This window comes from Eumetopias jubatus, unplaced genomic scaffold (genome assembly GCF_037043125.1).
Source record: "Eumetopias jubatus isolate StellerSeaLion01/CBP00866 unplaced genomic scaffold, mEumJub1_p1.0 scaffold_10, whole genome shotgun sequence".
NCBI classification, from domain to species: Eukaryota; Metazoa; Chordata; class Mammalia; order Carnivora; family Otariidae; genus Eumetopias; species Eumetopias jubatus.
In genome coordinates, this window is record NW_028274816.1 from 57,090,851 (window position 1) to 57,211,284 (window position 120,434).

General features: G+C 55.6%; 5 protein-coding genes across 5 annotated transcripts; 4 read left to right on the forward strand and 1 right to left on the reverse strand.

Moving 5' to 3' along the window:
- The first annotated feature begins 3,984 nt into the window (after positions 1-3,984).
- GRIN2D (glutamate ionotropic receptor NMDA type subunit 2D) lies at positions 3,985-36,398 on the forward strand. The gene is made up of 12 exons (XM_088027707.1): positions 3,985-4,545; positions 8,145-8,764; positions 12,710-12,824; positions 13,156-13,367; positions 13,646-13,814; positions 14,292-14,445; positions 16,573-16,698; positions 16,874-17,103; positions 19,227-19,387; positions 33,266-33,453; positions 33,643-33,875; positions 34,080-36,398. The coding sequence occupies exons 1-12, from the start codon at positions 4,081-4,083 to the stop codon at positions 35,412-35,414; spliced, it is 4,008 nt and encodes a 1,335-aa protein (XP_087883833.1). The 5' UTR covers positions 3,985-4,080; the 3' UTR covers positions 35,415-36,398.
- Positions 36,399-37,513: 1,115 nt separating this feature from the next.
- On the forward strand, positions 37,514-43,961 carry GRWD1 (glutamate rich WD repeat containing 1). The gene is made up of 7 exons (XM_028096763.2): positions 37,514-37,710; positions 37,912-38,029; positions 38,185-38,344; positions 40,704-40,917; positions 41,057-41,199; positions 41,367-41,564; positions 42,940-43,961. Exons 1-7 carry the CDS (start codon positions 37,524-37,526, stop codon positions 43,258-43,260), a joined length of 1,341 nt encoding a protein of 446 aa, XP_027952564.1. The 5' UTR covers positions 37,514-37,523; the 3' UTR covers positions 43,261-43,961.
- Positions 43,962-50,157: 6,196 nt separating this feature from the next.
- Positions 50,158-54,469, forward strand: KCNJ14 (potassium inwardly rectifying channel subfamily J member 14). The gene is made up of 2 exons (XM_028096761.2): positions 50,158-50,859; positions 52,603-54,469. The coding sequence occupies exons 1-2, from the start codon at positions 50,158-50,160 to the stop codon at positions 53,197-53,199; spliced, it is 1,299 nt and encodes a 432-aa protein (XP_027952562.1). The 3' UTR covers positions 53,200-54,469.
- A 2,269-nt stretch (positions 54,470-56,738) lies between these two features.
- CYTH2 (cytohesin 2) lies at positions 56,739-65,190 on the forward strand. The gene is made up of 12 exons (XM_088027708.1): positions 56,739-56,939; positions 57,777-57,924; positions 58,014-58,080; positions 59,126-59,244; positions 60,288-60,368; positions 60,867-60,979; positions 61,065-61,213; positions 61,680-61,791; positions 63,710-63,786; positions 64,490-64,561; positions 64,661-64,815; positions 64,915-65,190. The coding sequence occupies exons 1-12, from the start codon at positions 56,921-56,923 to the stop codon at positions 65,000-65,002; spliced, it is 1,200 nt and encodes a 399-aa protein (XP_087883834.1). The 5' UTR covers positions 56,739-56,920; the 3' UTR covers positions 65,003-65,190.
- A 4,230-nt stretch (positions 65,191-69,420) lies between these two features.
- On the reverse strand, positions 69,421-88,298 carry LMTK3 (lemur tail kinase 3). The gene is made up of 15 exons (XM_028096658.2): positions 88,223-88,298; positions 87,195-87,328; positions 86,790-86,940; positions 86,200-86,276; positions 85,609-85,727; positions 81,933-82,020; positions 81,444-81,592; positions 80,868-80,952; positions 80,669-80,790; positions 80,345-80,494; positions 77,372-79,911; positions 74,348-74,766; positions 72,979-73,114; positions 72,462-72,599; positions 69,421-69,614 (listed from the first exon to the last, which is right to left on the reverse strand). The coding sequence occupies exons 1-15, from the start codon at positions 88,296-88,298 to the stop codon at positions 69,421-69,423; spliced, it is 4,578 nt and encodes a 1,525-aa protein (XP_027952459.2).
- Between the last annotated feature and the right edge of the window lie 32,136 nt (positions 88,299-120,434).

The window sequence follows — 120,434 nt, forward strand, 5'->3', positions numbered from 1 at the left end:
CTGCCTGTGTCCTCCTGTCTGTCCGAACAGCCGCGGACGGCAGTGGCAGCCCGGCCCCCATTGGACCCCCCTGTGTGTGTGTGTGTGGCTCCCTCCTCAAGCTCCGGGGGTGTTGAGGGGGAATCCCAGGGAAGTGAGGTCGTGCATGTGTGCGTGTGTGTATGTGTGTGTTTCTGCCTGGGTTTGAGTGTGGGGGTGCTGGGGGGGGTTCTGGAGGTGGCCAAGCGAGGAAGGGGCAAGCAGTTCCCCAGACAGGCAGCCTCCCGCCCCTCTCTCTCTCTCACACACACACACACACACACACACACACACACACACCAGCCACCAGCTTCAGAGGTGACCCAGACAGACAGACAGACACAGACGCTGGAGGGGGGGGCCGCTGAGGGCACAAAGGGTGGGGGTGCGAATGAGCCAGGGAGAGGCGGGACCGGACACATGGACTGGGGGGAGGAGCCGGGGCTGAAGCGGCAGAGGGGGGCACCCCAGGTGGGCGGAGGGGGGATCCCCACGGGGTCGGGGCGGCGAGAGGACACCCCGACAGCCTCCGCAATGTCCGGGGCCCAACTTCCAGCGCAACATGTGTAGCAGCGCCCTCGCCTAGTTGGGGTGGCCGCAACCTTGGGGGACAGACAGGGCAGGCAGGACGGACCGAAGACGAGGAGGGAGAGCCGGAGCCGGGGACTGGCAGGAGGCCCCCCCCGCCGCCGCCCCGGGGCTTGGCCCCCCCAGCGGTTCCCTGAGCCCTCCGCCGAATCTTCGGGTCTCTGGACTCTGGGTTCCGGTCCTGCCCCCCCGCAGTACCCCCCACAGAACAGGGTCATGAAAAGGTAAGGCCGGGGTAGGGGATGCGGGGGTGGGGGTGGGAATGTGGACCCCCAGATCTAGGACAGGGAAAGTTGGCCAGGGGCCCCAGGGAAGGAGGGGGATTGCATGGTGAGCGGGGGTCTTTGCCCCTCGCCAGCTCCCTTGTCTCCTGGAGACTCTCCTCCACCCCCTCTCTTTCTCCCTCTCTGAGCCCCTTTTTCCTGGGTCTCTACTCCTCAGACCTCCTAACCCCCATTTCTCTGACACTCTGCACCCTCTCCCCAGCCCCGCATACCTGACACCCCATCTCTCTCTCTATCCCCCATCTCTCCATCCCATCTTCCCTCTGCGTCCCCCTGCCCGCATTGGTCTCCCCCCTCGCTGGCCGTTCCTCTCCCTCTCTCCTCTCACTCTCCCCTCCCTTCTCAGAGCTATGAGTCTGCTATTAATACCCCCGCCAAGGACCTTGAGGGCATCCAGGCCCCAAGCACCCCTCGCTACCACCCCTTCCTCAAGGTTCTGGAATACCCTTCCAGCCTGTTCTGAGCACCAGGATTAGGGTGGGGAGAGAACGGTGTTGGGGGGTGGGTAGAACGGGATGCCGTCTGCAGCACGATGCGAGGGGGGGGCGGACTGTTGATCAGAGTGGCCTCTCCTCTCTTCTGTGATGGATTGGGGGGGAGTGATGGAGACAGGGACACCCCAGGAATCTCTGGCATCCTCCTCCTTCTTAGCTGGGGGACAGCCTGTGCTGTATAAAGGACCTGAGTGGGGTGAACAGGAGGCTGAAGCTGGCGGGGAATGGGGGGGCTCCCAGGATGTTGGGACTGATGGGGTTTGAGGTGAAAAGGGGGTTCTTAAGGGAAGAAATGGCTATGGGCCTGGATTCCTGGTTTCTGGGCATAGAGGAGGCTGGGCACCCAGTTTAGGGGGCCGGAGGGGGCCAAGACCCCTGGGTCCTGGGAAAAGACAGAACAGAACTGAGCATCTGGACTCCTGGGTCCTGGGGGGAGAAGGGTGCTGAGAGCCAAGATTCTTGAGTCTTCATGGGAGAAGTTAGAGCTTCTGTGTCTGAGGGAAGAAGGGGCTGGGGGCCCAGTCTCCTGAGTCTCTGACAGGGCAGGGGACGAGGGGGGTCCAGCTCTTGGGCCCCATGGGAATGGATCTGGGGACTGAGACTTATGAGGTGGAGATTGGGGGCCTGGGCAATGTAATCCCTGAGGGCATAGGTTCTGGGAATTGGGCCTCCAGAATCTCCCGGCGGCTGGGGATGCCACTACTCAGACCCTGGAGGGGTGGGAGACCGCCCTTCCCACGAGAGGGCTGGGCATCCAGCTTCCTAAGAAGGGTGGGGCTGGAGTTGCCCTCCTGGGCCTCAGCAGGGAGTAGGACCCTGGGGTCCCCAAGGACGGAGGCCAAGCAGGGGTGGGTCTGAGAGAGGCAGAGGAGGGTCTGAGGGATGCGAAGCCACCGGGAAGGGAGGAGTGAGTGAGTGTTAACCCCGCAGGGGCCAGGCCACAGCTGTGGGTTATTTTGGGGTGGGGGGGGCTATTCTGAGCGCTGATTGAGCCAGCTGCTTGGGGAAGGGCAGAGGAGAGGAGGGGCCAGGGGAGCCAAGATTTGGGAGGGACAGGCACACTAGGAGTCCCCACCCCCATCCCTGGGGAGACAGTGGCCCAGGATCCCTGGGAAGGCAGGTGTTGTGTTGCAGGGAGGGGAGCGAGGCCTCTAGGCAGGGGAAGGGGTGTGGGCCTTTCCCCCACCCTGGCTATTTGTGGGGTAGAGGAGGCCTGCGCTACCATGGCAACCGGACAGAAGCCTGATTGACAGCCAAGAGAGAAGTCTTCCCCATCTGGACCTTCACCCCTTTAGGAAGCCCCTAGTGCAGGCTCTAATCTCTCTCTGGGAACCAGGAGTCCAGGCCCCCAGTGCCCTCCTCCTTCAGACCCGGGAGCCAGGAGTCTGGGCTCCCAGCCCGACCACCCCAGGCAGCTAGTATTCAACAGGGGGCACAGGAAGAGATGCTGTATTTCCTCTAATTTACTAAATTGCTCTGGGCTGAGAGCCAGGGACCCCCGCCCCCCAGCTCTCCACAGCTGTGCCCCCCAACCCTGCAACCCAGCCTGGGCCATGACTCTCTTTCTAGCTCTCATTGAGAAGGGGGGGGGCAGGGGTAGGGACAGAGTAAGGGGACAAAAACAGGTTGGGGGTTGTGGTCAGGTGGGAGGTAAGGTCCTGGGGGTGTTTTCTCTCCTTGGGATGCCCCGCTCATTTCTTTTTCTCTCTTCTTTCTCTCCCCCCCACACACCTGACCCCTTTTCCCTTTCTCATTTTTTTCCCTCACTTTTTCTTCCTTTTATTTTTGATCCCTCCTGCCACCCGCCTCCCTTTCATGTCTGTGCCGGGCACCTCCCTGGTGGGGGTCTTGATCTTTGCCTTGGTTCGCTATTTCTGTCTTCCTATGTTTTCTGTCTGCTCTGCCTGCCTCCTCCCTCAATCTGTTCTGCCTGTTTCTCCGTCTCTTGTGTGTCCATGTCTCTTGGTGGCCGTGGGGTCCGTCTCCATCTTTCTGGCTTCTTTCCGTCTTCCTATCTCTGTCCAACTTTCTCGTCTCTCTTATCTCTCCCGCCTTCCTTGTCTTTCTCTGTCTCTTCATCTCTCCCTGCCTCCCTATCATTCCCTCCCTATTTCTGTCACTCGGTCTTCTCTCTCTCTGCCTCCTTCCTCTCCCTGTCTCTGTCACTCTGAGCCTCTCCATCCTCGCCTCTGTTTCTCCTTCCATCTCTCTCCTTATTCCTGTCCCTGTCTCTCTCTGACCATCTCTCTGTGGCTGTGTTCATCTCTCTTGCCATCTCCCCCTTTCTCTCTGGGCTCCTGTTCTGATCTCATCTCTGCGGGTCTGTTACCCATTCCTGCCTTGTCTATCTCTTTTCCCGATCTCTGCATCTTCTCTGTCCCCATTACCCACCTCCACTTTCCCTGTCTCTGTGTCTCTCCCTTTGCCTCGCTCTGTCTCTGTCTCTCCCTTTGCCTGTGTGTCTCTCTCTGTGGCTCCCCGTCTCTATATCGCAACCTTTCCCTCTCCTCCCTACCCCTGCCTCTCTCCCTCCCTGTATCTCCTCCTGTCCGTGTCTCTCTATATCTTGTCCCCTGTCTCTGTCTCCCCATCTCTGTGTCTTCCTCTCATTCGTGTCCCTCTCCGCTCCCGGGTCTCCCCGGCTCTGTGCGCCCGCTCTCCCGTTGTCAGAGGCCGCCCGGAGGGGCCCGCAGGCGATGCGCGGTGCCGGTGGCCCCCGCGGCCCTCGGGGCCCCGCTAAGATGCTGCTGCTGCTGGCGCTGGCGTGCGCCAGCCCGTTCCCGGAGGAGGCGCCGGGACCGGGCGGGGCCGCCGGGCCCGGCGGGGGCCCCGGCGGGGCGCGGCCGCTCAACGTGGCGCTCGTGTTCTCGGGGCCCGCGTACGCGACCGAGGCGGCGCGCCTGGGCCCGGCCGTGGCGGCGGCCGTGCGCAGCCCGGGCCTGGACGTGCGACCGGTGGCGCTGGTGCTCAACGGCTCGGACCCGCGCAGCCTCGTGCTGCAGCTCTGCGACCTGCTGTCGGGGCTGCGCGTGCACGGCGTCGTGTTCGAGGACGACTCGCGCGCGCCCGCCGTCGCGCCCATCCTCGACTTCCTGTCGGCGCAGACCTCGCTGCCCATCGTGGCCGTGCACGGCGGCGCCGCGCTCGTGCTCACGCCCAAGGTGCGCGCGACCTGCGGGGGGCGGGGCCGGCCGCGGGGGGGGGCGGGGCCAAGCCTGAGGGTCCGCATCTGGGACGGAGTGGGGCCGGAAGGTAGGCTAGGGGCTAGGTGAGGGGCGGGGCTGACTTGGGGGCGTGGCCTACAGGCTGAGCGGAGCCTGGGCGCCTGCCTGGGGACTGACCTAGGAGCAGGGTGAGAGAGAGGCCAGTCATGGTCAGAGTATGCGGAGGGTTGAGGGTCTGCGGCAGGAGGGAGTCAGGGGAGGGAATGGAATCGGGAAGAGGCGGGGAAGGGCAGCGAGGGGCGGGGACTGGGAACAAAAAGGGACCCGCCAGAGGTGGCCTGCTCTGAGGGTGGAGTGGGATCTGGGGATCAGCAAGGGAGGAGTCAGTTGGAAAGGAATGGGGTTCAGGAAGGGGTGAGGTCTGGTCAGGAGCTAGGAAGGCAGGGAGAGGGCCATGAAAGAGGGTACGCGGAGGTCAGGGTACTGAGGGACGGGGAGGGTTTCGGCCAGCTGAGCAAGGGCTCTAGAAGTCCAGGTAGGAGGACGGAGCCTTCCGGTGAAAGGAGGAGTGGGAGAAGGGGAGGAGTCGTAGATGGGCTGGGGAAGGGCAGGACCAGGCGGCCAGGAAGTGGGGCGAGGGCAGTCAGGGAAGGGGAGAGCTAGCTGGTGAGGTGGTGCAGAGGGAGGTCAGGAAGATGGCAGGGCCTACGCTCTGGACCGAAGGGGCGGGGTCTAAAGTGGGAAGCAGCCCCGGCAGTGGGGTTTGGGCAGAGGCATGCCCCAGTTGTAAGGCGTGGAAAGCGAGAACCTGGAGGGTGGGCCCGGGAGGATGAAGACCCACCAGAAAGGCAGGCCCAGCGAATGAGAAGTCAAACCCAGGAGCCTGCGGGAGAGAGGGGGCAAGAGGCTGGAGCCGGCTGTGGCCTGGAAAGAGGCCGGCCGCCCGAGGGCACCAGCTGGAGTGGACTTCTGGTAGAAAAGGAAAGAACTGGACCAAGCCTGGTGTATGCGCTGAGAAGGAGAAGGGATAGGTTAGGAGGAGGTGCCTGGGAAGGGGCATGGCCTGTTTAGGGGTGGAGCCTGTGTAACCGAGGTGGTACTAGGGCGAATGGGGCCATCTGAGTGGGTGGAGCCTAAGTCCCCACCTGTTCCCCGCTGTGAGGGCCGGTGGCTTCGGGTGTTTCGTGACTAGGTCACAGTTACATCCTGGGACTCGTAGTTCTCTCCTGTCCAGAGCATTCTGGGAAGGGCCTCTGGCCAACTTTCTTCTTTTAGACAGGAGTTGTCCAGAGATATGCAAGCATATCACCTTCGGGGTGGACTTACTACTCCGTGGCTGCCGCCTTTATGGCCTACCGAGGGATGTGGTTCCTCTTGCCTCCACTGCTGCTGAGAAGTGTGGGCCGCTGTTTATTGTCACCTGGGAACTGTGGCCCGCTCAGTGTACACTCGTTGCCTTTTGGGAAATGTAGTCCCTCTAGTATCTCTGGATGGAAGAAAGAGGGGTCCTCACAGGGCCATCGTGCCTCCATGGAATGCTGGGAACGTGGTCCCCTCAGCATATCTCCACTTGCCAAGGATGAGTTCCTCTCGGGATTCTCATTGCATGCTGGGAGACCTCATCCACTCAGGACAACTGCCCTATCTCCTACACACATAACCATAGGCACACACCTAGGAAGAAAGTCCATTTCCTCTTCTCATTGAGGGCTGACTCCGTGCCGGGGCTGTTTTAGGTTCCGGGGAATACAGTTGTGATGAGGAAAAAAAAAAAAAAAAAAAAAGACAGGATCCCTGCTCTTAATGGAGCCTGCATTCTAATGGGGAGACAGAAGGCAAATAACAGATCGTGAAATCTGTCCTGGAGGAAGGGTAGGATGGCAGTCAGGAGAGGCCTCCCTGAGGAGGTGGCAACTGAGCTGGACCTGAGGAATGAGGAGGGGTAGGTCCAGCATGGAGGAGCTGGGGGAGAGTGTCCCCACGAAGGGCAACAGCGAAGGGCCAAGCCCTTGAAGCTGGAAGGAACTTGATGTGTTTGAGGAAGAACAGAGAGGTGGGGGTGGTGGGAGATGAGGTCAGAGAGGCAACGAGGGCCAGTTCATCCAGGGCCTGTGGGCCAAAGTGAGGACTTTGGCTTTGACTCTCAGGTAGAAGTATTGGAAGGTTTTCAACCAAGAAGGGATGTGATCCAATTAATATTTTGAAAAGATGACTTTGGCTGCTGATGGAGAATGGACTGGAAGATGCAAAAACGTTAGCAGAGAGGGGTCAGGAAGCTGTTACACTTGTCTAAGCAAGACAGTGGTCAATGAGGGTTGTGATGGGGCAGTAGTGAGGAATGGGGTTATGTTTTGAACAGAGAGCCGGGAAGACTAGAAGATGGCCTGGATTGGGCATGAGGGAAAGAGAGGGAAAGGATGATTTAGCCTTGGGAGCCGAGCAGCTGGGTGAATAAGGAAAGGAAGATGGGAAAGAGGTTTGAGGCTGGGGCGGGGGGTTGGGGTGAGGGAGAGATGGAGAATTCTGGTTTTGACATGCTAATTTTGAGATGCCTCTTGGAAATCCAAGAGGAGATGTTGAGTAGAAAGGGGGGTAGGTCTGTCCGGAGTTCACAAGAGAGGTACAGTGACTGGAGAGGAGCCATTAACATATTCAGTGCGGGGCAATAGAACTTTCTGCAATGGGGAAGATGGTCTATATCTGCTCTGTCCAGTATGATGGCCACTAGCCACGTGTGGCTCTTGAGCACTTGACATGTGGTGGCTACTGGCTACCATATTGGATAGCACAGAAGACAGTATTTAAACACATGGGTCTAGATGAGATCACCAAGGAGGGAGGACAGAGAAGGAAAGAGAACACTAGAGCACTTCTGTGTTTAAAATTCTGACCGAAGGAGAAGTCAGGGAGGCAGGAGGAAGACCAGAGAAGGGCAAATCCACTCAGCAAAGCTGCTTCCTGCTGGGAGAGACGGCATCTTCGGCACCCTTGTTGCATGCTGGGAAATGTAGTCCCTCCCAGTGGATGCTGGGGACTGTAGTTTCCTCCCTGGATGCTGTGTGTGTTCTAGGGTAATGTTAGCTGCTATAACAGATAAACCCCCACATCTCAGTGGCTCAACCCAATAGAAGGTTGTTTCTCACTCATATAAAATCCAAACAGGTGTTCCTGACAAGAGGTGGTTCTCCTCCAAGTGATGACTCAGGGACTCAGTCTCCTCCCTCTTATGGCTCTGTTACCCCCTAGGACTTCGGAGTTCTCTTCTGGGGCCTCTGCATCTGTTCTCAGACAGGGAAGAGAGTAAGGTGCATGGGGGAGAGCTTTTCCGGATGAGTCTAGAACTCAGCCATATGGCAAAACCTAACCCAGGCCTAGCTCTGTGCACCAGCAGGGAAAGGAGACCGGTTTGGTGAACAGCTAGTCGGTTGCCATATTGAGAGCCGTGACATACTGGTGGCCACTGGGAGCTGGGATGCCCTCATCAGTTGCTGGGAGATGAGATCTGTCTTGACCACTGGGAACTGAAGACCCCTACTGGTTGCTGGGAGCTGTGGTCTCCACATCCGGAGGCTTGACATCCTCCTCCTCCCCCACAGGAGAAGGGCTCCACCTTCCTGCAGCTGGGCTCCTCCACAGAGCAGCAGCTCCAGGTCATCTTTGAGGTGCTGGAGGAGTACGACTGGACATCCTTTGTAGCGGTGACCACGCGTGCCCCCGGCCACCGGGCCTTCCTGTCCTACATCGAGGTGCTGACTGATGGCAGCATGGTGGGCTGGGAGCACCGCGGGGCACTGACTCTGGACCCTGGAGCAGGCGAGGCCGTGCTGGGTGCCCAGCTCCGCAGCGTCAGCGCGCAGATCCGCCTGCTCTTCTGTGCCCGGGAAGAAGCCGAGCCCGTGTTCCGGGCAGCTGAGGAGGCTGGCCTCACGGGGCCTGGCTACGTCTGGTTCATGGTGGGGCCCCAGCTGGCTGGAGGCGGAGGCTCAGGCGCCCCTGGAGAGCCCCCTCTTCTGCCAGGAGGCGCCCCACTGCCTGCCGGGCTGTTTGCAGTGCGCTCGGCTGGCTGGCGGGATGACCTGGCCCGGCGTGTGGCCGCTGGTGTGGCCGTCGTGGCCAGAGGTGCCCAGGCTCTGCTGCGTGACTATGGCTTCCTGCCCGAGCTCGGCCATGACTGCCGTGCCCAGAACCGCACCCACAGAGGGGAGAGTCTGCATAGGTGAGTGGGGTTGGTGTAGGAGGGCTGTGGGAAGGCTCCAGAGCCTGACTGCCTGGGGTACTCACTGACTGAGCCGCCTCAAATGGGTCACGTCCCCTCTCAGAGCCTCAGTGTACTTTTCTGTAAAATGGATATACTTGGGTCTCCTGCCCGGGGTTAAGTCAGGTAATTGGGAAAAAGCACCCAAGACACGGTGAGTGTGTTACAATATTTCCTGATTTTTAAGATGAATTTTTTCCCACAGTTTAATGTCTTTGAAATCAAGATATACCGTACGATTAATGGCTTATCATGGCTTAATTGGCAGCACTTTTTTCTTTCTTTGTGGTACATAAAACTAGAGATACACCCTGTACTTGATGGCACCTCAGGTATGATGAAATTCCCTAGAGTATAAGCTGAATTTCAGTAACAAAATGCCCCAGTAATTCAGTGGCCAGAACGAGATAGAAGTTGTTCTTTCTCACTTAACAATCTGGAAATGGGGCCCCTGGTTGGCTCAGTCGGTGGACCGTGCGACTCTCCAACTCGGGGTTGTGAGTTCGTGTCCCACGTGGGGGTGTAGAGATCACTTAAAAAAAAAAAAGATTTTAGGGCGCCTGAGTGGCTCAGTTGGTTAAGCGACTGCCTTCGGCTCAGGTCGTGATCCTGGAGTCCTGGGATCGAGTCCCGCTTCGGACTCCCTGCTCAGCAGAGAGTCTGCTTCTCCCTCGGACCCGCCCCCCTCTCATGCTCTCTCTCTATCTCATTCTCTCTCTCAAATAAATAAATAAAATCTTAAAAAAATTTAAAAAAAGATTTTATTTATGTATTAGAGGGAGAGAGAGCACAAGCGGGGGGCGGGGGGGGGGGCGGCAGGCAGAGGGAGAAGCAGGCTCCCCGCCAAGCAAGGAGCCTGATGCGGAGCTCGATCCCAGGACCCTGGGATCATGACCTGAGCCGAAAGCAGACGCTTAACCGACTGAGCCACCGAGGGCGCCCCTAGATCACTTAAAAACAAAATCTTCAACAAAAAAAAAAATCCAGAAATGAGTCTTCAGGAGGCTCTGTTGCTCCACGTGGTCAGTCGGGGACCCAGGACCCTCCCACCTCGTTGCTCCGCCACCTTTGCGCTGTCGAAGCGGGGTCGGCCGCACGTCTGAGAAAGCGGGAGAGAGAGAAAGTGGGGAGCAAGCAATTTCCTTCCGGGCAGGTGAGACAAGGGGGATGGCGTGGGGCGGCCAAGGCTGCCTTATTGGTTGTTTACAGGCGCGTCGCGTGCAAATTGGTTAGACGTCGATTCTGATTGGCTAGCGCTTGCGCTGTACCGATTGTTAAAGAGTCTGAAGGTCTCACCTGCATGGGGCCTGGGCTAGCGGCACCGAGGACTGGGGAAGTGCGGATTCCAGGTGTGTGCCCGGCGTACGCTCTGTTGTTTTAGAAGAGAACAGGTTTTGGTGGGAAACAGCATCGCCACCGTAGGAAGCGTTGGCAGTAAGAAATTGATGAGTTTGGGGCCGGAACCGTGGAGGGAGAGGCCTTTAAGCCCGAAATGAGGACGAGCTGAGCTTAAAGAGGTGACCGGTGGAGAAGAAAAGCGAGGGGAGAATTGAGAATCGGTGACTTGGGGGACAGGATCCGGGGACAAGAGGGTGAGAAAAAGCATCCCTCGTTCATAAATACTGAGCGCCCGCTAGGAACTAGGGCTCGTGCTGGGCGCTGGGAACACGGAGATGAATAAGACCGTGGACTTCTCTGAAAAGAACACAGGGTCCTGTAGGGGTGGCAGACAGGGACGGGATAATGACAACACAGTGTGATGCTCGCAATCATGGAGGCGGCCCCGGGCATGGTGGGAGCATCAGCAGGCGTACTGTCTGCTCCAGGATGTTTCTGGTTGCCCGAAGCAGAGTCTCATTCAAGTTTCCTAAGGGAAAAGGGGGTTTATTGGGAAGATAAACACGCACAGAAACCCAGACGCCAGGAATTGAGGGCAAGCCTGGGGACCAGCTACTCTTTCATCTCTTTTTGATTGTCTCCCTCTTACTCTCCCCACCCCTGTCTCTGTCTGACGTGCCATGCCCAGAGTCTGTCCAATTCTTCTCTTAGCACTCACTCTATACCCAGAATTTCTGCTCTCTGCTGATACTCATAATTTCATCCCATCCTGTCTTCCACCCCTTCCCCACCCCACCCCCAAATCTCACAGCCAACGTCTTCCCAAAAGACGAATTTCACTGGCTCCAATCAGCCTTCCAAACTAGGCTACTCAGTCACGGGTCAGCCTACGGGGTCAGGGAGGTCTCCAAGAGGAGGAGACATCGAAGCTGAGACCTGACGGATGAATGGCCCATTCATTCGTTTATTGAATGAGTCTTTTTGAGAGTCTGCTACGTGCCAAGCACTGCTTTGGGCACAAGGGTACATGGTGTTGAGCAAGGTCCCTGCTCTCATAGAGCCGACAGTCTCATAGGGGAGACAAACAGTGAACAAACAAGATAAAGAAGAAGAAATACCAGCAGGTGATAAAAGAGGTAGAATGTGATAAGAAATACCCAGGGTGTTAGGTTAGGTGAGGTCATCCGGAAAGGTCTTTCTGAGTAGGTGAAATTTGGAGGTAAGAAAAAAAAAATGGGCAAAGAAAAAGAGCCAACTTTTGGAAGATCTGAATGAAGAGAAGGGAGGGGGACAGCAGGTGCAGAGTCGCTCACTCGGGCTGGAATTGCCTATTCGGGAGCCTGAAACAAGCCCATTGTGACTGGAGCTTAGTGAGCAAGGCAGGGGGACAGGGTATTATGGAGAAGCAAGCGAGGCCCGTGTAGGCCCAAGCTCATGTAGGGCATTTTGGCCAGTCTAAGGTGTTTGGATTTGATTCTAAGAGTGGTTAGGAGTTCTCCAAAAATAGTGAGTATTCCAGGCAGGGGGGGAGCAGCATCCTGCAAAGGCCCAGAGGGGAGAGAAACTCAGGCAGGTTGGGACCACAACAGCTCAGAGGGGATGAAGGTAGGAGAATTGGGATTGGGGGTGATGAGGCTGGGGGTGGGGGTAGACGGGGCCAGGCCACAAGGGCCTCAAATACCAGGTTGAGAGGCCGGACTTTGTTCTGGAGCACTGGGGAGCCATGGGTGGGTTGTGAGCAGGCAAGGAATGGTGTCAGTTTTGCATGCAGAACGATGCCTCTGGGGTGGAGTGTGGCGCAGACTGGAGGAGAGAAGATGGAGGTTGGGGGCCAGGCAGGAGCCTTGGGCTGGGGTCCAGGGGGTCTGTGGCGATGGAGAGGAGGGATGACGTGGAGAGATCCTGGGGGCAGGAAGGTGGCACTTGCGGATGGTGGCCGGCAGGGGGAGGAGTGAGGAGGTGAGGATCGCAGTTGAGTGTCCAGTGCAGTGACCAGGGCCCGGGGACAGGCATTCATGGTACAGGTACCATTGCACCGTGAAGATTATCTGGGAGTCCAGAGACCTTCTGGGGCTTCTCCCAGAGGAAGGGACACTTGAGCTGAATCTTGAAGACAAAAGAATCAATCAGGGTGAGAAGGGACAGAAAAGCATTTTTTAGGCAGAAAGCACAGCACCTACAATGGTCAAGAAACAGGAAGCCGTGTGATACGTTTCGGGGACACTTTGCATTCAGTGTTGGTGGGGTACAGAAAGGGCTTGGGGTGGAAGGAGTTTGAGGGGAGGGAGAGATCAGAGATGGGGCTGCGCAGGCAGATGGGGCCAGAACGCACAGGGTCTCTAAGAGGACCTCAAACTCAAGCTGAGGGTCTATGACCCAGTCCAGGAGGTGCTGGGTATCGAGCAGAGACGGCTGAACAAAGAAGGGGAATATTGGGGTGTTCGGGATCTTGGGGGAGAGATTCCCGCTAGGGGCCGGGGCTGGTCAGTAGGAAGGGGATTATCTCTGCCTTCAGCCACTTAGGTCCAGTCCAGCTACCCACATGTCCCCTCCCTTCCTCCTGGGCAGGTACTTCATGAATATTACCTGGGACAACCGGGATTATTCCTTCAATGAGGACGGCTTCTTGGTGAACCCCTCTCTGGTGGTCATCTCCCTCACCAGAGACAGGACTTGGGAGGTGGTGAGTCCCAGCCCCAGCCTCAGGCACAGGAGAGGGCCTGGAGTCCCAGGTCCTGAGGGAGAGGGTGTGGGGACCCAGACACCTCGGTCCTGACAGAGATGAGGACTCTGGCCTCTGAGGGAGGAAGGAGCCCGGACTTCTAGGTCCTGGGGGAAATAAGTGGGAGCCCAGACCCGTGGGTTCTAAGGTGAGGGGGAAAATGGGGCCTAGACTCCCGGATCTAAGGGAGAAGGAGCTGGGAGCCCCGGGTTCTGAGGAAGGAGGGCCACAATGGCCAGGACATCCTGCAAAGTCCCCGCCCCGGAGCCTGAGTGCCCTTCTCTTGGCCAAGGTGGGCAGCTGGGAGCAGCAGACTCTCCGCCTAAAGTACCCGCTGTGGTCCCGCTACGGCCGCTTCCTGCAGCCCGTGGATGACACGCAGCACCTCACCGTGGCCACACTGGAGGAGAGGCCCTTTGTCATTGTGGAGCCCGCTGACCCCATCAGCGGCACTTGCATCCGAGACTCCGTGCCTTGCCGGAGCCAGCTCAACCGCACCCACAGGTGACAGCCCCGGCTCCAGGAGTTCCGGCTTCCAAATCCCCTGAAGCCTAGCAGCCCTGGCCCCCGGCCCCTCCTCCCTTGGAACTCAGAACCCACAGAGCCCTCCAGCTTAGTCACCTTAGACAAGTCACGGAACTCCTTTGAGCCTCAGTTTCCCCAGAAAGCGCTAATCATAGTTTTAGCTGCTTCTTGTCTCTCCCTCCATACCCTCATCTCATGGGAGAGTCTGAAGTGGAGGGGGGGTCCCCAGCATCCCCAAGCCTGCTCGCTCCCCGCAGCCCTCCTCCGGACGCCCCCCGCCCGGAAAAGCGGTGCTGCAAGGGCTTCTGCATCGACATTCTGAAGCGGCTGGCGCAGACCATCGGCTTCAGCTACGACCTCTACCTGGTCACCAACGGCAAGCACGGAAAGAAGATCGACGGGGTCTGGAACGGCATGATCGGCGAGGTGGGGCGCGACCGGACGGGAGGGGGCGGGCTGGGGCGGGGCCACGGCGCCGGAGCTCTCGGGCTGGAGGGGCGTGGCCAAAAGGAGAGGAACCCCGGGCTTTGAGGGGGCGGGGCCACCCCAGACAGGCCTTGGCTGGGGGGCGGGGCCACAAGGAGGGACCTGTGGCGTGGAGGGGGCGGGGCCAGGAGGGTGTCCCTCCTAAACGAAGGGGGCGGGGCCGAGAGGATGGAGCCCAAATCCAGAGAGCTTGTTCTGGGAGCATGACCGGGCCTGGGGCGACCTCTTCCAACCCCTGCTCCCCGACTCTCACCTCCTCCTTTCCTGCCCCACTCTGCGTCCCCCTCCGCCACCCCGCCACCCTCCTAGCCTCTCTCTCACCTTGTCACTGGTCTCCTGGGGCAGGTCTTGCCCACCATCCTCCTCTGTGCGCTTGAGCCAACCAGTTCCTTCCCCCCCCCCCCGCCCTCACCCCAGGTGTTCTACCAGCGCGCAGACATGGCCATCGGCTCCCTCACCATCAACGAGGAGCGGTCCGAGATCGTGGACTTTTCCGTGCCCTTCGTGGAGACGGGCATCAGCGTCATGGTGGCGCGCAGCAACGGCACCGTGTCCCCCTCGGCCTTCCTCGGTGAGCCCGGGCCCCCGGGACGGCAACACTAGGGCAGCTGTGTGCCCAGTTCCCATCCTGGTATTGCCTGTCCCCGCGGTGTGACTGGTGAGGTGGCATCACTTCTGACCTTAGGTTTCCCAATCTGTAAAATGGGAGAAGCCATTTTACCATGAGGCCAAGGAAGCTGAGCTTCAGGAACCTTCTCTCGCACATGCTCTTCAAGGAACCTTCTCTCACACATTCTCTTGTATTCTTGTACTTATAATTTTGTGTTCTTTTTTTTCTTAAAGACAACCCTCCACATTGTATAAGCCTCAGGCCCTACAAACCCCAAGTCTTCCCCTGTATATGAGATGAGGAAAAGAGATTAGCATGATAGTGGCACATGGTAAGTGCTCCACTCACTTCTCAGTGTTTACTGAGCACCTATCATATGCCAGGCTCTGGGCCCCGCACACAAGCCCCTGTCCTCTAAGAGCTCTTGGCCTCGTGGGGAAGACAGAAAATAATCTCTTAAGACGATACATGGACAACATCATTTCAGGTGGTGATGAATAGTATGAGAAATTAAGCCAGGGTGGGAGGTGGAGAGGAATGAGATTGGTGCTGCCAGGAGAAAGCAGGAAGGCCCCTCTGGAGATCCGGCCGGAGAACCATTCCAGGCAGAGGGAACAGCAAGGAGAAAGATCCCAAGGCAGGAATGTGTGTGGAATATTTGGGAAATGGCCAGAAGTCTGTGTGGCTGGAGAGGGCAGTGAGTGATCATGAGGGTGTGAGAAACAAGGGCTGAGAGAGAATTGGGGGTGGGCATGGGGGAGGAAGGTGCAGGGTCTTGGTGGCTCTGGTAGGAGAGTTGGGTTTTACTCTTAGGGCAGTGGCCAAGGTTTTAGCTGTAGGTGGTGGGGGAGGGGATATATGATCAGATCTGGGCTTTTAAAATATCCCACTGGAGACAGTGGGGGCAGGAGGCCCACGAGAAGGCAGAGGTCCATGCAGAGAGGAGATGGGTGTGGGATAGGAAGATGACACTGAGGGTGAGGCGAGTAACCAGCATTGCAGTGTGGTCAGGAAGCTGGACCCCATTGGGTTGGTGGCCGTGAGGTGGATCAGGTAGGGATCTCGCTGAACTTGGTGACAAGAGAAGGAAAAGTGCACATCAGGCCAAGGGCAGCCGTTCACCTCAGTTCCCTCTTGCTCTCTGAAATCTGGGCAAAGCTCCTGGGAGTGGGAGGCTGGGAGGAGGGACATCTCTTCCTTTGCGTTTGGTTTCTGTGTATTTCGCCTAGAGCATCTCTGTGGCACCAAGGTCTCTTGCAGGGCACCCTGAGATGCACCACATGGGGCCCCTGCCTTCAGCAGGGAAGTGACAAGGTCCTATTTATGCCCCACCACGTTGCCCAGCAGAGGCAACAGGAGTGTCCCCAGATGCCGCAGTGACAGTCTGGGGCGGTGACCCTGCTGTGACCACCTGGGCTTGGCCTAGGGAGGGCAGATCACCTGGTAGGAATCTCAAGGAAGTGGTGATTTGGGTTTATTGTCAGTGAACTCCCAGCGGCAGTGTGAGGAGAGGACACATGGATGCGAGTGTGTCTGGTCGATGGGTCAGGGTGGTGCCCCTGGCAGGGGAGCGGCGGAGACAAGGCAGAGAGGGTGAGGCTCACTCTGAAACTGTCAGCTCTGGCCTGTTAAAGCAGTGGGTTCTTGAGAGAGTGATCAGGCCAGGGAGGGGGGGAACAGACTGTGGCTGGTGAGGGTGAGGGCAGGAAGGAGGGGTGAGGCTGCAAATGGGGGGGGGCTGTGACTGGATGGAAGGTGGGGCTCCCAGGATGGGGAGCCTGGGTGTCAGTCCTGGCCTCAGTGTGGAACGTGGTGAGCTGCCAGGGGGAGACTCGGGTCTGGGGCTCAGGAAACATTTAGGGTATATCTGGTGACTGAAACCACAGAAATGGTTGAGTTGGCTCTCTTTGAGAGAGACTGTCTCCCAGGGGTCTGGGTGGGCAATGAGGGCTGTCCCCGCGATGGGGAGCCTGGGAAGGGGACAGAGTGGGACAAGGTCCAGGCTGTGATTGCACCTTGGTCACGTGTCTGTGGTCCCCCCAGTCCTTTGCTTGGCCGAGCCCTGACCCCCTCCCCCCTTGCCCCCAGAGCCCTACAGCCCTGCCGTGTGGGTGATGATGTTCGTCATGTGCCTCACTGTGGTCGCCGTCACCGTTTTCATCTTCGAGTACCTCAGTCCCGTCGGCTACAACCGCAGCTTGGCCACGGGCAAGCGTGAGTCCCCTTCCTCCATCACCTCAGAGCACCCGGACCACAGATAAAACTACATTTCCCAACAGCCCCTGGTGTAGAGGCGTTGAGGGGGGGCTGCTGGGAATCGTAGTTCTTTCTGCTCCCTCATGGAGTAGAAGGGATTTGGGGTCCATGTCCCCCTCCTGGCCCCCTGCAGGGCCTGGCGGCTCAACCTTCACCATTGGGAAATCCATCTGGCTGCTCTGGGCCCTGGTGTTCAATAACTCGGTGCCCGTGGAGAACCCCCGAGGGACCACCAGCAAAATCATGGTGCTGGTATGGGCCTTCTTCGCCGTCATCTTCCTCGCCAGCTACACAGCCAACCTGGCCGCCTTCATGATCCAGGAGGAGTACGTGGACACCGTGTCTGGGCTCAGCGATCGAAAGGTGTGTGTGTTTGGGGAGACAGGGAGCTGGCTGGAGCTGGAGGTCAGGCCAGAATTTGGCCCATGGGAGGTCAGAAGAGAATTCCAAAATGGTAGAATAGAATGTTCTGGAAGAGAAAGGTTATGTTTCACAATGAACTGTTTAAATATTCCCAGGAGAAGAGAGTGACCCCAAATGTCCTGGGGGGGGCAGTAGTGCCAAATGGGGTATCCCATTTGGGATAGTGCTTCTCTCAAAGTGTGATGAAGGGCTAATCTCTGAACTTCCTCCAATGGAGATCAAGGCTTTTGTAAAATACGATAGAAATGAATTACAAGAAGAGAACATAAAACTGAAAACCAAGACATGCGTAATTCAAACCCAAATTTTTATGTGGTTTCAACAGACATAAAAATTATTCTGTCAGATTGCTCTAAGTGCGCAGCGCCTGGGGCACCTGGGTGGCTCAGTCAGTTAAGCGGCTGCCTTCGGCTCAGGTCATGATCCCAGGTTCCTGGGATCGAGCCCCACGTCAGGCTCCCTGCTCGGTGGAGAGTCTGCTTCTCCCTCTCCTTCTGCCTGCCTCTCTGCCTACTCGTGCTCTCTATCTCTCTGTCAAATAAATAAATAAAATCTTTAAATAAATAAATAAATGTACAGCGCCTGACTGGCTCAGTCGGTAGAACATGTGACTCTTGATCTCGGGGTCGTAAGTTCGAGTCCCACATTGGGTGTACAGTTTACTTTAAAAATAAACAAATTTTAAAAAATCTTTTTAAAAAATTGCTCTAAGTGCTCATTCTCTCGATCTCTATACTTACCTCATCCAGACCACAGTTTGTTCGGGGACTGGTGGTTTGCAGAGCACTCTTTGAGACCAAAGTGGTTAACTGGTTGGTTGACAAATCAGGGGCGCCTGGGTGGCTCAGTCATTAAGTGTCTGCGTTCTGCTCAGGTCATGATCCCAGGATCCTGGGATCAAGCCCCACATCAGGCCTCCTGCTCCGTGGGAAGTCGGCTTCTCCCTCTCCCACTCCCCCTGATGATGTTCCGCTCTGTCTCTCTGTCAAAAAAAAAAAAAAAGAAATCTTAAAAAAAAGAAAGAAGGTTGAGAAGTCAGTTCAGTGGATTGCAACAAGCATTTTTTTTTAAAGATTTTATTTATTTATTTATTTGTCAGAGAGAGAGTACACACAAGCAGGGGGAGCGGTGGACAGAGGGAGAAGCAGGCTCCCCTCTGAGCAAGGAGCCCAATTCGGGACTCGATCCCAGGACCCTGGGATCATGACCTGAGCCAAAGGCTGATGTTTAACCGACTGAGCCACTCAGGCAACCCAACAAGCATTTTTTTTTTAATGGAGTAGAATAGAAAATATGTCTGCATCTTTGTTTTAGTCATATACACACTTGACATTGAGCCAGCCCACACCGGTATGGCTATGTCTGCTGTTAAAAGAGTAAACTTTTGGGGCGCCTGGGTAGCTCAGTTGGCTAGGCATCTGACTCTTGATTTCAGCTCAGGTCATGATCTCAGAGTTGTGAGATCAAGTCCCGCGTTGGGCTTATGCTGAGCATGGAGTCTGTTTAGGACTTTCTCTTTCCCTCTGCCCCTATCCCCCCTTCCCCCCCCCCCGCCCGGGTTTGCACGTGCACGAGTTCTCTCTCTGTCTCTCTTAAAAAAAAAAGAGTGAACTATTTCTGAATGGATTGGTAATTAGCAATTGCCTCCAGCCCCCGTCGTGCCAACCCCTGCCCCTGGGACCTCCTGTGATCCGGCAAGTTAAGGGTTAATGCCTGGCACATCAGAGGCGTCTGCGACCCTTCTCCAGTGAACTCTGTAGCCAGTGTCTTTTCAGATTGGACCATGATCAGGCCATGCCAGGTGTTAAATATTTCAATATTACTCCCGACTGTGTATAATACATATGTGTGTACATGTCTGCATGCATACGTGTGGCTGTCTGCAGACAGATCTGCTGGGTGGGAGTAGAAAAGGGTCACGGTGAGCACGTTGGAGAAACACTTCTGGGCTGGGGTGCCTGCCAGTTGGCAGGTGTCCCCCAGAACAGAGCATCTGGGTCAAGGCTATTCTTGACCCAGATGGCCCCAGGGGGGCGCCCTAATAGCTTCCCATTCTGCCCCAGTTCCAGCGGCCCCAGGAGCAGTACCCGCCCCTGAAGTTTGGGACGGTGCCCAACGGGTCCACGGAGAAGAACATCCGCAGCAACTACCCCGACATGCACAGTTATATGGTGCGCTACAACCAGCCCCGCGTAGAGGAAGCGCTCACTCAGCTCAAGGCAGGGTCAGCGCAGACTCGGGCTGGGGGGTGGGGGGTGGGGCCGCCGGGGGCCCTGAGGATGCTGGGAGAGAGTGAGGGGCCAGGGACCACTCATCAGCTCAGAGGTCAGCTAGGGGTGGGTCGGCTTGGAGGGCGTGCATAGATCATTGAGGCTGGGAGTGAACTCCCCCTTCCAGAACCAGGGTCCTTGTGATGTGTCTTCAGAGATCTGGGAGGTATAGATTCCAGAGCCAGACTGCCAGGGTTCAAATCCTGGCTCTGTCTCTCCGTGGCTTGGTGACCTTGGGCACGTTGCTTAACCACTCTGAGCCTTCGTTTCCTCCTCTGTAAAATGGGGATAACAAAAGGACCCTCCTCAGAAGGTTGTTATAAGGATTATTATAGCTATTATTATTGGTTCGTTTATTATTTGGTAGTAGTACTGCTGGCTCGCTGTGGGTGTTTGCTGCTATGTTATTTTCATTATGATCATTAGATCTGAACTCACTGGAATGGATGCTTGGATTAGGTTGTTTTGCTTTTTAACTTCAGCTTCCCAAATCCTGGGGGTAAAGTTAAGTTCAGGCTCCAAAGTACAGACCAAGGTTACAACAAAACTGAGCACAGTAACTTTCTCCCTGTCCCTTCTTGATTTCTTCATTCAACACACTTTTATCTTCTTGGCACCTAGTCTACGCCAGGCAGTGAACAAACGGACCAGAGTCCCTGCTTTCAAGGGAGCTTAGGGTCCGGAGGTGGGACATGAATAAGAAACAGGCAACCGGAAGAATCAGCATGATCCAGAAAGTGGTGGCGAGCTAGGGCATGACTGAACTGGGATATATTCACCAAGGTGTTCAGGGCGGGCCTCTTGGAGGAGGTGAGTGGAGCAGAGCCCTGAGGGAGGTGAGGGCTAGCCAGGTGGACTTGTGGAGGTAGAGCCTTGCAGGCAGATGAAATAGGGTGTGCAAATGGCCTGGGGTGGGAGTGGTCTTGGATTATTGGAGGATCAGCAAGAAGGCCAATGTGGCTGGATGGCAGAGAGCTGACGTTAGAGGGGAGATGAGAGTAGGGCATGGGTGTGAACCCCGAGGCTGAGTTCAGGGTTGGGTTTTTTTTCCGAAGGGCAGCAAGAAGCCAGGAGGAGGGGAGATTTTAAATAGGGGAGGGGTGTGATCTGATTTCTGTTTGTAAACGCCCCCTCTGGCTGGCAAGTGGAGAATAGATGGACAGGCATTACTGTGGAGGCTATCACGTCCTCTGGATCACCTTCCCCAAGCAGCTCACCCCTCAAGTAGCCACTCCTTTTTACCCTTCTGTCTTGATTGGAATTGTTGAGCTGCAAGAAAAGAAGCCCAGTCGACCAGCTGTAAGGAAGATGGTTGGGTAAGCATTGCGATGCAGGGGAGGCTCTCAGAACCAGTAGCAGAAAAGAAAGCTAGGCTTTGTGGGAACATGAATGTCATTCATTCATTTTTAAGTGTTTTAAAGAGCATCAACTCTGTGCCAGGCCCAGTTCCTGCACTGGATACCAATAGTCAATAAAAGAGGTAAGTCGCCTGGATCCTTAGGAGTACTTGAACAGACAGAGATTTCGTTTTCTCTCTCAGTAAGAAGTCCAAGGCTGGCACGATAGCTCACAGATACCATCAACGATTCAAACTTTTTCCATGTATTTGTTCTGTTGACCTTGGTGCCTAGACCTTCTTGCTTACTGTGACTGCCTCGTGGTCACAAGATAGCTGCTTCCCCGCCGTGCTGCATATCTTGATTCCAGGCAAGAAGGAGGAGGAAGAGTGAAAGGTGGAGGATTTCCTCCTGGCAAGGCCTTGCCTTTTTATTGGGGAAAATATGCCTTTCTGAGGAACTTCTGGCTATTTCACAGTGTGTGTTGGATGGTCACTCCCAGTTGCAAAGGAAGCTGGGAAACTGAGTGTGTTAGCCTTCCAGGCTCTGTTGTAGACAGTGGCAGAGGGGGAGGTTGCAAATGGAGATTGTGCCAGCCAAGCCATCCGTCAGAGTCCTGCCCTTGTGGAGTTTGTAAGTGTGCCACCAGGCAGCCTCTCTCTTGCCTCTTTTCTTTCTCTGGGGCTCTACTTCCTCTCTCTCGAGTCCTGGGGCTTACACGGTCTCTCATCTCTGTCTCTCCCTGTGTCCTCCCTGTGCCTTCTTTCCCTGAAAGCTTCTCATTTCGGACACTGAGGACTGAAGCCCCTTCTCGTTAGTCACCTCTTCTTTCTCTCCGCCCCACTTCACCCCCTGCAGAGAACTGCCCCCTTCTCCTCTACCCTCCCCACTGAAGCACCATGAACTGGAGGCATTTGGGGTAACAGGCCTTTTCAGCTGAGACCTGGGGCAGCCCGATTGCTAACGTTTGCAGAAGAGTGCACACGGAGGCTCGCATACCTTATGTCGAGCTACTGAAACTTTACCGATCATGCAAGCCAGCCATTCATTATGTTGGGTCCTCCTGCCTTGACAAATAGACCTTAACAAACAGAAAGGCTAAACAAGTTCAAGTTCAGAATTCTGCCTTCCAGGAGAACAGCTGACTCCTTGTCCTCCCATCTGAATCTGTTTCCTTGCCTCTCGCAGCTTCTCAAGGTTGCCCGCATTCCTTGGCTCGTGGCCCTGGATCCTTCAAACTCTGCTAGCATTGCCATAGCTTCTTCTCTGACTGACCCCACCCCCTTCCTCTTGAAAGGACCTTATGATGACATTGGGTCCACCCGTATAATCCAGGCTAATCCCCCCCTTCCAAGATCCTTCCTTTATTCACAACTGCAAAGTCTCTTTTCCAGTGTAAGATAACATATTCGCAAGTTCCAGGTATTAGGGTGTGGGTATCTTTTTAAAAAATACATATTTTTAAATTTATTTATCTGAGAGAGAGAGAGAGAGAGAGAGAGCACAAGCATGAATGGAGGGAGGAGCAGAGGGAGAGGGAGAAGCAGACTCTCCACTGAGCAGGGAGCCTAACATGGGGCTCAATCCCAGGACCCCGGGGATCATGACCTGAGCCGAAGGCAGATGCCCAACCCACTGAGCCACCCAACCACCCCGGGGTGTGGATATCTTTGGGGGACCATTATTCTACCCACCCCAGGTTCCCAGAGCATAATGTCCAGTGGAGGTGTGGATTCTGGGTGGGCACAACTCCTTGGCCCCAGGGATTCCCCTGGGAATGGGGGGTGGAGTGGGGAGAGTCCTCAAGAGCATGGGGTCCAGAGTAGCACTCCCTTACCAGAGGTCTAAGATGGGTACTGAGTTTGGAGAATCCCGGGCAGAGGTGCTAGGATACAGCACAGAATAGGAAACACTGGTTTTTAAGTTGTCCATCCATCCATCCATCCATCCATCCATCCATCCATCCATCCATTCTTTTCTCTAGAGACCGTTTGTCCAGATCTTCCCATATAATGAAGGGTGCTGGTGTCCCCCGTGTGTTGAGAGTTCCCAGCAGTATTCTGGGGGTGTTTAACAGCACTGATTTTAAAGCCAGATTGGAATGGGAGCTACCCCTTACTTGCTGTGAGCCCTGGGCCAGTGAATTGAGCTTCTGAACCTTAATTTTTGCCTTCATAATACGGCGTCCACAATCCCACCAGGTTACAAAGCGGCTCTGGGAAATGAAACATCAGGAGCCAAGGTTCCTCCCTTGCTTCTCTATCTCTTCCTCTCAGGGGCCACTGGCTCTCTGCACATTATCTTGGCTTCAGCTGCAGCCACGGTTGCTGTATGGCCCCCGGCTTCCGCGCCGCCTTTCACCTCCAGGGTCCAGGGTGAGCACCTGCATGCTTCGGTTCAATTTCACATCCCCGCTAGTGAGAATCCAGTTGGTCCAGCGCGGAGTCAGGTGTTCATGCTCGGGCCAATCAGCGGTGGTCAGGGCGGGGCCTGGTCATGTGGTTTCTGGGTTGCCACGCCCCTGCTCCGCGGGCGGGGGTGTTCTCAAAGATGAACCTGTGGGGGACAGGTGGGCAAACAAAGTCTTGCGCTCCTTTGCAGAGCACCCTTCCTCCACTGGCCTCCTTCAGCTGCGAAGCCTGGTGGACCCCTTCGCCCCCTCCCCTGGGCTACCCCATTTGGAGGACACCCCTTTTCTTTGTGCCCGGCACCCTTCGCCTTCACATTCCCAAGCCCCTTGAACAGTTTCCCTTCCCCCTAATGTCTTTTAACCTCTCTATAGTGGTTTTACTTGCATAACACTTCCTTGGTGTTACAAATAATCAAGTAAAGGGGCACCTGGGTGGCTCGGTCAGTTAAGCCTTGGGCTCAGGGTCCTGAGATTGAGTCCCGCCTGGGGCTCTCCGCTCAGCGGGGAGTCTGCTTCTGCCTCTCATTCTCCCTCTGTGCTATCCCTCTCTCTCTCAAATAAATAAGTAAAATCTTCAAAAAAATAATAAGGTAAAAAGAAGATTCTCCCCTTCCCCTCCTTATCCACTGTTCATGATTCCGGGAGTTTCCTCCAGCCTTTTTTTTTTTTTTTTTTTTCTAGAGCAGAGCTGGGGAGCCATATATGTAATTTAAAATTTTCTATTGGCCACACTCAAAGAAACAGGTGATATTAATTTTAGTGAAATACTGTGTTTACCCCAATATCTCCAATATTTGACTTCAATGTGTAATATGAAAATTAATTTTTTTTTTTTTGTACTTTGAAGTATGTTATACTCACAGCACATCTCAGTTTGGACTTGCCTCATTCCAAGGGCTCAAGAGCCCACCTGACTAGTGGCTGCCATTGTGGACAGTGTCAATGCAGAACTCTGTCTTTTTACCTCTTTTTTTTAAAAAGTGTGTTTGTTTGTTTATAATCTTTCCATCCAACGTGGGGCTTGAACTCACAACCCCTAGATCAAGAGTCATGGGCTCCTCCGACTGAGCCAGCTAGAGCCTCTTTTTAGCTCTTTTGTTTTTCCTTTTTCTTCCCTTCCTTCTTTTGCCTTCTTCAGTTCCGCCTTCCTGCCCTCTTCCTCCTCCTCGTCTTCCACCTCCTGGTCTCTTGGACTTCTTCCCCTTCCTGATCTTCTTCTTTGCCTGCCCCACCCCCAGATGTCATACAGGGTCTCCCTGCCCCTGAGGATGGCTGTAACATTGGCTCCAAACTCCCCTCCAAAGAAGTCTGCAAATTCCTGTGCTTCTCAGGCTCACTCTGGCTTCAAGCTCCTCTTTGCTAGATCTAATTCGCTTTCTGGAGCATGTCACTGGCGCCGACTGTGTCTTCCCAGCCCCACAGCTATTAACCAAAATGGAAGCCCACCCCTCCCTTAATCCCCATAAAAGCCTCCGCTGGCCTCAGACCTGAGTGTCCAGTGCTGGGATTGGGAGTGAGCCTGGGAAGCCGCTGTCCTCCGGGATGCAGCGTGATTCTAAAAGTTTTTTAGTGGCTACATTAAAAGATGTAAAAAGAAATGGGTGAAATTAATTTTAACAATGCATTTTACTTAACCCAATGTATCCAAAATATGATTACAACATGTAATCAGTATAAAAATGGTTGAGCTCTTTTACATAATCTCCCCCCCCCCACACACACACACTCTCCCCGCAAGAAATCGGCGTGCATTTTACACTCAGCACGTCTCAGTTCAGACTCGCCGCATTCAAGTTCTCGGAATAGCCACATGGCGTGTAGCTACCCTATTGGGCAGCCCGGTCTACATTATGTAAATGCAAATTTTCCTAATGAACATTAGGAACAGCCCTCGCCCCCACCCCCAGCCCCTTGGGACTTTTTCACTTTCTTGCTCACCCCCAGAGTACCCTCCCCATCCAGCCGGCTGACTCATCTCTCCCCTTTCCCTCTTCTTCCGGTTCGTCCTCAGCCCCTCCCTCCAGGAAGGCCCCTGGGAATTCCAGATCCTCTCGCTCTGTTCTGCAAAGCAGGGCAGCTTCCCCAGGCTCTGCCCACCCACCCCTACTACACGAGCAGGACGCGCTCTTCCTTGGGAGGTGGGGGATTGTCTTCCTCTTGTACTTCTGGAGGTATGCGTCACTTTCTTGGTCTATTTTCTCACCTTGAGAGAGCAAAAATTCAGACACTCAGGGGAGCCCCATGTCGCAAATCCACTTAGTTCCTGAGTTTTGGAGAGCAGCCCCATCTCAAAAAATGAATCCAAATCCCTCCCACCCCTGACTTCAGAGAAGGATGGATACCTGTGTTTTTTTTCATCCAAAGGTCAGCCACAACCCCCTCCCCTGATATGTAAAAATTGCTTGAGGCTTCATCTGTGTCTTTTTTGTTGTTGAGACAGAACATGCAAATCTTAAGTGTGAAGCTCCTTGATTGTCTATATAACATGTGGCTATGTTGGTTCGACCAGATTAGGGTATGGCCAATTTCCAGGTCCCCTCTGTCCCACCGGTCACTGCAGATGATCACCGTGAATCAGTGTTGCCTGGTTTTGAATATCACATGGACAGAATCAAACAGTGTACTGGTAGCTTTTGTGTGTGGCTTGTTTTGCCCCCATGCTCTACCAGGTTCATCCATTGCTGTATCCCACTGAGTATACCACTCTATGAATATACCAGAAATCATCCATTCTACTGCTGGTGAACGTTTGGATTGTTTCCAGTGTTTGGCCATTATGAATGCTCTACGGTGAACATTCTTGTACAAGTCTTTGGGGGATGTACGTATTCATTTTTCGTGGGTAAATCCCCATGGGCAGAACGGCAGGATCATAAGGAGATGGAGGCTTGGCTTCAAAAGATACTGCCAAACATCTTCCAAAGTGGTCGTGCCAACTTACACGCCAGCAGTGCAAAGTTCCACTTGTCCCATATCCTTGCCAAGGCTTGGATCATTCCCATATCTTTTTAATTTACTATAGTGTTTATTATATATCAAGTTCTGCTCTAACTCATTTAATTAGTTCATTATTAGTTTTCTGGGGCTACTGTAAATTTGTTGCCTTATAATTCTGGAGGCTAGAAGTCCTCCGGGTTCCTTCTCAGGGCAAGGGAAGGAGCTCTCCTTGGCTTGTGGATGGGCATCTTCCCCAGTGTCTTCCATTCCCCTTTTTTGTAAGGACACCTGTCTTATTGCATGAGGGCCCACCCTAGTTACCTTATTTTGACTTGATTACCTCTGTAAAGACCCTATCTTCAACGAAGGTGGGACCTCAATATACAATTGTTGGGAGAGGCGATTCAACCCATAATATTTTTTTAAAGATTTTATTTATTTATTTGATAGAGAGAGAAAGTGAGAGACAGCACGAGAGGGGAGAGGGTCAGAGGGAGAAGCAGGCTCCCCGCGGAGCTGGGAGCCCGATGTGGGACCCGATCCTGGGACTCTGGGATCATGACCTGAGCCGAAGGCGGTCGCTTAACCAACTGAGGCACCCAGGCGCCCCTCAAACCATAATACTTTAGAGGTGAATATTATCATTCCCATTTTATAGACGAGGAAATTGAGGTACAGCCAGAGATCTGTGGTGGTAGAGCTGGGATTTGAACCCTGGCCATCAGATTCTGAGCCCAGCCCCTCAACCACTACACTCTGTTGCCTCAGGTGGGCCGTGAAAATTCCAGAATTATCCTCTTTGTGCCCTTCCCCAGCAACCTCTTGGATTTACAAAGGACACCTTGTGTTTCTGTCACCTCTTGCTCTGATTTTCTGCTTCTGCTGAATTCTTTTTCTCCCCAGTATTCCTTTTTACATTTTTTCCCCAACTTCTAGTTCTATTTTTATCAGAGTTATACATCTACATAGTTTGGAAAGTCAAATACAAGATTTTTTTTTTTTTTTAATGAAAACCAACAGTCCTCCATCCGCCTACCCCTCCGTTTCTCCCACCCCAGAGGGATCTGCTTTTACCTTATTTATTGTATCGTTTTGCTATTTGTGTCCCTGTCTCTAAATACCATTGTTTGTGTGGCTACCTCTTGATTTTTCAATTTTAGGTATTTTCCATTCACTGCTTACTAGGGAAGACACATACTCATACTCTTATTTAAATTACTCCAGCCTCCCACACTGTGCTTCTGGCTAGATGAATATGCAGTGTTTACATGTTATGACTGTGTAAATGCTCCCACAGCTGCCACAAGTAGTAAACCGTGATTACTTTCCTCTCCCACACAATTCTTTGTTTTTCCTGGAGTTAATAATTGTCTTTTTTTTTTTCAGTTGCTTAAGTGTCTGAGTTTTCTTTGTTAATTCAAAATTCTCTGTTAACTATATGAATCTCTTCTTCACATATTCATTCGCATCAGGTACTCCATTAATTTCATCATATTAAAGAAGTTTCTCTCATGGCCTAAGTCTGCCGCATAGCTACCATCTGGATCCCTTCACCTGCCCCCTGGTTTGGTTCCTGTCATATTCTAATTCTCACTCTTCCTGGGTTCTTCTCTCTTGTTCTTCTGAGCCTCCTGACAAAAAGCACATGGTGGGGGGGGGCGGTAAAATTTTGGAGACACTGCATATCTGATAACATCTTTAGTCTTGATAGGCCCTCTGGATGGGTATGAAGTTCTGGGCTGGAGATCATTTTCTTGAGAATTTTGAAGGCATCATTCCATTGTCTTCTAATTTCCAGTATTACTGTTAAAATTCCAAAATCATTCTGATCATAAGCCTGTGTGTCAACCGTTTTTCTTTTCCCTGTCCTCAGTGTGCTGACATTTCTTGGCAACATCTTCATTTATTTTCATTACTGGATCTTTCAGTTGTATCCTCATGGCATTCATTCTGGGAAGCCTCCTTGATTTCTTTCAATTATGATCTCCCCCTTCCCTCCATTTCTCTCTGGAACTCTTATTAATTTCATATTGGGCTTCCTGAACTCTTTTATCCTCTCTTATTTTTCTATCTCTTTATCTTTCTGTCCTACTTCCTGAGAGTTTTTCTTAACCTTATCTTCCACTCTTTTATTAAGCTTTTCATTCTTGCTAGTATATTTTCAATTTCTAAGAACTCTTTTTTAAAGTTTATTTATTTATTTTTTTAGTAATCTTTACCCAACATGGGACTCAAACTCACAACCCCAAGATCAAGAGTCGCATGTTCTTCCAACTGAGCCAGCCAGGCGCCCTGCTAAGAACTCTTTCTGATCTTCTAATTTTTATAGTATTTTGTAAATTTTATAGTATTATTTGATGGTATCCTATGTTTTATGATATGCTATTCAAAGTTGAATATCTTGTCTTGTTTCTCTGGTGATATTGGTAGTTGTTGGGTTTTTTGCATTTTTTCCTCTCTGCATAATCTGTTTCCTCCAAGTCCCCCCCACCCCATTTGTTGCTTTTGTTTCTATCCTTCTTATTGAGACTTTACTGATGTTTAGTAATCCTCAGTGGTCTCTACATATTTGGGAGTGGAAGCCCAAAACTCTAGAAGTGGTGGGCCTGTGATTACATGAGCAGGGTTGTTGAATGAACTTCACAGTAGATGATCTGTCTGGACCATTTTTGAAGATCTTATTTATTTGACAGAGAGAGACACAGCGAGAGAGGGAACACAAGCAGGGGGAGCGGGAGAGAGAGAAGCAGGCTTCCCGCGGAGCAGGGAGCCCGATGCGGGGCTCGATCCCAGGACCCCGGGATCATGACCTGAGCCGAAGGCAGACGCTTAATGACTGAGCCACCCAGGCGCCCCTGGACCATTTTTGTTGTGGAATGCCCAATGTCAGTATTTTTCTGTCTTTTATCTTAGTCGTACACATGTATATGTAATACATATGTATGCTTGTGTATATGTCATATGCATATTATATATGTAATGTTTTTAATATAGTGAGGAACAAGGAAAACAAACACTGAATCATGATCTCCCTGACACAATAACCCTTAATGATGTGAAATTAAAAGACATTCATTCAGGGGCACCTGGCTGGCTCAGTGGGGAGAGCATGTGACTCTTGATCTCGGGGTCGTGAGTTCAAGTCCCACGTTAGGTGTAGATTACTTAAATAAATAAAATAAACTTAAAAAAAAAGAACTCATTCATTCATCCATCCATCCAATAAGTATTTATTAAGATTTCCTTGCACCAGGCACTGGGCTAGGCACGGAGGGTATGGCAGTGAACAAATCGAAGTCCTTGCTCTCTTGGACCTTCCATTCCAGTCTGGGAGACGGACACATGTGTGTTCCTAGAGCATCAGTCTCCAATAGCCCTCTCTGCAATGAGAGAAATGTTCTAGATCTGTGCAGTCCCATGTGGTAGCCAAGCAGTTCCTGGTCATTTGACATGTGGTTGGTGTGACTAAGGAACTGAATTTTTAAATTTTTTTGAATTTTTAAATTTTAATTAAAAATTCAAATTCAAATAGCTCTATGTGGCTAGTGGTTACCACCATGGACAGCACCAGAAAATTCCATCCTTAACAGAGAGGGGTGGGAGGGAATTGGCAACCTCACATGGTGTTGTCTGGCTCACACACCAAATGTGGTCTCATCCTACCACAGAGGGCAAACAAGCTCACAGGAAGAGAAAGGAAATATATCTCTTAAAAAGAAATACAGAAACACGGCTTCTCCTCCCAGCCAGTTCTGGAAGCCCATTTGGTGAGGGATGTTCAATTTCTCACTCACACAGAAAGGGCAAAAAAGGAAACCTCAAGTCGCCTTTCCATAAAGTAAGCATTATTTTTTTTTTAAATTTCTCTCTGATCACCTAAACTATGTGTGCATACACACCTCTTTATGCATTCCTTACTGAAAGCACACACTGTTCTCATCTTGCTTTTTCCATGGAGAAAAACCTCTTGGCATCTCTTCCATATTAATGAAGTCTTGCCTCCCAGCTCCATGCCTGGCCCAGAGAATGCCCATCTTGAAGCAGCCTGAATTCATTCATTGAGCTATACTTTATGAAACACCTGTCATATGTCAGGTGCTATTCTAGACCCCGTGGATACAGCAGTGAACCAGACAGACAAGACCTGTTCCCTCATGGAATTTAAATTCCAGTGGGAGGAGATGGACCATAAACTTAATAACCAAGAACACATTATAGTTACAAGGGGATACGTGCTGTGGACAAAAATACAGCCGGGTGAGTGAGTTTGGGAGGCCTGGGGGAAAGGCCATGGGTTGCAGTATTAACTAAGTTGCTCAGGAAGGTGTCTTTTAAGCAGACACTTGAAGGAAGTGAGGGACAGAGCCAGGCAGCTATCTGGAGGAATGTTCCAGCAGAGGGAACAGCCAGTGCAAAGGCCCTGAGGCAGGAGGGTGCTGGAGCCATCCAGGAACTGCGCATGAAGGCCAAGGTGGCTGGAGCAGGGTGAGCAAGGAAGTCATGGGTGGGAGATGCGGGCAGGGGGGTAGGAGGGATCCAGGGCTGTTCGGTGCTGTAGGGCCTTGTAATGCGAAGTAACTCCAGTTACTGAGTGAAGTGGGGAGCGGGGGGGGGGGGGGGGGGGGAGTAGTGAGCTGAGGAGGAACCGGAAGCTGACTACACGTTAAGATCCCTGTGGCAACAGGGCAGGAATAAACAGGAAAGCAAAGACAGATGCAAGGACTTTTAATTTTTCCCAAACCTAAGCCTAAACAAAGGCTGTGGAATGTGGCTGAGTCTCGGTAGAGGTTTAGTGACAATGGCAGGGGATAGGGAGTAGGGGGTAGGGGAAGGGAGGTAGGCATTATATTGCATAAGGACTGAGCAAAGGATTAAAAAGTGAAGGCTCTTTAGATCCCCTCTTCCTGAAAGCCCCTCAAACCTCCCCGCCACTGGAAGCCTTCATTTTTGGCCCTCTCTGCAATGCCCCCTGGTCTCTCCCCCCCATCCCACATACCTCTCCCTTGTGCCCCTCGAGGACCTCTGGATACCCTCCTTCCGTTTTTTTTTTTTTTTTTAAGATTTTTATTTATTTATTTGAGGGAGAGAGAATGAGAGATAGAGAGCACGAGAGGGAAGAGGGTCAGAGGGAGAAGCAGACTCCCCGCCGAGCGGGGAGCCCGATGCGGGAGTCGATCCCGGGACTCCAGGATCATGACCTGAGCCGAAGGCAGTCGCTTAAACCACTGAGCCACCCAGGCGCCCACCCTCCTTCCGTTTTATCCTAGCTCTCAGCCCCTCCCATCCCTCCTCTTCAGCCTGACTCTGGAAACCCCTAGCTCTTTCCACTTAAACCAGGGAAGCAATTCACCTTTTGCTCCCAAGGGCATTTTCCTAAACAAAGAGAAACCTAGAGAGAAATTATAGTTTGCCGACAAGGCAGCGGTGCCCGCAGCTGGCTGTGATATTTTTCTTGCCTCTCTCTCTCTCTCTCTCTCTCTCTCTCTCTATATATATGTTTCCAGATGTCAGCTGGGATCTCCCTGCCTGTTAGGAGCCATATAAAATTAATTCAAACCCCATTCTCCAACCATGGGATGGTGACTGGTCTCCCAGTTTCTGGAGGAGTTTCTGCTCCTTCTCCAGAGCCTCAAATTCTTTGCCCCACCCCCAAGTTTTTGCTTCGGCTGGAGTCCATTCAGTGTGGGGAATCTGCTGACTGTCTCCCCGTTTGGGGTCCGTGGACTAATTCTGTCCTTTTCCCACATTTCTCTGCAGCCAGTCATGTTGCAGAAATGCAACAAGGCATTTGTGTGCTCCGGTGTGAGAGTGTGGACAGGGCTTGACTGAAGATTTGGGGTCCCGGAGGCATTTATACCCACAGATAGGCAAACAGCTCCAAAACTCCTTTGCCTTCTGCACGACCCAGCTTCCAGCCACAGGCTTTGATCTCTCTCGTTTTCCTCAGACCTTCGCTGTCCAAGACTATTTAAATTTAAATTAATTAAAATTTAAAGTTCTGCCCTTGGGCTTACTGGTCACGTTTTGGTGTGGCTGGCGGCCGCCATGTTGGGCAGCGCAGAAGGGCCATGCCCATCATTGCGGAGTGTTCTTTCGGACAATGCTGGGCAAGACAGAGACCTCCCTCTAAGAACTGGCCTGGTGTCTGCAGTCGAGATGACCAAAATTGCACCCCACAAAATGCACCACTTAAAAAAAAATTAATGTGGAGTTATGCTCTTTATGGGATTCCCAGACTCTTTTTTTTTTTTTTCCCCTCATGGATATACCCTGGACATCTTCATGTCAGATCATAGGCATGTATCTTGTCTCATAGAATAGTTACCCAGTGTTCCCTGCCATGGATTTATTTATTCACTCATTCACTTATTCCACAAATATTTACAACCACCTTGTATGTGCCAGGAGTTGTGCTGGGTCACGGCCTGGAGTGGATCCCAGCTGGATCCTGCTTGAGTGGAGCTCACAGTCTAATCGAGAGGCTGAGATTAATCAAATAATCACAACTATGTGTGAAGGAAGTGACAGGCGGCATGTGCCACGATGTATCCATCTGTGAGCACTCGTTCCATCTCCCTGCTTGTCTTCCCATCAAGGTTTAGAAATTAGGGCCTAGTGGGAGAACCCAAGCCGAGTAAGATGCGTGTCTGGGCCTGCATTTCCCGTCTGAATGCTGGAGATAACTGTTTCTACCTCACAGGAACGTTGAGAGGATTGAATGAGTTATGCCGGTGGCCGGAACAGTGCCTAGTACGATATAAGTGATCGTCAGCATTATTACTCTGTCTGTGAGTCCCCTTTCTGAGCCTCAGTCTTCCCCTCTAAAATGGAGGGGAGTATGCAGAACCTTCTGGGGAGGGCTTCTGTGGAGGCTGAACGTCATCAGTCACAGCTAACAGGTCTCCAGCACTTTCCTGGCACCAAGCACCATCTTCCCTTTGGAATGACCAGGAAGGGAGGTACTGTTGTTATCCCCACTTTACAAATCGAAACCGAGGCGCCAAGAAGAAGTACAGTGACTTGCTCAAGAGTTTACCACTGGTCAGGATTTGGAGCAGTTGGAGGTCAGGGGTGAGGAGGGTTCTGGGCTGGGCCATGAGGGCATCTGGGTGGGACTGACCCTGCCTTTCATGCCCCCTGGCCCCCAGGAAGCTGGACGCCTTCATCTATGATGCGGCTGTGCTCAACTACATGGCCCGCAAGGATGAGGGCTGCAAGCTCGTCACCATCGGCTCGGGCAAGGTCTTTGCCACAACGGGCTATGGCATCGCCCTGCACAAGGGCTCCCGGTGGAAGCGGCCCATCGACCTGGCGCTGCTGCAGTTCCTGGGGGATGGTGCGCTGCACACAGGGATGCCTCCGGGGTGGGGCGTGAGGGACTAGAGCCCTGGGTCCTGGGCAAAGGAAGGGATGAGGATCAGGACACCAGGGTCTGAGGGAAGAGGGGTCTGCGCGCCTAGACTCCTATGAGACGGTACCCATGGAAGGTGACCTATGACAGCCCCTCCCGCCCCCCTTTCTCCAGATGAGATCGAGATGCTGGAGCGGCTGTGGCTCTCCGGGATCTGCCACAATGACAAAATCGAGGTGATGAGCAGTAAGCTGGACATCGACAACATGGCAGGTGTCTTCTACATGCTCCTGGTGGCCATGGGCCTCTCCCTGCTGGTCTTCGCCTGGGAGCACCTGGTGTACTGGCGCCTGCGTCATTGCCTGGGGCCCACCCACCGCATGGACTTCCTGCTGGCTTTCTCCAGGGTAGGGGGGAGAGAGGGAGGCAGGAGGGGAGAGAGGGAGGCAGGAGGGCAGAGCGGGGCGGGGGGGGGGGCGGGGAGCCAGGCGGGGATGCCTACAAGTGGAAGAGACCTGGGTCGGGGTGCGGAAGAGGTGGGAGGGACGGAGGGAAGGCAGGCGGTCTGCGGCATCCCGTGCTGACCCTGCTCCTCTCGCGGCCCCCCGCAGGGCATGTACAGCTGCTGCAGCGCCGAGGCCGCTCCGCCGCCGCCGGCCAAGCCCCCGCCGCCGCCGCAGCCGCTGCCCAGTCCCGCGTACCCGGCGGCGCGGCCCGCGCCCGGCCCCGCGCCTTTCGTGCCCCGCGAGCGCGGAGCGGTGGACCGCTGGCGTCGCACCAAAGGTGCAGGGCCCCCGGCGGGCGCGGGCCTGGCCGACGGCTTCCACCGCTACTACGGCCCCATCGAGCCGCAGGGCCTGGGAGTGGGCGAGGCGCGCGCGGCGCCCCGGGGCGCGGCCGGGCGCCCGCTGTCCCCGCCGGCCGCGCAGCCCCCGCAGAAGCCGCCGCCCTCCTACTTCGCCATCGTGCGCGACAAGGAGCCGGCCGAGCCCCCCTCCGGCGCCTTCCCCGGCTTCCCGTCGCCGCCCGCGCCCCCCGCCGCCGCTGCCACCGCCGTCGGGCCGCCGCTCTGCCGCCTGGCCTTCGAGGACGAGAGCCCGCCGGCGCCCGCGCGCTGGCCGCGCTCCGACCCCGAGAGCCAGCCCCTGCTGGGGCCCGGCGCGGGCGGCGCGGGGGGCGCGGGGGGCGCGGCCGGCGGGGCCCAGGCCGCGCCTCCCCCGTGTCGCGCCGCGCCGCCCCCGTGCCCCTACCTGGACCTCGAGCCGTCGCCGTCGGACTCGGAGGACTCGGAGAGCCTGGGCGGCGCGTCGCTGGGCGGCCTGGAGCCCTGGTGGTTCGCCGACTTCCCCTATCCGTACGCTGAGCGCCTCGGGCCGCCGCCCGGCCGCTACTGGTCGGTCGACAAGCTCGGGGGCTGGCGCGCCGGCAGCTGGGACTACCTGCCCCCGCGTAGCGGTCCCGCCGCCTGGCATTGTCGCCACTGCGCCAGCCTGGAGCTGCTGCCGCCGCCGCGCCATCTCAGCTGCTCGCACGACGGCCTGGACGGTGGCTGGTGGGCGCCGCCGCCCCCGCCCTGGGCCGCCGGACCCCCGCCCCGGCGCCGAGCCCGCTGCGGGTGTCCGCGGCCGCACCCTCACCGCCCACGGGCCTCGCACCGCGCGCCCGCCGCCGCCGCCCCGCACCACCACCGGCACCGGCGCGCCGCGGGGGGCTGGGACCTCCCGCCGCCAGCGCCCACCTCGCGCTCGCTCGAGGACCTCAGCTCGTGCCCCCGCGCCGCCCCCGCGCGCAGGCTCACCGGGCCCTCCCGCCACGCGCGCCGGTGCCCGCACGCCGCGCACTGGGGGCCGCCGCTGCCCGCCGCGCCCCACCGGAGACACCGGGGCGGGGACCTGGGCACCCGCAGGGGCTCGGCGCACTTCTCCAGCCTCGAGTCCGAGGTATGACGCGGCCCCGGGGGCCCCAGCGCCCCCTCGGTCAGCGCAGGCCACGGCCCGAGGGGGGCACGCGCAATGAACAGGACCCGCGTGGGTTGGGAAGGAGAAAATGGACCTGGCCGGACCCCGCCTGGAGCAGCGTCCTGCGCCCCCTCGCTGTGGGGGCACTACGAGCCGCCCCAGATCTCACCCAGCCTGAAAGGTGGGGGTCTCGGAGCCCACTGGAGTTTTTGGTTTTTTTTTTTAAACCCGACAAGGGCTTTTTAACGTCACCAGATGGGGCGGGAGGTGGGGGGTCACGCCACGCCCGCGTTCCACCCCCACGCCCGGGGCCGTGGCCCCCTCATCACTGTGCAGCTCCCCGGCCCCAGCCACGCCTCCGGGGAAGCCCGTTTTTAACCTTTCATCCATCGGGACTCAAAACTGTGAGACGCGTTCGCCAAACTGTGACTCCAGACCTTGGCCCCGCCACACAGAAACCCCTGACCCCAGACTGTGACTTCCGACCCCTAAAAATGGTCATCCGACCCCAGACTGTGACCCCCGACCCCAAACTGTGACCCGCATCCCAGACTGCACCCCGACCAGACTGTGACCCTTCACGTCAAACCTTGACACACCCTCCTCCTTTTCCATCCTCGGTCGCTTTTCCTTATTTTGACCTAGGACACTCCCAACGGAAGCCCCGCCTCCCCCTGCCCTAGCGTGGATCCCAACCAACATCGGGCCAAAACTTCCCACCCTGTCGCACCTCACTACCTGCCCCACGTGCCACCAACCACAGTCTCACCAAATCCAGCCCTTATTTGTGACCCTCCCATGATGGCCCTGCAGACCCCCCCAAAAGCCTCCTCTTCCTAGATCTCCAGCCGGGTCTGGAGCTGGGGTGTGGAGGGGACGGTCTGGGAATCCACACCCACCACCAACCTCCCCTCCCACTCTCCTGTTACACATTGCAGTGTTTGGAATAAACCATGTTTTTATGCCTCCTCAGTCCAAGTGTGAGCTCCATGTTTCTCTCAGCCGCCCTCAAACTTCTCTGGAGGAAACAGAAACTGAGAAAAGTCCCACAGAGGAAGAGAGGGCAGAAAGAAAATTATATTGAGAACACTGACCCTGGAGGGAGGTGGGGAGACAAAGACCCAGAAGGAAGCTGTGAGAAAAGATCCTGAAAAGGAATGAGAAGGGATGAGGGCGGACAGAGACCTAGAGAGAAGGAGGAACAGCGAACTCAACAAAGATCCAGGATCAAAACATTTCAGGATTAAGTCTAGGGTCCCATTCCTATGGCTGCAAGCTACGCAGCTTGCTAGATTCTTCATATCCTGTTCATGCAAGCGAGGGGAGAGTCTAGTATATCCTAGCCAATCCACCTACCTTGAATGCCGTTTATCTCACCAATGAGAATCTATCTCTAGCATTTCATTATGGCAATTAGCCAAACCTCTGGTGCTGATGAGCGATAAAGAGAGCCGAAGCACTTCTAATAGTGGTCTCCAGAGGGCTGACTTTCCGATTAAGTGCTCGCTGACCACAGCTGCAATGTGAACGCCTGGTTAGGCAGCTGACTGCCCCAAGAGGGTAGATTCAACCGACTAACTTACATATATCATCCTGTCTACACTAAAGCATTTTGAAGTGAATTAAAGCCATCATAACAAGGAGGGGAAAGGAAACGGGCTTTATGGGTCCTCGGGGAGCAAAAACCCAGTCTACTTGCCAGTAAGAACTCTTATTTGCATAAATGAATAATGTAGCGGAAAGGAAGCAATGAGAGTCAAAAGTGGAAGATGGAGTCGGAGCTCGGAACTCCTCCAGTAGAAGGAGAAAACTGGCCTGGTACAGAACTACAACTCCCAGGAGGCCTTTGCCGCTGCTCTGCAGAAAAGCGCCGCAAAGTCACGCGAAGGGTGTAGAGTCTCCGAATCCGCAGGCCTCGGTCGCTAGGCTGGGACGCCGTTACCTTAGCTCTCCTTCACCCTCTCGCCACCGCCCTCTCAAATTGGTGAGCTGGGGAGGTTTCCAAGGCAACCGTGCTGTCGGGCGGATCTCCGAAGGAGGAAAACGCAACCCGGAAGTGACGTCCTTACCTCGCGCCCGCGGTGAGAGGGTTCGAAGATGGCGGCGCGCAAGGGTAGGCGGCGCACGTGTGAAACCGGGGAACCCAGGGAGGCCGAGTCCAGCGACGCAGGGACCGAAGGCCCGGCCCAGGTCTACCTGCCCGGCCGCGGACCGCCGCTGCGCGAAGGAGAGGAAATGGTCATGGACGAGGAGGCCTACGTGCTGTACCACCGAGCGCAGACTGGTATGGCTGAGCACCGGGCTCCTGGGTCCTGAGTTAGGAGGGGACCGGAATCCTGAGTCCTGAGCGAGGCTGGTCCTGAGTCTTTAACTTACGAGGCACTCAGAGAGAAGGCTGTGTTGTAAGACGGGTGAAAACGTCACGCGCGAGGCGGCTGAGATCTCTGTCCCATCCTAATTTCCCAACCCCTTCTTCTCTCCCCAGGAGCCCCCTGTCTTAGCTTCGACATAGTCCGGGATCACCTGGGAGACAGCCGGACAGAGCTTCCTCTTACACTTTACCTGTGTGCTGGGACCCAGGCGGAGAGCGCCCAGAGCAACAGGTGAGTGAGACCTGAGGTTTCATCCAGGACCAGGAGCCTGAGCCCCCAGCTCCCCCTCCCCCAGGACCTAGAAGTCGGGGTTTCCAGCTTCTCCCCTCCCTCCCTCTTAAGGATCCTGGCATCCAGTGCCTCACTCACCCCACACTTTCCCCCAGACTGATGATGCTTCGGATGCATAATCTGCATGGGACAAAGTCCCCGCCATCGGAGGGCAGCGATGAGGAGGAGGAGGAAGACGAAGACGATGAAGAAGAGCGGAAGCCTCAGCTGGAGCTCGCTATGGTGCCCCACTATGGCGGCATCAACCGAGTCCGGGTAGATACAGTCCCAGGAGCCTTCTCTACATTCTCTGACCTCCTCCCCTAACCCCCTCGTCCATGCCTTTCAGCTTTTAGAAAAGTACTGGCACGTAATTTTGATATATTAGTTTACAGATGTCTTAGGTTTCGTCATTGTCACCGTGTGCTAGGAGAAATAAGAGGGTTGTTTTTTACGTTCTTTCCTCTTCAGTACAGCGGTGAAAATTGCAAAACTTGCCTGATGAGGTGACGGAAGGGTGAAATGGAATAACCTACAGTTATTTCGGGTTTCTAGAGACAGCACCTGGTTCTAGTGTACAGATGTGTGTTTTCTGTTATTGCTCAAGACCTGTCCTGGGCTGTGGGGTCACTTTTGTGCTGCTGACTTATAGCCCTTTCGGAGCAGGCTGATGTGTGAATTAAATGAAACGAGGCATGAGCAGCACTCGGGGCAGTGCTTGGCCCACGGTCCTTGCTGTGTGTTCCCATTCAAGGGTTACCATTTTTCATCAGACGAGATCAGGCGCATGTAGGGTGGTATGGCAGTAGACAGGAGTTACCATGTTTCGTGCACTGTTCTGTGCCCTGGAGATTTAACAGAGAGCAAAAGGTCTCTGGTTTTGTGAAACTTACATGGTAGCAGGGAAGGGAACAAGCAGAAACTAAGTAACTGCATCCAGAGGTGCCAAATGTTGTGGAGAAGAGTAAAAGTAAGGGAAGGGAATTAGGATGTTCCTAGAGTGAATTTGCTATTGTAATAGTGCTGTCAGGGAAGTATTTATGATAAGATGCCATTTGAACAGAGACCCACAGGAAGTAAGGGAATGAGCCAAAGATTTCTGTCGGGAAGGGGTTTATAGGCAGAGGAAACACAAGTGTAAAGGCCCTGGGACAAATGTGGCATGTTTGAGGAAGTTCAGGGGAAGGCAGGGAGACCAATGCATCTACTAGAGCAAACGGACGAAGGGGAGAGTGACAGCATTTGCCGGGGGCGGGGGGGAGGTGATGGGTTGTGTGGGGCTTGTAGGCCTATTTAAGGACTTGGCTTTTACTTGGGGAGAGATTGTGAGCCCTTGGAGGGTTTAGAGCAGAGGACAAATGGGATCTGACTTACGGGGGTTTGGTTTTTTGTTGTTTTTTTTTTTGTTTTTGAGGGAGGGAGAGAGATGATCTTAAGCAGGCTCCATGCCTAGCTCGGAGCCCAGTGTGGGGCTTGATCCCAACACCCTGAGATCATGACCTGACTTGTGTTTTAAAGAGATTCCCTCTGGGCGCCCAGGTGGCTCAGTCGTTGAGCGTCTGCCTTCGGCTCAGGTCATGGTCCCAGGGCCCTGGGATCGAGCCCCGCGTCGGGCTCCCTGCTCGGCGGGAAGCCTGCTTCTCCCTCTCCCGCTTCCCCTGCTTGCGTTCCTGCTCTTGCTGTGTCTGTCTCTGTCAAATAAATAGATAAAAATCTTTAAAAAAATAAAAAAAAGAGATTCCCTCTGACTGCTGTATCGAGAATAGACTGCAGGGAGGCAAGGGAAAGGACAGTCCTGTGGGGAGGCCATAATTCAAGGGTAAGGATGACAGGGGTAGCAGGAGTGGTGACAGAGGTGGTGAGGGGTTGGAAGTGGTGCATTTTGAGTGTAGCTAGCACGCGGTGTGAGGAGGAAGAGACAAGTCAATGAGTCCCCAGGCGGGGAGCCCCAGAAAGGAGGTGGTTGCCGATGGCAGTTAGGAACTTGGCTTCGATGATGTTCGAACAGTCGGTGTGATAGGAGTCTGGAGTTGAGAGAGGTCAGGTCTAGGGGCTGCTGGAAGCTCTTGAGGTTGAATGGGATCTCCTAGCAAGCAGACATTAGAGGGTTGCAGAGACTGGTAGTCTGAACCCCCTTCCGAGGGTTGGTGGAGTTAACAGCCTCCATTCCTGGGAGCCTGGAAGGCATTTTCCAACTCACATCGCTGCCCCTACACAATGTGGGAGGTTGTCCCAGGTACGATGCTGGTCTTACAGGCTGTGATTCAGTCCCCACAAAGGCTGCTGGGAGCCGGAGTCCCAGCCTTGGGGCGATGGGAGTTCTTTTTTTTTTTAAGATTTTATTTATTTATTTGAGAGAGAGAACGAGAGATAGAGAGCACGAGAGGGAAGAGGGTCAGAGGGAGAAGCAGACTCCCCGCCGAGCAGGGAGCCCGATGCGGGACTCGATCCCAGGGCCCTGGGACCATGACCTGAGCCGAAGGCAGACGCTCAACGACTGAGCCACCCGGGCGCCCGGGGCGATGGGCGTTCTGAGGAGCTGCAGTTCTGGTTCTCACGGATGCTGGGAGCTGTGGTCACCACCCTGAGCCTCCTGTCCCTCCCACCTCCCTTTCCCTTCTCCCTGCCCCTGCAGGTGTCATGGCTGGGCGAGGAGCCGGTGGCTGGTATATGGTCAGAGAAGGGCCAGGTGGAGGTATTTGCACTACGGCGGCTTCTGCAGGTAGTGGATGACCCCCAGGCCTTGGCGACCTTCCTCCGGGACGAGCAGGCCCGTGTGAAGCCCATCTTCGCCTTCGCGGGCCACATGGGCGAGGGCTTTGCACTGGACTGGTCCCCCCGGGTGTCTGGTGAGTCCCTGGGGTGCACACTTGGTCCTGGGGGTGAGAGGGAGCGGGGTCTGTAGGAAGAGGGGGGGGCTAAGAGTACAGGGAGAAGAGGGAGCTGTGGCCAGCCGCGCCCAGGCGGTTTCCTGACTCCTGGTTCTAGGGCGCCTGCTGACTGGTGACTGTCAGAAGAACATCCACCTCTGGACGCCCACGGACGGCGGCTCCTGGCACGTGGACCAGCGGCCATTTGTGGGCCACACACGCTCTGTGGAGGACCTGCAGTGGTCCCCAACTGAGGACACAGTGAGAGAGGGCTGGGGGTCTGGACTCCTGGGTCTTGGGAGAGGAGGGGCCTGGAGCTAGGTCCCAGTGAGGGGGACACTGAAAAAGAGGGTAGCCCACCACTCATCCCTGGTCTCCAGGGTGAGGTGGCAGGCACCCCGGGGTCACTCAGACTCTGGCTTGTCTAGGTGTTCGCCTCCTGCTCAGCTGATGCCTCCATTCGCATCTGGGACATTCGGGCTGCCCCCAGCAAGGCCTGCATGCTCACCACCGCCGCCGCCCACGACGGGGATGTCAACGTGATCAGCTGGAGCCGCCAGGAACCCTTCCTGCTCAGCGGCGGGGACGACGGGGCCCTCAAGATCTGGGACCTGCGGCAGTTCAAGGTATTTCCCCAGCTGGACTTTGCCCTAGCCCGGGGAACGCCTGCTCCCAGCAGCCGCTAGGATTTGCAGGTTTCCCTCCTTACGTGCTTGTCTGTACCAGAACTGGGAAGGCCTGTCGAGTTGGGGTCCAGCCCTTTTGGGGGGCAGATGAGGAAGCGGGCTCAGCGGAAGGAAGGCTGTGACTGGTGTAGGGTTGCTCGCTCCCCCAGCTGGAGAGGTGACAGGAGACAAGAGGCTGAGTGGCAGCCTTGACTCCCAACTCCCATCTACCCGCTGGTGAGCCGGGCAGCCGGCTTTGCAGCCCGAGGCTTCAGGCACCTCAGGCTTGCAGACTCTTTGTTAGCGAACTTTGTAGAATCAGCTGAGAATCGGAGCCACGTCGTTCATTACAGGAGAGGAAACAAGTACAGACAGGACGGGAGCAGAGGTGACATCACCACGCAGCCAAGAATTGACTTCGTAGAGCCAAGAGGGGCTCTGGGCAGGAGGAATTGCAACTCTGGCATCCCTCTGGCCGAAGCCCCCGTTAAATACGGCTCTGTGCCTTCCCGGGCCCCCCACGATGTAATCTTTTCTTCCCTCTGGTATGATGAGTTCTATGGCGTCAGCCTGAGGAAACTGCTAGAAACGGGTTCCAGCCCCCAAGGCAGGTGTATGGGCAGCATCCATGGCCAAGTTGATTGGCCACTGGAACTTTGGACCCACGTCTCCAATTCAGAGAGACTTCGCTCCGGTCCCCAGTAGCACCTTTGCTTTAGTAAAAGTGCTGTTTTTCTTTTCCTCGGCTGTCCCTGGAGCCTGGGAGCTGTGCTTCTGCCCTCTTTAAGGCCTTCATAGAATCAGCAGGTTTGAGAACTACCCCCCCCCTCCTTTTTTAAAGATTTATTTATTTAGAGAGAGCACACGCACGAGTGGGGAGAGGGGCAGAAGAGGGAAGGACAGCAGACTCTCAGCTAAGTGTGGAGCCCGATGTGGGGCTCCATCTCAGGACCCTGAGATGATGACCTGAGCTGAAACCAAGAGTCGGCGCTCAGCCAGCTGAGCCACCCTGGGGCCCCGAGAACCACCCCTTTTTATAGGAAGGGAAACTGAGGCATGCCCGGGGAGGACCAGCGGTGGGGATTTTGTGACCTGGAGCTGGAAGGGGCTTCTTTGCAGGTGAAACCACGGTTCCCAGCACGCCCTAGGACGTTAGGCCCCATATCACCAGTTGTACTTGGCTGTCTGTCCCCTTCAGAGAACATGGGCCTGTGGGGGTCTCAGGGGTGGCGCCCTGGTGGAACCCGACGGCCGGAGAGTGGCGAGGGCTCGGCTTGGGTCACCTCAGGGACTCAGGCTGAGGTGCTCAGAGCCCCGGACTCCCTTCTTCCCGTAGTCTGGCTCCCCGGTGGCCACCTTCAAGCAGCACGTGGCCCCCGTGACCTCGGTCGAGTGGCATCCCCAGGATGGCGGGGTCTTCGCGGCCTCGGGTGCAGACAACCAGATCACACAGTGGGACCTGGCCGTGGAGCGCGACCCCGAGGCAGGCGACGCAGAGACCGCCGACCCCGGGCTGGCGGACCTCCCCCAGCAGCTCCTGTTTGTGCACCAGGGCGAGACAGACCTGAAGGAGCTGCACTGGCATCCACAGTGCCCCGGGCTCCTCGTCAGCACCGCCCTGTCGGGCTTCACCGTCTTTCGCACCATCAGCGTCTGACCAGCCCCGCCTGGCCTTTCCCACAGCCACCGAGGTTGGCGTTGGTTCCGCCGGGAGGGACTCCTTCAGGTCAGCTGACCAGCCCTCCTCCGATAGAAGGACTTGGCCCTTCAGCCGCCATGACGGATTGTTTGACATTTTGTTCTTTGAAAGGACTTGATTTGGTCCCACGACCCCTCTTGCCAAACCGATCTGGTTTGACCCATGACTGTAGAACTACTTGGTTCAGTCCAGGGAGCCCTCCAAACACAGGGCTCCGATTGGCGCCGGGGACCCCTCCCGCAGAAAGACTTGGTTTGGCCCTGGCTGCCCGCCCTCCCCCCACGTGTTTGAGGACCTGCTGGCCTGTTTCCCAGGTGGGCCTGGTGTGGCCGGTGTCACTGTGGATGTTTTGTGCGCTCTGGCACCTGGCTTGACCCTCTGACCTCTCCATCCCAGGACCCAGTGGTGGCCTCTGGTCGCCCCGCCCCGCCCCCGCCCAGGGAACTCGAGCACCTTACAGTGGGTGGGCCGCAGTTGAGGGGTGGGCTCCTCCAGCACAATCTGGTTTTGCCCTCTGTCTTGCTGCTGAGCAGGGTTTGGCCTGGACTCCCCTGTGGGGGGCCGCGGGGGTCTTCGTCCCCTCCGTCCTGCATCCAGGGCAGGTGCTGTGCAGGTAGGAAGGTCCGGGGCTCGTGAGGCAGTAAAGAACCAGAAGGAGGCCTGATGTGTGTGGGACTCATCTGCTGGCCGCTTCCCTGTGAAGAAACGGGAGGAGGACGCGGGACCCGGGCCCCCACCCCGGCCGTTCCGAGGCCACCGAGCTGGGAGAGGCCACTGGGAATCCCTGCTTCGTGTGTTCTCTCCGCCCCCGTCAGGTGCTGTTCAGACCCACCTGCCCCCAATTTTATTCCATGTGGAACTCAGTCCCGGTCTCTGGAGGGGTTAGCTCACCCGTGTCCCCCGACTTTTTAAGGCTTCATCTCAGAAGGAACCAGGGACGCTCCCCCCATTTCTCTGTCCTTCCACCTCTGTCCCTTTATCTCTTTGTTTCCTCATCTGTGTCCCCACCTTCCCGTGTCTCCCTGCCCCCTCCCCCTTCGGTGTCTGCCACCGCATCTCCTCCCCAGCCTGCTTGGGCTGCGGCCCAGCCGCCCTGCCTGGCCGTCCTCCCTGGCTCCCCCGCTGCGGCTCGGAGCTGGCCCCGCCCCCTGCCCCCCCTCGGCCAGGCCTCTGATCCGCCTGTGGACACAGAGGTCGGGCGCCCGGCACAAGGCCCCCGGGGCCCAGGACGCATCACTGCCCCTCAGCACCCACAGAGGCCTCCCCGCGGCCCTAGCAGAGGATCCCCCAGCGGAGGGCATGGGGGTGGGCTGCCCCACCAGGTATGTGCCTCTGTACAGAGACCCCGGGTGGGGGGGGGGCGCCCCTGGGCTGAAACTGTGCCACCTCCCCCCACACCCCTACCCTGCACCCTCCTTGCTTGGGCTCCTCTGCCCCACGTTCCCCAGCCTCACTGTTCCCCCCCCCCCCAGGATGGTCCTCAGCCTCGGTGACCAAGTCCAGCCCCCGAACAACCTGTCACCCTGTTTGGGTGACTCCGTCTCTGACCCCGTCTCCATCTGCCTTCTGCCCCCTTGTCCCTGTCATCGCGAGCCTCTCTCTCCCGTCTCTGGCCACAACTCCAGCGCCCTGTCCCGTTTCCTGACACATCATCTCCCCTTCCCAACTTTTCCTAGTCGGCCTGTCTCTCCTGTCCCCTCCCGCCCTCTGTCCACTCCCACTGTGTCTCTGTCCCCTCTCTCTAGGTCTCTGACACCCCCGCCCCCAGTCTCTATGCATCCCACCACCACCTGGTCTCTGTTCGCCTCCCTCTGGGTCCCTGTACCCCGCGCGGGGTCTTTCCCTCTCTCTAGGTTCCCCATCTCAGAACCCTTCCTGTGCACCCTGAGCCTCTGTCCCCTCACACCCTAGCCCCCCGCTCTGTCGATCTCTGCCCTTCAACCTGCTGTTCAGACCCTGTTGGTAGGTGGGGGAAAAGCAGGGGCGGGGGTGACACCCAGGGTCTCCGGAAGCGTGAAAGTGCTCCTTTTTGAGGGGGAGGGAGGTTGGGGCCTGGGGGTGGAGCTTCTTGGCCTCAGATTAGACAGTGACTTTGACACCAAGTTGATACACCTTAAGCCCCGTGTCTCCTTTATATGGAAACATTAAGCTGCTCTGGCAGGTCAGGGGGAGGACTTGAGACTCTGGATCCTTTTCCCTCCTGCCTTCGCGGGGGGGGGGGGGGCGGGGGGCGGGGGAGGCCTTGAAGCCATGTCCCATCCACCCTCTGTGAGCTGGGCCATGTTGGATGCAGACAGGGCCCTCTGGAGGTGAAGGCCCCCATCAACTTTGTGAAATGGACACGGCCATTTCCGCCTCACAGGGCTGAGGTGGGGGGATTGATGAGGCAGAGGCTTGCATTGGAAAGGCTCAGGACCCAAACCAGCACCCCAGCCTCAGCACTGCGTGGGTCTGGCCAGGTCTCCGAGCCTGCTCCCCAACGTGTGAAGTGGGGCAGTGATCTTGACCTCCCAGCGTCCTGGACAGTCAAGGTGAGGTGAGCAGTGGGGTCTCATGGAGTCCAGTGGGTGGGCTGCAGGCATCCCCTGAGCCCATACAAGGCCCAGGACGTAGAGGGTGCTCAGGAACCTGATCAGGAACCCTGATAAGGTCCGTGGGTCATTGATCAGGCTCTGGCACCTGAGAAACCTGGACGGGAGCCTGAGACAAAGAACGGACCTCAGTGCCTCAGTTTGCTTTTCTGTGAAAAACAAAGCCCCCCACCCCACGCATCCCAGGGTTGTGGTTAGAGATTGGGTGAGCGGGTATGGAAGGACCCAGCCTGCGGACCACCTCCCCTACCCTGTCGGTGGCTCCTGATGGGACCAGCGCATAGTGGGGACTTCTGGGGAGGAGAGGGCTGCAAATGCAAATACAGAGCCTGGATTCAAACCTGGACCCTTCAACCATTAGCCTCAGTTAACCCCTTTCTGGAAGAATGATCTGCCAAATCCCAGGGTTGTTGAGGGTGAGAGAAGAGCCAAGGTTGGGGCACGGCATCGATGCTCAACACGGCCAGGCCCAGTCCACTCTGACCTGAGCTGCAGCTCCGTCCTTAGAATGCAACACGGCAAAGCTGTCCAGGTGCAGAGCTCAGTAAGTGGGGGAGGGTAATGTGGGGACCCACTGATGTTGAACTTAACATTGACTAACAGCCCTCTCAGTTTGAGCACCCCTGGCCCTGCCAAGAAGCCCATGGGGATCCCAGAGCTTGGTGCAGGGGCTACACAGTACATGGGTGCTTGGTAGATACTGATGGGACTGACTGCCACATGTCTAATAAACTCTAGCCTCCTCCGCAGCTGCTGGGGTGGGGAGTTATGAAGTCCCTGGGTCCATGCCCTATGCTGTCCTTCCTCTCTTCTCCACCCTGTTGAGCAGCCGAGATTCTACTTCCCAGCGGAGGGAGCTGAGGTTCAGGCGGGGATGGGACTTGCCACCAGTCCTACAGTTAGGAAGTGACAGAGCTCGGATTCAACCCAGAACTGCCTGATTCAAAAACCCAGGCTCTTTCCAAAGGCTCTTCCTTTCCTTCCAGAAAAGGAAGCCAGTGGTCCCAGGGCACATAGTGGGTCAGCCACTGAGCCAGGACTGGGCCCTTGATCTAGATGACTGGGAGACTCTTCCTGACTTTGAAGTCCAATTTCCCCCATTTTACAGTTGAAGAAACTACTTAGAGAGATTTGCCTAAGATCTGAGGGTCAGGGCTGAGCTTGGGATTTTGTTTTGTTTTGTTTTGTTTTGGTGGTGGTGGTGGTTCTGTAACTATTCGTTAAAATAGGAGTTTAAAAAAGGGCGCCTAGCTGGCTCAGTCATTGGAGCATGCGACTCTTGATCTCGAGGTCAGGAGTTCGAGCCCCATGTTGGGTGTAGAGATAACTTAAAATTTGAAAAAAAAAATATATATATATATTTCAGATAAAATACAACCTGCACAAGTATACAATTCAGTGTTTATTTTTTTAATAAAGATTTTTATTTATTTATTGAGAGCGAGAATGGTAGAGAGAGAGAGCACGAGAGGGAAGAAGGTCAGAGGGAGAAGCAGGCTTCCCGTGGAGCAGGGAGCCCGATGCGGGACTTGATCCCGGGACTCCAGGATCATGACCTGAGCCGAAGGCAGTCGCATAACCAACTGAGCCACCCAGGCACCCACAATTCAGTGTTTTTTAGTATTTTCATGGAGTTGTACCACCATCACTACAATCAATTTTCGAACATTTTCATCACCCCAACAGGAAGACCTGTGTCCTCTGGCTATCGCTCCCCAATCCCCCCACCTCCCCAGCCCTAGGTACCACTAGTCTCCTTTCTCAATGTACAGATTTGCCCATCTGGGCATATAAATGAAAGTATACAATATGTGGTCCTATTTTTTTTAAGATTTTTAAAAAAGATTTTATTTATTTGACAGAGAGAGATACAGCGAGAGAGGGAACACAACCAGGGGGAGAGGGAGAAGCAGGCTTCCTGCCGAGCAGGGAGCCCGAAGCGGGGCCTGATCCCAGCACCCTGGGATCATGACCTGAGCTGAAGGCAGACGCTTAACAACTGAGCCACCCAGGCGCCCCAAGACTTACTTATTTGAGAGAGGTGGGGGAGAGGGAGAGTCTTAAGTAGACGCCATCCTCAGTGAGCCCAATCCGGGGCTCACTCTCACGACCCCGAGATCAGACCTGAGCCAAAACCAAGAGTCAGATGCTTAACCGACTGTGTCAGCCAGGTTCCCCAATATGTGGTCTTCTGTATCGGGCTTCCTTCACTTAGCACGATCTTTTCAAGGTTCATCCATGTTGTAGCATGTCAGCGCTTTGTTTTCTTGCTGGGTAGCACGTCACTGTGTGGATATATCACATTTAGTTATTCATTCAACAACTGATGGCTCTTTGGGTTGGTTCCATCTGTTGGCTATCTCGAATAACAGTCATGAACATTTATTTGTGTACCAGTGGTTTGTGTGGACGTTTGTTTTGTCCTGGGGGGGGGGTACCTAGAAGTGGAATTGCTGGGTCATAGGGTAGCTATGTTTAACCACTTAAGGAACTGCCAGACTGTTTTTCCCAGCATCTGCACCATTTTACATTCCACCAGGAAGTGGTGCATGAGGGTGCCAACTTCTCCACATCCTTGTCAACACAGGTTATCTTCCCAAGTGGATGGAAAATAGCGTCTCATGGTTTCGATTTGCATTTCCCTGATGGCTGACATTGAGCATCTTTTTAGGTGCTTTATGAGCTTATCTTGTATATGAGCTTTATGAGCTTATCTTATTGGCTACTTGTATATTTTTCTTAGAGAAATGTCTCCTCGGATCCTTTGCGTATTTTTTTTAAAAGATTGGTTGATTTGAGAGGGAGAGCACAGGAGGGAGGGACAGAGGGAGAGAGAGAGCATCTTAAGCAGACTCCGCACTGAGCGCGGCGCCTGACGCAAGGCTCAATCTCAAGACCCAAGATCACAGCCTGAGCTGAAACCAAGAGTTGGATGCTTAACCAACTGAGCCACCAGTTGCCCCTCCTTTGCCTCTTTTTAAATTGTGGTGTCTTTATTATTGAGTTTAAGGGGTGTTTAGATATTTTATTTGTTTTTTTAAGATTTTAAAAATTTTATTTGAGAGAGCAAGCGGGCACGAGTGGGGGGCAGAGGCAGAGGGAGAGGGAGAAGCAGACTCCCCACTGAGCAGGGACTCTGGATGTGGGCCTCCATCCCAGGACCTGAGCTGAAGGCAGACGCTTAACCAACTGAGCCATCCAGGCGCCCGTTTAGGTATTTTAGATAAAAACTTCTTACATATATGATTTGCAAACAATTTCTCCCATTGGTGGGTTGTCTTTTCACTTTCTTGATAGTGTCCTTTGAAGCCCAAAAGTTTTTATTTTCCTTTTAAAGATTTTATTTTTAAGCAATCTCTATATGCCATACGGGACTTGAACTCAACCCCAAGATTCGCATGCTCCAGGGACTGAGCCAGCCAGGTGCCCTTCAAAAGTCTTTAATTTTTTTTTTTTTAAGATTTTATTTATTTATTTTGACACACAGAGAGAGAGAGAGAGAGACAGCGAGAGAGGGAACACAAGCAGGGGGAGTGGGAGAGGGAGAAGCAGGCTTCCCGCCAAGCAGGGAGCCCGATGCCGGGCTCGATCCCAGGACCCTGGGATCATGACCTGAGCCAAAGGCAGACGCTTAACGACTGAGGCACCCAGGCGCCCCAAAAGTCTTTAATTTTAATGAAGTTCAATTCATCCACCATTTTTCCTCTGTTGCTTCTGCTTTCTGAGCCTGTTTTGGAGCCATAGATGGCCTAGGTTCATCTCTCCGTGCGGATTCCAAGTTGAGAAACAGTCACCACTCTATGGACTCTGGATTGGTGGCACTCAAATCCTAGTTTACTCAACTCTGACCTTGGGCAAGTTAAACATTTTGTGCCTGCGTTTTCTCATCTATAAGATGGGGATAATAACGGTGTTGGGCTCAAATATGTAAATTCCTGTAAAGTGCTCACAACCGTGTCTGGCGCTGCGCGCATGTCTGCTCTAATTACTGTGGTGCGTGCTACAATATTATCACGGCTATGACTTCGTTGCTATTCAAGCATCTCCTATATAATATCATTGTCCTCGATGCCGCACTGTTCCGACTTTCAGGGTGAGTAATACGCCGCCCATTTGCCAGATGAGTCCACCGCGGCCCAGGGAGCACGCCTGGCTGAGGAGCCCACCGTTCCCGGCACCCCTGACGTTGCTGCCTGTCTCTCATCTCCGCAGGTTCGGGGCGCCCGCCCCCCACTAGGCCAAGTGGAGGGGGTGCCCCCGCCCAATGGGCCTGGCCAGGGCCCTGCGCCGCCTTAGCGGCGCCCTGGAGCCAGGGGAGGGCCGCGCCGGCGATGAGGAGGAGGCCGGGCCGGGGCTGTGCCGCAACGGGTGGGCGCCGTCTCCGGCGGGGCGGCGCCGCGGGCGCTTCGTCAAGAAGGACGGGCACTGCAACGTGCGCTTCGTGAACCTGGGCGGCCAGGGCGCGCGCTACCTGAGCGACCTGTTCACCACGTGCGTGGACGTGCGCTGGCGCTGGATGTGCCTGCTCTTCTCCTGCTCCTTCCTCGCCTCCTGGCTGCTCTTCGGCCTGGCCTTCTGGCTCATCGCCTCGCTGCACGGCGACCTGGCCGCGCCGCCGCCGCCGGCGCCCTGCTTCTCGCAGGTGGCCAGCTTCCTGGCCGCCTTCCTCTTCGCGCTCGAGACGCAGACGTCCATCGGCTATGGCGTGCGCAGCGTCACCGAGGAGTGCCCGGCCGCCGTGGCCGCCGTGGTGCTGCAGTGCATCGCCGGCTGCGTGCTCGACGCCTTCGTCGTGGGCGCCATCATGGCCAAGATGGCCAAGCCCAAGAAGCGCAACGAGACGCTCGTGTTCAGCGAGAACGCCGTCGTGGCGCTGCGCGATCGCCGCCTCTGCCTCATGTGGCGCGTCGGCAACCTCCGCCGCAGCCACCTGGTCGAGGCCCACGTGCGGGCTCAGTTGCTGCAGGTGCGGGCCGCCGGTCTGGAAAGGCCCGGCCGGGGCAGGAGGGAGGGACCCGTCGCGGGGGGCAATGGTGGGAGACGTAGGCCTGAGGGTGGGGTGTGCGGCGGGCCTGGCCGGCGCGTGGACTACAATTCCCAGCAGTCTCGCGGGCAGGGAACCCTGTCGCTCCCTCCCCCCTTTGTGGACTGAGGCTCCTTCCTGGATCAGTTGTAGGAGATGGAAACCCAAGAGAGCTGTCTGTGACCAGTGCCAACTGGAGACCTTGGCTTGAAACAGATCTTGAGACATAAAGAGGTTCCTGTGGCTTGAGGACGGGCCCCCAGTGGGGTTGTGGGTTATCTAGACCTGAGAAGGCCGCATCTGTCGTGTAAAGGCTCTAAACTACAATTCCCAGAAGCCTCTGTGGGCAGGGAAAGTATCCCCGAGGGATGGTCTGAGCCAATGATGCAGTTTGTGGGTGGTGTAAACCATGGCTCGGGTTGTCAGTTACCAGCCCACACAGCGGTACCGAGAGTGGCCTGTGACTTGAGGCCAGGCCCCTTTGGGGTTGTGGGAGATGTAAGCCCAAGGATGGGGTGCAGGTCCCATCTGCAGAAGAGCTGTGGAACGCAATTCTCCGTGGCCTCTGGGCACGGGGTCCTGCAGCATTTGCGGGAGACTTCATTCCCCGTATCGGTGGCCCAGTTGGCCCCACCAGCCTCCTGCTCAGGGGAGTACAGGGCCGGAAAACACCCTTGAATTGTACCTTACCGCCAAAACAAACAAACAAACAAACAAACAAACAAACAACAAAACAGCCACGACCCCCATTGGCGCCTGGGGTAGCAGCTCCCTCTGGTGCCCTGAGGGAGGCGCCCTAGTGGTTCTCTAGAATTGTAAAACGGCCCAAATTCTAGGGCAGTAGTTGTCCTGGCCCAAGTAAAGACACTTAAGAACCCTGGGTGAGTTTGGACTTTGGTGAGAATGGTGGTGAGAACTACAACTCCCAGCAGCATCTGGGGGCTCCTGGATTCATGAGAGGGAGAGATACTCTCTCTCCCAGAAGTCTGTGGGGGCGCTGACATGGTTTGGAAGGTTGGGCATGGAAAACCAATGGGGGGAGGTGGGGGGAAACTACCAATACCTGGCCTGAGGACTGCATTGTCCCCTCCCACACACACATACACACCTACACTCACACACACACACACACACACACACACGCACACACGTACAATGGGACAGAGGGGCTTGTAGTTGGGTTGGGGGATAGATAAGCCAGGGGCTAGCCTGAGGCTGTGGTAGAATACGGAGTGTGGGACCTAGGTTGTCATCCTTATTTATAGCTCAGTGGCCATATACTGAAAACCATTCTTCTGTGCCTCTCTTCCTTCTCCAATTGCTGCTTGGACGTTACTCCTACCTTCTGTTGTCTCTTTAACTTCGTCCCTGCTTTGCTGATTTCTGTGACTCGATACCAATATCATTCTGCCCCTCTGTCCCCTCTCTTTCTCTCTTGCATTTCTATCCCCAAACCCTTTGAGTCTCTGTATCTCTGGTTCTGTCCCCCCCTTTCTCTGGACCTCCATGCTCCTCTCTCTGGGCCTCCATTCCCCTCTCTCTGGGTCCATGTTCTCACCCCACCACCCCTGCCTGTTTCTGCTCTCCCCTTCTTTGGCATCTCCGTTCCTTTATCTCGTCATCTCTGTCTCCATCCATCTCTGTGCTCCCTGCTGGCTGTCGTTGGCCCCTCCCCTCTTGCTGCAGCCTCGTGTGACCCCGGAGGGTGAGTACATACCACTGGATCATCAGGATGTGGACGTGGGCTTTGATGGTGGCACCGATCGAATCTTCCTTGTGTCTCCCATCACCATCGTGCACGAGATCGACTCTGCCAGTCCTCTGTATGAACTAGGACGTGCTGAGCTGGCCCGAGCTGACTTTGAGCTGGTGGTCATTCTCGAAGGCATGGTGGAGGCCACGGCCATGACCACACAGTGTCGCTCCTCCTACCTCCCTGGTGAGCTGCTCTGGGGCCATCGTTTTGAGCCAGTCCTCTTCCAGCGTGGCTCCCAGTACGAGGTTGACTATCGCCACTTCCACCGCACTTATGAGGTCCCAGGGACACCGGTCTGCAGCGCCAAGGAGTTGGATGAACAGGCAGAGCGGGCTTCCCACAGCCCCAAGTCTAGTTTCCCTGGCTCTCTGGCTGCATTTTGTTATGAGAATGAACTTGCACTGAGCTGCTGCCAGGAGGAAGAGGAGGAAGAGGAGGCCAAGGAGGGAGATGGGGTGGAGGCAGAAGATGGGACTGCGAGCCCCCAAGTACTCACACCAACCCTGGCACTGACCCTGCCCCCATGACGCCCAGCTGGTGTCTCCCTATTTGTACCCCCTTCCCAGAGATAGCAAGATGGAGAGTTAGGGCCCTCTCCTGGGATGGGGGCAGGCGTTTCCCAAGCCCGACAGGCCTGCTGGGTAAATTATTAGCTGGTGAAGTTCTGCCATGCCTAGTGGACCCACCACAGACACACTGGATCTTAATTCCTCTGCGGTCCATGCTCCCTCCCAAGACCCCTTTATCAGCCTGATTCCTGAGTCTCCCCAGAGCTGAGGGATCCAGAATTCTGGACCACCCAAGAGGCAAGGACTGGTGGTTCTAGATTCCTCTAACGTGGCTGGGTGGGTTTGTCGAGCAGGGTTAGGAATCAGTGGTATATACTGTCTCCAGGGACAGCAACAGAGATTAAGAGTTTGCAGGTCTGGGTTGACCTAAGATTCAAGGGACTGTTGCTTCTCGACTCAGCTAACCAAGTAGCAAATCATTTTTTTCTAGACCACGTAAGGAGGGAGGGTTATGGAATGCCCCAAGAATTCAAGACTATCTTTATTAACCAATGACAAAGATTGTTGACTGCAGGTCAAGAAAAGACCTTGTGGTTCCAGAAGACCCAAGAGTTAAGATTCTGTGAATCTAGATTGACCACAGAGGCAAGCACTGGTGGTTCTAGAACACATTGAAGCTAGAGTGTTGAGCTACTGAGGAAATGAAATAGTCATGTTTCTAGAATGCACAAAACAGAAGAGTGTCTGTGGGTCTGGAAGGGTGACAGTGACAGCTTGGGAGTTCTTGATATTAGATACCTCCAGACCACTGGCTGTAGAACATCAAACCAAAGGGATAATCAATACTTCCTTATGATCCATGGGGTTTGTTTTTTGTTTTTTTTTTTTTAAGTGCCATTCTAGAATGTCCAAAGGAATCAGGATTCTGTGGCTCTAGATTGATCACAGAGTCAAGGAAGGAGTGGAGATGCTAGATGGCTGAGATTTGCCGGTTCTGGTTTGCCCAATGGAGTTGAGAATCTCGATGATTCTTTGTGGTTCTGTAATGCCAAAAGGAATCAAGGCTCCAGGGATCAAGGGTTGTCCATTATTAAAACCTGGGAAGTCTAATCAGCTCCTAGAACTTGGCAGTTCTAGGGAGGTGGACTTGGGACTTGATCGACAGCATTTCTGGGCTGACCTAGAAAGGGAGGGCCCACGCAAGACCCTGTGGGTAACAGGGCTGGTTGTTGGGCAAGGGAAGGAGAGGCCCAAGGCTGATGAGTCTATGATGCTCTGGAATCCTACACCTAGCAATGTGTCTCTTTCTTAAAGATGTTATACATATGTGTATTGTATATATATACGATATAAATACAGATATCTATCTATATTTTCCTGTGGTTCATACAAAAGGGTTAGAAACTGAGCTTGAGCTAATTGGAATAGAGTCATTTACGAGGATCCAGGAAGCTTTGCTCTGAATCCCAACTCTGCCGCAAATTACTGCGTGGTTTTGGGCATATCTTTCCCCTCCTTCTTCCCTCAATTTCCCCTTCTGTAAAAATGGGGCACTGGAAACTTGAAGTTCTCCAAGGACCCTGCCACTAGGATGATTCCTCGCTTCGCTGTGAAGAGGAGAGCTGGGGGTGGGGGTGAGGGTCCTATAGATTTCCCAGCTCTCCCTGGTGCTGGAATGCATGGCCTTCCAGGGGCAGCTGGGACGGGAGACACTCTCGGAGGCCAGCTGTGAACTTGGATGTGTGAACAACATGGCAGGCAAGGGGTAGTGTGGGCTGTGGCCAAGGGCTAGAATCCCCACCCCCACCCCCACCCCCACCCCGCACCGGTCCAGCTTAGGGGGCCGGGAAAGGAAAACGTAGCTCTGAATGTCAGGTGAAAGTATGTGTTCAGCGGGAGAATTGTGCCCCAGATTAAATCAGTGGGAGCCCCTGGGTGATGTGTCTGTGAGTGTGCTTCTGGGGCATGGTCTGTCACGCCTGTCCTCCAACCCCCACCATACTGCTATCTAACCAAGTGCCCAGCAGGCTGGGAGCCAACTGCAGAAGGAGCCAGTGCCAGGGAGGAGGACACATTCCCACCTGTGTCCCAGGACTGCGGGCAGGCACTGACATTGCCCATTAGCTTGCCCCAGGGCAGCAGCAACCCAGGTCCCCGCATCTGGCTTCCCTACCTCCCTTTATCCTTCAAAATCCCCACTTAATAACCGGATGGGATTAATTAGCTAGTTTTTCTCCCAGTGCAGGTGTCCGGGGGTAGGGACGGGGGTAATGGAAACACATGGAGAAGGATGTTAAGTTGCGGATGAAGGGACAGGAAGAGGGTTCTGTTTGGAAAGAAAGAGAGTGGGGCAAAGCTGGTACAGCCTAGCTTCCCACTGGGAAGGACAAGGCCTGGGCCGCTCGTAAAGGTCAGGGAGGGGATTAAGAGGCTCCGTGTCTAATCTGTCAGCTTAACCAGGTCCTGGCCCTGAGTGTGTCCCCCACCCGCCTCGCCCAGGGACAGCAAATGAGGACAAGGCCCAGACACCACCTGAGACCCAGTTAGGGACCCGCCCATGACAGGGATGCCCAGGTACTCCATCCCGGCCAGCGGGCCGGCACTTGCTTTTTCCGCAAGGGATGGAAATGAGAGGCTGGGGCGGAGCAGGGTGGGGAGACTCCGAGAGGAGGGAGGAGTTTAAGAAGAGCGGGGACCTGAACTGAGGGGAGTTACAGAGGAGGGGAGGGACTTTGAGAGCGAGGAAGGAACCAGAGAGGTGGAAGGATGTTGAGTAAAGGGAGTTGTTATAGGGGGAGGATGCTAAACTGAGGGGGAGGGGCTTGAAGGAGAGGGGGAGGAGCCTGAGAGGCAGACGGCGCCAGGGAGGCGGAGCCTTCACTATATTTGGCCTTCCCCTAATGTCCCATTCTCCATGACAGACCCCCCCCATAGCGTAGAAAGAGTAAGTCTTTTGTTTCACCGCTCCTTGACTCTCAAGAGGCTGAAGTGGACGGGAAAGTCCTGAGAGGGGTTAAGGAAAGGATCTGGAGATCAGAGGGGCCAGTACCGGAAGGACAGAGGCCAAAAGACGGGCCAAAGCTGCTCCCAGTTGCCTGGCAACCGGGGCGGTCAAAAGCCTGCTTGGCCAGCCAAGGAGGTGTGGCTCCCGGAAACAGCAGCCGGTTGTGGCACCGCCCCCTGGCAACGAGACTAACAGAGTACCGCTCCCCAGCAACCTATTCCTAGAGGCGGGGCTGGATTGGACTAGCAGCCGCCCAGTGCCCTTGCGCAGGCGCAATCCTCTCTGCTCGCGCCTTGTCCCACCTCCACGCAACTCCTTTCCGAGCCTTCTCATTGGCGGGCACACCAGCCAAATGCCATCTTTTGTTTCGGAGGCGGGGCCCGGCTCCCTGGCCGCACTCCGATTGGCCCCACAGGCCGTCTTACCTCCGGCCGGACAGTGCTACGTCTGCTCCTTGTGTGCCTATTGGCCCTGGAGGACGATCCTTCGGGTCGGGGGCGGAGCAGACGAGAGGGCCCTCCGTGGATTGGACGGTGTCAAAACGAGGGGCGGTCCCTATTGGCGGGGCGGTTGGGAGGCGAAGGGAGAGTCTTTTCAGCGCTGAGGACTGGCGCTGAGGAGGCGGCGGTGGCTCCCGGGGCGTTTGAGCGGGCTCATCCGAGCCCGCGGGCCAACGCGGATCCAGGCCCGACCGGCGGGACCGCCCCGGACTCCCCGCGGGCCTTCCTAGCCGCCATGGAGGACGGTGTCTATGGTAGGTCAGGGAGGGGCGGGGCCGGCTGGGAGCGGATGGAGCGTTTCGACCCCAATATTCCGCCGCGAACATCCCTCCCGGCGCGCGCCGCGCGGAGCCTTTCGGCCCCGTCGTCGCCTAGCTTTTGTGGGGCGCGGGACGGGCTTCCGGCGGGGCCCGAGAGCAGGGCGTTCCAGGCCATTGTTTGGGCCGAGCCTGTTTCCGGTGGCGGCGGGAGGGGGCGGGATGGAGCGGTGGAGGCGAGGCCGGGGCGGAACCATTCCCGCTGGAAGGGCCGGGCGAGCCCAGTGCCTGCTGGGAGCCGGGAGGGGGGCTTCTGGGGCGCTTGGGTGGGGAGAGATCTTGGGGGCTGCAGAGATCCCGCTAAGGCGGGGGCGGGGGCCTTCGATGCCCCGCCCCCAATCCCAACTCTTACGAGCTGTCCACAGCTTTCCCTGCCGTAGTTACTTTTCACGGACCCAGGAGTCCCGACACCCAAGCTCCCAGTTACCTCGCCGGGAATGGAGGCAGAAAAGCAAGGCCTCAGCCCCCTTCCAAGTAATGGACCCACCAGTTCGGGCTCCCAGCCCCCTTTTCCCTCAAACTCAGGAGTCCTGACCCCTAGCCTCCCCCTGCTCCCCCAGGACTTAAGAGGCCACATCCGCAGCCCTTCCTCCCCTGGGTTGAGGAATCTAGACCCCCAGCCTCTTCTTCCAGCAGACAGTGGAGGCCCAACCCTCATCCTCACCCTCCCCTGCAACCTAGTCCTGCCCGCTCCAGCCCTGTCCTCCCCCAGATTGCAGGAATCCAGGCTCCCAGTCCCCAGAACTGACCTCCAACCCCTGACCCTACCCTCAGAGCCCCCAGACCTGACTCCGGAGGAGCGGATGGAGCTGGAGAACATCCGGCGGCGGAAGCAAGAGCTGCTGGTGGAGATCCAGCGCCTTCGGGAGGAGCTCAGTGAAGCCATGAGCGAGGTGGAGGGTCTGGAGGCCAATGAGGGCAGGTGAGGGCTGAGGTGGGGAACTTGGGGGTAATGGGGCCAGGCCAGGGATGCCCAGGCATTGAGCCTCCATCTCCTGCTCTCTCCTGCAGTAAGACCTTGCAGCGGAACCGAAAGATGGCAATGGGCAGGAAGAAGTTCAACATGGATCCCAAGAAGGTGCTTGGGCCACAGGGCTGGGATCCATCAGGCCGATTTTCAGGCCTGGGGGTGGGCGGGGTGGGGTGGGGTGGGGGTCTGGCACCTTTAGGTTCCAGAAGTGTGCTAGTTAAAGATCTACTTAAGGCGGACAGACGTGCTCCTAATCCCCAGATTCAGATATAGGCTGTCCATTTGTTCTCTGAACGCTCGCCAAGCGTTCTGCCTTCCTGATCTTTGCGCGTGCTGTGTCCTCTGCCTGGGAGCCTCTCTTCCCCTTTCTGTTCATATTTCTGGACCCTCTTGTGGGGCCACCTAGGGGCTCAGGAGGAGCTCGAGTCTGGTCGGGAACACGGATGGTGACATGCGCAAAGGAGGTTTGACCAGGGCCACTTCAGAGAGCTCCCAGGGCTGTGGACCCTCACGGTGGGAGCCTTGTAAAGTTAGGGAGGGCTTCCTTGAGGAGAGGACAGTCAGGTCCGGTTTGAAGGACGAGTCCATGTTCACCAGGTGGAGAAAGATGTTTGTTCATTCGGTCATTCCCCTTCTCTGAGGCCCTCGCAGGCTTGCCCCTGTGCTAGGCAGCGCTGGAGCCCCAGAGAGGACTTGACCTTACCTTGCCCTCGGCGAGCCCCAAGACGTGGATACCACACTCCAGAGTCAGATGTGGCTTTCATGACACAGGGCGAGCCAGAGAACACCCTATCCAGCGTGAGGCTTGGTCCTCACAGCCCTTGATGTACTGCTGTCTGCGAACAGTTTCTGATGTTATTCCTCTAGCCCAAAGCAGTTGTAGTTTGTCAGACATTCAACAAACTCATTGGGCTCCTGTTCCTTGCGGGACCCTGCTCTTGATGCTTGACTAACCAGGCAAAGGCAGAGGGCACAGTAGGTGCAAAGGCTCTGAGGTGGGAGGGACGGCATTTAAGGACCTGGGTGAAGCCTGAAAACAAAACCTGGCCGGTTCTGCTGAGGGCGGGGGTGGGTGTGGATGCTGAGGTCCCTGGGGAGGTGGGGGGCGGGGCTTTCTGGCTGTCAGGGCTGAGACCCGGCCCCCACCCACCAGGGGATCCAGTTTTTGGTGGAGAATGAACTTCTACAGAACACACCTGAGGAGATCGCCCGCTTCCTGTACAAGGGCGAGGGCCTGAACAAGACAGCCATCGGGGATTACCTGGGGGAGAGGTGAGATCCCAGCTCCCATAGTCCCCTGCGCCCAGCTCCTGCCCTTAACTGCCAACTTCCTCTCCCGAGGAGAGGCCCTGATAGACCAGCCTTCTGACTGGACTGTGACAGAATGGACCAATGGAGGGGTCCATGGAAGCCTGAACTTGGGGCTCTCTGATCATCTAGGGGGCATGGGAATCTCCTGTGGACACCTGGAAAGTCGGGGCCCATCCACTTAGGTCTGGAGACAGCAGAGAACAGCTGTGAGCATTTTGGGGGTGTGAGAATCGTGTAGACGACTGGCATGCATGGGAACTACATGGACATCTAGGGAGTATGAGCATTGTCAGGGAGCACGGGGACCCCTGGATGTCTGGGGCATGAGGATTGTCTGTGGACATTTGGGGTACTTAGGGATTTGTGGACATTGGGGGTGATCTGAACATGTGAGGTGCACAGGACTATCGGGATGTCTGGGTTGCTTAGGGATTGTGTGGACATCTGGGATGTGTGGAACTTTCTGGACATCTGGCTTGTGTCAGGACTGTCTGGTCACCTGGGGATTGTGGGGACATCTGGGGTGCACGGGGATTGTTTCAGGAGCCTCTGGGGTATGTGGGGGACTGCCTGGACATCGTGGGGAGGTGGTAGCCCTCTGTGGATGTCCAGGGACCATCTGGGGACAGCTGGTGTTGTGGGGATTGTTTTGTGAACAACTGGGGTGCGGGGGGACTGCCTGGGGGTAGATGGGGACCATTTCTGGACATCTGCAGAACCTGGGGGTTATCAGGGAGGTGAGAGCAGGTAGAGCACGTTTGCCGTGTTTCTCTTGACGACAAAGGTTCAGCGAGACCAGGGATGATCTTGCAGCAGATGGTCTTCCCAAGAGCATGTTCTGAGTCCTCCTGTCCCGGGGCCAGGCCTGTGATGGGGCCAGGCTCAAATTTTCACCGGCTCCAGAGGCAGCCCCTCTGCCCCCAGCGTTCCCTTCCTGTCCACTCCCACCTCAGCCTCCCCAGACTCCCTCCTGTGCGTGACTCTGTCTCTGTCCACCCTTCCAGGGAAGAGCTGAACCTGGCAGTGCTTCATGCCTTTGTGGATCTGCACGAGTTTACTGACCTCAATCTGGTGCAGGCCCTCAGGTAAGAGGGATGGGGTTGGAAGGGCAGGGATGTACCTGCCAGGGCTGTCTTTACAACCCCCGAACCCCTTCTCAGAATAAAAACAAAACAAAAACTAGGGACTCGATTGTCTCATGGAACGCAGAAGTCCGTGGTAGGGCCTGCTTCAGGCATAGCTGTATCCAGGTGTTCAAATGGTGTCAGAAGGTCAATTTTCTCGCTCTTTGGTTTGTGCTTGCCACGATGTTGGCATTGCTCTCTCTAGAGCCTCCTTTTGTGTGGCAAAAGAAGTCCCTGGCAGACTTGTTTAGGAAACTTGAAAGAAAGAAAGAGGTTTTTTTTCTGTATAAATCCACCCAAAGTCCCACGGCCAGTGCTTGTGGGTCAGCTTGGATCCACACCCGAGACAACTGCTGAGGCCTCGAGGCTGTTACTGGCTGGCTCCTGACACAGGGACCGAGAGCGGGGAGGGAGGTTCTGCCAGTCCTGGCGCCCACCCCCAGCTCCTCTCTAACGCAGGCAGTTTCTCTGGAGCTTTCGCCTCCCCGGAGAGGCCCAGAAGATTGACCGGATGATGGAGGCCTTTGCCCAGCGGTATTGCCTGTGCAACCCCGGGGTCTTCCAGTCCACAGGTGGGGGCCCGGACTCCTGGGGCCTGGGAAGGAGGGGCCAGGGGCCCACCTGCCTGTGTCATCACCACCTGACTGTCTGATGCAGACACGTGCTACGTGCTGTCCTTCGCCGTGATCATGCTGAACACCAGCCTTCACAATCCCAACGTCCGGGACAAGCCAGGCCTGGAGCGCTTCGTGGCCATGAACCGGGGCATCAACGAGGGTGGGGACCTGCCCGAGGAGCTGCTCAGGGTCAGGCCCCCTCTTCCCCTCCCTGCAGCCCCCGCCCCCCAGCGCCGTCCCTCTCCGTGCCCTGGGCCCTCCTCCCCGTGGGTCTCCCGCTGCCCGAGCTGGCTAGTGCGGTCATGCCACCCTGTCTGTTTCTTTTCTCTTACTTTACTCCGGGGCCTACCTCAGTCTTCATCTCTCTGTTTCTCTTTTCTGTCTCTCTCTGGCCCTCTGGCTTTTTTTGGGATCTCGGTCTGTCTGATTCTCCGTCTGTCCATCTCTCTCGAGAACCTTGCAGGCCGCTGCAACTCTGCATCTTTTCTTCCTCTCTTCCTCTCTCTGCTCCCCGGGGCTCCCTCCACCCTTCTGCCTCCTCCCAGGGCTGCTCCTCCCGTGGTCCCATTGCTTCCCTGGCTGTTGGAGCGCCCCCGCCACACCCCGGGAGGGTCCCTGGGGCCTGGAGTTGCTGACTGCACCTTCGCCCCCCCAGAACCTCTACGACAGCATCCGAAATGAGCCCTTCAAGATTCCTGAGGATGATGGGAATGACCTGACCCACACCTTCTTCAACCCGGATCGGGAGGGCTGGCTCCTTAAGCTGGGTACGTCCCCTCCTGACCCCGCTGGCTGCCTCTGCAGGGGGAAGTTAGGGAGCCCCGGGCTCTGGACTTGGCTGCCATGTGCACCTGCTGTATGATCTTAGGCAAATGATTTGATGATCTCTCTCAACCTCAAGTTGCCACATCAGCAAAGTGGGGCTGAAAACAAGATTGGGCCTGTGTGCTGGGCCCGAGCACGGGCACAGAGGAGGGGCCCCATAAATACCCGTAGGCATAGGGTAGGTGTTAGGGAGCACTGACTAAATGCCAGGCTCTGTGCTTATGAATGCAGAGTCCCCGGCTGGTATGGAATGGGTGGGGTGGGGCCGATCCCCCCACAAACACGGAGCGCCGGCAGATTCCGGAGAAGTTAGCAGGGGTCAAGTAGGTGCCCCTTTTGTAGGGGTTGTCTGAGGTTTGGAGGGGTTCTCATCTGTGGCTTCACGGGAGAGATTCACCGGGGTGTTTTTAAAACCCTGATGGCCAAGTCACAGACTCACAAAGCCAGGATTTCTGGGGCAGGATGGGCTGTCAGTCGTGTTGAAAGCTCCCCGGCCGCCTTCTGGGGCAGAGCCGAGGTTGCAAGCTGCTGGCTGGGGGCCCTGCGCCGTAATGGTAGGTGCCATGGGAGTGCTCGTTGCGGCCTTTGAGCGGAGAGGCAGTGGGTGGCTTGGAGGGGGGCGGGGGGAAGATGCCTGCTTCAGCTCCAAGGGGAGGCAGATGGGTTGGGGGACGCTTCGATTCTGTGGAGGCCTCTGGTGCCCCGAGCCGGGAGAGGGCAGGAAAGCGGGCTTGCCGGCAGACCTTTCCATCTGTGGGGATGCTTCCCATTTCCCGGAGGAGGACACCGAGGCTCAGTCACTGTTCAGTAGTCCCCGGGCAGGGGCGGCCTTGGCCCCGGATCTCTGACCGAGTGCAGCTTTCCACTCTGTGCGGTCAGAGAGAGAGGCACCTCTTCCTTCAAATGCTGAGGCGTAGCAGAGGGTGGGTGGAGGCCGTGTTCGCAGAGATACTTAAGGAAAGCCATTCTTGCTGTCACGGTCTGATCCTGCAGGAACTACAAGAGACCCCAGAGCAGGTCGCTTTGAAGCAGGAGGGTGTGGGCGCAAGTGGGTTTGCGGACTGGGGTCCAGAGAGGGCAAGAGGTGGTCCTGAGGTCACCCAGCCACCTCGGGCCAAGCAGCCGGGGGGGGTTTGTCTTCTCCCTTTGGGATGACCTGCAGGGGAGAGACCTCTTCCCCGTGGCAGTGGGGGGCCCTCCTGGCCGAGAACCTGTCCTGGGGTCGGGGGGGGGGGGGGGGGGGAGCGGGCTGGAGCCGGGCACTGATCTGCGGCCTCCCCGGGAGGGAGAGGGTCATGTCGATGTAACTGGTTTTCTTCCTTCTCTTTCCCCCTCCCTCTCTCTCCATCTCTGCGTGTTCCTCTCTGCTCTTTCCGTGTCCGTCCCACCCCCTGTGCTTTCCTGCCCTTGCCCACCCTGTTTCTGTTGCCTGCGGCTTCTGGGGGCACCCCATTCTTCTGCCTTCCCCTCTCCTCGCCTGGTCCTGCCTGCTTTCTCGCTGTCTGCCCCAGGAGGTAGGTACGCTGCCCGTCCTTGCTGCCCGGCCTGACATCAGGGGAGGGGGCTGCCCCAGCCTCGGGCCCACAGGAGGGGGCTGGGGACTTGGACTCTAGCGGGGGGCCCCACCGGGCTGACAGACAGGCTTAGAAAGCGTGCAGCCCCACGCCGGGGGCGGGCGGGCTCCTGGGGCCCAGAAAACCGCCTGTCCCTGCTTGTCTCTCTTCCCACGCACCGCTTTGCCCTAGACCCCGCCAGCCCCGCCTTCCCTGCGCTCGCTCCGCCTGTCAGTCCCCTCCCTGTCCTCCCAGAGGCCCTGTCCCCCTGTTGAGCCCAGGCCCCCTCCCACCCCTTCCCTTTCAGGGGGCCGGGTGAAGACGTGGAAGCGGCGCTGGTTTATCCTCACAGACAACTGCCTCTACTATTTTGAGTACACCACGGTGAGGGCAGGGCTGGGCTTCGCTCTGGGGCGCTGGGAGGAGGGGCTGGGGGTCAGGTGCCTGGGGTCTGAGGGAGGAGGGCCTGAGGGCCGGGACTTCTGGGTCTGGGTCTGAGGGAGGAGGGGGCTGGGGGCTGGGACTCCCGGGTCTGAGGGAGGAGGGGCTGGGGGCCTGGACTCCTGGGTCTGAGGGAGGAGGAGCTGGGGGCCGGGACTCCCGGGTCTGAGGGAGGAGGGGCTGGGGGCCGGGACTCCCGGGTCTGAGGGAGGAGGGGCTGGGGGCCGGGACTCCCGGGTCTGAGGGAGGAGGGGCTGGGGGCCTGGACTCCCGGGTCTGAGGGAGGAGGGGCTGGGGGCCGGGACTCCCGGGTCTGAGGGAGGAGGGGCTGGGGGCCGGGACTCCCGGGTCTGAGGGAGGAGGGGGCTGGGGGCAGGACTCCCGGGTCTGAGGGAGGAGGAACTGGGGGCCTGGACTCCCGGGTCTGAGGGAGGAGGGGCTGGGGGCCTGGACTCCCGGGTCTGAGGGAGGAGGGGCTGGGGCCAGAACTCCCGGGTCTGACGGAGGAGGGCTGCATCACTGCACTAGGACTGCTGTGACAAAGTACCACGAATCGGTGGCTCAAGCCACAGATGTTGCTGGGGTTCCGGAGGAGGGGCTGGGCGAGGACTGGGGAGTCTGAGTTCTTTCCCACGTGTTGTTTCAGGACAAGGAACCCCGTGGAATTATCCCCCTGGAGAATCTGAGCATCCGAGAAGTGGATGACCCCCGAAAACCGGTAAGACCCTCTCCGTACCCCTGCCTGCTGCGGTGGGGGGCTGCCTCTGGTCCCGGGGCCGCTCCTACCCGCCATTCCTCTGCTCTCGTGTCTCCCCAGAACTGCTTTGAGCTTTACATCCCCAACAACAAGGGGCAGCTCATCAAAGCCTGTAAAACCGAGGCGGACGGCCGGGTGGTTGAGGGGAACCACATGGTGTACCGGATCTCGGCCCCGACCCAGGAGGAGAAGGAGGAATGGATCAAGTCCATCCAGTGAGCGCAGGCTCCGGGGCCCTCGGGGCGGGGGGGGTGGGGGTGGGGGGCGGGGCCTGGGCTCCTTGGCCCTCACCCTGGAACCTTCCCCTTGTGCAGGGCAGCCGTGAGTGTGGACCCCTTCTATGAGATGCTGGCAGCGAGGAAGAAGCGGATTTCTGTCAAGAAGAAGCAGGAGCAGCCCTGACCCCCCGCCCCCCAACCCCATTATTTATTACGGAGCTGCCCCACCCGGGTGGCCGGACCCCTGGGCCCCGGGGCTGTGGATCCTGGTTCTCCAATCCTGGTTCTCTGTTGGAAAATTCACCACCTCTAGCTCCTCTCTCGTTATTTGTAATTAACACACTGTTGGTAATCTTATTAATTATTTAACCACTCGCGGCCTGGGACCCCTCCTTTCTCGGGGTTGACAGGGCTGAGGTGCCTGGCATAGCCGCCTGGGCTGCCCGTATGTGAGCGGGGCCAGGAGCCAGCGGCCTGTGCTGCGGGCTGTCCCCATGCGTGATGGAAGGATGCCGGCGGAGGCTGCAGCCGAGCGGGGGCCTCCCACGTCCGTCCCTTCGGGTTTCATCCCGAGCCCGCGGGGCTGGAGTAAGGAAGACGTTCGATGTGGCAGCGGTTGGTGTGGAGTTAGAATTGCATGGCATTGAGCGTGCGGGTGGGCAGAGGTTCTGGGGCGAGGCCTAGCATTCATTCCAGACACGACTTGACAGCCAGGAACCGGGCAGGTGCCGGTCCAGCCCCTGCTGCTCTCACGCGGCTCGTGGGCCGGGAGGGGTGGCAGATAGTAGCTGATGGGGTTGCGAGCTGGGCCGGTGCTTTGAGCGTGAAAACTGGAGCCGATGGAGCTGTGGGGGGGACCTACTCGGGGAGCACATGGGGCGGACGAGCCCGGAAAAGAGAAGGCGGAAGGCCTTGCCGCTGGGCTGTCCCTGGGGCTCGGCAAGAGGTAGCTGGTGTCGGGGGGGGGTTGGGGACCGTGGGGCCATCCGGCCCGTTTCTCAGCCACCAGCGGCGGGTCGTCTGGGGGACGTTTTACACCAAGCAAGGATAGCTCTGGGAAGCCGCGGTATGTCTCCTGTCCTGGGAATCAGCCTCTGAAGTGTGCGGTCCGCTTCCCTTGAGGGCGAAGGCTTGAGGGGTGGGGTACCCCTGAGCCCCAGGTCCAGGTCTGTTCCCCTTGGCCCTCCGGCTGGGGATATGCTTGGCGTCCCTGAAGAACAAAGGCACAGAGACCCTGAGGGGGTGGGTTGGCAGGGTGGGAGACCCCGTGTCGCTCGCCTACGCCCAAATCTGCAGTGCAGACTTGAGTGTGAGAAACCAGGACTTTGGGCAGGCCCCAGGACCAGCCGGGACCTGGAAGCCTGCCCCCACGGGGGCAGGGGTGCCCTGTTGCACTTCCTCCCTCCCACATGCTGTGTCTTCAAAGGGTCGAACCCCTAATTGAGTGCTCCTGGTGGTGTGGGAATCCTGGGCCTTGGGCCTGGCTCTGCCCCGGGCCACAGGCATTCGCCTGCTCCGAGCAACCGCCCCCTCTCCCGGAGTGCTGTGGCAACACTGCCATCCTCAAAGGCGGCGCTCCTCTCCCCGCAAGACCCTTGGTCTACAATTCCCAGCGGGCTGTGCAGCTCACCAGTGTCGCCGCTTGCCTGCCCCGTCCACGGGAGAACCAGTCTCGAGGCTTCCCCTCCTGGGAGTTGTAGTTTCCCAAGGCTCCGGTGTGGGGTTTGCCTTAGCCCGGTGTGCATGTTGGGGAAAGAGGCCCTGGCCACTTCACCCCCCAGGCCCTGATGGGATACGGAGTTCCCAAATGAGGCAGTGGGATTCTCTATTCCAAACTTCCCAGGGAAATGGGGGTCATCAGCCCAAGGAGAAATGAGGTCTCTGGGTAAATAGAGGGTCCCACCACTCCTGCCCTCCTCCAGGGAGTGAACCCATAGGTACTGAGTGCCCACTAGCGGGGGAAGTAGTTGGCATTGCAGGCACAGGGAACAGCCTGAGCAGAGGCAGGAAAAGGCTTGGTGTGTTGGAGTAACAGAGGTCAGGCTTGTGTCCTGTACGGTGTGACTGAGGAGGAAAGTTGGTAAGACGTGGGAGTCAGAGGGATACATACGCCTGATCATTTGGAGCCCAATCCGCCATGGTAGGGACTTTGGATGTATTTTTAGTTCATGGAAGCCATCCAAGGGTGCGGAGAAGGCAAATGACGTATTTGGATGGAGGCTGTAGGAGGGGCCTCTGGCTGCTGCAAGGGAATAATTTGGTAAGGAGGGGGGAAGCTGCAGGGAGGGGAGTTAAGTCTCTGTGCAGTTTTACCCTGGGGCTGAGGCGGTGGAGAGAAGTGGACCCGCGAAGAGGAGCCCGCAGGATTTACGGAGTGCTGGACCAACTCTGGGATTCTGGCTTGAGCAACTGGTGAATGGCAATGCCATTTATCAGGACGGTCAGAGAGGGAATTGTGGGGGTGGGGCTTGGTGGCTCTGGTTTGGCCAACTTAAGCTGGAATTGCCTGTGGGACGTTCAAACCAGACTCGTCACCTCAAAGTTGTCCTTCAGTTTTGCCCCAAATCCATCTCCTCCCCAAAGACTGAGAATTCTAGCTCCCACCTCTCCCAGGACCCCAAATCCCCAGGCTCCTTGTTACAGGTTGAGTTGTATTGGCCTGAAATCAGTATGTTGAAGTCCTAACCCCCGGTACCCCAGAACGTGGTCTTATTCAGAAATCGGATCATTGCCGATAATCAGGGGAGATGAGGTCATTAATGTGGGCACTAATCCAATGTGGCCAGGGTCCTTATGCAAAGAGAAATTTTGGACCCACAGACACACACACACACGGGGAGAAAGCTTGTGAAGGCAAAGGCAGAGATTGGGGTGATGCTTCTACACACTAAGGAGCACCAAAGATTGCCAGCCGACCACCGGAAGTGAGGCGAGTTCTGTAGCAGAGTCTCCCTCACAGCCTCAGAAGGAACCGATCCTTGATCTTGGATTCTAGCCTCCAGAGCTGAGGTGCTGTCTGTGGCTTAAGCCATCTGACTTGTGGTACTTCGTTAACGGCAGCCCTCGTGAACTAATAATTCAGCCGTCCTCCCTCAGACCCAGGGGTCCAGGCCCCCAGCCCCTCCTCCCTCAGACCCAGAGGTCCTGCCCCCAGCACCTCCTCCCTCAGACCCAGGAGTCCAGCCCCCAGCCCCTCCTCCCGCAGACCCAGGGGTCCAGGCCCCCAGCCCCCTCTTCCCTGAGACCCAGGAGTCCAGCCCCCAGCCCCTCCTCCCGCAGACCCAGGGGTCCAGGCCCCCAGCCCCTCCTCCCTCAGACCTAGAGGTCCTGCCCCCGGCACCTCCTCCCTCAGACCCAGGAGTCCAGCCCCCCCGGCCCCCTCCTCCCTCGGACCCAGGGGTCCTGGCCCTCACTACCCTGCCAGTCTTGGCCCCATCAGCACCCACCCTGGGCAGGTGTGTCCTAAGATCAGCTCAAGCACCACCCCATCTACCCACAGTGCCTCTGAGAAGAGGCAGAATCTAATCCTCACTCTCCCTTTCTCCATCCCCGGGACTTAACAAGTGACCCTAATGCCTTCATCACCTCAATTCCTAAGCCGGGTGTCGACAGGATCCCAGCTGGGTCCGCACTCCCGGCCCCTTCCCTCCGCTCTCATCCAAAGGGAGCCCCGCAAACATGCCAATGAATGTGGTACCCAGGGGTCGGGGGGGCAGGTTGAAGCCGGGAGATCAGACACACGATAGACCCAGTCAGAGGAAAAACACGGGGGGGCGGGCAGAATCAGCCGGGAGCCCCAGAGAAATGGAGAAAGATCGGGACAAACAGACAAGGCAGAAAGACAGGCAGGCATCGGGGAGACACAGAGATGAAACATGTACAGGCGGAGAAACCCAAAGAAATAGAAGTAGAATTAGGAAGAGGGCCCCAGAACTCAGGCCAGGTGGAGAGATGAGAGTCTCCTGGGAGGTGGGCGCTCACATGCAGACACAGGTAAACTGAGGTACAGCCACCGTGGGCACGGAGGGGGCGGCCGGCCGCCCAGGCACAGGGCAGCACTGTTCCGAGGTGTGGGGGATGTGGCAGAAGCCACGTGGGTGCCGGCAGGTCACCCCGCCCCCAGCCCTGGCCCTCCGACCACCCTGGACACGCCCCGCGGCCTCTTAGCCCAGGTCAGCGCTGCCAGCCGCGGACGGATCCGGGAGCCAGAGAAGCGGAGCCGCGGCGCTTCCGCCCTCCTGAGCCTCGATGTTCCCATCTGTGAAGTGGGTGGCGGTCCGCGACTTCTTCCGGACCCTCCCCTCTTTGCCCCCGAAACACACACAGGCCCCGCGTTCCTCCAAAAAGTTGTTTTTGTCTTTTTTAAATAATGTGAAAATGCCACGCGAAGGTTTGAACCAGAGGCCCCTCCAGGGGCCGGGCTGGGGTGGGGAGGGGAGACGCGAGATGGGGGGCCCAGGTCCCCGAAGCCTGCAGCCCCTCTCTGGGGCCAGGAGTGGGTGAGGAGGGGCCTCCGCTGTGCCGAGGGGCTCCAGGCCCGAAAGAGTTCAGTTCAGTTCCAAGAAAGGCGGCTCTCCAGGGAAGGATGAGGGGCTTCCTGCCTCATTTGGCACCGAGGGGGTCGGGGGGCTCAGGGGAGCCGTCCGGGGGGCTAGGGGGTGGGGGGCCAGGGCCTCCCGTTTGGCACATGGTGGGGGAGGGGGAGGGCCCAGCCTCAGGAGCCTCCCCGGAGGCGGTGTCTGTGGTGGTGGCAGTGGCTCCGTCGTCCACAGAGGATTCTACTCTCAGCCCCTCTTCTGGGGGTGCAGGGGGGTGGGGTCTTCGGGGAGTCAGTTCTCCACGGGGCCTGAGGACAGAGGAAGTGAATTACTGGGCAGACAGGCTCATGGCTTCTGTCTCTCTCGGAGTGAAAGCAAAGCCCTCACCTGGGCCCACGGGGCCCCACGTGATCTGCTCTGTCCCATTTCTGTCCTCACCTACCCCCACCCCCCTCACTCACTCCCCTCCAGCCACGCTGGCCCCCTCGCTGTTCCTCCTTGGCTCCAAGCAGAGTCCTACCCCAGGGCCTTTGCATGGCTGTTCCAACCACCTGGAAAGCCCTTTCCTTATCCCTTCCCATGTAAGGCAGACCCCCTCCTCATAGGCCTTCCCTGGCCCTTCTCAGTCAAGGAGTCGCTCCCTCATGTCCCCACCCGACCCCCCGTCCTTCTCTCATTGCACTATGGCTATTATTCTTCGTGCTTCTCCCCTGGGACAATCCCAGTCACTGTCGGCCAGCTTCCTGTCTGCTTGCCTCTCTGGAGTGTAAGCTCAGGGAGGACAGGACTGTTTGGTCACTGCTGCATCCCCAGCGTCCAGCAGAGGGCCTCGCCTGGCCCTCCCACCAAACTGTCCCATGACCCCTTGTATCCCAGCGGAAAGCAAGCCGCCACCCATTCCACAGATCCAGACGACCAAGGTCTGTGGGCTGGACGATCTCACCTTGGGCCACACAGTGGGCGCCCTCACGCTGCCTCCCACAGTTCCTACCTGTGTGGCCTGGGTCAAGTCGTGGCCCTCGCTCCTGTCCTTGAGACTCAGTTTCCCTCTTAAAAGGGGAGCATGCCCCTCATGTCCTTTTCTAAGGAGCGGAGAGATGCTGGGCTATGTGGCATCACTCAGCACCCAGTGGACACACGTAAGTGGGCAGAGCCGCGCCAAGCACGGGAGTCTGTGCAGAAGGGGGCCCGGCCTGCACCCCACGCCAGGGTCGTGGGAGACAGAAAGGCTCAGCGGCTTCCCTGGCCTGTCTCTAGCAAGAGTATCTGCCGGCAGAGTGAAGGGATTTGGGGTTTCACACGATTGGGCCCTCCCTCGCCTCTCCTAGTGGTTACAGGTGAAGTCATCTTGGCAGCCTAGCAAGCCCTGCTGGCCTCAGCCCTGACTCACCACTTGGCAGTGTCCTCATGCCCTGGAACCCACCCTCCCTGTCCTCATGGGGGCCTCAGAGAAGACCTCTGGGAGGAAGTGACATTTGAGGTGGAATCTGAGGATGGAGCCAAGTGAAGAGTCTGCCCTTGGCCCTGTCCTTCCTGCCCCGAACCCCACCTGTACTCTCCTCTCCCTCCTGGACCCTGGCGTCGGCCTCCTGTCCAGCCTCCCAGCCTCCAGCCAGCCCCCACGTGGCCCCAGAGGGGTCTTCCTACACCAGCAGCTGCTGCCGCCCTTCCCCTGGTCACGGCTGGCCCATGGCTCCCTAGGGCCCCCAGGACAAAGTCCCTCTCTTCAGCCCACCCTCAAGCCCTACATGGTCCGCCCTCCCCCCTTAGTCCCCCCACCCAAGTAACCCCCAGATGCACCCGCCTCCCTTCTGTTCTCTGAATTGGCCACGTTCTCTCCTGCCTCGAGCCCTTGTGCAAGCTCTTCCTTCTGCTAGTGCGCTGCCCCCTTCCCCATCACCTAGTTCAGGATGGCCAGCCCTTCAAGTACCTGATGAAGTGGCATTGCCAAACAGATGAAACCCTTTCCCCTCGTCCTCTGCTTCTCCAGCAGCCCTGAGTTTGTACTTATTTACTGCAAGACTGTGGGGTCAGTGTCTGTGGGTGGGGTAGGGTGGAGTGGGGCTCATGGATCTTGCTCAGCACGGAATCCCCCGTGCCCAGCACAGCACCTGCACTTAGCCAATGCGCCGTGAGTATCTACTTCATTAAGTGCAGTGAGAGCTACCAGGTAGAGACCACTGCGCATGACCAGGCTGCGCTGTGTGTGTGTGTGTGTGTGTGTGTGTGTGTGTAGGATGAAACCATTCAATCCCCTCAAGAATCTTATGAGTTAGATCCTGTGATCATCCCCATTCTACAGATGAGGACACTGAGGCACAGAGAGGGAAAGTGACTTGCTCGAAGTCACAGAGCCGAGGAGGGACAGGGCCAACAATTGGACTTGGGCACGATTTGGGGGAGCAGGAATGTAACCCTCCCTGAAAGGGGCGGGTTTGCCCCTTCCACCGTCTCAGCTCTATCCTCCGGGAACACCTGTGCCCGCCCAGCCCAGCCCAGCCCAGCCCAGCGCAAGCTCTGCATCCAGGGGTATTCTCCGGAGCGGCGGCAGGACGCAGCAGAGAGCCCAAGTCGAGGCAGGACTGTCTGGGTTCAGGTGGGCAAGCACAGTGTAGGGCCTCTGTAAGTGCCTGTTACTATTAGTAGTAATGCCGTTGTTGTTATTGCTATGGACTCCCTGACCATGTTCTCTCTGCTCCGCTTCAACTAACCAGCTCTGAGCACACTGCTTTCCTCCCACCTTGCCGGCCTCCAATCAGCCTGTGCCCCCACACGGATGTGGGATCAGAATCTGACAAGTGCCAGGCAAGAGACGGGACAAAGATGGGCAAGACTCTGAAGGGATCCTTACAGAAGGGAAAACTGAGGTTCAGGGAAGGGGCGTGACTGCCCTGGTCTATCAGGACACTGCCTAGTCTGAGCTGGTTCGAGTTGTGTGAGGTTTCAATGCTGAGCAGCCAGGGTTGACTTAGAGGGGAAGGGGGAGAGCCTGCGGAGAGAGAGGCAGGGAAATTCAGGGATGGGGCCAAGAAAGTGGGGAGACAGATGGGGACAGAGGAAGACAGGCAGAAGTAGGGGCAGGCCCGAGGGTCGGAAGCACTGTACCTGCGGGCCGGGCGTCGGGGGCCCGGGCGGGGGGCCCCGGGGTCTCCAGCGCAGGCGAGACGGAGAAGCGGGAGAAGCACAGGGGGGGGCCTGGTGGGGGGAGGAGGGGGAAATCCTCCGCCCATTCGAAACTGCCTCCTAACGACGGGGGCGGGGGTAGTGAGGAAGAAGAGGAGAAAGACGCGGTCAGATCCTCCAGACACTTCTGGAGCTGCTCACCTTCTGCTCCAGCCGTCCAGCCCCGCCCCTCCGCAGGGACCTGTCTCCAGGGGTCTACACTGTGGGCCCCGCCTCAACTCTGCCCCGCCTCCAGACCCCGCCCCAGCACCGCCCTGCTTCCAGGCCCCGCCCCGGCTCTGCCCCGCCTCCAGACCCCGCCCCAGCACCGCCCCGCTTCCAGGCCACGCCCCAGCTCTGCCCCGCTCCAGGCCCGGTCTCCAGACCCCGCCTCACCTCTGTCCCCTCTCCAGGCCCGCCCCAGCCCTACCCCGCCTCCAGGTCCCGCCCAGCCCCTCACCAAAGCCGCTGTCGTTGCTGGGAAACCCATCTCCGGGGGTGGCGGGGTGGGGAGGCGTCGGGGGCGCTGGGGGCGTTGACGGGTCCGTGTCCCCCTCGGGGGGGCCCTGGACGCTCAGCTCGTTGGTTGGCGTCTCCTGTGGAGGTGGATTAGGCGGCGAACCGTCACATCCCACCCACTGTATTCCCAGCGAGCGACAAAGCCCGCTAACACTTCTGGGGCTTCAGGTACCCCAATTTACAATTGCAGTCTCTGAAGAGGTGGCTGGAGCCCCTGATCAGCCTTCGAAACCTCAGGTCAGCCTTAACCCCACCCCGGCCCGATGCTCCTCCCCCGACCGCGGAGTCCCGCCCACAGCCAAGCCCCCCCACCGCAGGAATTCTCTCCTTGCTCCTTAACGCGATGCTTCCATGGGAACCCCCCTAACTCAATACCATCTCCATAAGTCCCGCCTTGTCTCCATTCCCCTAACTCCTTCCGATATCTGGGCCACAGGCGTCCAAGTTCGGGGCGCAGAACTACTTACTCCTCTCGTCCTCCAAACCCCTAGCCCATCCTGCGCACCCCGCTCTTCCCCCAAGCCCCTAAGCCCCGTTCTCTGAAGTGGCCCCGCGCCAGCCCTCCAAACCCTGCCTTTGCTTCAGTGGCCCTGGACCCTGTTCATGACTCACATCTCAGGACCTCAGCCCGGTGTGCCCCGCTCCAGATTCATCTAGACCCATCCACACCCATCTAGGCCCCAGTCCACAGGCATCATCCCGCCCTTCCTTCTTCAACACTATCCTCTCAGCCCTTAGTTACTCTTAACACGATCCTCTACCCATCTCTCTAAGCCCCGCCGCAGTTCATTAGCTCTGTCCATCTCTGACCCCGCCCCTGCACTTATTTGAACACTACAAGCCGCATCTCTTAAGCCCTACCTGCAGCCTCGCCAGGGCCCGCCCCTAGCGGGTAAAATCCGCAGCATCCTGAGCCGGCCCTTAGCCTCTACCACGAGAGCGCTGGTCGACAGACCCCGCCCCAAACTTTTCCTGAGCCCCGCCCCCGCTATCTAGACCACGCCCCAATCTTCTCGGCATTTTCTCCCTAGCCTCTCCGGGCTCCTCCCTGATTACCAGGTATCTCCCCCGCCGTCCTTCCAGATCAAGTCTCACCCTGCAGCCCCCCAACCCTTGCCCTCCAGCGCCCTCCCCACAGGCCGCACCCTACCCCTCACTCCAGGCCTCGCCCCATTCCCAGACACCGCCCCTCCAAGTCCTGCCCTGTGCCCCGGGCCTCACTCTCCCCAGCCCGGCCCTCACCCAGCTGGCCCCGCCCCACCCCGGGCCCCGCCCCATCCGGGCCCCGCCCCACCCCGGGCCCCGCTCACCTGGTCGAAGAGGTAGACGGTCACGTCCCCGTGGAAGGAGACCATCTTGCGCTTCCTCTCCAGCTCGCTGTCCTCGGGCTCGTCGGCCCCGCGCGGAGACTTGAGCAGCCCCCGCAACGGGCGGGCCGCGTCCGCGTCGGCGCTGCTCACCACGACGGGCACCGGGGCTGCCCGCGCCCTCCCGGGGCCCCGGGGCCCCGCCGCCGCGCCCGCCGCCGCCGCCGCCTCCTCGTCCTCCTCGTCCTCCTCGTCCTCGTCCTCCCCGTCCTCCTCCGCCGGCCCCGGCGCCCCCGCCCCGCCGGCCTCCCCGCCAGCCGCCCCGGCGTCCGCGCCCTCCCACGGGGGTCGCCGCGGGCCCGGCCCCGGGAACGGCGTGAGCGTGAGCGGCGGCAGCGCCAGTGAGAGCCGCGAGAGCTTGGCTGCGAGGGGAGAGACCCGGTGAGCCCCTGCTCCCGGGGAAACTGAGGCATGCCCTCCTGCCCAGTTGTGTGTCCTCAGGTAATCTCAGGCCACAGTATGGGCCTCAGTTTCCCCTCTTGTGAACCAAAGGGCTGCTCTAGGGCCTTTCTCCACGCAGAGTAGGAGAGATCTTCCCCCTACGCCAGGGGTTAACCCTCTCCACGACTCCCCAGTGTCCACATCACAGAGCCCCAACTTCTCTCTGCCGCGCCCCACGCCCAAGTGCCCTGGCCCTGCTGACCTCTCCGGGCTCTCTTCCTCACCTCATTCTGACTTGACCTCCAGCCAGCCACTTGGGCCACCCCCCTATTCGTCCCACCTCTGAGCCTTTTCATAGGCTGTTCCTTCCACCTGGAAGTTCCTTTTCTAATTCAGGTCCTGTTCCTCCCCCAGCTCCGGCCTGGGCTTTAAGCCTTCAGTTCTCCCAGAGGTCAGGCAAGGCCACCTGCTCTGCACCCCATAGCACCAAGCACCGCTCCTTCCAAGCGGATGAGCTCAGCATGTAGCTGTATTTCTGTGGTCATGTGATTCATGTTTGCCTTGCCACGGAACAGAGTTGACTTGAGCTCGTTCTGGCTGCATCCCCAAGCACATAGAAGTACTCAGGCAATATCTCTGGGATTAATGAATGAATGTTCCCTGCTATGTGATGTTGACCAAGGTACTTTCCCTCTCTGGCCCTCAATTGCCAGACTAAATTGGGGTGTCTAACCATCTCCAGGTGTTTTTCCCTGCCCTAAGACTCCCTGATCTCAGCCTGCCAGAAGATAAGGACTCCAGGTCCCTGGAGGAGGAAACCTGGCTTCGAATCCCAGGCCTACCCTGCTCGCTTGCTGTGTGCCCCGGGGCAAGCAGATCCACCTCTCTGAGCCTCTGTCTCCTCACTAGGAAATTAACCGAGGCCGCTCATTCCTCCATTAGTGCATAAGTAAATGGTGTGACGGGCCCTGTGTGGGGCAATGGTAGGGATAACAGGAGGGGCAGGGCAGAGCAGGGAGAAAAACTGGATGTGGATCGGGTCACTCTCCTCCCTTCGTTCATTCCATTCCAGCTTCACTGGCCTTTTGCTTTTCCCCGAGCATGCCAAGTTAGTGCCCATCTCAGTGCCCTCCACCCGAAATACCCTTCCCCCAGATGTCCACCCAGCTTACTTCCTTCACATCTGCTCAAAAGTCACCTCCTTGAGGCCATCCATCTCAGGGCGATGGGGTTGGGGGCTGTGAGGGAGCTCTCAAGGAGCTCTCAAGAAGGACAGGGTGATAGCCTTTGGAAATCAGGAAGGTTTCCCAGGGAAGGGGAAATTTGAGTGGGGTCTTGAAGGATGAGTAGGAGTTCATGCACCTTTTTTTTTTTTTAAGCAGGCTATTCCCAGCATCTTCCCACCCAGCAACACTATCCCCACATCACCACCCCCCCCCCATCCTCTGAGGCATTTTAGCTGCTCATCCCCTGACATTTTCATGCTGTCTGGGGCCTTTCCTGGCACAGCTGGTTGCAAATTCCCCACAACAATCTCAAAGAAGTGATAGTGTTCTAATACCATGGGCTCGAAGGAAGGAAAGTTCTGCGGCCAGCGCCCTTCCTGACCTTTCCCTCCTGAGCTGCAGTCTCCTCTGGCGAACAGATCTGATACCCTTTCCCTCAAGGGGGGCTGTGAGATTGCCAATATAAGCCAGCGCCCATTTAGAACTTCCATACCACTGTTTAAGGAAATCAGGCCTCTGGGTGATTCGGGTGGAACCACAGTCCCTATGTCCACCTCTAACCAGGGGCCCTTCATCTTTCTCTTAAATCAATCTCCCTCTGTGACAAAACAATTCCTGTGTTCATACCAAAACTGTTTCCAGAAAAGGCATTTCTAGTTTTCAGGTCACCAATAGTATGGGAGTGGGGGGGGGGGGCGGTTGTGCAGGGCAGAGTCTGAAGCTCCCTGGGTCCCAGCTTTGGGCAGCTCGGGGCCCGGCACACAGAGAAGTTCGCGTGAATTGGCTTCAACCATTAAAACACGCAGAACTCTGGTTTAAAAGGGAAAAGCAGCACGTTTGGCAATGCCAGGTGGGCATTCCTGACTGGAGCTGAAAAAAGGGACCGCATTTCCTTTCCTAACCACCCCACCACCACCACCAACCTCTCCCAGACGACTTCCTTCATCTCCCAATACTGTCTGGCCCCCAGGGAGCATCTGAGTTTGAGACCCCGGGTCTAACAGAATTGCAATAAAAGCAGGAGCTTGGGCGTGCCAGGCTGGGCCTGAGTCTTCAGAAGTCTTAACATTTTGAAGCCTCTCAGCCCTATTAGGTAGGTTAGCTATCGTCATCATCCATTTTTTGGCGGGAAACTGAGGCACAGAGAAGTAAGGTCATTGGTCCAGGGCCCCAGAGCTCGAGAGGGGAGCAGAGCCCAGATCTGAGCCCAGGCGGTGCGGCTCCAGGGTCTGCTCTCGTTATGGCCGGCCTGACCTGTGTGCTCCCCGGGAGCCCGAGATTCTCAGCTCAGCTGTGCACCTTGGAAGCAGCCAGGCCTCGGCCCCCAACCTCGCTCCCCTGCTCCCAGCGGCCTCCTCACCTTTGATCTGCTCGCTGTTCCCCTGAGGAGGTCCCAAGTCCAAGAACAGTCGTGGCATCTCGGGGCCCTTCCTCTCGGGCTTGGGGGGGTCCCCGTCTGTGCTGGGTGCTGTGTCTCCGCCGGCCCTGCTGTCTGGGGCCCCGGGCTCTCCCTCGGAGGAGGCCACCTCCGGCCTGGCTCTCTGCGGCGCTGGCTCCGGCCACCTCGGCTGTGCTTCCGACGGCGGCGGCGGGGGCGGGGGCGGTTGTGGCCTCGTGCTGTCTACCCATCCGGCCTTTGCGTCCACGCCGCTTCCGAGGCCGCCGCCGGGGGCCATCCCCATGCCCACTGGGGCTCGGCCCCCACTCCCGAGGTCCAGCCTCCCAACCCCGGGGGCTCTCGGTGCCCCCCCAGTCTCGGGGGCTCTCCTCTCGGTCCCGGGTTCCAGCACCCCGCTCCTGGGGGCTGGGCCAGTGGGGCCAGGGGCTGTCTCCCCGCCGTTCCGGGACAAGGCCACTGCGCCGGGCTCGGGGGCTCTCTCCAGCGAGGTCTCTGGGGCTGGCACCCCACTCTCGGGCGCCTTCTCCCAGGGCCCTGGGGCTCTCCGAGGCCCAGTCTCTGGCAGCCTCCCCGTGTTCCTGGGGAGTCTCAGGCCCCCATTCTCTGACACCTTCTCCTCGATCTTTGAGGGTGTCAGCCCCCCATTCGCCAGCACATTCCCTTCTCTCTCGGGGGACCTCAGCTCCCCATTCTCCAACACCTTCTCCTCCCTCCTTGGGGGTGTCACCTCCCCATTCTCCAGCACTTTCTCCAGCACTTTCTCTTCTCTCTCTGGGGTCCCTGGGCCCCCATTCTCCGCCACCTTCTCCTCGATGCCCAGGGCTCTCTGTCCCCCGTTCTCCAACACTGTCACCCCGTTCATGGGGAGGCTCGGGTCCTTGTTCGGGCTTGGGGCTTTCTTCCCGCTGCCCAGGACTGTGGGGTCCCTGCTCGGGCCCTGGGCTTTCTCTCTGTTCCCGAGGCCTCTCCCCATCTTCCTGGGTCCTGTCTCTCGGGGGTTTGCCCCCTTCTCCCCCAGGAGGTTCCTTGTCACGTCCTCCCGCAGGGACATCAGCAGCTGCTCGGTGCTCACTTGAACTACGAAGGTCGGCTTCTCCCGGGTCCCCGGCAGTGGGTGGGGACCCGGGTCTGGGGGTGGCCGGGGCGCTCCCGGGTCGGGGGGCTCGGGGGGAGCCCGCGGTCGAGGGACCCCTTCCTCCTCGGCTGCCCCCCCGCCTGGGAAGGCTCCCTCGGGGGAAAAAGGGGTCTCGGTCTCGTAGCCGCTGTCCCCCGGCTTGGGGCCCGGAGATGACAGGCCTGAGCCGGGACTGGCCACGGCCGAGGGAGGGTCGGGGGACACGGCTGGGTCCGCGGGGGCCCGGGGAGGTGGCGGCGGGGGGGGGGGAGCGGGAGGCGGCCCCCGCCCGGGGTACTGGGGCGCCGCCGCCCCCATGAGGGGGTCCAGAAACTCGGGGGGGGCCGAGGCGGGGGGGGCCAGGGGCAGGTCGGCTAGGGAGCCCCTCTCTGCCCGCAGGGACGAGTCGTCCTCTGGGGGATGGGGGCAGCCAAGAGCAGGGTGGCCCCCCCAGCCAGCGACGGCGTCCCCCCGCTCCAGGGGCAGGCAGGAGCAGGCCCCCTCTCGGCTGCACAGGGGACAGGGCAGGGGGCCTCGGCGGCTGGGGCCACCCCCGAGGCTGCTGCTGTCTTCCCCCGGGGAGCTGCCCTCCTCCTCCTCCTCCTCCTCCTCCTCCTCCTCCTCCGCCCACGGGGCGGTACCCCGCTCCCCCAGCACCTCGGCAGGGTCTCCCGCCAGGGTCTCCCCGGCACCTCGACCCTCGGGGTCCCAGCCGCTCAGGAGGAAGCTGCCTGATGCCGAGGCCTGGGCTGGGAAGGGCCGAGCTGCAGGGAAGAGGGGGGAGGCCCAGGTCTCGGACACCAGCTGGGGGACCTCGGAAGGGGCCTGGGAGGCCTGGGGGGCAGGCACTCCTGGGTCCAGGGGGTCCCAGTCATTGGGGAAGAGGGGCTCAGGCGGGGAGCCGTGCTCCTCCAGGCGGATGTAGTACTCGCTGCTCACCGAGGGGCTACGGGCGCTGATGACCGGCAGCACGCTGGGCGTGGACAGCGCCTCATAGAAAGGGTTGGAGGGGTTGGCATGGGGGGCCGGGGGCGCGGACGCCGGCTGCCAAGGGGGCGCCCCCCCACCGCGGCCGGCCCCCCGCCGCGCCTTCTCCCACAGGCACTCGAGGTTGAGGCCACGGCTGCTCTCAGTGACCGTGAGCACATCGTCGGGGTCAGCCCCAGGGAAGCCATCCAGAAGGGGGAACGGTGAGGACAGGGTCCCTGGGCGGGGCACGCTGTGCTGCGGGGGCCAGGGCCAGGGGAAGGGACCGTCTCGGGGTGGGGGAGGCGGGGGCGGGGGCCGTGGGGGGCGCTCAGAGAGCAGGTAGGTGAGCTGCAGTTGGAGATCAGAAGCCGAAGGGCGCTGGGCAGGTGGCCGCCAGCAGGACTGCAGGATATCGTACCTGGGGGACAGGGAGGAGGCGCAGGTGAGTAGAGTCCCAGGGTGTGTGTGTGTGTGTGTGTGTGTGTGTGTGTGTGTGTGACAGAGGGGGGTTGGTGGGGGGTGGGGGGGCAGAGACTTAGGAGAGGGGACAGCAAGGCAGGTGTAAGGAAATGGTTAGGTGGCCTTCCTGTTTGGGCTGTAAGTTCTGGAATCAGAGACAAGCAAGCAGCTGGGGTCTTTTACGAGTGGAGGAACTCAGGTTCAAGTACCAGGTCTGCCACTCTCCGCCTCAGTGTCACCCCTTCCCAAGCAGCAGATGCTTCCAAGCAGCAAAAGGTGTGGGGTATAGCGAGGGCTGAGACTGTGGGTGGGGTACGAAGAGGTGAGGGGCTCTGGGACATCCCGGGGTGGGATGGGAGGGTCAGGGGCCGCGGGTCAGGCCCTGCCCTCACCAGTAGTCCGCATAGGGCAGCTTGAGCCTCGGCCGGGCCAGCTTCACGTGCTGCTGGCGGACCACGAAGGCAAGGACCTCCTCGTCGGACAGGTGGCGGTAGGGCTGTGCCCCAAACTCAAAGAGCTCCCACAGGGTCACCCCCAGGGACCTGTGGGGAGCAGAGGACGGAGAGGGGTCAGAGCCCTGCCTTGCCCCGCCTGGGGGCCTCCCGCCCCCCCGCCTCCCGGCCTCCATTTCTACAACCCCTGTAGGACCCGTGACCCTTCCACCTTCCTTGCCGCCCTCGACTCCGCGCGGCCCCGGGATGGGAGGACCCCCTCACCAGATGTTGCTCTCACGGCTCTGGTCCACCACCATGAAGGTCCCATGCAGCTCCCCAAGGAGCTCGGGAGCCGCCCAGCGCAGCGGGATCCACAGGCGCTCCGGGGTCAGGTAGTAGTCCTCCTGGGGGGCGCGCCGGAGCCGGGTCAGGAGGGTCGGGGCCCTCCCCCGCCCCCCGCCCTGATGGAGGGCAGCCCCACCTTGTAGTTGCTGTGGGCTAGCCCATAGTCTCCGATGCGCACGGTGAGGTCGGAGGTCAGCAGGCAGTTGCGCAGGGCCAGGTCGCTGGGGGCGGGGCAAGGACGTGAGGCGAGAAGGGGTCAGCCTGGGACGGACTGCCCGCCTCGCCTACACTCCGCCCACCTTGCAGGCTCCGCCCCTTCTCCCTTCCTTGCTTCGCTCCTCTTCCCCTGCCCCGCCTCCCCATGCCTCCTCCTCTCCTGACTCCTCCCTCTCCCCTTCTGACCCCTCCCCGGCAGGGCTCCTCCCCTCCCGATTCCGCCCCTTCTAACTCCTCCCTCTCCCCTTCTGACCCCTCCCCGGCAGGGCTCCTCCCCCTCTCCTCTATGACTCCTCCTCTCCCGATTCCGCCCCCCCTCCTGACTCGTCCCTCTTCTCTTCTGACTCCTCCCCCTCCAGGACTCCTCCCCTCCTGACTCTGCCACTCTCTTTCTCCCCTCGTTGAGCCCCCTCTCCCACCCCCCATAGCCTCGCCTCTTTCCCCTAAGTAGTACCCCCCCACACACACTCTTCCCCGTGGCCCCCCCGGCAGCCACCTGTGCACGTAGTTGTGGGAGTGGAGATGTGCCAGCCCACGGGCGATCTCCAGGCCCATCCTCTGCAGCGTCCGCAGGTCTCGAGGGGGCAGCTCGGGGGACAGGCCTTCAGGGGGCCGCTGGGCCCGGAGGTAACGTTTCAGGTCCCCCTGGGAGGGAGGGGAGGGTGGGGTCAGTACCACCCCCCCTTCCAGGGGTCCACACATCCAGCCTATCCGAGGCGAGGATGGGGGGGCGGCCTCTGCACTCAGCGGGCAGCCCCTCTGAGCCTCAGTTTCCCCTGCTGCTTAGAAGGGCATAACAACAGAGCCCACCTGGCATGCTAGTTCACTGCCCGCCCTCTGAGCGAAAGCTCATCTCCAGTAAGCGCTCCAGAGACCTTAGCGCACGTCGCACGTGTTATTGCCAAGGATTCCCAGGACCCCAGGCTTGCTGGCAGCCCCCGGCCCGTCCAGCCCGCCGCCCTGCCCTCCCTCCGCAGACCCTCACCAGTTGACAGAACTCCATAATCAGCAGAAAGGGCAGTGTCTCCACACAGACGCCCAGGCACTGGAGGACGTTGGGGTGCTGCAGGCTCCTGGGGCGGCAGGGGGCGGGGAGCGGCAGGGTCAGGAAACAGCCTTGTCCATCCCACCGCAGACCCCTGTCCCGCCCCACCAACCCCGCGACACCAAAATGTCTCTTCCATCTCCTGACTCCCGGCCACACCCCCACACTCTTTCGCCCCTCAACGCACACCCTCCTTCCCCGGGTCCCCATCTCAGGACCTCCCCACTATCCCCCCAGTTCCCAGGCCAGACCCCCAAGGTGCCTCCTTGCTCCCCTTCCTCTTCACCTCACCGCCCCCCCAGCCCCTTCCCTCCCCACAGCCTGGCTGGAGCCTCCTCCTCACCTCCTGGACTCTCTTCTCAGCCTCCTCCCCGCCTCCCTGCCTCCGGTCTCTCCCCTCCACAGGCAGTCAGCCTGTGACACGCCACTCGCCTGCTCACAGCCCTCCGTGGCTCCCCCGGCAGCCAGGGACAGAGCAAGCCTCGCTCCTGGGTCTTTCCTGCCCTTCCTCAGCATCGCTTCTCCCCGCCCTGCCCTGCGCGTCTCCCCAAACACACAGGCACCCGCTGAGGCTCCAGGCCTTTGCACATACACTTCCCTCGGTAACGAGCCCTCCACTCAGCAGAGTCCTCCTCATCCCTCATCCCTCAGGCCTCAGCTTCAACATTTCCCCCAAGAAACCTCACGGCCCTCAAGCCGCCTCCCTTATCCTCACACTGTGGGTAAGAGTCAGGCTGGGGGGGCCGGGGGAGGGTTGAATCCTGAGTCCACCTTTTTTTTTTTTTTTTTTTTTAAAGTCATCTCTACCCCCAACGTAGGGCTTGAACTCACGACGCCGAGATCAAGAGTCGCATGCTCTGGGGCGCCTGGGCGGCTCAGTGGGTTAAGCCACCGACTCTTGGTTTCAGCTCAGGCGGAGATCTCAGGGTTGTGGGATGGAGCTCCGCATCGGGGCTCCGTGCTGGGCATGGAGGCTCCTTGGGATTCTCTCTCTCTCCCTCTCCCTCTGCCCCTCTCTGTTCATATGCTCTCTCTCTCTCTCTCTCTCTCGTATAAATAAATCTTAAGAAAAAAAAGAGTCGCATGCTCCACCCACTGAGCCAGCCGGGCGCCCCCTGAGTCCACCTTTGGCACGTGTGTAACCCCAGAGAAATCACTTCACCTCTTCCTGCCTCGATTTTCCCCAGCTGTAAAATGGGCACAGTCATAGCAACTCCCTCAGACGGTTGTGGGGAGGAATTTAATGAGACCAGAAAGGAGCCGCCGCCACACAGTGGAAGATCCTCGCTATTATTACTGCTTTTCCGTTCCCGTGTCAACATATTGTTTGATTTTCACATGGCCCCACATTTTCCTACCTTCCCACCTTTGCAGCTGCTCTTCCCTCTGCCTGGAACATGCTTCCCACCGCGCCTGCGCGACTGATCCCTCCCAGCCAACCCCACCTCCCCCAGGATCCTCCAGAGTTCCCCTCTGTCACGTGCAGCCTTATTTCCTCCCGGCACTTGTCAGTCTCTGACATTTTCTTCTTAAAATTTCCTCCTTCGTTTGTTTATTGCGTATCTCCTCCACTAGGGGGCCCCACTAGGACAAGAATTTGGGGCTTTCCGTTCAGGCGGCCGCATCCCCAGTGCCTGGACAAGGGGCTCAGTAAAAATGGGCACACTTAAGGATCTGGCCCTGATACCCGGCCTGGGGGCCTGGAGGAAGGTGAAAACATGCCAGGTTTGGCTCCAGGTACAGTGAGTAATTGTCCCGCTCGGGTCTGGCCGGGGGCAGGGGCCACTGGTGTGCCGTGGGGCCGGTGCCCAGGCTCACTGCCTGTGTTCCAACCTTCTCCACCTGGGAGAAGGGGGCCTCGCACCCCTGCCCGGTCCAAGAATCATGAGACCAACTAGTCACAAAGCACCCGGCATGTCCTGGGGACTTGACAGACAGCTGGAGCTCTGAAGGTGGGATTTAGGTTGGCGGATGTGGAAGAATGCTTGGATGCACTGCACCCCTACTAATCTGCGCCAAGGCCGGCGCTTCTGCTATCAAATCCTCCCCGGCCACCGTGCTGGGCAGGATGCCTTTTCCCTTTGAATCCAGAGGAAATAGAGGCTCAGAGAGGTAAAGCAATTCGCCCAGGGTCACACAGCTGGTAACAGTGGTGGTGTGAGGACTTGATCCCAGGTTGCTGGCTCGCTCAGCAAACGTCTACAAAGGGAGGACGGACACCCCCCTCTCCCCCTCCCCCCCCCGGCCACCCCGAGCTGCCAGTGTCGTCCTGTGCTCTCCAACAGAACCTTCTGTGAAGGTGGAAATGTTCTAGATCTGAGCTGTCTCACATGGGAGCCACTGGCCATATGTGGCTACTGAGCACTTGAAATGTGCTGCGTGTAGCTGAGGAAATGAATTTTTTATTTGATTTCGTGTTATTTAACATAAATTTAAATAGCCATATGTGGCTAGTGGTTGCCAGCATGGGTCTAGGGAGAGGCAGACAAATAAACAAGTAAGTCTATGAAATATATGTGTTATGAAGAAAACGCACAAATTGGTGTGATGGAGCGTCCCAGGGCCCTCCTTATGTGGGAGTGTGTTTGTGTGTGTGTGTGTGTGTGTGTGTGTGTAAGGGCAGGCCTTTCTGACCACAGACCTGAGGAGGGGAAGGGAGCCCACTATCTAGAGCTGGGGCTGAGTAGCCAGGAATGATATTCTAGACAGAGGGAACAGCAAGGACAAAGGTCCTGAGGCAGGAAAAAGACTATTATGGGAAAGGATCAGTGAAGAGGCCAGGATGGCTGGGCCAAGGGGCTCAGTGGCGGGAAGGGAACAGGGGCAGGCCCTGCAGGGTGTGTGGGCTGCACAGAGGCGTGGGACTTTGTCTTGCAGGCAATAGGGAGCCATGGGAGGTTGTAAAGCATGAGAGATAAAGTCCAGTGTCTGTATCCCTCAGGGCACACTCCACTTTTATAAACGCTTGAAAAAGGTTCTCTGTTTACATATCCTTTCAATGACAGGGCAACTACTACCTCATGAGGCACAGAGGTAGCAAATGTTTATCTAGTTCTTGTCCAGAAGCCTCTAGAGGGGAGGGGAGACCAAGCAGGGCAGGACAGGGTCTTGCCTTCCCAGACCTAACAGTCCAGTAGAGGTGGGAGGTGAGGTGACAAAGCTCCTCGGGGCCATTTTGGGTGTCTGCTCAGGGCCCCGGTCCGTGATGCCTTCCTCACCCACAAGCAAGGGCCTGAGGAGGGGAACAACCCCTATGCACCCAGTACTCAACACAAAATCTCACATCCTCTCGGCTGTCCTCTACGTGAGGATGTTTGGGCTTCCCAGACTCACTTCCTAGATGAAGATTCTGAGGTTCAGAGTGGAGAGGGGCAGGCCTCTAGCTCAGCTTCTGTGCCCTCCCCTCCCCCTCGACATCCGGCCCCTGGCTCTGCACCAAGAAGGAACCTGAGGGTCAGGCCGTCAAGTCGCACAGCCAGGAAGAAGTAGATCCAGGATTCAAACCAGGGTTGACCCCACACTAGACTCCTTCCACTCCCAAATGTCACCTCCCTGAGGTGCAAACCCGTATCTTGGGGGCCTCCAGGGCCCACATCCGTTGAAAAGTCCCCAATACCTGTAGGGCTGTGCTTCCGAGATGAACTTGCGCTGCTCCAGGGGGCCTGCGCTGGCTCGGAGCTCCTTCACCACCACCTGGGCTGGGGTGTAGTCGGAGAAAATCTCTCCCAGGATCACCTGGTCAGGGGGGACCGGGGAGTCAGTGCCTGCAGTCTCCCCAGCCCCAGCCCCAGGACCACCGCCACCCCACTGCATGGCTCCAGCCTCCCCCTTCTTTCCAGCCTCTCTTTTCAGATCCCACCACCCTTGTCTCCCCCACCCCTTCCCAAACAGATGCAGGGTGAGAGACTCACGGGCCCAGAGTCCGATGGATGCAGGGACGGATGGAGGGATGGACAGACGGACGCGTGGAGAGCCAGGTGGCGAGGCAGAGTGGTCAATGGAGTGAGGAGGGAGGCGCTGACTGACAGATGTGGGGGGATGGGGTAGGTGGGAGCAGGTGAGAAGTGGACAGAGGCAAGGGCGCTGGGTGGGCTGGGGGACAGATGAGAAGTGGTGGGAGCAGGGTGGGGGTGGGGGATGGACACAGAACAGGAGCACAGCCCTGGATTGTATGGACCCCCTCCCTCCCACCCCCAGCCCCACTCACCTTCCCAAACCAGCCACTCCCAATCTCTTGTAAGTAGCTGAGGTGCTGGCGGCTAAGGCCCAGGGGGGTGGTCATGTCTGGGGGGGGGCGGGTGGGCAAAAAGGGGAGGCCCCTTAGCCTCTCTCCCCTTCCAAGTGCCACTTACAACCCCCACCCTCCAACTCAGTGGGGACTGGGGTCAAAGCAGATACCAATCTCTTTTCATTGGCCGCCCCAACATTCCCTGATGGATCTCAGCCTCCTCATTGGCTGCCCACTTGTTCCCAGCATCCAATCCGTCCTTCCCTTTGGCGTTTCGAGATCCCGTGACTTGACTTCGGCCTGCCATTGGCTGCCTCTGGGATTGAGATCTAGGCTGACCTCAGCACTGATTGCCCCACGAGCATCCCCAGATCTGGCTTTGGATTAAGCGATGGCTTCCATCAAGATGATCTCTGCTCCCTATAGGTCGCTTCTAAGATTCTGCGGCTCCCACCTCTGTCTTTCCCCTTGGGGGGGACCTCAGCTCCCCGGCCCCTGAGGGAAGACTCTCAGGGCTTGCCACCCTGTCCCGTGGGACCGTGGGATCCTAGTCAAGGTGTGGAGAGTACCTGAGTGTGAAGGCTGCGGCGCAGGCATCGGCAGGGAGACCTCAGCCAGCGGGAGAATGTAGACATCAGGCAGCGACTGTGAGGAGGAGGTCTCCTCGGCTGGGGGAGTGTACTCCCCGGAGCAATCCTCCCCTTCAGGGTTCTCAAACTCCTGGGGCCGGGAGAGGTGAGGGGTGGGAGAACACAGGGCTGAGACACACCATCACCCTTCTCGTCAGGGTGTCTCCCCGTCTTTCTTATAACTGTCCCCCGATTTTCATCCCAAGACTCCGGATCTTGCCAGAACTTCAGGCCAGAAGGTGCTCTCAGACTTACTGCCCCTCTCCCCCACCAACTACCTGGGTTGGGGGGGCAAAGGTCTTGCTGGAGTCTTCCTCCCCACTTGAATCCCCACATGCACCTCACCTTGAAGCCGACATCACCCCGTTTGCAACACAGACAGGTGAGGAGGAGAAAGATGAAGGCCAGCAGGCCGGAGCAGGAAATGAGGACCACGGCGTAGGGAGGAGCCAGAGGGGCCCGACCCAGGGCGAATCCATCTGCGGGCACAGGGCTGGGCTGGGGTCCCGGCTTCAAGCCCCAAGCGCCCAGACTCCATGCCCCTCCCATTCTGGCCAGGATTGACTACAACTCCCATAATGCTCTGCAACCAGGGGCTCCTTGGCGGCGGAGCCGGATGGCCTAGGGCATTGTGGGAGTTGTAGTTTGAGGCCTTCTCAGGTGGTTGGGTTGGGGGTGGGGTCCCTCCTCTCGCCCCAATCTGGGACCCCCCCCATCACCGCACCGCAGGCTTGGATGAATTCCAGTGAGGACTGAAGGAAGGAGGTGTAATAGTGGAGGCTGGAGCTCTCAGAATTTGAAATACGCTCCAACGGACAGTCTCATTACCCCCTATTTGGGCAAGAGGATGAGCCCCCTAACTGCAGGCGGGGAGAAGATTCTTGCCCCGCGCTGGAACCCCCTAGTTACGGGGATTGAGGCCTGTCTCTTTTAGGGACTCGTGGAGCACACTCATGTCCTCTGTCCCCAGCCCAAGCCCCTGAGAAGGGAACTCCGCAAGCCCTGGGTCTCCCCCAAAGCTAGAGGCAGCCTCCTCTGCTGTGTCCCCCTTAGAAATAGTATTCCTCCCCTCTGCCCCCAATTCTCCCAGAGGCCCCGGCCCTCCCGGCTGCCTGCACACACCTGCACACACACATGCGTGTGCACACACACATGTTGCCCAAATGGACCCCCTCCCCACCCAGCCCCCAGCCTTCCTCCCTCCCACAGGCCCTGCTGACAGAGGCACCGTCCCCGCGGCTCCCCAGGCCCCGGCTCGGCTGCGGGGAGACGCGCACGCAGGTGATGGAGCCGGAGCGCCGCGGACCGACCCCCGGGCAGGCCCGGGGTGGGGGTGGGGGCCGCCGGACAGCCGGATGGCCGGACACACTCACCGGGGTGGGCCGGGGACGCCAGGCAGCCGGAGGCGGAGACGGCCGCGAGGAGGATGAGGGCGCCGGGGGCAGGCATCTTGTCGAGGATGGAAGGGAGGTGGAGGTGGTGGCGGCTGGGGAGGAGGGGGGGGCGGGCCCTCAGCCCCCAGCCATGGGGACCCGCGCGACCCTGGCCTCCCCCCGGCCCAGGAGAGGGGCAGGAGACGCAGGACAGGGGGAGGGAGGGGCTGCTTACTGGCTCAGGTACCCCCCTCCCCCTCTTTGAAGGGACAGACAGATGAAGGGATGGAGAGGCGGACAGAGGAGAGGAGCTGGGGAGCCGGGGTTGCTGGGGTGGGGGGGGAGAGGGCTGATGGGGGGGGAGAATGAGGGCCCCGCCCCCGAGGGCAGCCAGGATTGGGGGAGCAGAGAGCCTGTCAGAGGAAGGGTGGGAGGAGGGAGGATGGAGGGAGGATGGAGCGTCGTCATGGCAACTGGCTCCCCAGTAGCATTGGCTGCCAGGAGGGAGGGGAGGAGGAGGGACAGCCAGGGACCAGCAGACCCTTGTGGGGGGCGCAGGGCCCACAGTGCCTGGCCCCGGACACTGCTGTGACACGCCACCAGCATGGACACGTGTGCTCCATGCCGAGATGCAGATGTCAGGCAGGCACACGCAGCCCGCACAAGCCTGACACACGTCGCAGAGACCCTCATAGACAAGCACATCTCATACAAAGGTGGACAGCCATCAGCAGACGGGGACACGTACACGTCACACACAAAGACGCAGGGACGACGGGCTGCACTGGGCACGCACAGGCAGGCCGGCCCCCGGCACAGATGCACCCCGTCACACGGGAACGGCAAAGCATCACAAAGACCCACACATGCCACAAAGTAAAGCCCCGAATACACAGACACCCACACCACAGACAAAGATACACGCGGACACCACGGTGACAGGCTGAGGCACACAGTCACAACGCACAGACATGCCACAAATGGGCAACAAAGAACACCCATTGCTAGCAGCATCACATACACGGATACGCAGACACTCACATCATACATATACACACAGACATCCCTTTCACAGAGAGACACACACACACACGCGACATACACTCCCATAGATACACGTATCACATGCACGAATATACACACAGCAGATGCATGGAGAGGCATGTGTGTCACAAACACACACAACACACACATATTCCCAGGTACATGGAAGATACACATCTCTCCCGCAGACCCCCACTTGACTCACCTGAAGGCCCAGACGCATGTCACATACCCAGTTACACGTCGACAGTCACAACTCATACATGGACATAGACACAACACGTTCAAAGAATTACACATCCATGCAAAGCTACACAAAAACACACACAAATACATCGCACACCGACACATACAGACACATATCATTTATAAATCTACTCAGTCGTACGCCTTATCCATAAACACACAGACACACATATCAGATACATAGACACAAAGGTACATCACATACCTAAACACACGGACGGACACCTTACAAATATGCACACGTTTCACACAAGGTCACAAGGACACATTAGCTCTCATTCCCGCACGTCACATCCATAAACACACGCAGGGACACATACCACATACCAAGACGCAGGCAAGCGCTACACTTACAAAAACGCACACATCACAAATACCCACGTTTCCTACGAGGTTACGCAGCCATGACATAGCCAGAGACGCTTGCTTCATACAAAAGATACATAGTCATAGTTTGTTTTATTTATTTATTCTTCCGAGCAATTACTCCGCGCCGGGCAGTGTTCCCAGCGCTTTACACAACAGCCCTCTGAGACAGCGACTTTTATCAGCCCCATCGTACAGATGAGGAAACTGAGTCAGGGCGAGGTGAGGTCACCTGCCCCAAGGCACACAGCCCGGCAGTGGCAGAGTTGGGGACTGGAACTCGGTCCGACAGGGACACAGACGAAAACAGACAAGGACGCACACATCACGTGCCAGGCCGCCGCCGTCGGGGGGTTCCCACCCCACCCCACAGCACCCCGAGCTGCAGACACCCCGGAAGAACGGACTCCCACCCCGCGCGCGGACGTCCCCGCGGTCCGGGAGCACCTGCGCTGCGTCCCTCCCGCGTGAGGCAGGGCCGGAGCTGCGCCGCCCAGACGCAGCCTCATAGCGCACGGCGGCAGCGACCCAGGCCCTCCTTCCCCTGCGCGCCCGCCCCGCCCCCGCCCCCCAGCGGGGGGCCCAAGACGCGGGGGGGCCCCCCCCGCCGCCGCCCCCAGGGGCGCAGCAGGGACGCGCGGCTCACGCACCCCGCGGCACACAGCCCTCCCCATCGGGGGAGGGGGCCTGGGGAAGGGGAGGGACCGCCTCTCGGGGGTCTCACTTGGGGAAACTGAGGCAGGTTCATCGTGCGAGGAGGGGTGGGGGTTAGAGGGCGCCGGGACCAAGGCTGGAAGGTGAAATGACTAGGAGGCGGGTACAGAGAACGAAACTGGGGGCTGGGGAGGGAACTCTGAAGATGCAATTAACTGCCCCGGTGGCTGAAGGGCACAGAACCTGGCGAGAGCAGAGGCTTATGGGAAGTGTAGTCCCAGCCCTGAGACTTGTGGGAAGTGTAGTTCTGGTTCGCCCAGCAGGGCTGCTCGGGTTCATCGCCTCCCGGAGGGGTAGCCGTGACAGGCGCCTGGGTCTTTGGAAAACAATGTGGACAGAATTTTTGAGTCCTAGAGAACGGCACAGACGGGGTTGCAGTCCTAGCCCTGTCCCTGGCTCACTCTTCATTTATTCACTCCACAAACATTTATTCAATGCCTACTATGTGCTGAGCTAGGCCTTATGCCAGAATTTGGGCTTGCAGCAACGAACGAGTCAAACCCATTCCTTGCCCTTCAGAGGCAGGGTCGTCACAGGGGCTTACGGAAAGGTCCTCCGCTAGAGTTTTTCCCAAACTGTGAGCTGTGAGCCATTACTGAGCTGTGACATCAAACTTGTGGCTTGTGACCAGAGTTTTCTTGGGAAATAAAATAGAACAAGGTAGAACATAGCGGAGTGCCTGATCGCGTGTGGGAAATATCCATGAGTGTCCACTGGAGTTTTAGAAGCCACACGGGGTGCACTATCGTAAGTAAACACGAGCAGGTACAAGGAACAAATCTTCCTGTTGAGCCAGACATTACAGATTTAGCTGCAAAATGGTAAAAACAATGCCACTCTTCTCACTAATTTTTATGTTTTTTTTTAAAGATTTTATTTATGTATTTGAGACAGAGAGAGGGAGAACGCAGAAGGAGAGTGAGAGGGAGAAGCAGACTCCCCGCGGAGCAGAGACCCCAATGTGGGGCTCCATCCCAGGACCCTGAGATCATGACCTGAGCTGAAGGCAGATGCTCAACTGACTGAGCCACCCAGGCGCCCAATTTTTTTTTATATTTTTAAAAATTATTTATTTTTTTATTTATTTAAGTAATCTCTACCCCCAATGTGGGGCTTGAATTCACGACCCTGATATCAAGAGTCTCATGCTCTTCCGACTGAGTCAGCCAGGCGCCCCATCACTCATTTGTTTGTTTGTTTGGAAAACTTACTGTTTGTATTAACATAGGTTTATATGTTAACTGCAATGGGTTTATTATTGTTATTTTATTTATTTATTAGCAGTAGGAGTTGGTTTTTTTTAAGATTTTATTTATTTTTTCTTCATGAGAGACAGAGAGAGAGAGGCAGAGGCAGAAGGAGAAGCAGGCTCCCTGCAGAACAGGGAGCCTGATGCGGGACTTGATCCCAGGATCCCGAGATCATGACCTGAGCAGATGCTTAACCAACTGAGCCACCCAGGCACCCCTATTATTGTTATTTTATTTATTTTTTTTTAAGATTTTATTTATTTATTCATGAGAGACAGACAGAGAGGCAGAGGGAGAAGCAGGCTCCCAAGGAGAGCAGGGAGCCCGATGCGGGACTCGATCCCAGGACCCTGGGATCATGACCTGAGCCGAAGGCAGACGCTTAACCATCTGAGCCACCGGGGCGCCCTATTATTGTTATTTCAAAAATGCAATAATAAACATTGCGAACATTTATCAGTTTTAACTTCTAACATGGTAAATATCGATAGACGTAACCCCCATAAATAATAGCCCTTTGGGGTCCTTCATAATTTAAAGAGTGTGAAGGTTTGAGAACTGCTGCCCTGTGTCTATATGTATGTCCCGATCACAAGAAAATCATTCGTTCATTCATTCATTCATTCATTCATTCATTCATTCATTCACTGTCACAGTAAAAACTGAAATATTGTCAAGAGAAAAGTGACATGAACCTGAGGCCCCCCCGGGAGTCAGCTAGAGAAAAGGAGAAGGAACAGTGTGTTTGGGCAGAGGTAACTGCATACGCAAAGAGGAAGGTAGGAGGTGGTTGTTGAGGAGGGTGAAGTGAGAACGAATAGTTTAGTTTGCTTTCTTCGTGGGCCAGGCACCGATGCTCGCCCATCTTCACGGAAACCCGCCTAGGGTGGAGGTAGCCACTGGGCGAACGGTCACTCAGACATGCAACTTTAAACTCTGCCAAATGCTTTGAGGGGGAGGATGGGGGGTGTGGGGTGTGACTTACACTTCAGAGGAGTCAGAGGAGGCTTTTCTAGAAAGGTGACAGTAAAGCCCGGATCTGAGAGGGGAAGGAAAGAGTTGGGAAGAGAGGGGCGCCTGGGTGGCTCAGTTGGTTAAGCGACTGCCTTCGGCTCAGGTCATGATCTCAGGATCCTGAGATCGAACCCCGCATTGGGCTCCCCGCTCAGCGGGGAATCTGCTTCTCCCTCTCGCTCTGCCCCTTCCTCACGGCTCGTGCTCTCTCTTTTTCAAATAAATAAATAAAATCTTAAAAAAAGAAAAAAAAAGAGCTGGGAAGAGAGCAGGGCAAAGAGTACTGGGGCAGAGGGAATAGCACGGGGCGGGGGGCGGGTGTTTGACTGTGAGGCTGGACAGTCCTTGGGGCATCAAGAAGTGAGTAGGGGGCTGGTGCGGCTGGGTCCGAATGGGTAGGGAAGTAGGGACAGGAGTAATGTCAGAGAGGTGAGCAGGAGCCGGCTCACTGGGCCAGAGGGCGAGGACTTGGGGTTTATTCTCAGCCAATGAGGAGTTAGGGAAGAATCCTGAGCTGAGCCCCAGGATCTGACCTCGGAGCTAACAGGCTCCCTCTGCCGATGGTGTGAGGAAAGACAGGGTGGAAACCGGGAGCCCAGAGATGGGGCCACGTCCAGCGGCAAGTGAGAGACGGTGGCAGCCCCAGGACGCTACTGGCGGTGGGAGTGGAGAGGAGCAAGGTGGCTTCAGGACAAACACAGGCGTCAACGAGGATGTGGAGAAATCGGAGCCCTCCCACACGGCTGGTGGAAACCGTGCAGTCGCTTTAGAAGATGGTCTGACGGCGCCTCGGACGTTACGCACAGAATTCCTCGGCGGTCCCACGAGGAGTGACAGCACGCGTCCACACGAACACCTGTGCGTGCGTGTTCCCCGCAGCATGATTCGGAGCAGCCCCGGTGCCCATCAGCTGGGCAGCGGGCAGACGGAGCGCGGTGGATCCGACAAGGGAGCATCATTCAGCCACAAAAGGGAGTGAATTCGGGATGGGCGCTGCAACATGGATGAACATCGACCCCTCTGTGCTGAGTGAAAGAAGCCAGGCAGGAGTGGCCACATCTTGTAGGATTCCATTTGTAGGAAATGTCCAGAATAGGCAAATCAGATAGAAAGTAAGTTAGTGGTTGCCTTGGGAAGGGAGGACCTAAGGGATTTCTCACTGGGGACTGTGAACACGTGCTAAAATGAATGGTGGGGACAGTTGCACAACTCGGTGGATATACTGAAGACCACTGAATTGTACAACTTAAGGGGGCCAGTTGCGTGGTGTGTGAATTCTAAGCTGTTGAAAACTGTTTGGTCAGGAGGCTGGACCAATCTTGGTGATGGTTTGGGCACAGGGCCTGAGGGAGAAGGAAGTGTCTAGATTGCTCACCAGCGTGGCTTAGACAACTGGATAGACAGAGGGGCCTTCTGCCAACATCATTTGTACAAAGCACTTCACACATTTCCTGGTTAACAGGAAGTGCTCGACAAATGTCAATTATTCTTGCAGCAACCATGGTGATCCTGTTGAAACTTGAATCCGATCCCGTCCCTGCTCTGCTCAGAACCCTTCCGTGGCTCCCACTCACTCAGAGTAAAAGCAGTCTTTACAGTGGCCCTCAAGGCCCTGAAGATTGTGCCAACTCCCTCTATTCCCTATACCTCAGCTCTCACTCTCTCTGCCCCCCTCCTCAAGTGCCCTGGCCAGATGAACTTCCAGGCTCCTCCCATATTCTAAGCTCCGTCCTACCACAGGGCCTTTGCACTTGCTGTTTTCGCTTCCTCGGTATCCACTTGTCTCCTTCTTTACCTCCTTTCGGTTTATGCTCAAATGTTACCTTCTCAGTGAAGCCCTCCCTGATCACCTTATTAATAACTGCATCCTCCCCCTCATCTCACGTATGGAATCCCTCTTCTTTTCTTCCTCATGTGACATGCTAGACCTTTACTTCTTTGCTTTGGTTATTGTTGTCTCTCCCAGTAGAGCTCCCTGAGGGCAGGGGACTTGTCTCTCTTGTTCCCTGATGTTTTCCCAGTGCCTGCGAGAGAGTTTCTGCCACAGTAAATATCTGCTGAATGAAGAAAAGAATTCAAGGTCATTTCCTGTTGACGCATTTGCTGCTGGATTAAAGCCATGGCCCCTGCCCAGCCACTTGAGAGTCACCCACTTGGCACTGAGTCAGGGTCACTGAAAGAGAAGCTTCAGGAAATGATGGTATTTGGGCTGGTGCACAAAGGTCTGGAGGTGTGAGACAGCTTGGAACATTTAGGAGACTTCCACCCGCCCCACCCACTGCCTCCCCCCGTTCGGTGGCTCGCACCCAAAACCTCACAGTCATTGTCAAATCCTGCCTTTTTCTCACACCCCCACACCCAATCCGTCAGCTGGCTCTGATTTCAAAATATTCCCAGAGCCTGACCACCTCTCATCACCTCTGCTCCCACCATCACAGTTTGCTCGGACTATTGCAGTACCCTCCCCAGGGGCCTCCCTCCTTTGGCCCCACACACATATACCCACAGTCTCTTCTTGCCATGGCAGCCAGGAAAACCTGCTAACACCTAAGTCAGCTCACACCCGCCTCTGCTCCCAACTCTCCTGCAGCTCCCATCCCACTCAGAGTAAAAGCCCTTTGACTCCTTACCCATGGCCCGTAAGGCCCTAAATGGTTTTCCCCTCAATATTTCTCTGCCCTCATGTCTGGTCCTCTTCCCCCTCTCACCCACCTCTGGCCACATAGGCCTCATTCCTGTTCCTTGAATCACACAGTGTAAATAGGAAACTGCCCCCAGGGCCTTTGCACTGGCTCTTTTTCTCTAGGGAATGTCCTTTCCTTAGATCTCCACCTGGCTGGCCTCCTTGCTTCAGTCAGGGCTCTCTGCCCGCATGTGACCTTCCCAGAGGGGCCCTCCCTGGCCACCAAAGCTGCAGCCCCAATTCTGGCCTTTCTCCAGGCCCTTAGCCCAGTTTTTCACTGTGTTTAACTCTGCCTGACATCAGGCTGCACGTTTGTTTATGGAGCCCATTAGGGCAGGATCGTTGCTTATCTTGTTTCCAGCTGTCTCCCTGGTGCCTGTGCACAGGAGGCGCTCAAGAATTGTGTGTCTAGGGCGCCTGGGTGGCTCAGTTGGTTAAGCGACTGCCTTCGGCTCAGGTCGTGATCCTGGAGTCCCAGGATCGAGTCCCGCATCGGGCTCCCTGCTCAGCGGGGAGTCTGCTTCTCCCTCTGACCTTCCTCCCTCTCATGCTCTCTCTCTACCATTCTCCCTCTCTCGATAAATAAATAAATAAATCTTTTTAAAAAAAAAGAATTGTGTGTCTAGTGGTCGGAGGGGTGAGCCTGGGGTGACAGGGGAGAACAGCCCAAGCAGGGGGCAGGGGTGAGGTTGCCGGAAGATCTCGTCTGCTGAGCCAAGTTGCTGAGCATCTATGGGGCTGGGAGGGGCCCTGGCCCAGGGTGACAGGATCGGGGCGTACAGCCACCTCCTCCATTTTAGAATCAGAGGGCCACCGGGGTGTGAGGGGCTCGGCGAGGGATATTCCACGAGCCACTACGCTGCCACGAACCTCATTTACCCCCTCCTTCTCCTTCCCTCATTCATTCACTCATCTGACAACTACAAGCCTCCATCCTGGCGAGACAGTTGGCAGGGACACAAGGAAAGAAGCAGCAAGGAAAGCAGTATTAATGCCACTATTTTACTTCATTTTTTTAAAAGAAGAGTTTGTTTGAGTGAGAGAGAGCAGGCAGAGGGGCAGAGGGAGAGGGAGAAGCCGACTCCCCGCTGAGCAGGGAGCCCGATGTGGGGCTCGATCCCAGGACCCTGGAAGCATGACCCCAGTCGAAGTCAGGCGCTCATCCGGCGCCCCCTTTACTTCATTTTTATCGAGGTGTAATTTACATACAGTCACACTCACGGATCTTACGAGTGCAGTTGGCTGGGTCTTAACAAATGCATACATTTATGCAAGCACCACCCCAAAGAAGATATAGAACATTCCAGAAAGACTCCTTGCAGTGCAGAAGTCAGAAAATCTCCCTGCACCCCTTCCCAGTCAGCCCCCCAACCCCCCGGCGACCATCAGTCTGCCTGTCTTCACCGTGCATCAATTTCACTTATGGCAGAATCTCACACAAGTGGTCATACAGTTCGTATCTTTAGAGTCTGCCTCCATTTGCACAGAACAACTATTTGGAAGTGCATCCCTGTTGCTGGATGTGTCAAGACTGTTCCTTTTTTATTGCTGAGGTGTATCCCATTGTATGGATGGACCACGGTCTGTCCATCCATCTTCTGTTGGGTCTTTTTCAGTTTGGGGCAATGATGAACAAAGCTGTGTACAGGTCTCGACATGGATCTATGTTGCCCTGACTCGGGTAAATACCTAGGGGCGGGATGGCTGGGTCGGAGGGTGGGGGTATGTTTAGCTTGATAAGAAAAGTAGCAGCTGGAGTGTTTATACCACTCTGAACACTCACCAGGTTTCTGATGTCATCCTAATAGGCCTCAGAGGTAGATATTGTTATCAGCCCATTTTACAGAAGAGAAAATAGAGGCTCAGAGAGCTCAGGACGCTGGCCCATGGCCATAAACACTTAGGAAGAGACAAAGCTGGGGCTTGACCTTAGGCCTGAAGGCGGTGTGCCCACGGGCTACGCCACCAAATTCAGATTGGCCGGCTGGATTTTATCTAGCGAGGGACGAGGGAGAGAGACATTTGTGTGGGTTTGTCTATAGAATCTGAAGCAACACCTTCACTGTGCAGGCGCTCTCCGTCTGCCATCTATTTGTCTTTGATCATCATTAATGTAAAAGCCACAAAAATTGGAAGCGACCTCAATGCTCATCGGTAGGGAGTGGCTTCATAAAAGGGGGTGCATCGATCCTGTGAAATATTATACAACTGTTTAAAAAATGAGAAGGAAGGGCCCCTGCGTGGCTCAGTAGTTTGGGCATCCGACTCTTGGTTTCAACTCAGGTCATGATCTCATGGGTCATGGATGGAGCCCTGTGTCATCGGGTTCCGTGCTCAGCAGGGAGTCTGCTTAAAGATTCTTTCCCTCTGCCCCTCCCCCCACTCTCACACGCACTCTCTAAAATAAATGAATAAAACTTTAAAAAATTAAAAATGAGAAGGAGTCATGGACTGACAGAGAAAGAGTTCTAAGATGTATTGTCAACTGAAAAACCCAAGTTACAGAACATTTAGCGCAGTGTGATACTTATTACAAAAGTAAAAAAGCAGAAAGCAACAATAATCCAAAGTTACTTTTTGAGGCACATACACATACATGCTCAGAAAAAAAGTATTCAAGGATACAAAACAAACTTATAAAACACATTTGGGGGTGGTCATGAAATGTGCAGTCTGTAGCATTTGAATTTTGTCTTCTGTTCTGGTGCAACTAACCCACTTAAGTCTTCTCCAGCTTTATTGGGGTATAACTGATATATAAAAACTTCATATAACGTGTACAATTTGGTGAGTTTAAACATATGTATATACTCGTGTTACCATCACCACAATCCAGGTAATACCATCACCTCCAAGAGTTTTCTTGTGTCCCTTTGTGTGTATGGTTTGTCTTTGTTTGTTTTTGTTTTTATTTTTGTTTTTGTGGTAAGGATACTTAACAAAAGATCTACAATTTTATCAAAGTTTTAAATACACAATACCATGTTGGGGTTTTTTAATTTATTTTATTTTTTAATTTATTCATTTGAGACAGAGAGATACAGAGAGAGAGCATGAGCAGGGGAGAGGCAGAGGAAGAGGGAGAAGCAGGCTCCCAGCCGAGCCAAGAGCCAGACGTGGGGCTAGATCCCAGGACCCTGGGATCATGACCTGAGCTGAAGGCAGACGCTTAACCATCTGAGCCACCCAGGTGCCCCCACAATACCATATTGTTAACTATAGGCACTATGTTGTGCAATAGACCTCTTGAAACTTTTAAAGAAGAAAGTGGCTCAGTCGGCTTCTCCCTCCCTCACTCCCCCTGCTTGTGTTCCCTCTCTCACTGTGTCTCTCTCCGTCAAATAAATAAATAACAATAAAATAAATAAAATAAAAACTTAGATAATGCTAAGGATGCAAATAAATATTTGCACCAGTGTTGTGGGCAAACAGAGGTGGGAGCAGCTGTTTCTACCAGGGCTGGATTTGTGCATCATTAAGGAAAACAAAGGAGATGACACTTGGGCTTTGAGGGGCCAGGAACTTGCCGGATGGATAAGAAGACAGATGGGAGGGCTTTCCAGAATGAGGGCTCAACAGGTACGAAGGCAAGGAGGTGTGAGTGGTTAGGGAGCAGTTTGGAGCATCTGGAGTATAAGATGCAGGTGTGTGTGTGTGCGTCATGTGGAGTGAGGCAGGAAGTGAGACAGAGCCACAGGTGCATTGGTTAGAAATTTTGTAGCTAATGGTAGCCCAGAAATAGCAGTGACTTAAACAAGATGGATGCTTATTTCACACTCACATGAAAGAAGTCTGGGAGGCAGCAGTCTGGGGATGATACGGGGCGCCCACAGAACCATCAGGACTTCCTCTAACTTTCTGCTCCACCATCTTATGTATGTGGCTGCCATCATCAGGGTTGCCTCATGGTCCAAGAAGGCTGCTGCAGCTCCAGCCGTCGTGCCTATGTTCCAAGAAGGAGGAAGGAGGTGGTGGTGCTGGGAGAGAGCAGGGCAAAGGGGAGCATGCCAGCTGTCATCATCCTTCTTAAGGAGCTTTCTTAGAAGTTCCACCCTACAACTTTCACTTAATTCTCATTGCCCACCAGTTGCAAGAGAGGTGGGTAATTCATATTTCTGCCTCAAATAAAATTGGGGTTTTATGACTAAAGAAGGAGAGAATTGACCCTGGTAACAATATAAAGTCTCTGTATTTTAAGTGAGGCCGAAAATGAGAGCTCTTGAATGCCAGGTGCATTTGCTTGGACTCTATTCTCCGGGCAGAAGGGAGCCGTGGGAGGGTTTGGAGCAAGGTAGGATATCCAGACCCCAGGTCAGCCATCCTTGACCCCACAGTCTAGGTTATTTCCTTTGTTATATACTCTCATACAAGCTGGCTCCTTTCTTTCAAAGCATCTTGCCTTGGTTTGTAATTATATTATACTAAGTAGTGTGAATATAAATACCTCCCACCTCCATCCACTGTACGCACCAGGCAAGCAAGGGCTGCATTGGTTTTGATTGTAGTCATATGCCCAGGAGCTAGCTCAATAAATATTTTTTGAACAAATGAATGACATACCTTAGAGCTGTTGTTTATAAGATAACACCTCATCCACCCTCCTAGAAGTTTTCATGCGTGAACTCACCTACCTCTGGCTCAAGGGTTCTTAGTGTGGGGTCCAGGGACCCATAAAAGGTTTGTAGATTGAATTCACAGAGTCCATGAGCTTGGACAAAAAGAATCACATCCTTCTCCTCAGTAACCTCCCACTGGAATCTAGCATTTTGCCCCATTGTTGTGGCAGATTGTATTTCCCAAGGATGACCTCAGTGGTACTTCCCATTTCACATACTCTTCCAGACCTTTCTGCTTCCCCATTGGGAGATGAGCTCTGTGTCCTACCCCTTGAACCTGGGTGAGTCCCTCAGACAACAGGGCTCGAAGGAAGCGATGCCATGCGATTTCTGAGGCTAGACGATAAAGGTGCGGTGCACTCCACCTTTCTCTCTTGGGACAGACTCTTAGAATTCAGCCTCTGTGCTGTGAAGAAGCCCAAGGGTCCATGGGGAAGCTCACACAGAGACGACCTGAGGACCCCCAGCCACCACCCCCAGCTGAGCTACTAGCCAGCAGCCAGCCATGCGAGCGAGCCATCTTGAAAGTGGGTCCCCCCAATTCCCAGAGTTGCCATGTGGTTCAATGATGAGCTAGCTCCGCCGAGCCCCAACCCAAACTGCAGATTCGAGAGCAAAGTAAATTATCGCTATTGTTTGGTTTTTGATCGCTACTGTTTTAAGCCATTGAGGTTTGCAGTGGCTTGTTACACAGCAGTGGATAACTCATACAATTATGAATATAAGTAACAAACCACGGTAGCACTAGCAATACCTGGGACTTTGTTTATTCTGGAATCTATTATTCTAGCAAGAGAAATCACAGATATTTCCAAATCACAGCACAGCTGTCCCAGACATTTGGGATATTCTTTACCGTCCTCACCACCTTGAAATTACAGTTATTACTAGACTTGCTGCCAGTTCTTGTTATTTCTTATGTTACTAGAGAAGCGTGTGTGTTATAACAAAAATGCATCTTTTGAATATTTTGATAACTGTGCTTTAGTTGGTTTCTTTTTTTTTTAAAAGATTTTATTTATTTATTTATTTGACACAGAGAGAGCAAGAGAGAGAGACAGAGAGCACGCACAAGCAGGGGGAATGGTAGGCAGGGGAGAAGCAGGCTCCCTGCTGAGCAGGGAGCCCGATGTGGGACTCGATCCCAGGACCCCAGGATCATGACCTGAGCCAAAGGCAGACGCTTAACTGACTGAGCCACCCAGGTGCCCCAGTTGGTTTCTTTTGTAATCCTATGCATTTTCTTTCTTTTTTTTTTTTTCAAGATTTATTTATTTATTTATTTGAGAGAGAGAGAGAGAGAGAGAGAGAGGTCAGGGGGAAGGGGCAGAGGGAAGGGGAGAGAGAGACTCAAGCAGACTCTAAGCTAAGCACGGACCCCAACATGGAGCTCAATCGCACAACCCTGAGATTATGACCTGAGCTGAAACCAAGAGTCAGTCACTTAACTGACTGAGCCACCCAGGCACCTGCTACACATTTTCTTTCTATACATTTAAACATTATTTCAGGGTCGCCTGTCTGGCTCAGTCGGTAGAACATGTGACTCTTGATCTCGGGGTCATGAGTTCAAGCCTTTCTTTAAAAAAAAAAAAAAAAGCCACATTATTTCAGAAGATATTGTCCAAGTGTAATTTTCAAAAAACAGTTAAACACATGATTCAAACAAATACGTAGTAAGCATATTCCAAAGATCTATGTTAAAGGGAGAACCAGAAGAATGACAGACTTGTTCGAGGGAGAATATGAGAGACTAATGTATATACAGTCAGTGAAAGACAGAGTTCCAGAAAGAGATGATGAAATTTTAGGAACAGAAACAGTCAACGACCTTCAGGGCAATAACTTTTGGGATTGTCTTTCTACTTGGAACATAGTCGTTTTGACGTATTGATTTAAAACAACTTGACATCTAACTTTACAGAGTGGGGACACTTGATCACCACACTGCATGGGTGGCTCAGTCGGTTAAGCGTCTGCCTTCAGCTCAGGTCATGATCCCGGGGTCTTGGGATCGAGCCCCAAGTTGGGTTCCCTGCTCAGTGGGGAGTCTGCTTCTCCCTCTCCCTCTGTGTGTGCTCTCTCTCTCTCAAATAAATAAATAAATAGATAAATAAATAAATCTTTAAAAAATAATAATAATAAGAGGGGCACCTGGGGGGCTCAGTCAGTTAGGCGTCTGCCTTCGGCTCAGGTCATGATCCCGGGGTCCTGGGACCGAGCCCCGCATCGGGCTCCCTGCTCGGCGGGAAGCCTGCTTCCCCCTCTCCCACTCCCCCTGCTTGTGTTCCCTCCCTCGCTGTGTCTCTCTCTGTCAAATAAATAAATAAAATCTTTTTAAAAAAAATAATAATAAGAGTGGAGAAAAGGGAGGCGTCTGGGTGGCTCAGTTGGTTAAGCCGCTGCCTTCAACTCAAATCATGATTCCAGAGTCCTGGGATCGAGCCCCGCATGGGGCTCCTTGCTCTGCGGGGAGTCTGCTTCTCCCTCTCCCTCTGCCTGCTGCTCCCCCTGCTTGTGATCTCTCTCTCTCTCTCACTATGTCTCTCTCTGTGTCACATAAATAAATAAAATCAACCAGCCCCGTTTGTCTGGGACACTTGCCTTAGCTTCCAAAGCCGTGGCTGAGATGGTCCCCACTGGCCGATGACGTCCCCGACAGCCTTTGGGGGACCATGCTTCTCTGCTCCCCGTGATCTTGTTGCCATTATACATCCGTCCAGTTGTCCCCAGGTCCCCTTCTGGCTTCGTGCTCGTGCGTGTTTGCACATCTGCTATTAATCTGAATGAGACCAAGAGTCTAGGGTCTGAGCACAAGAATAGAAAGGTGTGGGTTTTAGCACACATTTAGCTTAAAAGGAGAAGAACAGGATCAGTGCGGGAGCAGCGCAGATGGTCCTCCCCTGGTTTGACAAAGCATCTCGTAAGTATGCCTCGTTAGTAATTCAGACCTGGCAATTAAAATATGATTACCAGATATGAGGAGTCATGGGGAGCCAGAATTTTTTTTTTTTAATCAGGGTGCTGGATAATTGGTGTGTCCACTTAGAATTAATTCACCCTCCTGTCCACGACTGAACTGCGTCCTTTTATATGTACATTGTAACCTAATTAAAAAAAACTTAAAAAAATGTTATTGTTGTCAGGGAAGCAAATTATCAAATAAGATAACTAGTGTCTCAGGCTTTTTGGGAACAGAATTGCCCGGTGAGGAGGAGCCCAGGCTGTCGCATTGGAATCTCAGCTGTGCCACCGAACTTGGGTGGCTTTGGGAGAGTTGAGTAGAGGCTTTAACGAGTAGAGAGCGAGTAGAGAGGCTTTAACCTCTCTAAACCTCAAATTCTATCTGTGAAGTGAAGGAAACACATACGTCCCTGGCAAAATTGTCTGAGACAAAGAGGGTAAGACATTTATTAGAATTGTCACAGGGCGGTGTTCAATGCAAGATAGTGCCATTGTTTCTGCCATTGAAGGGTTAAAGTGTAAACAAATAGAAAATGCTGAGCTTGCGGTGGGGAGAGAAAGAAAGGAATAGAAGACGCAGAACCACTATGCTGATAAAATGGGCAAAGGGAGGGAACAGGTAAGTCACAGGCAGAACTACAATGATTACAAACTCATGAGAACACACTTATTTTCATTATGAGCTCTCTTAATGGTACGTATCGCTCTCTGAGATGACCTAGTCCAGTTATTTATTAATTTGTTGGCTGCCCATCACCTCTCCCCACACCCCCTAGAACATGAGTCTATTTTGTACCCCTGCACCTGGAGCCACGCTTGCCATGTAGCAGGTGCTCAAAAACTTTTTTTTGATTCCTTGAGTGAATATATAATATATATATATACATATAAATGAAAACGAGATTCAACTGTGCATTCAACTTATGTATTAGCAAAGGGCTAATAAAATGATAACACTAAATGATAGCAAAAATACAGGGGCACAAATCCTGCTAGGCTGTGCTTATTGCGAGCGAGTGGAGAGATTTTTAACCTTTCTAGAAACTGACTTGGCACTCTTTCCCAGTATTCCATTCCTGGGACTCTGTTCCAGGAAAATAACATAAGATCTGCACATTCTAAGTTCATGCACAATGATTTCCCCTATTTGTTTTTATTTGTAAGAGGTTTGCTTTTTTTTTTTAAGCCCACAGAATTGGAAATAGCAAATATTTATAATAATAAACTTTATAGGTTCTGTAGCATTAGGAAATATCAAGCAATCATTGTAAATGAAATGGGAAAATGTTTTTATAGTATATTAAGTAAAAATAAGCAGGGTGCGGAAGTGCTGTGTGCTGTGCTCTCAGCAAGAAACAGAAGGAAAATTATTCATAATTTTTAAATTATTGGAAAAGTCTATAGCAAATAATGGTGGCAGAATCGCCAATGGTTTCTGTTTTTGTCTTTTGCTTATCTGTATTTCCACACCCTGTACACAAACGTGGATGCAATCATTTTGGGTTTTTTGGTTTTGTTTGGTTTTGTTTGTTTTTTTGTGAGCACAAAGAAAGAGAATTATCTTCAGAACGAGTGTTTATTTCCTCTGGGCCGTCAGGGATTCGGTCTGGAGATGGGTGAAACTAATCCAAAATGCAGAAACAGTGCCGGGCACAGACATAATGATCCCAGTGAAAACCTCAGAATGAACCAGAGAGCCAAAAACAGGGAATTGGGAAGTAAATTATAATCTACCCCTAGACTCTGAAGGAGGCATTAAAAGTCGTGTTTATGAAGAGCTTGAAGCCGAACAGCAAATGCTTATTATGTTTAAAATAATGTGTAAAACAGTAAGATATTAAATGACATATGCAGTATCATCCTCTCCTAGAGAGGATTACATATATGTGTATATATAATATATCTGTAAATATAGTATATATAATGTATATACACATGCAACATAGAGGGGATTATATATAGTGTGTGGAATATATATGTATATATAAAAATATAAATTTTATCTATATATATGAAATTAGAGACAAAGAGAGGGTGCTAACAACACAGTTTTACAAGGATAAAACCTGGAACTTAATGTCTCTCAGTGTTACTCCTCGTTATTTCTTTTTTTCCTTTTTTTAAAGATTTTATTTATTCATTTATTTGAGAGCGAGAGAGAGAGCGGAGCAGGAGGGAGGGGCAGAGAGAGAAGCAGACTCCCCACTGAGCAGGGAGCCCGATGCAGGGACTCCATCCCAGGACCCTGGGATCATGACCTGAGCCAAAGGCAGACGCTTAACCGACTGAGCCACCCGGGTGCCCCACTCCTTGTTATTACCTGATAGAGGACCAGACCCCTGGGGGTTCATCTTGCCCCTTCGACTTTGCAGAGGAAGTGCCTTTGGCCACTCCACGCCTTTCCTGGGGACCCACTGTTGTCTGTTGGATGTGTCCCCTTGCAGGTTTTATCCCCATATATTTCCCACATATTTAACCCTTTATAAGCATATACTTCTGCAGCTTTTTTTTCCACCTAAGCCTTGCACATCATACTGTATGAATTGTACCGTAACTTGCCTTTGTCAGTTAACACGCCTCTGAGGGCTGATTCTGTCCCTAGCACCTGCTTGTGATTTGAAGCACTTGGCACACCACACTCACAAAGTCCTGGCTTATTTAATTATTGTCATACTGATAGCATCTGGGTCGCTTCCAATCCTTTTACCATGATAAAAACACGGGGATGAGCATCCTTGCAAGTCGGGCCTTGGGTTCATGTTCCTGTGCTTCTCTAGGGAGATCCAGAGAAGTAGACATTCTGAAGGAGGAGTGTGCACATTTAATGTTAATAGACACCGCCCCCCACCACCATGTGGCCCTCCATAAAGACTGCACTCTCTTCCTCCTTTTCCTCCCTCATGATTGTCAGGTGTTCCAACCTGAGCCTGAGTGTTTTCATGAACACGAAAATAAGGGGTGATTTCTAAGAATGTCACCTGCACCCCAGTTTCTGGAAATCAAGTTGGGACACTCCTGGTCTGATAAACTAAATGCCTATATCCCCTTCTGGGGAGCCCCGCACACCGGGGGGTGTTAAGGGTGACCTGGTCTTATCTCAGGATTCCCATCTCCAGGCCTGAGGAAGGGGATACAGGTCCCCCATCCTGCCAGTGACTCTGTTCTGTAAGAGACTCGGCGCAGAGTCTTGGAATCTGAGATAAGACTGGGGTTGTGTCTCTTTAGGTTCCAGGACCAGAGTCCCTTGACCTTAGTGCTGAGAGAGGAGCAGAAGGGGCCGGGACAGGGCCCCTGATGCCAGAGGCTGAGAGCATCACAATGAACCCTGATCTGCTTCGTCCCAGGCATGTTCCCATTGCTGGCTCCCTACTTCTCGTTCAGCCCTGAAATAGACCAACTGTGTTAGTTTCCTACAGCTTCTACAACACTTTGCCACAAACTAAGTGACTTCAAACAACACACATTTATTCTCTTAGAGTTCTGGAGGCCAGAAGTCTGCAATGAGTCTTCCGGTATTAAATCGAGGTGGGCTGGTTCCCACTGGAGCCTCCAGGGGAGAATCCATTATTTCGTTGCCTCTTGCAGCTTCTAGGGTAATCTCTGCCTCTGTCTTCAAAACACCACCTCCTCCTCTTCTGTGTGTATGTCAAACCTCCCTGCACCCCCCTTTTACAGGGACCCCTGTGATCATGTTGGACCCCCCTGGATAATCCAGGATCATCTCTCCATCTCAAGACCCTTAATTTAATCATACCTGCAGAGTCCCTTTTGCCACATGAGATCACGCATTTACAAGCATATTAATCACTTAAACATTTTTCTGTATCTTATGTTGACATTTGGGGGTGCCTTACAGATCGAGGGAAAACAGTCTCCCCGACCTGGGCTCGCTGACTCTTAACGATAACAACGCGCCTGCTAGCACATCTTTCCGATGCAAACCGACCCATCCTGAACCCATAGCCCCCAAAACACTCTCTTTAGCCAACCCTCACGCTGACCCACTATTTCCCCTGCCTTAAATCACCCAGGACCAGGTACCAGGCGACCAGAGACCACCCCATATCCCAAAGCCCACCAGAATTATAAGCACTAGCTAATCCCAAACTGCTCAGCCCACCCTGCCTTGCTTTTCCGGCATAAACCCCAGTAAAGGCTTTGGCTTAGTTTTCCCACTGCACCTGCTTCTGTCTCCTGACCAAACCCCGTGTTTCCCCCAGGTGTCTGCTTAGAATCCAATTCTGAAGTGTAATGTGTACGTACCCCCTCCCTGGGCACTACCACCTCCCCCAAATTAATCACGGTGAAAAATGGCCATGACTGGAGCCATTTAAAAATAGAGCCTGGGGCGCCTGGGGCACCTGGGTGGTTCAGTCAGATAAGCATCCGGTTTGGGCTCAGGGCATGATCTCAGGGTGGTGGGATCGAGCCCCACTGTCGGGCTCACATGCTGGGAGTGGAGTCTGCTTAAGGGTCTATCTCTCCCTCTCCCCATCCTCCAAAAAGAGTGGGCGGGGCCACTGCAGAGAAACTGTTTTACCACCTTTGTTAGAACGGGGCCCAAACCTTGGGACAGGGCAAAACGACTTGTCTTCCAAGCAATTGTTTATGAAGTCAACAAGATGTGGGCATCTTGGTCATCAGAATGTTGGCTGTGGACCTTTGGAAGGCAGAATAGTTACTGAGTGCGTACTAGGAGTAGTTTCGTTTGTTGATACAAAAAAGCGACTCGGTCTGTTAGTACCAATTGAAATTTTTCTTTTTTAAGATTTTAATTATTCATTTGAAAGAGCGAGAGAGCACAAGCAGGGGGAGAGACAGAGGCAGAAGGAGAAGCAGGCTCCCTGCTGAGCCGGGAGCCTGATGCAGGGACTCAATCCATGACTGGAGTCAAAGGCAGATGCTTAACTGACTGAGCCACCCAGGAGGCCCCTAAAAGACAATTCTTTGATCCCAAAGAAACACTCTATTTGCCTCTCACTGTGGCTATTTATTTTCAGGTCCAACACCTCCAACCTGACTTCCAGTACCGTTGAGTCGGTTTTATTCCTTCTAGAACTTTCTATACACGGAATCACACTGTGTGTGCTCTTTTGCACCTGGCTCCTTCCGATCAACATTATTTAGGAAATCCCACATTGCTGTTGCCCGAGTGCTGAAGTGTTTTAAAGCAAACCCCGGACAACATGACCTCTCACCCCACAATATTCGGTGTGTGTGCCTAAAACATAAGGACAGGCCCCCCCCCACACACACACACATAACCACTATACAAGAGAGTAATTCCTTAATACTGAGTCCCTCCTTCATATTCAAGTGTCCCCACTGGTCTCTTGAGCTGGTTTGTTTGAACTAGGACCCTTAGGGGCTCCTGACTGGCATGGTCCATGGAGCGTGCAACTCTTGATCTCGGGGTTATGAGTTCAAACCCCATGCTGGGTGTAGAGATTTCTTTAAAAAAAAAAAGAAAGAAAGAAAGAAAGAAAAAGAAAAGAAAAGAAGTAAATGAACCAGGATCCTAGCTAAGGGTCACGTGTTTTGTCTGGTTGTTAGATCTCTTCAGTTTCTTCTCCACTGGGCAGTCCTGCAGTGAGACTGAGCTCTAAGAAACAAATATTTGGTCTTCATCTGGTTTCCTGGCACAAGAGCTTTGTCTTCTTCTTTTTTTTTTTTTTAAGATTTTATTTATTTACTTGACAGAGAGAGACACAACGAAAGAGGGAACACAAGCAGGGGGAGTGGGAGAAGCAGGCTTCCGGCGGAGCAGGGAGCCCGATGCCAGGGAGCCCAATGCCAGGGAGTCCGATGCGGGGCACGATCCCATGACCTGAGCCGAAGGCAGATGCTTAACAACTGAGCCACCCAGACGCCCTGGTACAAGAGCTTCTAAAGCCCATGGGATTTCCTGAGTGATGGGGGTCAGAAGAGGGTCTTTTGTTATTAATTGGCCCCTTTCAACCCTACCGGACTTTATGCTAATGAGGTGACTTCTAGAGAGCTTCAGGAGCTGGGCTGGTGGCCAGAGGAGCCAACTCAATGACCAGAGGGTTGGAACTTTCAACCTCCAGGAAGAGGGACTGGAAAGAAGTTAATCACCCATGGGTCGGGATTTAACCAATCATGCCTAGGTAACAGAACCTCCATAGAACCCTGAGTAAAGGGATTCGAGGAGCTTCTGGGTCGGTGAATGCATCCACATCGTGGGAGGGTGGCGTACCCCAACTTTACAGCACGGAAGCTCCTACACTCTGGACCCTCTGCCCCTCACCCCGTGCTCCTCTTCATCTGGCCGATCATCTGGATCCTTCATAAAATCCTTTGTGATGAACTGATAAACATAAGAAAAGGGTTTCTCTGAGTTCTGTGAGCTGCCATTGCGAATTAATGAACCTAAGGGGGCAGTGGAGGGAACCTTCCATTTATAGCTGGTTGGTCGAAAGTACAGGTGACAAACCTGGGACCCGGGCCTGGGATCTGAAGTGGGGGCCGGTCTTGAAGGCCTGAGCCCTTCATCTGTGGGGTCTGCGGGGACTCCGGGTAGTGAGCGTCAGAATTGAATTGAACTGTTGGACACCCAGCTGGAGAGAGATGAGGAATTGGTTGGGGGGGGGGTGTTGGGAACAGCCCACACCTCTGGTGTCAGTGTGCTGTGAGGAAAGAAACAGTTTTCCTTTACCCCCTTTCTCCCACATTTTATTTTATTTATTTATAAGTAATCTCTGTACCCCATGTGGGGCTCAAACCTATAATCCCAAGATCGAGAGTCACATGCTCTCTCGACTTAGCCAGCCAGGCACCCCTGAACCCATATTTTAATATAAAATATTTCAAACATGCAGAAAAATCAAAAGGATTAGACACTGAATACCCCACCTTCGCCCCTTAGATTCAGTGCAGAATGTTTCACTCTGTTTGCTTTATGGCCTATCTGTCCATCCATTTTTTTTAAATTGAGATACAATTGACACGTAACATTGTGTAAGCTTAAGGTGTACCTGTGTGTTGATCTGCTACATTTTTATGTTGCAATATGATTACCATTATAGCATTAGCTAACACCTTTATCACGTCACATGATTATCATTTCTTTTTTGTGGTAGGAACAATAAAGATCTAGTTTCTTAGCAACTTTGAATTTTATGGCACTGTCTATAATAAACAATTTTTAAAGTACACAGTTCAACGAGCAGGTTTTCATTTATCGATCTACAGCTTTACTGAGATCGTTACTATACAATGAACCGAACACGTTCGAAAGTGCACAGTTTGGCAAGTTTTGACGTCTGTGCGCCCCCGTGAGGCCCCAGCCATAATCATGGTAGTGATCACCTCTGTCACCGCAAGTGTCCTGTGCCCTTTTGTAATTCCTCCTCCCTACCCTTTTCCAGCCCAATCCCTGTCCCCAGACACCCACCCACCTGCTTTCTGTCACTGTAGACCAGTCTGCATTTTCTAGACTTTTATATAAATGGAATCATATGGAACGTTCTATTTTTTGTCTGGCTTCTTTTGCTCAGCAGGATTACTTTGAGGTTTGTCCAACATTGTTTCATGTATCAGTTCCTTCCTTCTCCCTGTGGAGCAGTATTTATTCCCCAGTCTGGATGGACCAATCTCCTGACCCATTTGCCTGTTGATGGATGTTTACATTATTTCCAGAGTTTGGTTATAACGAAGTGGCTGTGAACGTTCACGTCCAAGTCTTGGGGTGGACAAATATCTTCACTTCTCTTGGGTAAATACCAGGACCGTGACGGAGGGTCACATCAGTCTATGTTTGCCTTGTTAAGAGATCAACAAACTGTTTTCCAAGGGGGCTGGATCATTTTGTACCCCCTCCAACAGTATAGGAGAGCTCTAATTGGCTCCACATTCTTGCTAGTGCTTGGCCTTTCTTTTTTTTTTTTTTAAAGATTTTATTTTTGAGTAATCGCCACACCTAACGCGGGGCTCAAACACACGACCTTGAGATCAAGAGTCGAAGTCTCGACCAACTGACCCAGCAGGCGCCCCAGCACTTGGTCTTTTAAATTTTAGCTGTTCTAGTGGGTATATAATATTCTGACACCAATTCCAATTCCGATGTGTGGGTTTTTTTCCCCCATGCCAAGCAATTCTCCAACACCAGCTTGGTGCCCTATAATTCAACTCAATTCCGACACAGTCTCCCTGGAGACACCATCAGAACCCACAGGTTAAAGGCTCAGTCCTCCAAGACTGCCCTTCCCCCAACTTCAGACGCCAATGATCGAGGCTGTCACCTTCTACTAGCTGATCAGAGGTTCTAATGACTCCTCCTTAGGTTGGATTAATTTGCTAGAGCAGCTCACAGAACTCAGAGAAACATTTTACTTACTAGATTCCCAGTTTATTATGAAAGGCTATAACTCAGGAACAGCAGATGGAGGAGATGCAGAGGGCCAGGCAAGGGGACAGGGTACGGAGGGCCCATGCTCTCTCCAGGCTGGACTCTCTCCCCAATCCCCATGGATTCACCAACTTTTGGGTTTTTATGGAGGCTTCATTATGTAGGTGTGATTAATTAACTCATTGGCCACTGGCGACTGATCCTACCTCCAGCCGCTCCTACCTCCCCAGAGGTGAAGCAGTAGGATGAAAGTTCCTCTCATCTCCAGGCAACCATCCCCAACCTTAGGTCCTTTCCAAAAGTCACTTCATTAGCATATGCTCAGGTGTGGTTGAAAGCGGTTTATTATGAGTATCAAAACACCTTCATGGTGCTATTGCTTAGGAAATTCCAAGGGTTTTAGGAGCTTTGTGCCAGGAACAGGGACCAAATATATATTTCTTTTTTTTTTTTAAGTTTAAAACTTTTTTTAGTAATCTCTACACCCGACGTGGGGCTCGAACTCACAACCCCGAGATCAAGAGTCACATGCTCTTCCAATTGAGTAAGCCAGGTGCCCCATGTATATTTCTTATTATAAATCACAACATCACAGTATGCATCTAATCTTTTGATTGATTTATTTTATTTTAAAAAAAGACTTTATTGGGGCGCCTGGGTGGCTCAGTCAGTCAAGCATCTATCTGCCTTCGGCTCAGGTCATGATCCCAGGGTCCTGGGATCAAGCCCTGCATCGGGCTCCCTGCTCGGTTGGGAAGACTGCTTCTCCCTCTCCCACTCCCCCTGCTTGTGTTCCCTCTCTCTCTGTGTCTCTCTCTGTCAAATAAATAAATAAAATCTTTAAAAAAAAGATTATATTTATGTTACTTGAGAGAGAAAGAGAGAAAGCATGCACAGAGGGAGAAGCAGACTTCCCGCTGAACAGGGAGCCCCATGCCCGGGCTCGATTCCAGGACCCTGAGATCATGACCTGAGCCGAAAACAGACGCTTAACCAACTGAGCCACCCAGGCGCACCTTCTCTTTTGATTCATTTAAAAGTGAGTTGCAGAAATCAGTGCATTTCACCCAACACTTCAACAACTATATTAATTCACTGGAGTTTAGCGTTTGTTCACAGTCGTAGCTTTTTAAACGGGGTGAAATTTACATGGTGTGAAATGCAAAAATCTTAATTCAGACAGCTTCGACAAATGCATAACTTATGCAGTCCTTCCCTTTTGCTGCTCCCGGTCTGAGGAGGTCAAGAGCCTGGTCTATGGCTCTGAAGGGAATGCCCCACTTCTGGATTCATCTCTTTCTCTGCGGATTCCTTTAGCTTGGACTACCCGCCTGCCTCCATGTTTCCCCCAAACTGGAAGGTGTGTCTCCAACAGGTCTCCTCACCTGGGCACTGCTGACATTTGGGACCAGATGACTCTGTCGTGGGGGCCTCTTGTGTGCTGTGGGATGTTGAGCCTCATCTTGGCCTCCACCCACTATTCCGAGTAGCATCTCCTATCCCCCAGTAGGAGTTCTCAGTGGTGAGGTGAGTGGACACAACCCCTCCTCCAGGGACCGTCAACCAACAGGAGAGACAGGCTGTTACACTTGAGCCCCTGGAGCTTCTGACTTCCTTGACCTAGGGACTGGCTGTTAAAAGCCTCCCGAAGGGATTCTGATGGGCGCCCAGGATGAGAACTGGTGACGCCAAGCTACTGTTAATTAAGCATTTATTGTGGGCTAGGCAATATGCAAAACCTTTTTCCTTGAGCGGGGCAGCTGGCTGGTTCAGTCGGTGGAGCGTGCGACTCTCAATCTTGGGATTGTGAGTTCGAGTCCTGCATTGGGGATAGAGATGACTTTCAAAAGTAAGGAAAAAAGTTTAAAGATTTTACTTATTTATTTGACAGAGAGAGAGCACAAGGAGGGGGAGCGGCAGACGGAGAAGGAGACTCCCTGCTGAGCTGGGAACCTGACCTGGGGCTCGATCCCAGGACCTGGAGATCATGACCCGAGCAGAAGGCAGACGGGTCCCGTTCCTGTGCTTTAACAAAACCACTTTTTGCACCAAAGATGTCTCAAGAATTCTTTCTTGGGGCACCTGGGTGGCTCAGTCGGTTAAGCGCCCGCCTTCAGCTCAGGTCATGATCCCAGGGTCCCGGGATCAAGCCCCTCATGGGGCTCCCTGCTCAGCTGGGAGCCTGCTTTTCCCTCTCCCTGCTGCTCCCCCTGCTTGTGCTCTCTCCCTCTCCCTCTCTCTCCCTCTCTCTGTCAAGTAAATAAATAAAACCTTAAAAAAAAAATAAAAAAGAACTCTTTCTTGGCTGTTGGCTTCGACCCCTAATGTTCTTTCCTACATCACTGGGTACTGAGTAAGTGCTACGTGTTTCACAAATACAACAGAACTATGAGTAGGGATCTTGGTATAAGTAGAGCACCCCCAGTGGTGTTTGTGTATTGTGCAAGGTCTGTCGGTTTCCCTGAGCTGGGAGAGAGCCTGCCGCATCAGGGGAAGCAGTCCCGGGTCCCAGAGGGAAACTGGGATTGCACCCAGCTCTTACCATCCTTCCATTCTGCCCGTTGATTCAGGCATGGTCCCACCTCTGACCTTCTGCTCCTGCGGACTCTTCTGCCCTTCCCTCCTTCACCCCTTTCCAGCACTTGTGCAGATAGCACCACCTTGGGTTACAGTTGCAATTCAGGGTGCCTGGCTGGCTCAGTCGGTAGAGCGGGCGACTCTGGGTCTCGGGGTCCTGAGTTTGAGCCCCACGTTGGGTGTGGAGTTTACATTAAAAATTTTTTTTAAAACTGCATTTCAACTCCAGGCCCTGCTCCCAGTCTCCTAGAGTCTTGACCGCCCACTGGAAACAGCCCCTGGTCCATGTTCCAGCAATATCACCTGACTTAAATTTCCCCCTAGTGCTTGTCACTCTCCGCCGTTGATGTAATTTTTAGCTGTTTGTTGTCTTCCTTTCCTAGGATAGCAGAGTCCTGTTGCTGCTAGAGCAAATTCCCACAGATGTAGAGGTTTAACACAGCACACATTTATCAGAAGTCCAAAGTGGTTCTTACAAAGCTAAAAAGCAAAGTGTGCCCCAGGGTGGGTCTCTTCTGGAGGCTGCGGAGGATACTCTGTTTCTGGGCCTTTTCCAGCTTCTGGAGGCCACCTGCATCCCTCGGCTCACTCCCCCTTCCCCCATCTCCCAAACCAGCAGCAGAACATCTGGAAATCTCTCTCTGACTCGGACCCTCCTGCCTCCCTCTTTCACTTCCCAGGACCCTTGTAATGGCCCTTGTAACCTGCCCAAGTAACCCAAGGTCATCTCCCCATCTCAAGACCCTTAACTTGATCACATCTGCAAAGCCCCTTTTGTGGTGCGAGGTCACGGATCTGTTCTGGGATCATCCGGGTGTGGGGTCATTACTGAGTTCCCCGCAGTGCATCCTCAGCTTCGGTTTACCACTGTATAGTACTTGGCACAGTGCTTGGCCCAGAACAGGTGCTCTGTAGGAGTTGCTGAGTGAACAAATGGGACACAGGAGCAGGAAGGGCAGGACAGATATTTGGCGGAGCAGGTTTTGGGGGACTGAGGGCCAAAGAGGAAGTACCATCCCCAGAAGGAAGTGAAGGTGCCACCCCTGGCCCAAGGCGGGATGATGATGGAAGGAGCAGGGATGGAGCAGGACAGGTCCGGCAGGCGGGAGAGGATGAAGCAGCAGTTGGGGCATCCTGTTCAGCCTGAGTTCGCCTCCCACCCACCTACTCACTGCCCTCGCCCTCGGGCTGGGCCCAGGTCTTCCTGGAGCCACCGCAGGGAAGGGGGGAGGTCACAGGGATGCCTGACTGGCACAGCTGGTTTGGCTGGTCCTGGCATCTTGGCAGAGGAGAGCCCTGGGGACCGGTGAGGATGTTGCTGGGAGCACATGGGAGGACTGGAAGACGCAGGTCCCTGTGGGCCCAACACTCCCGTATCCAACACCGCCACCCCAGAGGGCTCGCTGGGCTCTGTCTGCCCCAGCCACAGGGACAAGGAAGCTAAACTCCCCATGGCCGACCCCCTTCCAGATCCAAGACTCCAGGCCCCCAACTCCCTCCTCCCTCACACCCAGGGGTCCAGCGCCCAAGCCGTGGGCTCTCCCACATTGTCATCACCTGGCTCGACCTCCGGGGATCCCGGCTCCCTGTACACCTGTGCCCCCTCATGCCCCTCTTCTTTTGTGACCAGGTAAAGACCCAGCTTCTCAGGTCCCCCGCCAGCCCCCCTCCTCAGTGTCTGGCCAGCTCCGGGATCCCGCGTAAGGGTCCCCAGCAGTCCACTCTCCCCCACCCCTGCGAGGAGACCCGGCGTGGCCGCCCCCACCTCCGCGCCGCGCTAGCCCCACCCCCGGAGCCGGGTGGGCGGGGCACCCGGGTGAGAGTGCGGGGTGGGGCCCGGCCTGCAGTATCGACCCTGCGGCAGGCTCCTCCACGGGGATGGAGTAATCGGGGTGGAGAGCAGCGAGCGAGGTTTCTGCAACGCTGCACACCCCGAGATGGACCCGCTGATTAGAGGGGAAAGCTGGAGGGAGGGCACCAGCTGCCTTTGAGGAGTCAGCTGCCCTCCCACCCCACCCAGCGCGATGTCTTCTTTTCCCTCTTCAAGGGGCCCTCCAGAGCCTCGGGGACAAGGGCATCCCTCGCCCATGGCCCACGCCTTCCCTAGGTCCAGGTGTCTAGGTGTCCCAGTTTCGTGTCTGTCTAGGTGACGGGAGTCCCAGCCCCCAGCCCCCTCTTCCCTCATCAGACCCAGGAAGTCCTGGCCCCCCAGCTCCTGTACTGCCCCCCTCCCCACCTCATTCGGATTCTTTATTCCTGACTCCAGGATTTGGGAGCCCTGCCCCCAGCCTCCGCCCTCTTGGGAACCCAGCCTCTAAGCCGCCGGAGCTGACCTGGTCCTCAGCTCTCCCAGAATTCCCCGCAATTACTAGCTTTTAATGGAAAGGTCAGGCTCTGGAGGTGACAATGGCCCCAATTCTGTGGAAACATGACCTCATGACCCAGTGACCTCCCTTTGCCCACATCTGAGCTCTAAGAACAAAATGGCATAGCCTGGGGCTTCCTGGGGCCCCAGCGGGGGGCCTGGGGAAATACCAAGGAATTGATATGGGGGGGCCAGAACAGGGGGGCACGTTTGAGACCTTCCCTGACGTCTCAGGCCAGAGGGGCTCCCCTCACAGTCAGTGGCACACACCAGTGACCTATTTATCTTCCTGGGGGCTTGCTGGGGCGAAGGGGGCATGTCCTGGCCAGCCTAGCCCATCCTGACCTAGCACTGCTCCCTGCTACCCTTAATACCCCAGGGACAGGTGTGAGCTCCCACCCCAGGGCCCAGAAATGTCCCTTCTGTCCCCAGATGTTCCCTCTTTGGACAAAGAACATCCCTTCCAGGCTCCTCTCGGGCATCAGGGCTCACCTGGAGAGTTTCCCCTCCTGGGGCATCCTTGTCACCAGAAAGCCATCCCAGACCTCCCACAGAGGCCCAGGATCTACAGGCAGGATACCAACCAGACCGCATTTGCCCCAGGCCAGCAGAGTCAAGTCCACTAGTATGCCAGCCACCCGTGTTATTTTAAACCTTCGAGTAGCCACATGTAAAAAAAAAAAAAAAAAAAAAAAAAAAGAGACATCGATAAGATTAATTTGAGGAATATGCTTTACTTAATCCAGTATATCTAATATCATCATTTCAACATGTAAGCAATATAAAAATTACTCAGGAGATATTTTACATGTTTTATCTCAATTGCAATGCTCAGTTTCCAAAGGTTAAATTGGAATGTAATCCTACCAAAGCATTAATGCTGCATTTAAGAGGGACTTATTGATGCTGTTTCTGTTTTTAAAGTTGCATGTGAGTCAATTAAAATTAAGTCTAACTGGCAATGTTCGCTTCCTGGGTCACACAAACCACATTTCTAGTGCTCAGTGGCCACATGTGGATGGGGGGTCCTGTGTTGACAGTGCAACTCTAAGCCATGTTTACTCACCTGTCTTGTCTGTGGATGCAATGCCAAATCCTGCCGAGGAGGCCTCCCCAGATAGTTGGAGGGATGAAGGATGGATGGTTGGGGGATGGACAAATGGATGGATGGAGGGATGGTGGATAATCCCTGCTGCTCCCCGGGAGGACCAGCTGACACTGGCTTTCCTACCTTCTTCTTCCCGCCACCTCCAAATCTCTTTCCTGTCCCTCAGATGCCTAGGCCCCCCATATCCATGTTGATATGGTCAGAGATTCCCATTACTGTCCCTCCCCTCCTGTCATTGGTAAGAAGCCACTCTGTCTCCCAGCTCCCCTTGCCACCTCCTCAGGAGTCTAGGCCTGTCACTCTCTACAACCTGGACTTGCATCTCCCCATCCCCACCCCCATCTTCTGAAGAGATCCAACCAATTTCTCCAGGAACCATCGCCCAGTTGCTCACTGCCCATCACCCTGTGATGATTCACTCACTCCATCCACAGCATTTACTGAGCAACCCCTAAGTCCCAGCAACTCTTCCAGGCCCTTCCCCTGGGATACAAGAGGGCACAAAAATATAACAAGCCCTGTCTTCGTGGGGTTGACAGTCTGATGAGCAGACAGACAGCAAGATCAAGGAGTAAAACATTCAGGATGTCAGAAGGTAATGAGTGAAAAGTTTGGAGACCTTGGTGGCCGAGTTCAAGGAGAAGCAGGGCCAGCTGCAGTGAAAGGAGGCCCCGAAGCATCCGGCTCTCTGGGGAAGAGCACACCAGATGGGAATGGCAATACAAAGGCCCGGAGGTGCAAACATTTCTATGTCTCTGGGCTACTTTATCTAACCGGTCTCTTGCCCACTCAGGCACAGCCTCCAGGCCCTCCTTCTCCCTTCAACATTCTCCTCTAAACTCTCCCTGGGTCTTCCCAGATGTCCTTGTGCCCCAGGGCGACCCCCCAAGTTTCCTTCCCAGTCTCCCTCAAGGGTCTGAGTGTTCTGGTCCCCCTAGACTCTCCCTCTCCTCTGGAACTTGAGGCTGGCACAGGTGGGCTTCTCCTCTGGTTCTGACAGGGGGGACCTGGTGATGGGGTTCAGGGGAGGTTCCCATGGGAGGGATAGGACAAAGTTGTCACCTCCTTAGAGCCAGAAACAGTTATTAAAGGCAGAACAAAGGCAGGGCAGCCCAGCCGAGACGGCCAGGAAAGGTGTCCCCGCTCAGCCCCCCCCCACTACCCTGACGTCAGGGAAGTCATTTGGGGGTGCTGAGCTGGGACACCAGGGAAGTCCATCGGCCCCAGACAGGGAGAGCTAGCCCTCTTGATTTCCCCTGCTCTCTGCAAGGGAGCCCTTTGCACAGATGGGCACATCAAGGCTAATTCTGAAAGTAGCCGAGGCAAGATTCAAACTCATCTGTGGTGGGGTGGGGTTGGGGGAGGCTCCCCATACTGCAGCACCCTAGCCATGGGCCTTTGGGCAGATGAACCAAAGGGGTGCATTGCCCCAGGCTGTTTGTCTTCTGCCCGCTGCCAGAGTGAGAGTGGGCAACGCTGCGCGACCCTGGGCTGCTCATCCCACCTCTCTGAGCTGCCTTTCCGCATCTGCAGTGTGAGTCTCACGTGCCCTATCCCTCCCATGTGCAACACTACGGGGCTGACTGTAATAGGTCAAGAAATCGAATTTTATTTTATTTTTTAAAAGATTTTATTTATTTATTTATTTGAGAGACACAGAGAGAGAGAGAAGGCAGAAGGAGAGGGAGAAGCAGACTCCCCGTGGAGCAGGGAGCCTGACTTGGGGCTCGATCCCAGGACCCTGGAATCATGACCTGAGCCAAAGGCAGACACTTAACTGACTGAGCCACCCAGGCGCCCCTTGGAAATCAAATTTTAAAGGGCAATAATTTTGTATTCATCCAACCAAGTTTTCTCTGGCACATACTAGAAAAATGACCAAAAAATTCTAGGAAAATTCCACCAAACTATCGATGGTGGTTCTCTTCACGGGTAGCAGGGTTACGGGGGTCCTTATTTTCTACCTGGACTTACCAGCTCAGACATTGTCTTTCCTTCCTACCATTTTTTTTTTTAAACTAAGTACACATCTTCCTTCTGTCCTATAAAAACAAGTCATTTCTGGTGAGAAAATTGGACTTCCTGGCCAGGTTCAAGGTCTCTGAGGGGTGAGGAGATGGGTGGAGTTGGAGTTGGAAGGGCAGAGAACAGTGAGGTGTGGCCAAGGAATCTCAAGTACTGGGAGAGATGGGCAGGAGGCCAGACCACCAGGGCCTGGAAGGCCTTGGGACTGGAGGGAGGGGAGCGACAGCTCTGGGAAGGACTGGAGGCAGGGAGGCTGGGGTGAGGCTCAGGGAAGGGTGGGACAGGAGGCGGGCAGGGGGAGGGCATGGGCTGGAGAGTCCTGGCACAGGACAGTGGGGCTGGACACTGACAAGCCTACAGGAGGGAGAGGAGGGGAGAGGCAATGCCTGGGGGTGACCTGGGGACCGATGAGGCCATCCCGGAGATGGCAACCGGGCAGGAGGGACGATTCTGGGGAGCCGCTGAGCCCCCACTGCAGCTGGGGATGGTGCGTGCCTGAGCCGCCTGGGAGGGGCCCAGACGGAATGGTAAGGGTCCTCGTGAGGGGCATCCTCCTGGGTCCGGGGCCTCCGGAAGCTCATGGAGAAGAAAGTTTGAGGTGCCCTTAGGACCCCTTAGGGCACCACAGACATTCAGGTCCAGAGGTGTCTTACAAGTGAGGGGTTATTTACCCCCACTTTTCAGATGGAGAAACTGAGGCTCAAGAGGACACCTGACTGGATCAAGTCACACACTGAGCAAGGGCTGGGGATTTGTTGGCCCCCTGGATGTGGGGGAGCGGACGGGAGGGAGGCTCCCAGCTGCCCTGGTGGGGGGGTGAGGTCCCCCCAGAGGTGGAAGCCCAGGAGGGAAGCCCCGTTGATCTCTGGAAG

What these genes read in the sequence shown, in the direction of transcription:
- CYTH2 (XM_088027708.1), top strand. An exon ending in CTGGAGGCCAATGAGGGCAG is followed by an intron (nt 57,925 to 58,013) that starts GTGAGGGCTGAG and finishes TCTCTCCTGCAG; the next exon opens with TAAGACCTTGCAGCGGAACC. An exon ending in ACTATTTTGAGTACACCACG is followed by an intron (nt 63,787 to 64,489) that starts GTGAGGGCAGGG and finishes GTGTTGTTTCAG; the next exon opens with GACAAGGAACCCCGTGGAAT.
- KCNJ14 (XM_028096761.2), top strand. Translation starts at nt 50,158, where the DNA reads ATGGGCCTGGCCAGGGCCCTGCGCCGCCTTAGCGGCGCCCTGGAGCCA. An exon ending in TGCGGGCTCAGTTGCTGCAG is followed by an intron (nt 50,860 to 52,602) that starts GTGCGGGCCGCC and finishes CTCTTGCTGCAG; the next exon opens with CCTCGTGTGACCCCGGAGGG.
- LMTK3 (XM_028096658.2), bottom strand. Translation starts at nt 88,298, where the DNA reads ATGCCTGCCCCCGGCGCCCTCATCCTCCTCGCGGCCGTCTCCGCCTCC. An exon ending in TCGGAAGCACAGCCCTACAG is followed by an intron (nt 82,021 to 85,608) that starts GTATTGGGGACT and finishes CTGCCGCCCCAG; the next exon opens with GAGCCTGCAGCACCCCAACG. An exon ending in CAGCAACGACAGCGGCTTTG is followed by an intron (nt 72,600 to 72,978) that starts GTGAGGGGCTGG and finishes CCCCGTCGTTAG; the next exon opens with GAGGCAGTTTCGAATGGGCG.
- GRIN2D (XM_088027707.1), top strand. Translation starts at nt 4,081, where the DNA reads ATGCGCGGTGCCGGTGGCCCCCGCGGCCCTCGGGGCCCCGCTAAGATG. An exon ending in GGAACGGCATGATCGGCGAG is followed by an intron (nt 13,815 to 14,291) that starts GTGGGGCGCGAC and finishes CCCTCACCCCAG; the next exon opens with GTGTTCTACCAGCGCGCAGA. An exon ending in CTCACTCAGCTCAAGGCAGG is followed by an intron (nt 19,388 to 33,265) that starts GTCAGCGCAGAC and finishes CCTGGCCCCCAG; the next exon opens with GAAGCTGGACGCCTTCATCT.
- GRWD1 (XM_028096763.2), top strand. Translation starts at nt 37,524, where the DNA reads ATGGCGGCGCGCAAGGGTAGGCGGCGCACGTGTGAAACCGGGGAACCC. An exon ending in GAGAGCGCCCAGAGCAACAG is followed by an intron (nt 38,030 to 38,184) that starts GTGAGTGAGACC and finishes ACTTTCCCCCAG; the next exon opens with ACTGATGATGCTTCGGATGC. An exon ending in GCGGCATCAACCGAGTCCGG is followed by an intron (nt 38,345 to 40,703) that starts GTAGATACAGTC and finishes CTGCCCCTGCAG; the next exon opens with GTGTCATGGCTGGGCGAGGA.